General features: G+C 43.0%; 1 protein-coding gene across 1 annotated transcript; it reads right to left on the bottom strand.

The window, feature by feature from the left end:
- Window positions 1–6,991: 6,991 nt before the first annotated feature.
- On the bottom strand, window positions 6,992–108,890 carry DPP4 (dipeptidyl peptidase 4). Its single transcript, XM_075529134.1, has 27 exons — window positions 108,885–108,890; window positions 107,950–108,037; window positions 93,448–93,453; window positions 80,086–80,178; window positions 79,085–79,176; window positions 77,475–77,555; window positions 66,239–66,291; window positions 66,037–66,109; window positions 64,743–64,863; window positions 59,598–59,758; window positions 55,947–56,059; window positions 45,901–46,036; window positions 43,569–43,613; window positions 41,220–41,327; window positions 40,239–40,306; window positions 39,265–39,318; window positions 38,578–38,699; window positions 36,994–37,041; window positions 36,651–36,749; window positions 34,311–34,380; window positions 29,291–29,485; window positions 26,464–26,518; window positions 25,824–25,923; window positions 22,280–22,344; window positions 10,008–10,080; window positions 9,669–9,742; window positions 6,992–7,900 (listed from the first exon to the last, which is right to left on the bottom strand). Exons 1-27 carry the CDS (start codon window positions 108,888–108,890, stop codon window positions 7,799–7,801), a joined length of 2,301 nt encoding a protein of 766 aa, XP_075385249.1. The 3' UTR covers window positions 6,992–7,798.
- Window positions 108,891–110,757: the final 1,867 nt, after the last annotated feature.

Here is a 110,757-nt window from a genome sequence, read left to right as displayed (position 1 = left end):
TCAGCCTCTGTTTGAGAAGGTTCTGTAACTTTTTCAGTTCATATGAAGTCATACATCTTCACTAGGCTTATACTGGGAAGGACAGTCAACACTTTTTGAGGACCCCTAAAAATGTGCCACTTCATTAAATTTTTTAGATGCATGTGGAGATAGCCAAGACTAAAGCTCATAGTGCTCTTGTTCCTAAGGACAGGCCGTGATCATCAACTTTTATAATACTTCGATGTCCAATTTTATAATACTTCAGGGCCAAGTGACCTTTCCAAACAATTAGTTGCTTACTTTGAGGGTGGCCTGCATGAAAAGTAGAGGGATTAAATCATCCTGGAATGAAAAAGGCGAAGGAGGAGAAAAAGTCTCCAATGACATTCAACACTTTGATACCCTCTGAAAAAAATCCTCCTCCCAATCTTTTCAGGAATCAGTTGTTTTTTTTTTAAAGGAACACGGGCCTAAAAAAATATGGGAACAGTTTGTGTCGATAAACTGTTTGTATTTATAAACACCAAGGTGAAATATAGAGACTTCCCATGCCAAATGATTTGCCTTTGTGTGTTTTAGAAACCAGATACGCTGTAAGCATTTTCATGGTTAGCTGATTCCGTTTGCAGAACATGTGGTCGGTCCCCAAGGCAGCCTCCAAGTGTTTTACTATACAAAAAACAGCTCTGTTAAAAAATGATCATGGTGAATGAAAAGCTCACTTGATCACCTATTTGAATATAAGCAATCATATCCAATGAGATTCTGTATTTCTGAGTATTTTTATAGTTATTTGGTCCTGGTGTGAATTTTAATGCTATTCCTATGTTAGCCCTAATCTTTTGAAATCTCATAAAGTATTATAAGAAAAATGTAGTGCTATATATATATTTACTCCTGACTTCAGATTCCTGGTCAAAATTGATGAATACCTTGACTGTAATTTATTGCAAAGTTTAAGTAATGTGTAAATGTGACTAGGATATTGTGTTTTTCACAACTAAGGAATGTTATGTGAAAATAAATATTATAAGTATCCTAATTTCCTTGCACATTTAAATTGTGATGCAGCGTGTCTTGTCTTTTTTATTTAATAGCACTAATCGGTAAGCCGTGTAGAACATTTGGATTACTTGGTTCTGATATGTACACCTATACATTTCTAAAGCAAAGCCAAGTTGGTGGTACAGATATTTTGAGATGATTGCGACTATTGGAACTTTACAGATAAAAGATGGTGAGAGGCCACCATGAATCAAAGTGGCCCCAATGGCAGTTCATTTTGCACGTCTTGTTTCATTTAGGATGCACTTCCTCGTTTTCAGAAAGTGGTGACCTGGGTGCAAATGGCATTTCACGTAACTAGTACAAACCTCCAACTCATTAGGAGGATCTTGAATTATTTGGATTCCGTAGATTTTTCTTTTTTCCCTAATGGGAGAAATGTTTCCTAAAATTTGGCTTCCCTTTCTTGGGGAATAGCTCAGAAGAGGCCACTGTACTTTTCCAGCCCTCGGACAACCTGTTACGGAAAATAGCATTCAAAACTCCAACCATACTGGCTAATCATTTTCTCCTGACTAGCCAACCAACTGAAGAAATGACGGAGGTTGTCTTGGTTCATTTACTTTGTAAGTGCTACTATTTGACATCTTATTGGGACATTTTCACTCAATTTGGTCTGAATGTCTCCTTGCTGTAGAGTGGGCCTATAGTTTGATAGAAGTTCACTATCGATGATTCACAAGCAGCATATATTTCATCAGCATCCTTAAGTCTTTTAGGATTTTTCTTGGCTCTTAAAAGTGCGGATTGCTTCCATCCCTACCTTGGTTGGCCTAGCTTTGATTTAACTTTGGCTCGTTTATTCCTGGTCACGTCACTACACTATTGCTATTGTACAATTTCTCTCCAAGTTTGCCTCTCGGTCTGTCTCACATTTGCACGCGGTGAAATGCACTTGGAACCAATTTAAAGTCTTAGAAGAATAACTTGGATAATACAAGTATTCCCTAAATATCTACGATGAGTGAGCAATTGCTGTCAGGTCCCATACAGATCAATATTCAGGCATTGCTCACCATACTTCATCTCAGAGCTAATTCATTGCTCTCCAGAAGACTGCATTCCACTGATGCCACCATGTCTCTGATTCAGGCCTAATCAGCATATGTGTTAACTATTTGAAACTAGGACCATGTTCCTTCCTCTAAGGTTGGGTGAATACATAACAGTTATGTAAATGTGATAGGTACTAAGTTTGTGCTATGATGAAGTGGTGAGTAACAAGGAGAGAAATTTAAGTGGGGAAAGCATTTGGGGAAATCTTTCTGGAAGGGGGAAAAGATTATATTGGTTAGGAGAGAAATGGGGATGAGGCTTACTACAGGAACTATAAAGACTTTCAAATCATGTCAGTCTTGAAATAGAGGTGAAATTATAAGCTGTGCAACATAGCTGGTGCCTGCCATATTTGGTGTATGGCCTGTGTGGAAACCAGTGAGTAGCCCCATAGGACAGAGTCATGGAGAAGTAGCAACGGCCCACAAGAAAGGGTAAAAATGCTCGTGGAAAACAGATCCTAAAAGATGTTAAATTATACACTAGGTGGGAAGAGAAAGAGGAAACCCATCACAAGCTTGGATATATAGCATACGCCCCCAGGGGCATGAATAACAGAAATGTGGGTGAAGGGAGACAATGGACAGTGTAAGACAGGAAATATCAACAACAATATATAGTTGATCAAGGATGCACAAGGGTGGTAGGGGAGGGAGAGTGAAAACAAGAGGAGCTGACACCAAGGGCTCAAGTAGAAAGAAAATTTCTTGGAAATGTTGATGGCAACAGATGCAGAAGTGTTCTCAGTACAATTGAATGGTGGAATGTCATAAGATTTGTAAGAGTCCCCCAATAAAACGATTAGTAATAATAATGATAAAAGAGTTGGAAAGCAAGGCCTTGGTGATAGAAAGAAAGCTGAAGATCTCATGGGTAAAAAATTATACACTAAGGTATTTGAGCCTAATTAAGAGCTTTGAGTAATGGAGTATACACAAACCTCTGACAAGGTAAGTGTCACAACGGAGTGGAGAATAGGATGGAGGAAGCGCAGAAGGATTTTCTTAGAGAAGCTGCCTACAGGATTATCCTCAAATGATCAAGTGAACCTCTTTGAGAGTGGTCTCTCAATGTCTAGGACGACTGAAATCAAACCGACTCAAGCATCCTCCTTGGGTACTTTCTAAGCAACTCCAGACATGAATAGCTTTAGTCCACAGCCTTGTATCGAGAGCATCCCCGGCAGATCTCTCTCCTCGGATGTATTTGAACATGTGTCCTGAAAAGAGGGGTCTTCACATTGCACCTGAGGCTACCAAGCAACTCTCCATTGGTGTTGCCTGTGGTGAGTCCTCACGGATTTGGACTCATGCCGTTGCTGAGTGACCTTGGAGGACAGAACAGAAATGCCCACCGGACATCTTAGGCTGTTGTCTTGGGGAGCAGACCACCAGGTCTGTCCTCCCGTGGAGCTGCTGGTAGATTTGAATCTCTGACCTTTCCATGAACAGCCTATGGTTTAACCCTTGCACTACCAGGACGTCTGAAGTATTGTTGCTGCTGCTGCTGCTAGTTGCAATTGTGTCATTTCTGATCCAGACTGACCCTTTGCACACAGACTTTCTGTGAGCTGCTCTTTTCACACCCAACAAAGGCTATCCACACAATCGTAAGGAAGGAACACCAGAAGATGCTGTAGCTCATGATGTAGTAGGGATGATGAAAAATCCCAAAAGGATTCTCTCAGCCATGTCAATATTGGACCCAAAGCAAATGCTTGCGGTACCCTCCTGTGTCCAGTCCCTGAGGGTGCAGGAACCTAATTATCCATCTGACAGTGGAACCATCAAAGCAGAAGAGGCTAAGTCAGGGGTCCTCAAATTTTTTAAACAGGGGGCCAGTTCACTGTCCCTCAGACCCGTTGGAGGGCTGGACTATAGGTTTAAAAAAAACTATGGACAAATTCCTATGCACACTGCACATATCTTATTTTGAAGTAAAAAACAAAATGGGGCAAAAACACACGGCGGGTAGGATAAATGTCCTCGGCGGGCCGCCTGTGGCCCGCGGGCTAAGTAGTTGTGACTAGAGGAAATAGGAGGAGAAAGGAAAGTCCCTGGTATTGTATGTATATGAGCAATCATCGCCAGGCAACAATCCTGTGCCATAGATATTTTTGTACTTTCTTCAAACCAAGGTTCTGGAATTCAATGAGGTCATGTCAAGTTCCCTAAAATGTTTCCCACTAGTGCTGACGGCACAGGGGGCGCGATGCTTGAGGGGCTAACCACAGGTTCGTGGTTCCAACCAGCTGCACCCCACAAAAAGATGAAGCTGTCTACTGCAGAAGGATTTACAGTCTCAGAAACCTTTTAGGGTTGTGCTCCTGTGGAAGCTGGTGCGGGCTGAGGGGCTCAGCCAGGTCTCTCGTCTGCAGTGCACGGCATCTCCAGCAGGAGGCGACATGAGACAACCTTATTCCTTATCAGAAGTATTCTAGTTCTTGACATGAGAATCAGGTTAAAATGAGAGCTGGCGTTCTTCTTCTGCAAAATCGCTTTAGCCTTTCACTTGTCTATACCCCACTATATACCGTCCTCACCCACAACCCCTTATAAGTCACAAACCATGGCATTTGGTAAGAGCGCGTAGTGGTTTGGTGGGTCCCGCTTCTCACCAGACTCACATCTGTTTTTAAGTCATTTGATGAAACTTGGTCTGAGTCAGATGAAGGACTATGTAGAATAAGAATTTTGATTAAGTTTGTTGAAGTTTATATCCTATTTACTTACCATAAGAGATGCCTTCCTCAGCAAGTAGTAAACACTTTGCTTTTTATCTATTCAGATTCTTAGATTTAAATGTCAATATGGCCACAGAAAGGTGACGATGATAAATTCTTCCCAAGCATGACCTTGGTCTTATAATACCATGTTCTGACTCTTTCCTAGGAGCCCTGGTGGCTTAGTGGTAACACGTTGTGCTGTTCACCTCAAGGTTGGCAGTTCAAGACCACCAGCTGCTCTGTGTGGGAAACTGAGGTTTCCTACTCCCATAAAGACTTATGGTCCCAGAAACTCACAGGGGCAGTTAGACTCTGTGGCAGTGAGTTTGAGTTTTGAATTTTTCATATCGGATGGTGAGGTCATTCCATATTATCACCATCTGTAACGCTTAGCAACAACAGCAAAAACCAAATCCACGGCCATGGGGTAGATTGCAACTGAGATCCACCCTCTCTATGGTTTCTGAGACTGTGATTCTTTACAGGAGCAGACAGCCTCATCTTGCTTCTGAGGAACACCTGGTGCGTTTGAACCACTGACTTCCAGTTAATGTCCCAACACTTACCTGTGCAGCACCAGGGTTACTTTCTACAACCCGTCCAAAAATCAAACCCAACTGCCACTGAGCTGATTCCAACACACGGGACCCTGTAGAACAGAGTAGATTGGGATGAGTAAATCTTTATGGGAGCTGCCAGCCTCATCTCTTTCTTGGAAGCTGGTGAGCTCAAGCTAGTGACCTTGCAGTTGGCAACCCAACTCAGAGCCCAATGAACTACCACGGACGGGGCTTCTCTGTGAGCCTCAGGCATCCTGGACGCACGTGCCCCCACTTATAAGAGCATGCGAAAAACATTCTTGGAGGGACACAGTGAACCAATTGTCAAAAAGTTGATGAAGAAACACGACTTCGCTTTTTGGAGGGCGATGGGGAGAGCTATTACTGTGTTTGGGTATGTTTTGTTTAAACCTTACTGAAATCTCAGTATCGTGCTGTAAATCTAATATTCTTATACATTAGAATTCTCACATGTCCTTAGGGAGAACAGCAAATGCCAGCAGCTCAGCCTGCCTGGGATAGCAGTGTCTAGCCAAAGCCCAGCACTGGAAACAATGACGTCCATTTGGAAATCATTGAGATTAGACGAGAAGCCATTGTTTCTTCAGTTACCGGGACATTCTGCCATTTAGGGTCTGAAATCGAAGCTTTCTCACATACAGCAATCATCACCGTCATCGTTACATTAGCCGAAATAATTAATTAGTCACACATGTAGGTGACTCATTGAACCTCCTCCCCACTCCCCTACCACCGTTTACTTTTGCTGAGCACCAGAGCTTCCACACTGGCACGTTGTTATCATTTATTCTTACGAGTGTTACCATCTCCCTATATCAAAATGATACCTTATATAGTATATCAACACTGTTCTAGTGTGCATCACCTGGATTTGGAAATGTTATCAAGAGGGAGCAGACCCAGGAGAAGGATGTCATGTTTGGTAAACATCCCAAGAGAAGGTCCTCGGTGAGCTGACTAACACAGTGGCTTCACCGACGGGCTCCTGCACAGCGACCTTTCGAAGGCAGCTGCAGCCCCAGGTGGAGGCTCATTTTGTTCCAGGGGAGTCTGACGGGGCCAACTCGGTGGCCCCTCACAGCCACAGCCACAACCAAACCACAACAACATTATCTCAAGGACTGAGAGAACTTCAAGCCAATGTGTCCAAAGGTATGTGTATGCACAGTGACAGATAGCGCGCATGCGGTAGACAAAACCATTATGGGCTGCTTAATTTAGCACATTTTTATGTATCAGATTTTTTACAAAAATGGAAATCTTTGCACGTTTTCAAGGTAGCCTGGGATAACTAAGAAAATAAACAAGAGCCTTTCTGGAGAAACACATCCATATGTCAGTGTGGTTTAGGTCTGATTCAAGGCATACTCCACTTAGTACCTCGGGAAAGAAAGAATGAGGACACAACCCTTGGCCCGGGGAAATGCCGTAGCATGGACTGCAGATCGCAATGCATCTCATTCCACAGAAATTAAAATATATATATTTTTTTTAATTGAGGTTTTCAAAAAAAGAAAAGAACAAAAACTCGATCCAAGGACTCTTTCAAGTTAGGATTTGTGAGACAAAATATTTTCCTCTTTCAACAGGGCAAGCTGATGTGTTCACATCCAGTTCCAAGTTGCCTCTTTCTTCCACTCTGAAACATCAGTCTTGTCTTTTGAGACACAGGCTTTCCATGCCCCTGGCTGTGTTTTCGTAGCACCTGTAGCCATAACTGGCACCTGGGGCCCTTGCTTGGCTGGCAGTTTCTCTTGCATTTCTCTGGAATCGAGTCAACGGCTGTGGTTTTACTCAGAAGTCGCTGCTTTGCATCTATGATTTCCTGAGACGGTTTGAATCATCGTTCTCAGAAAACTGTGCCCGTCTGGCTGTGAGCAGCTCTTCTCTGAGGGAGCTGACAGCAGCCTGGTGGGGTTAGCGTGCCCGGTGTTGGGTTCCCAGGCTGTCTTCTCTGCCACCCTCTATTGTTCTTGCCTCTGCCCTGGGGACAGCACTGCCCACATCTTGACAGCCCTTTCAAGAGGAGGAGGATCTCAGCTAGTCCAGTTAGAAAAAGAGAAACTCTGTCCAGGAACCTATGCAAAATGCCCATTTTAAAAAAATCATATTTTCTCTTATTTCAGCAGCTGACATGGAAATGATTTAAGATGATAAACAAAACTGGGCTGAATCATTTCACACTTTTTTTAGGAAGGGGTATAAAATAATAATCTGCTGCAAAGTCAGCAAGCTTTACTTAGGGCTATATAGCCTTACAACTGGGAGGGGGGGTCATCTTAAATTTCTTGAGCTGAGTATATTTTCCATAAGATCTTGACAGTACAGGTTTGAGATAATGGAAACAAAAGTGGCTGATCAGCTTTAAATGGCCCGCTATGGCAAGGTGCTAAGGAAGGGAGAAACATTGTTTTAGGAAGTGGCTCATGTGGGTATATATATGTTGGTGGGCTGAGCTGCTTGCTATTCCATGGTCTTCATCCGTGTACCACTGGGGAGAGGAAGAAAAAGGGGCCAGCGTTAGGAACCCAGCTCTTCCCCACCCCCACCCCCAACCCCCATCAATTCTCATGAGCCCTTTTGAGTGTGCCGATATAAAGCAGGCTTTTTAAATTTGTGAAACAGTTTATAAACATAAGCTTGATCAAAAAAAGCTACCAATTACTAATTTTCCCCAGAATTCTTCCTGGGCTTGTTTTGGTCTCCAAATGTCTGCCCTTGAAGGTGCCGAGAGAAAACTCGATTTTTTTTTCTTTTACTACACGGTGCTTTTAACGACATGCACACTGTAAGGAACACACACACCCAAGTTCATTTCGGAATCAACAGGAGAGCAGTGAGCTTGGGTTTCCATCACTCACAGGACTCTTAAAGCCACACCTTGCTTAGAAGACAAGGCTCGGTCCACTGAGCCTACCTGTTTATGATGAAGTGTTATCAAGTGTCAAATTTCTCTTACTCTGTAGTTGGATAAGCTATATTGAAATAAATGAGGATTTTTACAAGCAATTTTTTTTCCAATATAGATCCCTCAGGAGTTGGAAATATCTATTTTTCAGCAGGAGACCCACATGTGTAATGGAAGTGAAGTCAAAAGTCAAGCGTATTATTTGTAAACCCATCAGATTTTTCTCACTGGTGTATTTGAAAAATCTGTAGGCCTGACATGTATATAGAAAGAGCTTAAGACTTGAGGCAAAAATGTAACAACTCATTGCTCTATTAAACAAGTCAAAAATCACAAACACGCATTATATCAGGGAGTTGTTAAAATCTGCATCATGAGCTATCATTCTTTGAATAGTGAAAATCCTAACTTTATAAGAAAAAAATAAACCTTAAACTGTGCTTAAAGACCTGTCCCAAAGGATGTGTGTCCATTTCCTTAGTGTCCAAACTATTGCTCCGCAGCGGGCAGCATCTCAGCTGAGCTCAGAGCAAAGTATGGATGCGAGAAGAGACCAGAGAAAAGCACGCTTTGCTGCCTAAAACAGATGCGTTTTGCACAAAAATATTTAGTTCCTCTCTCTCTCTCTCTCTCTCTCTCTCTCTCTCTCTCTCTCTCTCTCTCTCTCTCTCTCTCTCTCTCTCTCACACACACACACACACACACACACACATGTTTTCTTCTTAACCAGAAAAACTATTGCAGAAAATGGGTTTACCTTAAAACCCAGAAATATCCTCTGTATAGGCAGCAGCAGCTCTCGCCATTTCTGATTTTTTAAAACAAGTCTAGTTGTCTGCTGCCTGTGGCTATCCAACACAAGATAACATGGAAATTGTAAAAGCTGAAGTGTGCTGATTATTAATACCCCACTGTTGGTGGAGCGGCAATATAGAGATCCCAGACAGAAATGGGTTTTCATCTTTGAGCTGGGCTGTTATCATGCGGGTTTCACTTTAGAGTTACTCTGCCACACGTTGACGGCATCAGTGATTCCTTTTGAATCACACCTGGGGAAGGGGAGCCTGAAGAATCTCATGGACAGGGGAGCAGTGTGTGTACACTTCTGGGATATCCAGAAGGATACTTCGCAACCCCAAACTCTCTAGCTTTCTAGAACACTGCTCTGTGAAGGGTTCACAGGCATCAGTTCACTGAATTCACATTGGAAACATTAAAAAACAACAACAACAACAACAACCCTTTTCATTCCTCCCCTGCTTCTGCTGGACATCTGTGAGCTGTAGTCCAGAGATAGGTAACCAGAGCCCCACCAGCAGCTTCCCTCCCCTTGCACAAACGTGTGCTGTACCATTGCCTGGAAATCCACTCCAGCATCCACCAGCGCTTTGGAGATCTGAGCTGACTGCTGAAAGTGAACGTTATCTGTGGGGAGAGAAGGGAGACATCAAGTAGCTAACAGCTGCTCTGGTTTCCTGATAGCAAGGGGTGGGGGCCGCACAAGAAGGAAGGGACAGTCTGAAGTTCTAGGACTCAGCATCCCATTTAGTCCAAGACAAGTGAGTTGTGGAAATCAACACTGTTTTATTGAAGTAAATGTAACAGTCTTGCCCCTCATGCTTTTGTTTTGTCAGTAGTGAAATTGCAAACCTGTCTGTGATACTAAAAAGTCTAATTAACTGAAACTCACCATCTGCTGTTCCATGAATAAGGAGGTACTCAACTTGCTTAAAATTTTCAGCTCTGCTCATGACTGTTGAATTCTGGAATTGGGGGGGGGGGGAGAGAATGTCATTATTCAAAGAAGGATCTGCCATAAACTGATTTTTCACTTCAGTTTACAAAATAAAATGTTTTCAGCTGGGGCCCCCTTTGATACAAAATATAGCAAACCGATATTCAAGCAAATGCTGTCTCCATGCATGGCAGAATGCAGAACATGCCCCGTGTGGGGAGACAGGGCTGGGAGGGAGCTGCCTCAGCTTCCCTGTGCATGCAGGAAGTGGGCACACGTTCCCGGGGCTGCACGCAAAGCCCCTGGAGTCCGCGATCCCAGATGGGCTGTGTCCTAGGCATTAGCACAGGGCAGAATCTCATATTAGCAATGTATGTTCCATGGGCTTCTGTTGTAGTTCAGCCAAAAAGTGTATCACCATGGCAACCATGCATCACGTGATGCTCTACATGCTACATTTCCAAAGCCTCGACATAGCATTTGCAGCAAAACATACTGTGCAATATGTCATATGAACTTTGGTCTACATGCTAGGCTTGGAATGAAGAGCAACATATTACCTCTTTGGGAACAGATGTTTCAAACCTCGGCAAATGGAACATATGGGAGGGGAGAGGGGTGAAAAGATCAAGGGTGGCCTTAGAATAGCAGTGGGTGCTGCTGTCTGCTTTACTCTGCGATGAGGAACATGCTGCTATTGGATCAAGCAAGTTAGTCCCAAAAGCAGCCTGAGAAATAGAATTTAAAAAAATAAATAAATGAAAGTGAGGTCAGCTTGTTGAAGACTGCCTGAGTCAGGTAAGGCTTCTGGAATGCACATCTGAGGATTTAGAGTTTGGGGTTTTTTGTTTTTTTTTAAGCCCTTGCAAGAGTAGCTCTGGCCATTTGATCTTAATTTGGCCATATTTACAAAGTTGGGATGAAGGTAGATAACGCTTCATAGATGCCATAGTGCCCCTGGGAGGGGATGGGTCTGTCTGTACATCCTCCTGAACCTCTCAATGGGCTTTCAATCTGTTAGCTTAGTCTGGAAGCATCTTGGTGACTCAAAGTCAATGGGATGAGAGCCGGTGTTCACATTGCACAGATATGCTTATATCTGTATTCCAGCTTAAGCGGTTTGATGGGAGCCCGGTGGCCTGGCAGGAAGGGAATGGGGTTTAGGCAGCGGGGGACCTGCTTCTCTTTTAGTCCGAGCATCTGTATCAGTGAGCTACATGGGGGGGTGGGGAGGCACATGCTGCTTTCTAAGCTTTGTTTTCTGCACACACAAAAAAGGCAATAGAATAACTCGCAGAAATTTGAATCAAGAAACAGCATGGCTTTCATTCATTCATTCATTGAGGTAGAAATTGGTGACACTGGCGTGAAAGTACTATGACAATGTCTCTGGATCCAATGGCGTTCTGTCTAGCGCTTTCAGGCTTAAGTCACTCAAGGTGTTTGCTGACCTGCTTGAGACTTCCAAGCTTCCCTGGTCCTGAAAAACTTCGGGCAAGTACCCTCCCACTCACGGACTGGTGGATTCTCACTTGTTCAGCCTCTATTGCATTTCTGACGCAGATTGAGAGGTTACTCATGACGTCCACAATACACACTTTGGCTTCTTCTAAAGCCTCACACTTATTTAGTCTTAAGACCCTGGTAAGTCTGTTCACATACAAATCCATCTATCCCATTTCATTTTGAAATCATGTGCAAGGATATCTAGTTCTGTGTGCCCCTTAAACACCGTGGACAAGGGATTTTGCTCATTTCTCATTGTGCCCTCTTAGCATCGATGACAGTGCTAAATGTATGTCAGTGCAATGAATACATGGGAAAAATTACTAACCACTTATTCTGGGCTGCCCTCAATAGCCAGTCCTCATTTTGCAAGGGCAAGTGGGAATATCTGGGAATATCTGGGCAAGTGGGAATATCTGGGAATATCTGGGCAAGTGGGAATATCTGGGAGAGGTGGAATAAAATATTCTCGTTGGGAACTGACTGAGCGCCGCCCTTCCCACTCTGGACGCATCCACAATGCTGTTAATAAAGAACAGCTGGCGTTGAGAGTGCGCACACGCTGTGCCAAGCACTGTGACAGATGACAGTTCATCCTCCCAACATCCCTGTGAGATAGGGATGTGCCGTTCCTGTTCTACAAGCAGAGCCATCGAGCTTTAGAAGGTGAGTCACTGGCAGCAGACGACATCGGTGGGAGTGTCATTGCTGGTCTTGTACTCTGACTAGAGAAAGCTCTGTTGAACGCCCATTCTGCTCGGGGTCTCTACGTAAACTCCCAGCTGCTCATGACGAGATCTTGCAGTGAAGGAACAGTCTGACATAGAATGGTAATTAGCCATGCTGCGATGTGAAGCACACGCAGATCCACCAGGTACACGCTGGCTCCTGAGACCCTGGGCTTTCCCCCGACTACACGAGACAGAGGAGAGATCGGTCCGCGCAGCCAGGTGAGATGTGGGAGGCGCTTGTTTCTGATTGTGCAGCTGATAGACTCGTATGGCTCAATGCAGCAAGGGAACGCTGAGCATGGTTTCTCTCTTCTTTTTTTGCCACTCAGAGGATCAAGGGTAAAAGCCCATTTCCCAAAGTCGCTGGTTTGAGGCACCCACAGCTGTGCACAAGGAGAGCTGAGGCTGGAATCTCAGCTTTAAGGAGTTCGCATTATGATTCTCAATCTCAGGCCCTCATCCTGCCTGTTAATCCTGCTTGAAGTTACCATGGTTGTACTGCTGTGTCCTCTCACCTTGATCCTCCCCAACTTCAACCTCACTCTGTGCTCGTGAGAAACAGACGACTTCAGCACCCAGACCTGACCCAAATCGACACCCATGGGCCTCCCCCATCTCAATGCCTGGCCCTCCTTAGCGTAGCAGCTTGGAGAGCACACACTGCTCCTAAGACCTCCCCAAACCATGAAACCGAGAAATGCCATTGAGACAGAGAGAGTGTCATCGTTAGGAGACATATGAATTCACAGGACAGTTAGCAAGGAAATGGGATAACTACTGGAGTTTGGACCAAAACAGTTTCTGGCTGCCTTTTTTTTTTTCTTAAATGGAGTGAATACAGGCTGAAAGAAGACAATTTTTATAAACAAGTAAAACCCCGAGCCTAAGATAAATGTTGTGATGTACACACTGTAGCTGTGATGAACTAGACATGGTGAGAAATGCAACATACTGAGAAAAAGACGAAAACTGTGATAAAAGTGTCACGATGCAAATTGTTTTACATTAACAATATTACACTACAAAGAAAGAAAGACAAATACTTTAATGCAGCAAGAGAAAAATAAAACAAAAGCTTCCTTTGCAGAGGCTACATAGAGAAGTGGCCGTTTCGAATGCACGCTTCCCCAGCTCCGAGGGAGGAGCCTTCGAGGGACCTCTGGGGAAGGGGAGGCAAGCACCCCAAAGGGATAAAGGCACTTCACAGGCTGCAGGGGAGGCGTTTTCTCCCCCAGAACGAGGCTGCTGTGTGACCTTGCCTCTGGGACTGCTGATCCTTCCCAAGGAGGATGTGCCTCCTGTCTCCTGAGTCCACACTCTTGACCGCACTCCGAATGCTTTGACCTGGGAGCTGCACCACCGATGCCAGCGCAGGACCTGCAGGCCTGGACTTACCGATCATTTGCAACCAGAAAACCTTGACATGTGCTCATTTTACTCGCCCCCATCGAATAATCCCCCCTTTGTCTACCGATGGAAGCAGAAATATAAAAGGAAATGGATGATTATCTTAGAAGCCGAATAGTCTATCACCCAACTACTAAAAAGGAAGCTCCGAGTGATAAATGGGTGGTGCAGTTGGCGCGCTCTTGAGGCTAGAAACTTCCGGGGGAACCCTGCTGCCAGCAACAGCCTGGCAAGGGGAAGTGGGAAGGATTGGTCCAGTGGCAGTGCCGATTCCACAGCATCTCTGCAAGAAGTTTCTTTTCATTCAAGCCCCAAGAAGAACCATCTGTAACTGCTTGTTGGAGCATGCTGGTTCCTCAGTTACCTTCCAACAAATAAATCTTTGTATTTTTGAAATAAAAGAGGGAGCCGAGGGAACAGGGTAGTCCCATGACAGAGAGACAGTCTAACAATCCTTCAGCTGCCCCCTTGGGCCATCGAGTTACCAGGAGGGTAATCAAGACGGCAACTGCCGTGTTTTGAAAGCTTACTTTAGGGCGGGTGTGTGTGTGTGTGTGTGTGTGCGTGATTTAATCCTTTCAATGGTTCCACAAGGTGGGTCTGGCTACTCCCATTGCCCAGATGAGGAAATTGAGGTCCAGAGATCCTAAGGCCAAGATTATACTGCTAATAAGTGGTAGAAATGAAATCTGAATATTGGTCTAACTCCCAAGGTTGTGTACTGTCTCATAATATTGTCCTGACCCCTTGGCCTCACAGCTAACCCACCCAGCGCTATTTCTAGGCTCTGGTAGAAAGCGCACACAGACACTGTGCTGCGGTGAGCTTCTCCAGAGGAGGGTCACCTTGCTTGCTCTCTGCCTCTTCCCCTGGCAACCAAAGCCTCCCAAACTGCATCATGCCATTTTGGGAAACACCATTAGTGCCACAATGCACGCCTCAGAAAATGTTGAGGAAAAGAAATGACATCAACCCACGATATCGGATATTTCACTTGTTTACGTCTATCAAACAACTGCATCCATGGGAGACGCCAAGGTAAAAGCTCCCAGCCACCCCGGACAGGGGGCTCTGCTTCGGGCCTCACTAAGCCTCACTGGCTTCTTTAAAGATCACACAGCAGTCAACATTTTATCAGCACTCAACAAACAAGTTAAGGTTTGGCTTGCATCTGAAGGTCTCTCTCCCTTTGGCATATTCTGGGATAATGGAACAAATGTCAAATCAGTACAAGATGGCATATTTACAAAATTGCACCCTGTTTTGCATAACCTAACGATGCAGCAGTTCTTAAGGATTGAACATTTCAAATCTGCTAGCAGAAGACTGCCAAATCTATGACTGTTTCATACACTTGCCAAAAGCCTATCAAATTTTGAGCAAAATGCAAAATAAATCTCCTCTACAAGTTAAATCAGTCCCTTCTGTGTGTTCCACGCTGCCCTCCTCTCTTGGCAATACAGCTCAGGACTTGGGTCCTATTTCTCCTGCCCTTGATCATTCCCTTCTTTCTTGGTGTATTCCCAAATCCCTTCTCTCCCCAAGCTCAAAGCCAATCTTACTGGCCACCATTTGGCCCGCTCTTTGCCCAGCCCTTATTCTGGGTTATCCCTTGGTTTATGGAACTTCTTGAATCCCCAGAAAGCCAGTGCTACCTACTGTCTATCTGCTACTCATTCGCCCACTGTGCTCTTCTGCCCTTCGTCCTCTAAGCAAGCAGCTGAGGGCAGCTTGGCTCTGCCCTGCCCTCGCTCCCTTTAGCTTTCTCTAGTGGCTTCAAAGAAGTACTCCCTCCCTTTGGCACTTCGCAACAGCTCCAGGCTACATAACATTGTGTGCCTGAGCCTCCGGGTCAGTAGGATGATGTCAATGGGAGCATTCGTCTCAGAGCTCGGTGAGGAGCTTAGAACAGCATCTGGCCTGTAGCAGCACGTAGTCGATGGGCGCTGCCCAGGGTTTGTTGTCCTTCACACACCATTTGGAAGCGTTTATGTATTTTATTTTCTGTTTGTTTCCTGTTCGGCAGCTCGTGCACATTTTATTTCACACCGTCAGCTGCAATCGCCCGCAATTAGTTTTCTAAACCAAAGGACTTCCCTTCAGCGCCGTCCTTACAAGGAAACCCGAAGAGTGCATGCCTGAAGCTGGACCCATGTTGGTTGCAGAAGAACAGAAGTCAGGGAAAGGCCCAACCTTCGCAGCCACTCTTCCCCGCCGCACGTGCCTCCAAGCGATAGAGTTCGTGAGGCAATGTAGACGTGACCACCAGTCTCGTCCATGCATTTTGAGTGCCTTCTCTTAGTCTAGCTTGTGTTTTTATGTTTTTGTTTCTTACTAATTCTTTTTTGTTTCTCTCCCAAAGTCATGTGCGTATATATCAAAGCAAAGCAAAGCAAAATCAAACCAAAATACTAGGTGTCTTGAATGAGTAACTGGAAAAAAGTCTATCATTCCCCAATTTTTTTTTTTCCAAACCAATCCAAGTTTGACTGCCAACCCATCCACATTAACCCAAAGCCCACTCCTCAAGTGGGGCAACAATTGCAATTGCTTATTTCTGCTTGGGACAAGGGTTGTCTCACTGACGACATGTTTACTTTGCTCAAGTTCTGACACCATTTCTATCTGTGATGGGCCCAGAACTCACCACAGAAAAAGACAGAGCCACATGGCCCAATCGTCCTGGTGTGTCAATCCTCCACTTTGGCCGCCCACAATAGGGCTTCTGTGGCTGGCTCCTTCGAGTTTGAGGGAAATGAGCCACTTCCTTCCACTCTGCATTCCCAATTTCCATGAAAGGGCTCTCGCTACTTTACAAATCAGGCTAGACCAGAGGATGCACACTAGTACAGATAGGAACTGGAAACACAGGGTATCCAGGGTGATGATCCCTTCAGGACCAGTGGTGTGAGTGGCGGTACTGGGAGGGTAGAGGAGAGTGGGTTGGAAAGAGGGAACCAATTACAATGATCTACATGTGACCTCCTCCCTGGGGGACGGACAGCAGAAAAATGGGTGAAGGGAGACATCGGACAGGGCAAGATATGACAAGATAATAATTTATAAATTATCAAGGGTTCATGAGGGAAGAGGGGGCAGGGAGGGAGGGGAAAAATGAGCTGATGCCAGGGGCTTGGGTGGAGAGAGGATGTTTTGAGAATCATGAGGGCAATGAATATACAAGTGTGCTTTACACAATTGATGTATGTATGGATTGTGATAAGAGTTGTATGAGCCCCTAATAAAACTATTTTAAAAAGAAAGAAAGTGCTCTCCCTGTGCTACTTGACAAAAAGAAACTCTTAGGGACTCATTGTGTTTGTCACTGGATCGAGTCTAAGCCTTACCACCAGGATTCCCTTGTCTGTACGGCACACCCCAGCACTCGGACGCAGTCCCACAGATGTGAGCGAGCAAAGAGAGCACCCAGGTGAGGTGCTTCCACCAGGGCACCCTGCCTATTTCCCCTGAGAAGGCAACCACTTTCCTAGATGGCAAACGGGAACTTCATTCCCCGAGATATGCTTCTCTTGGTGATGTTTCCATCCTTGCATTCAAATTCAGCTCAATAATGACCTAGGAAGGGATCCCTTTCCTCCTCTGAGTTTTATTAAGAGCTACAGTCTTCTCCAGAGGCCACCGTTCTGGCTGCTGCATGGCCGGTTCTTCAGCGGGAAGGGGTATCTGCTGAGAACATAGCCCAAGATCAAGGCCATCCTTTTCCTGAGTGACTAGAAGGAAATCAACCAGCTCCATGAAATGTTGATCATTTCCTCCTGACACAGAGAAATGCATGGGGTGGTGAGAGCTGTCGTCTTTGTCTTTCCAAAGAAGGAAGGAGAGAGAGAGAGAGAGAGAGAGAGAGAGAGAGAGAGAGAGAGAGAGAGAGAGAGAGAGAGAGAGAGAGGAGGAAAAACAACCTGGGAAAAAAGGGCAAAGATGGGGTCCCAGGGGCAGCTGGGGCCTGGGAGGAAAATAGAATCCTGAATGCATTCTTGCCAGAGACAAAAGCACAGGCTCCTTTGAAAAACAAAGGAGGGCGGCTTTCTCCTGAAGCATGCTGGGCGTCAAAAATAGGCCCCTGGATTCCTTTCTCTGCAGTCAAGGAAGCAACTTCCCAAGGTGGAGACAAGTCAGGGACCGCACTCCCTCACTCTCTCCTGCCCACCTTAGTGATCACCCTCCTAAATAATTCCTCTGAGTAACACATTGGGAACCTTTCGCTCCCTGGTACTGGCAGTTTTAATGTGTCCATTGCCAGCAGTGAGTTTTGTGCCAAGAAAATGCGACTCCTGGCGTGGAAGGATCCAACAGTCCTCTCGTGCCATCTGTGCAGTGAAGCGCAAGCGTGACTTTGTGCACCCAGTGTGCATGTGTTGCCATTGGCAGTAGGAAGTGACTTCTATTTACATGACTACCTCACGCGGAGAACACCTAAGGGGAAAGATGAAAATGGCCACCGCGGTGGTGGCGGGGTGGGGTTAGGGAAGAGGGGACTCGTGTGGGAAGGAGAACCCTATAGGAAAGATAGGAAATGAGGCAGGTTGACATGGCGGAATATACTGCTTCATCCTAAATCGGGAAGAGACTTCTTAAGGAAGAAGCACCCACCCTGTTATCTAATCTGTATCAAGGAAAGTCAAGTAGGAGAGATGCCAAGGGCTTCCTTAGACATCAAGATTGATACTTGACCATGTACTTCTAAAGCTGAGAACGGGATTTTTAAAGGGAACTGTTGACTCATCACGTGCTGTGTTCTAGAGTTAGGGCTCTAGGGTGAGGCTCCTGGTAAGTTCATCTCTACAGTTTCAGGAGCTTGCAGGACTTGGGGGTATCTAAGAAAGACCTGCAGCAGCTCAGATAAGAGAGCTTACCCACAGGAGAGATGGGAGAAAGGCGGTCAGTTCATTCACAAGAAAATGGACATTGGGCCTCTACTCAAGTATTCCGTCAATGCAAGAATACTTTGTTCTATTAAACTGGCATTACATGATGCTCATCTTCCTGACACAATCGCTGAAGACAAAGCAGGTGCATAAGCAAATGGGGTGAAGAAAGCTGATGGAGCCTAGCTATCAAAAGATAGAGCATCGAGGGTCTTAAAGACTTGAAGGTAAACAAGTGGCCATCTAGCTTGGAAGCAACAAAGCCCATGTGGAAGAAGCACACCAGCCTATGTGACCATGAGGTGTCAAAGGGATGAGGTATCGGGCATCAAAGAACAAAAAAGTCATATCATGATGAATGAGGGGAACTGCGGAGTGGGGACACAAAGCCCATCTGTAGGCAACTGGACATCCCTTTAAGGAAGGGTCGTGGGGAGGAGATGAGCCACTCAGGGTGCGATGTAGCAATGGTGAAACATACAACTTTCCTCTAGTTCCTAAATGCTGCCCCCCCCCCTCCCCGGGAGGAACCAATTACAGAGATCTACATATAACCTCCTCCCTGGGGGACGGACAACAGAAAAGTGGGTGAAGAGACATTGGACAGTTAAAGATATGACAAAATAATAATTTATAAATTATCAAGGGTTCATGAGGGAGGGGGAGAGGGGAAGGAGGGGGAAAATGAGGAGCTGATGTCAGGGGCTTACATGGAGAGCAAATGTTTTGAGATTGATGAGGGTAATGAATGTACAAATGTGTTTTACAGAATTGATGTATGTGTGGATTGTGAAAAGAGTTGTATGAGCCCCCAATAAAATTATTTTTTAAAAAAGAGAAGAAAATGTAAGTTGTAAAAAAACGAGAAAACTCCCTGCCAAATTAAGTTGATTCCAACTCAGTGACCCTACAGGACAGAGTAGAACTGCCTCTTACTGGTTTCCAAAGCTGAGCAGAGAGCCTCGTTTTTCTCCTGCAGAGCTGCCGGTGGGTTTGAACCCCTGACCTTGTGATTAGCGGCCCCAAATGGGAGAAGGGAAGGGAACCACGCAACTTTTACAACAAGGTTTCTTTTCTGAGTGTTTTTCAAATTAAACTAGGAAAGATTTGAGGGTTTATGCTCCATGTTGAGGAGCCCTTGAGTGATTACCGGTACTGCCATGGCAAAAACAAATATAAAATTATCCTTAATCCTCAAAGGAAAGTACATGTCCAGAAAAGACTGATGGAACAGACATACTAATATACTAATATGCCGGATACAATTGGTGTATGGATGTAGCCCCCAATAAAATGCTTTAAAAATAAATAATTAAAAATAAAATATATTTTTAAAATTTCTAAAATTTAAAAGACACAAAGGAAAGAGCACTATGGAAGTTAGGTTGTAGCTATTTTCAATGGGGTACAAAGTCATTTTGATAAAGGGGTACACTCGCAGTTTCAACCTTTGATGTGGGCATGGAGTCAAAAGAACATCCGTTAGGCATAATGCTTTGTTATAAAGAATGTCTTAATACAGGGGGAGACACTGTTTTTTAACAAGGATGCATGCTTATGCAAATGAATGAAGAAGAGATATCCATAAAAAATTATCCTTAATCCAAAATAGAATGAGAAGTGACAGAAAGAAGATGTTGCGGGCTTCAAAAGGTCCTGCTGCCCTTTCTCCCTTGGGAAAGTGGTATATGTTTCATTAACAGGTGGGGATGGAAGAGAAGTGACATCCCAGCAGAAGGAACAGTGTAAGCAAAGGAAAAACCCAGAAACACTCAAAAAAAAGTGTGCATTCCAAGTAAACTGAATGGTCACGAGCAAAGTATGGAATACCGGGTTAATGAATGAAGGCTTAATTTAGTTGAGAATAGATGAATGACCATTAAAAGATTCTGGGTGTGTGTGTGATTGATTGGGTTGTAGAAAGACAAGCCTCAAACCCAACCCAACCCACTACCATCAAGTTACTTCCAACTCATAGCAACCCTGTGGAACATAACAGAACTGCCCCCTTTGGGTTATCGAAGCTATAACCCTTTATGGGAGCAGACAGCCTCATCTATCTCCAAAAGGAGAGACTGGTGTGCTTGAACTGCTGAACTTGTGGTTGGCAGCCCCACATGGAACCCACTAGGACTCGTAGAAAGAAGAGGAGAGACCATTTAGTTTATTTTTCTAAAAAAGGGCAGTGCATCTGACAAGAGTGGTTTGAAGAAAGGATGTCTACTACAGCCTATTGACTAACTAAAAGACTTCTTTATAGGACAAGATGATTTGAGCATCTTGATTTACAGATTATTGCTTTTCTATCTTGACTAAAAATGAGATAAACACACAAAGACACAAACAAAAGCCATAACACATCACACACACACACACACACACGAGTAAGCCTTGATAAATTCAAGCTAGAAGTAGCAGGTAAAATTAAAACTATCTATGTACTAATGCTGCCAAACTAGACGTTCAATTTGTGTTTTACTGCATTTGAATCACACAAATCAAAGTCCACAGTAAAGATGATGACATTTGGCAAAAATGTATAAATACCACTCAGAGCAATGTATTAATATGAAAGTTAGGTGCCAATGTCGTGTCATAGCTATGGCAGAAAGTGTGTCCTTAGACAATGCTTGCTGCTTCTCTGTGTAATTCATTGTTTTATACAGAATTTAATGACCTTTTGGGGGTTGTAACCATCTGAGAGAATTTACTTTGGTATCTATACACTTCAGGGGGTTTCTTATCTCTCAAACTAGTAAGAAGGATAGAGCACTGCCACTGAGTCAATTCTGACTCATAGCAACCCTGTGGGGCAGGGCAGAAGCGACCTGTGAGTTTCTGAGCCCGTAACACTTTCTGGGACAGAAAGCACAGCCTTTCTCTGGAGGAGCGACTGATGGGTATGCAGGTAGCATCTCAACAAGTCACGCCGTACAGCACCAGAGCTCCAACATGAAAACTAGAATTAGGAAAAGGACATAAGAACAAAATAGGAGAACCAGGCGAGGCGTTTTGAAATATTCCGAATGCTAGAAGGGTCCCAATTCCCACATCAACACTTCCAGCGGCATCCATGTGGCACCAGCAAGCACTTGGTGATCGCCAGTGACAATTCTACCCACACCTTCTTTCTCATGCCATCACCCACTGATTTTCCCATTAGGAAATCATCCTGTCAGATGCTGTGCAGTTATTTGGTACATAGGTTTCTTAGGGTGCTACACAAATGTACATACCCCCCTTACCTGACTTATTCCAATCTTGTGTACAAAAATTATACATATGTATATGTGGCTATGAGTAAGGCAATTATAATCTTGTACATACATCTTAGTTATGATAATATGAGAATTTTTAATCTATAGCTAGAAGTTTAGATAGTCTTCTAAAGGATATGTTGAATTTGGCATGTTGTTTGCTGAACTGAAATTTGCATAATTAAAGTGATTAGCTAGTGTTGCTTTGTATTTTCAAATGAATGCATATTGTGACCTATATAACATATGAGAAAGACTGTAATTATGTAATTATGCAGGAGAAGCCAATGGAGTATCTGTAGACCACCTGTGTTATTACTATTAAACAAAAAATTTTGTTGGAAAAAATATCTCTATTCCAGAATAAATATATTTACACATGTTCACAAGTCACTTAGAGCTATGTCATAAAATGAGTACAGATCCTCATCTCTTCTTACCCTGTAACGGTCAAGGTTGTCTTCTGGAGTTGGGAGGCCCATGTAACGTTCTGTGTACACCGAGTCTGAGATGAAAAGGAAAGAGGGGGGAAAAAATCATACATAAAATTTTTTTTGGTTAGTTTTATTTTTTGTCTTGTCTCCTGTATAAGTATATAGTGTTATGCTCAGGAGTCCATCGAGATTAATCTTACTTGACTTGCAGAAAACCAAATGGGAAGTGCTGTGAGGATTTATATTATTACCGGATCCTGTGTAGAAGAATATTCACTCGCCCCGTGGGCTCAGTGAAGGTAGGTGGAGGGTAGGGAAATGCGTGAGTTAAAGTGAGATGTGCACAAAAGGTTAGATGTAAACCTTCATCATCCGTTCTGCAAGCCTGCACCTGAATCACACTGAAACCCAACCCGAACACTCACTCTCAGTGAGGCACTTTTTTATTCTAATTTGCAAAACACCAAATGCCTCAATTATCTTGGTTTTGTTACCTCCTGAATATAAATATGAGTTTCTATTTCTTTTATTTCTGGAAAACTCAAATGCTGCCCAGTTATTATTTACTTACCTAAATAATATTTTACATGATTGGCAGATTGTAATTTAATATAATGGAAGAATTCTGTTATCATGTGTTTGATGTATACCATATGTCAGCTCAACCACTCCATCTTAATGCAACTTTTGTTTATCTCTCTCATTTTTGTGGAGGGACCCAAATTTTGGTGTCATAATGGTTGAGTATTGTGAAACAGTTTATATTAACACCTGTCTACTAAAATGACATACCCTTTTAAAATCTTTTATATGGTGACATAGGCTGAAAAACTGGTTTGGTTATATTTGGATAATCATACTTTTTACTATATTTAAAAATAATTAAATTGTGTTTGTGTTGCGTGTGCTTTTAAACATCATTAAAACGGTTATTGCAATTGAATTTCAATATTGCTTTAAAAATCCTAGTTAACTACTTTATTTATTTATTTTTAGTTCTAGGTCTGTCCGCCGACCGCCCCCCCCCCTTTTTTTTTCCCGCTGACCCTTATGTATGTTTTCCCATCAAGTCTGATGAGTTGCCAACTCCCATCCCCGAGTCAGAAGCCTATTTTCAGGATTCCCAGGGACTCTGTTACTTTGCTCCCCTTGCTGCCCTGTTGCACTCCCTTTGCATTTCACCCTGCTGTGCGTGAGGCAGACCGAGCACCCTTCCCACACAGTGTCTCCAGTTAGTTAGCTACTTTAAAAGGTGCCCTATTAGAGGACTAGATCATTAGAAATTAGTGAGCATAAGAATGATATGTTGCCACTGTGCTATGTAGGTCAATGGCTGAAATTTCACTCTAATGGTACCATGATTTCAATCATGTTTTAAATTTAATCTTAGCCTCAATCACAAACAATATTCTAACTCTTTTTAGATGACTAGCTTTATAGAATAAAAGACTACATTAACATAAGTATTGGTTGTTCCATATATATTCCCCATATAATTTCGATGAAAATAAAAAATATTTCCCCAGGAACAAGAACATTATTTTATTCTTTTTATTAAAATAAATTACATATAGTACTATATATGCAGAAGGCACTAAGATTTATAATATCAGATCTGCATAAAGTACTCATTTTTTCAGCCTTAACTTTCAAGTATTAATATCAAATGCATTTGCTAGGAAAAAATGGCTTTTAATGATAAAATTCAACTTTCCCCAAACAGGTGCATATTTCAGATCTACTTGTCAAGAGCTCTACTTACATAGACCAGAGGACCCCTTTCTTAATTACGCTAGCAGATTTACACGGGTATGACTTCGGAAATTGAAGACAACAATAAAAGGCAGTTGCCAACTTTTAGACTTGTGCGCTGAGTACTGTTTGTGGTCTTCTTTAGAGTAAATTGTTGAAACGTACACACGTATACGAACCCTAGGAAAGCTCCTCTATTTTAAGTGATCCGAATATATTAAATGCGATTCTCTTATTCTGTTTTTGAACTTACAGTGTTTCTATTATTTTATTGACCACCAGAGGTCTCCAAAAACAAGCCAACTAATAGAATAACTATCAAGCAGAAAAATATATGCACACCCACACACAAAAATCCTTGTGTGTGGATCAGATCTTAACGATTCCCTCTCATTTCTTATCAGAATAGTGACAGTATTTTTTTATGGTTGTTGGTGTTTGTGGTTTGTCTGGGTTGTTTGACAGTGTCTTCTTTGGGCTGGGACAGATTTGCAAACCAAAGATCGCCATAGTATTAGCACACTCCCAAGCCCACTGCCATAGACTCAATTCCAACTCAGAGCAACTCTACACATGGTTTCCTAGCTACACGTCTTCTCTCAGAGAACAGCCAGTGGGTTTGAACTACCGGTTCCAGGTTAGCAATGCCAGGCTTCTCTGATGAGGATTAGGATATAAAGAATTTAAGGAGCACTTGCATTCCAAGAATACCATTCATCCTTATAAGATATAAGGGACATGAGAAGGGATCCAAAGAGGGTAGGGGAATAATCATCTCTTTGCTATCTATCTAGTCTTAGATACTAGTCACTTGTTAATCAAAAAAAGCAAGACAAACTCACAGCCAGCACGTTGATGTCCCTTCATAGGGACCCTAGAGGACAGGATAGAATTGCCCCCTGTGCGTTTCCTACACTTTAATTCTTTTAACAGGAGTAGACACAGCCCTGTCTTTCTCCAGAGAAGCAGCTGGCGGTTTGGAACTGCTGACCTTGTCGGTTACAGCCCAATGCATAACCACTTTGCCACCAGGGCTCCTTCCCTGGGGGATAAAACCTGATACTCATTTGCATGTTTGATGCCTTCAAGACTGATGTTTTCTTAACGCAGAAGAGACTGCTAAAGTGGCTGTTAGCTCCTTTGAGGTAGGAGAAAAAAACAAACTCTTTTGGACCTAGAATCCCCCTGCACTTACTTTCCTCTTTCCATCCCCCCCCCCACCACACACACACACACAGAGTCCTGGCTCTTGGCCCCCCATGTGTGTGTATCAGAGTGGAGCTGTGCTCCAGAGGGCTTTCAGTAGCTACTTTGGGGCCGTTAGATCACTTCTGGGGGGCCTCTGGATGGACGCCAACCTACTGAGCAGCAGCAGCGCCCATGCAGGGACTCCTCCATCCAGAGCCCTGCTACTGGGACCTCGGACCTCTACCGGAGGGGAAAGAGATACATACTTTCTCAAATGACGCTCATGGGGGAAGCTCAGCATTCAGATTAGAATAAAGAAAACGCGGGTTTTATCTGCAGAGATGGAACATGAGAGGCTATTTTGAAATTTATAAAAACAGAATCGAGTCACAAATAACTCCATATGTAGAGAACTTATATAATTAATATCACACAGTCTATCACAGTCACCATATGAAGGAGACCGTCTGAGAATGGATACCCATAAAGTACTTATAAGATGAATCATCTTATTCACTACAGGCACCCTGCAACTCAAAGGGGAATCATTTTGTCACTAGAATTTTAAGGCCACCACTCATGATCCAGGTAGCGTGATCGCATTACATACCATAGTACTCCCAGCGTGACACAGGCGCCACTGCAATTCCACACTTGAACACGCCACTTCCGGACCCCAGGACCATGGAGGTTACATACCCTCCATATGACTAAGGAACAGAAACAGTTATTTTTGTGGAGGTAAGGGAATAAGGACATATGGTGAGCAAGTCGCAGTTTCCATATTTCTCACATCTTTATATACTGTGGCTCTTTAGAAAAAGAACGCCTGCTAGACCAGTCTTAAATTGGCCTTAATTGGCTGTTATCTAAAGACTACACTTTAGTGGCCTGGTCTGCTTTAATACTAAAGGCAGGAGGAAATGCATGAACATGTTGCTGATCGTGGCAACAGGGTGTGTATGCGTTTAAAGAAAGAAAGCACACGAATGTTGAATCTTTCCCGAGTGACTCAAGCAGAAACAGCTCCCCCCACCCCCATCCTAGTGAACAAAAGGGGAGGGGCCTATCTCAATGGAGTCTACAGAAGCACTGTCTCAAGGTCTCCTCTTTGGGAAGGGGATCTTCGCTGACAAATGATAAACACAATGTTCATCTCCAAATGCGCACCTACAAAAGACAAATCATCCAGCTCGCCATTGTATTCATTAAGGAACCCATACAGATTCATCAGCCAAGCCACTACTCACCCAGCCCCAAATTGCCATCCGTTTCTCATCCACAAATCCCACTTTTGAGAATTGTCTACAAGACATGGAGGAAGTTCATGAATTAGTATGGAAAGGTAAGATAACTGCACGAATACGAAGTCCTATCATTTGTCCTTGACTTCATTCTATTTTAAAGGAAGACTAATCCCTGCCAACAATCAAATCAACACCTGAGATCAACGTCTACAATGTCACTCTCTCTTTCATGTTAACCTAAGGTCTAGATGAACAAGGTTTACTCTTGTTGGGCATCCATAAGAATTTTGTCTCTGCCTATGTGTCTCTGTGGATACGATTCACAAAAAACAAGTGCTGGCAGGTTTGTTTTTTTTTCTTCTTCACAGCTTTATATAAAAATTTGCAGCCCAGATGCACTTTTCTTTATGTAATTAAATTTAAATCTCTCCAGATGTTTTTCAGTTCAAGAGAGGCTGCCCCTGCTATGGAGAAATACAGGAGCATGGAAACCATCTGGGTAGGGCTTAGAATGTCTCCGGGCAGCCTACCTGAGAACTTAACCACCCTTCTCCAAATAAAGCACTCTACGCTTTGTGTTGATTAGTTAGCTCTGCACCACTCAACACAAAGCAATTTGTTCTTTGATGGATTAAGGAATGTCTTAGCTGCTGCTAAACTGTGTTCATAATGAAATCCCTGTAAAGAAATGAGCAAAATGTTTTCGTACAACTATTTGTAACCTTATATCAAAAGGCAAATTGTTCACTGAATTGTGCATCTAAAACTAGTTGAAATGATAAATGTTTTGTCAGAGACAGGCTACCCAAATATATATATATCCTAGGAAATAGTCTTATTCTAAGGTTAATATCTATATCTATCTATCTATCTATCTATCTATCTATCTATCTATCTATCTATCTATCTACATACATACACACACACACCTTAGGAACTTTTTTTTTATTCTAGCAAATGAGACTTCATTTTGATGTGTTGTGGAGTATGGAAGAGTTGTTGCTGTGTTTTGCACTAACTAATATGTGACTTTGAAAATCTTTGTGTTGTCAATTGATCATCTATCTGTGTTTTTTGCCTGCTCAGAGATAAGCAATACCATAGAAAAAATTTAAAGTAAGTCGTTTTCTAAATAATCATCTCAATGTAAACGTCTACAAACTAGGGAATACTGTAAGTACACAAATGCATACCAAGTCCTCAGGGTACAATTGGATGCCTCTCGCACGGGCACATCTTTGAAACCTGAGTCACGATTGCGTGCATTCCTGCCACCCCAGAGGCCTCCCAGGCAGTGCCTCTTTGTAAATGAATAAAAACCATCGTTTTCTTTTATTGGCGTCCATAAGTATTTGCCTGAATTTGTGTGTGTGTGAGTGTGTGTGTGTGTGTGTGTGTGTGTGTGTGAGTGTATACGAGGGTAGACAAATAATCACTAATCATTCTGGTATTTATCAGAAGTCCCTTCTATTCTGATTAGATCATCTTTTTTTTAATCTTGCAAAATGTACACTTTTGTTTCCAGCCTCTTTCCCTCAAAAGTCTTCGGATAGGATCCATCCATGTGGTTGTGCATAGCTCTTTTTTATTGCTGAAATAGTATTCCCTTTTGTAAATATACGACACCTCCCTATCCTTTTAACCAGAGCTGTATATTAGGCTTCGGAATTATCTGGTTTGGGGGATTGAGTTAGTCAGATTCCAGAGGCCTTGTAACCATAACCCATTTCTCCCATCACGGTCCGGATTGGCGAACCTTCTTGTTTATAGTATCACATGACATTCTTCAACAAATTTATCCTCTCTTCAATCTAACTCTCTTCCTCTTTTTAATTACTAAGGAAAATAGGTAATTATTAACTTTGTTATGAGACTTTCATCCATTCAGGGATACGCAAGAAATGATCGGTCTTCTCTTTGTTGCCCGTTTTCTCAAAGATATTTTCCTAGTCATTTAATTGCTTATAAACATTTCTACATGTCATTTAACAACATTATTGTTAACCTCCCCACTTACTCTTTTCCATATATTGTGTAACCTCCAAGATTAGATTCCATTTACCAGTCAAATGCCATGGACTGTGAGCATTGGGTCCAAATCCTGTCTCCCTGGGCAGGTCACCTACCCAAAGAACCTTCAGTTTGCACTGAAACCTGGAGGTAGGACACCTCCTCTCCACCAGCTGCTATGACACTTCCATGGGTTGCTGGGCAGCTTTGAGCAGAAGGCAGGTGAAACATATCCCAGTATAAGCTCATTACATGACAACCGCATTCGTAATAAAAATCTCTCTTAAGCTCAATCACATCTATGTATACTCCCATAACTGGGAAGCATAAGATCAGATGTCATTCATGCTCCATGAAGTCCTGTCCTTTTGAGAGGTGGTGATGGAGTTCCCGCGTGATCTTTCCCAGGCTGGATAAGCCACCTCTTGGACTCCAAAGCTATCCCTCTCCTACTCAGCCTTAACGAGAAGGACGGGCTGGCTGGTTTGTCTAGCTCCTTGCCCGGGGGTACGTTTATCTTCCGGTTCATCCACATGTGTTAGATGGATTCAGCGTCTCTGTTCTTAGTTCATAGGAGAGCATAGTAACTACTTTTCTAGACTCCCACAGAGAGGGATTTGGGAAATGATTTTTTTTAACTTTCCATAAATCTGCAATCATATAGATTTATATCAAAATAACATTCACTAAAAACTCACCCCAAAGATGAAAGGTTATAAATTTATCCGAGGACAATGTAAATTGTATATAGTTTATAATGTTAAAATATAAATTGGAAAAAAAATCCAACCACCTTTGAATTCATCTCCTCATAACTCACCTGGCTGCTTCAATTTGATCTTCCACTTCAAATGTTCCCAGTCTTCTGTTTATTGCGTGCATGATATTATCTCCTTGGTAACAACTTCCTCTACCATCAACACTAGCCACTATAATGTTTTCTGTGCTTGCAAGGTACGTAGCCCAGTTGAGTCGAAAGGCGGTGTCTACTTTTTGACTACAGGGGCCTGCATATCTGTGAAAGATATCAGATTGTCAGCACTCATAGGACTCCACCAAATGGAGAGCACTTACATTGCACTTCCCCGTGGGCAAGAGATACGCATCTTTCTGGATCATGAGGCTGACATTATGCCAGCCCACAGGATATCAGGAATGGATCCCCTGAAACCTGGCAGCTGTCTTAGTCTCTAATGCAGCTGAAACAGAACGGCCACACGTGGGTGGCTTCAGGAAACAGAAGCCATTTTTTTTATGATCCTTAATTTTGCTCTATTTTTGTCTCCCGCTCTGTCCAGGACTCTGCGTGGTCCCAAGCAAAATGGTTGACATTGGTAGCTGAGTACTATCTAGTTCTTGTGGTCTCTACATAGTGGAGACTCTAATTCACATGGCTCATTAATCCTTTGGACTAATTGCTCCCTTCAGTTGTAGTGTTCTTCCACCTTCTTTACCCCACTTAGGCAGAGACCCCTAACTGCAGTTGAGGTGGCCACTTGCTAGCTTTCAGCATCCTTGTCACGCTCATCAAAGTAGACTACCGTCTGTGTGCCCTGCAATGCCAATTGATGTCGCTGTTCCCCAGGACTGTGTCCCCTCCACTCACTCACACACGTCAAGTCCATTCGGACTCACAGCAACCCTTTAAGGGACGGAACAGAACTGCACCCAGATTTCCTCCAAGGCTGTCCAGCGTCACCACAACAGACTGCCTTATCTTTCTCCCATGGAATGGTAGTGGAGCCAAACCATCCACCTCACCGCTCACAGGCCCCTGCTTAAACCACCACACTCCCAGGACTCCTGACTGTGGCCTCAGACCCCTTCAAATCTGGAGCTAAACCCCCATGAGGCCAGAAGGACAGCCTGTCCTCTCAAATAAAGCTCAGAAGTAGAAGGGGCAGGAACAAAGGACACGGAGAGTTTGCTGCAAGTCTGCCAAGGAGAAAGGAACTGATGTCACAAAGCAAAGTGTGGAGGCGTTCTGTTGCCTCTCAGCAACTGGAAAGGTCGGGTGACACAATCAGCTGATTCAGGTAGGAGGAAGGACCATGGCTGGGGCAGCCTGGCAGCCCAGCTGGCAGTCATTGTCAGAATAGAGGGCAAGGTTGAAATGGAGCTCTTTCCTTTGAGAAAACGCAAACCATTGTGGAGGCTCTATTGGAAGGAGCACAGTCAGTCTAAGACCGACTGAGGAAAAGACCTGATGCTTTGACTATTTGATTTCAACAGATCCTAAAAAAAGAAAAATCGGAGAGACTCAAATGTTGTTGGGTAAAGTGTTGAGAGAAACTGCCTTTTTCCTCAGTGAGGCCAAGTTCACAGCTGGAGGCTAGAGCAGCACAGTTATCCAGAATGTGAGTGAAGCCGAAGTAAAGATTCTGTGAAAAGAAGATACTCTAGCAGGTGCTACTTTGCCAGCATTTGAAGATGCCATGAAGGAAGTGACAGTTATGAACTGGCTGGTTTAACCAGAGGTGGAAGGAAACTAGGCTAAGCACCATAGCAGTGCACTACAGGTAAAACTAGCTGCCCTGCAGACTTTCTTAGCTTACATCTTCACTGAGCTGAATGAGAAAGGGGAAGAGAGAGAGAGAGAGAGAGAGAGAGAGAGAGAGAGAGAGAGAGAGAGAGAGAGAGAGAGAGAGAGAGAGAGACTGTAAGTTAAAAAAAATAGAGAAGAAAAAATCCTCAAGGCAAAATCCAGGAAAGTCTTGGAGCAGAACAACTAGAAAGGGAAAGGAGTCCTCTTCATCTACCTGAAGATGGAGAGAAGCATAAAGATCGTATGTTCATTTTGGGGGGCCCTAAATGTAAAATTTCCCTGGGTGGGAATTTCCTGGGGTTGCCTCCTGAGCATCAAATTCAACAGTGATGTCAAAGATTTGAAGAACCTACTAAGACATTTGTAGGATTTACCACAAAGAAGGGTTCCCTATGTTGTTGACACTGGTGTGACAAGCCATCTGCTTACCAACGTAATGCGAAGTACCACCTTAGGAAACATCCGTGATCTCACATCAAATCACTACACCCAGGTTGTTCCCATCTACTTGCAAACCTAAGCACTATTGTCTGAGATTGCTGCAGCTGTCCTTGTGTTCTCACCAAGTTTTGTGACTATTTCCACTTACTTTTCCTTTAATGACAGCTCTGTATCCTATCTGTCACGAGAGCAGTTCTGTTCATTTAAATGTGACTATCATAGCATAGTAGGTTGTGTCGGGCTGCTAACGACAAAGTCAGTGGTTCAAACCCAGCGGATGCTCAATGGGAGAAAGATGAGGCTGCCTGCTCCCATAGAGATCTACAGCCTTGGAAACCTACATGGGCAGTTCTACTTTGTCCTATAGGGTGACTATGAGTTGGAATCAATTGATGGCAGTGGGTCTGGCTTTTGGTTTTTATAGTTCTGCAAATTAAGATGAATTTTTTTCATAATTAAAAGAGAGAAAACGAAATAGAGTCAATTGGAAAATAGGCCTCCATCGAGTGAGTAGTTAACATGCTTGGCTCCCTTGGGTCTGCAGTCTTCACAGACGACCACGGCAGAGCCCCATCCCTTTCTGGTCCTCTCCTTGTTCCGCTGCTTAATCCAGAGCGGCTCCCTGCCGCTGCATGAGAGGTTACACTGTGGAGATTGTGATCTGCGGCGTGAAACAACACACTGTAAACTGTTGATGGAAACAGAACTGCTCTACAAAGGTCCACCCTCTTGACAATGTGTTAAACATGTTTGCTTGAAGTGAAGAAACAGTGACTTCCTCAAGCTCATCGCTGTCTCATTTGAATGTGTCATCTTCCAGTCATCCACAGATTGGAGTCTGGCCCTAGAGCGCCTCCAGCTCCCCATCTCTCCTAAGTGCCTGCTCACGCTCTCTCCCACCCAGCACCCACAGTTCCTTCCTGCATGCCTTTGCTAATGTTTTCCTCCTTTTCCTCCAACAACACCCACGGAGACCCACTGCCATCAAGTGGAGATCATTCTTGAATCATAAACCAAAAATGCCCCCTGAAGTCTTCTTAAGACCCAACAGACAACGTTTTAGCTTAACTAGTTTTTTGGGTTGTTTGTCAAAGGCAGCCTTGAGCATTATGCTAATTTGGGACCCAAACAGGGGTCCTCAGACTTTTTAAACAGGGGGCCAGTTCAATGTCCCTCAGATCCGTTGGAGGGCCAGACTAGAGTTTTAAAGAAACTATGACCAAATTCCTATGCACACTGCACAGATCCTATTTTGAAGTAAAAAAACAAAAGGGGGAAAAACACCCAGCAGGCCAGATAAATGTCCTCCTGGTGTCACATGTGGCCCGCGGACCTTAGTTTAAGGATCCCTGAGAGAAACCACTCCAAAGGTCACAGAGAAATGTTAGGAAGCGATGGGCTTGTGTATCCGGGCAGCCACGAGTCTCAGAAGGAGCGTGGGAGTGGTTGCACAACTTGATGGCTGTCATCAAGGTCACTGTGTTCCAGTCCTTAAATTGGTGCATATTTTTGCTTTATGTTTTCAACAGCAAAATATATATAAGTATTTTAAAGAGGACAATAACTCAATAGAAATGAACCCACAAGTTACTATGTTTTTTTATACTTTTCTAAAGTGTCAAATAATTACTTATTGAAGAGCTAAAAGAGAAATATTACTCTTTTCCTAAGGACACTTAAAAAAACATATATCAGGGCTAAAACTTAAAGTAAATTCTCAAATTTACATTATACAGTCCATGCTGACTCAAAGTGACTTCATGGTACGAACTATCCCTTAGAGTTTCCAAGACTAATTGCTAATGGGAGTAGAAAGTCCTGTCTTTCTCCTTCAGGGAAGTTGGTGGTTTTGAACTGCTGACCTTGTGGGTCTCAGCTTAACTTGTAACCACTATGCCACCAGACATCACTATAAACAGTATTAGGTTACTGTCTGAATAAAAATCAAATGGCCCATCAGGGAGTTTATAATATCCATCTGGACCTTTGGGATTTTATGTTTAGTTTTTAAAGAATTATGGCTATAGTGGAGGGAAGCTGTGTGGGACATTAATATCTGTATCTTCTCATTAGCTAGTAGTAACAGAAAAGTGATGTATCTGAGTACAGTCTGCCATGTGAAGGAACGAAGACAAATTGGTGAAGCACCTGGCACAGGGAAGTCACCCACAACCCTTGCGAGTTTTCTTTTATTTTAATAAAGGAAAGGAGACAAGCTTGAGTAGGAAATGTGACAATGTGGCATTCTGGGCAATGTGGCATTCTGGGCAAGGCTAGGACAACTTTTAAAGGACCATATTAAAGCGTATTGGTAGTCATTAAAAGAAATGTCTTCCAGGGCTGCAATATTTTAAAGATGACCCAAAGTCTCATTAACTGTTTCAAAGACTATGATTTCAGCATCTTTTGGAACTTGACCAAGAAGAGGAATAGAAAATACCAGTCAGTGGTACTTGAGAAAGCAGAAGGAACAGTGGACGGATGAATCGAAGCAACCAAAGGGTATTATTGTTTGGGCAAGTTGGAGGAGAAAGGAAATCATGAAGGCTGTTAAAACGCATCTTTTGCTTGTTAAATTGTCTAGGACTCAAACCTTTTTCTTTGGAAACTGCCTTAGTAGTTCAAGGAAAGAAAACCAAACGTACATGCCATATTTGATGGGAGAATACGTACTGGAAGAAAACACTGGCTGGCACTTGGAGAGCAAAATAGAAAGAGACGGCAATGAAATTGCCTGACAACAGTTCAGAGAGAGCAAGGATGCGTTTGGGGCTTTATTTTTCAGTAACCAGCCCTGGGGTAAAGAGCATGTAATGGTGAACTTTGAAACCAACCCGTCCTCTTAAATACTTACACATCTATTAGTAGAGGGTATTTCTTGGATTCATCAAAATGGGGAGGCAAGATCATCTGATACCAAGCTTCTAAACAAACAGAAAGGTTAATTAGCGGAGAAAAGAGTAGTTATTAGAACAAAATTCTCTTTCTTTTCTCTGTCAGTGATAAGTTATGTCTGGAGTTTAACAATGTACTAAGTAAGAATAGAAAAATGGAAACAAACGGTTTAGATCCTGAATGCTTTTAGGATATAAAAAGATTCTCTCCCACATTAAGAAACTAGTTAGAATTAAAACAATAAACAATAAAGTCTCTTTAATATATCTATTAAAGACACTGATATGTTGTAAAATAAAAGTGCATCTTCAAATATCTAAAGTTTTATTTTTATAGCCCTGTTTGTTGGTATCTGATCTATTTATCTAGTTTGTTTATGGCTTAGGTTTGAAGTTTTCCTCTTCTTGAATTTCCTTGAAGCTGTTTAGGATGTTTCAGTTAAAATTCGGATTTAATAGCATTCTTATTATTGTATCGCCACCCCATTTTTGGCTCTGTGTTTCACAAGAAGCCATCAGGTCTGCCTGAAGTAAACTCCTGCTGGTATTCTGCGCCGTCTCTGCAGACCCAGTTAATTCTCTGTGGCTGCTTTGGACATCAGTGAAGTCATAATTGTTCCTTAATAAATGGACCTGCTTCCCTGTCTCCAAAATTCGGGTGTCAGTTAAACTGATCTTATACTTTTCTTTTAATGAGAATTTTTGTTTATCTTAATAAGATTAGTTTCAAAATCAATAGATTCTACCTGTTGGAAAATAAGACTGTTCTTTAGAGCTGTTTCTTCATACATTACTCTTTCATTTTGCTTTTGCTCTTTTACAATTATTTTAGTTAAGGAGAAATGAAAGGTTTTGTAGTAGAACCTTCAACCAGAATAGCATTCTCCTCGATTGGTATTTGGCAGGCAATCTTCAGACCTTCTGATTTAAACTGCTTGTAACCTACTGCCTTTGATTCCAACTCTAATAAAGGCATCACAAATTTAAGTCTCCGTCATCATTTCAACAGTATGACAAACCAGCAGTAGTTGATCATGAATGTTTTGAATGAGTATGGGAAACTCAGCCTTTGCTTTTTGCCGTACTGAATAGGCATTCGTTGAATAGATGATATTTTACTTCTACCTTATTGAGGTTGTTTGCCTTTTTTGAAAGTCCTTCTTTCCTGTCCACCCCTGACCCCCTCTCTTCAGGGCTTCATTTCCAAGTTTTTGAAATGATATAACCCCTACCAACTGGACTTCCCTCCCCATCTCTACCCCACAGCTCCAACCTACACTCTTTGCCATATTATCTCTCTAATCATGATGCTTTGCTGGCCCTAAAGTCTTCTGGGGCTCCTCACTGTGTACCAAGTGAAACCAAATGTCACATCTCGGCTTGTAATACATTCAGCGCCAGAATGTTCCTGTTAGCTGTCCCCAAACTGTAAGCACTTGCCACTCTAGTGTGGGTCAAGAGCCACGAGGAGCTCATTCCAAATGCAGATTCCTGGGCCTGATCCGAATGTTCATGTCAGCAAGGTTGCAGGAGAGTCAAATACACATTCAATTTTAAGATGTTCCGGAGACCGACTCGGTGTTTTTCTTCTTCTCATTTCATACTAAGACAGTTGAGTATATTTGGTTTTTATTTTATATTTCAAAGTGAACTACATCTATGCTGTTTTAAAATATGGATATATAGATAGATAGATAGAGAGATAGATAGATAGAGAGATATAGATAGACCATATATTGTTATTCCTACTGGGGAGAAAGACAAAGAAACAAATAAGGTTTCTAACTCAAACGCATTCATTGTTCTGTGAAGTCAATAAGTAAAACTGATGGTTAGGCCACAAGGCCAGTTATAGGGTAATTACAGGGAGGGTATTTTAGAAGAAGTCAAGATTTCTGTAGTGAGACTAAAGTTTCAACATTTTATAGCTGTTCCTAATGCTTTCAATGCTATTATCTCACAGATTTTTCAATCTCCTGGGGTTTAGGGTGAAGCATAATAGGGTATCCTTAAGGTTGTTGCACAAGTGATACTTAACAGAGTTACCAGCATGATTCAACTGCACTAGCACCGACACTAGTGTTCAAGGATACCTTTTCTCTTGGCGAAACACATTCCACATAGAAGTTATTCTCTGTTTAAGGAAGGGAATGTGAAATTAGTAGTACTTGTCACAGAACATTTATTTCCTGGCCACCCTCTAAATGAGATTTTTAAGGAACACAAGATGCAAATGTCTTTAAAGATTAATTGATCATATTTAGTTATATTTATTGCTGTTTAAGTCTTCTTGAACTTACTCATTCCATTCATCTGAAGATAGTCCAGTTTCTTCGTGGGCATCTGCACATCCTTTAGCATCTCACCCACAGCAGAGTTGCTTTCCAGGACTCTCAGTTCTAGTTAAACCAGGGACAGCAGAAATGAGTCACAAGGTGAAGAATTTAGGCTGTGCAACCCAACTCTGAACACACCTGTCTGTCACTGACCAGATGACACATCTTTCGGTCCACAAACTCTGAGTTCAAGTCAGAATATATGTTAGGAGATTCAAAAGCCAAGGGAAATCACACTGTTCTAAGTATGGTGTTCCCAATTGCAACTATTCCTAAAACCAAATGAAGGTGATCAATGACAAATTACCTCTGTCATCGCTGCTGCTGTGCAGAGTATACAGGGGCAGACCAGGGCCTGTTAAGATAATGCGGGAAAAAGAAAGTTTAGGTGAATATTACATTAAAAAGAGAGAGAGAACATACATTCCTTTTCAAAAATATCATTTGTTACCATTGAACTTCGGTAGAACACAAAATAAATATAGTAGCTAAGGAAGTAAAAAAACTGCTGGCTGTTATTATGACTGCAATTTTTTGCTCCCTTACAGTAATTGTAATTTAAGTTTAAGAAGCATTGCAGGAAAGGAGCCTAGGGAAGGAGCAGCCTCGCCTCTGGGCCTTCTGTGATCTAAGCCTTTGGTCCCTCTGGCACCCATCCTTCCCTTTCTTTCTACCCAGCTCAGCAGAGCTTTGATGTCCCCTCTCTCAGGCCAGGTGGGCTCTTTAGGGCGGGCCTCTCACCTGGGTTGGGGTGTGATTCCCTCCTGCTGCCCAGTCGGAGCTGGCATGCAAAAGTGCTTTTCCGGCAAGCACATCTCTTCACCATTTATCCGAACTGTAATAGTTACAGTGGTGAAGGTAATGGAATTTTGTGAGCTGTTCAATTTTGATGAGCATTTATCCACTAATTAATCTTCACCCTTAATCAGAACCACAATAAAAGCGCCACACAGACCTGGGTTTGCATACTGGTTTCATTGTGCGTGACTTCGGATAAAATCATCTAAACTTCCATATGCAAAGTGGGGATCATGACGTCTACTTTATGGTTGTTAAAAGGTCACACACGAATAAGTATGAAGCTATTAACGCGGGCATACACATGTGCACGCTATTATCGCAGGATCTAGTATAACATACATGCATGTAAATGGTAACTAAAAATAGCCATAGTAAAGAATTGTAGGGAAAATTTCAGATTAATTGGCTAGGAGATCTGTTTTTGGCAATTGTCAGTTCTTTCCAGAATATGCAGTCTCTCTCTCTCCCATTTTGAGAATTATCATATTAGAGAGACTCTGAAACCTGCTCTGCCTGACATAAGTCTCTCTCTCTCTCTCGCCTCATGCAGGTTCCCCTATTTATTAGAGAGATAAAATACCACTAACACGAGAGAAGGGAGCAGTGTGTGTAATAGGGGACAGGCACCACCCACGTGCACTTTTTCACATTCAACAAGCAGTGGGCAAAATGATAACAAAAATAGCCACAATATGAGGATATATACGGAGGTGGTGCCTCTGTGCTATGTAAGCTCCGGAGTGCATGTGTTCTCAGTGCCACGCCAGGCTTTGGGTGCAGACTGGGGAGGAAGGTTGCTCAGACATACAGGTAGGAGTGCGGGGAAGGAGACTTACACAATCTCAAGAGCTCCTCAAATTCAAAATGAGGGAATTTGGGGGCAGGAGGGGGAGGGAGGGAAATGTTTCTCAAGGCGGAGACAGGAAAGGAAACCTCCTGGATGGCTCAGTCAAGGAAAGAAGTTTGTCCAGAGAGAAGAGGAAGGATCTCTTGGCGAGTGCAAGGGGAAGGGGTGAAAGCAGAGAGCCACTTCAGACAGACACAGTGCCCCAGCTGCAGCTGCCCACCTTTCCAGTCAGTTCAGACTTACCGGAGCATCTTAGCTGATAATACTTGGTCTCTTTACTAAAAGACACAGAATAGTATTGGCACTTGTCTGGATACAGCTCACAGGTAATGCACTTCACGTTGTTTGTGTTACTCAGTTGGATTCTGTAAAGCCCAAGGGAGAAATTAAGTACACGATGAAAGAATAGTGACAGGAAGGAATTGAATAACACCACTCAAGTTTCAAAGGTTTCTGAATGCCAAAAGGATCCTCAAAAACATCTTGTTTCTTAATGTGAAAAGAAAACACTGCCATAGGGTGAATTCTGACTCACAGAGACCCCACAGGACAGAGTAGAACTGTTGCATAGGATTTCCGGTTCTGTCCATCTTCACAGACAGACTGCCTCACCTTTCTTCCATGCAGTGGCTGGTATATTCAAACCCCCCACTTTTTGGTTAGCCGTGTGATATTTAACCCACTGTGCCACCAGGTGCCTTTGATGCAGAAGACATACTGGATGTTTGTAACCACCTGAAGTGTCTCATTGTTTGGCAGTCTCACAAACCATCTCACGAGGCATCCTCTTTTGTGTTGGTGTGCAGACTGGCTTTTAAAGTGACAAAAGCATTCTAGAGCAGTCCCAGTGTTAGAAATATTTGGACACAGAAATAAGAGTTCATCAGCTAAAAACACCCCAGTCAACGACTTCATAAGTAGAGCTCTTACTTATACAGATTTCTTCCTCCTGGCATTCCTTTATGCTCATTGCTAATGTAGTATCTGAGAAGAAAGCAAATATAATGTATATTAATTATGTTTTCCGAAAAGTCAGATGCATTCAACTAAACATAAAGCATTAGCGCACCTAAGACATATGCCCTTCATTTATCCTTGAACTCCTCCACCCCACTTCGTAAAACTGAAGATTATGTTCTCTATTAGTTCTAAGTACGAGACTTTTTGTCTTGACAGGCTAAAATATAGGGATATAAGGCGTTTGTTTCTTCCTTAATTAGCAGGACAAAAGCTCAGAGCCTTTTGTACAAAAACATGACTGGACAAGGAATCTGAAGGGGCCATCCCCTTTTCTGTGCTAATAGAGACTTCTAAAGGGCAAAACCCTGCCTGCTATTCCTGCCAGTGGAGGTGCCACATTTGAAGAGGGCCTCGAAGAGCTACTAGGGCTAATGGGACCAAAATTCTCCCATAGAGAAACCAAAAAAAATAATAACAGCATCTCAAATTCTAATGAAAGCAACAACATACTTCCCCCACCCCCCGCCACAAATAACTAATGTATTTGAAAGGCTCTGAAAAACAGTGCCCGTTTTCAAAGGAGGAGACCCAGACACGGACAGACAACGTAGGCTTCCCTAGACTTCCAAGAACGCAGCGCCACCAGAAGGGAACGCTAACAAAAGGCCTCTGAAGCCGGGTTCCACATTCCAGGAAGAGGCGACAGCGCTTGCAATGTCAAGCAGGTAAGAGCAAGAGGTAGAGCTATGTGGCATGCTATCAAATCTGCAAAGCATATGTGAAAATCATTAAGCCTTCCGTATGTTAAAGAGAAAAAAAGTACTGAACACATTCCAAATAGACTACTGTTTATTTGTAGGCGAGTTCCCCCTCCCCCATTTCTGGGCAAAGGGGGTGAGATTATGACAAGAGGTTTAAATTCCATGGAGTAGTGGAATACTCACAGGTATTCATTGGTAAGCGCTTCAATGCTGATTACTTCCCAGGCTCCTGTTGTAAGAAATGTGCAGCCCTGTCAGGGTGTTTTTTAAAAAAGAGATTTATTAGACTTTCTCACCAAGGGAAGTTGAGTGGACAGATAAAAAATTGTTTATGAGTATATTTTGCTTATTAAATGACAAAAATTTCTCCCCTGGCTTTTAAAATACTGATGGTGGCCTTTTCTTTCTTACTCATTATTTGCATTTTTATCTTTATATTATTATCATTTTATCCTTACCACTTTATTTTGTTTTTATTTTTTCTTGGTTTCTGTTGGGTTTTCCAGTTTGGGAAGCACAAAAGGAGTCGATGCGGAGAGATAAGAGCTGATACTAGGGTTTACAGGGGAGGTAGGCGTGGGGTGAGAGAGGGAGGGTCAGGGGGGTTGGGGCGCAAACAGGTATGGGGAGGAGGGAGGGAGGGAGGGAGCACTGGAACAATGGTGTTTACACACCTCATTTTAAATCCAATTTAACCAAAAAAGAAAGAAAATGTTCTAATTGGGTTGTGGTAATGATACGATTGAACTATTGAACTGTATGATGTGTGGATTTTGTGCCAATAAAACTGTAAAAAAAGAAAAGAGCAGCTCAAAGGGCGGGGGAAATCTTTACAGAAGACTTCAGACAACTTTGACCTTTCTTGCTGAGTCTCTTACCCCATCCCAGCCCACCCCACCCCACTGGCCAGTGAGGTATTTGAATTAGTATGATTATTTGTGCCAACTAATCAAATTACCCAGCGATTTCCACCGCAAGTTGTTGTTTTTAGGCACCACTGAATTCATTCGGATTCACAGAGACCCCCATCTACAACAGAACGGAGGGAACACCGCCACGTCCGGCGCTAGCCTCACGATCGCTGCTGTTCGAGCTCACGGTTGCACTTTGAGTTCGTTTCAGGCAAAGTAGGCCAACTTGACCAAAGCTAAGTAGGACGCTCACCTCAGAACCTATTTGGAAACGGCAGATGTGTATGTAGCCCTGACTGTTACTGATAATCTTGTAGAAGAAAGTACCATCGGATGTGAAGTGAGGTTCTGAAGGCCGGAACTAGAAAATAATGAAAAATGAAGAGACGTGAACTCAAATTAGTGTCTTGTCAGTAGCAACCTAGCTTTTAGAAAGACCTTCCAAACATAGTACTTAAAGAAAAACAGACTTAGAACCAGTTCAACCCCCTGCCGGGAATTCGTATTTCCATCCCAATACAGGGACTCAGAATCTGCATTTTAACCTTGAGCTGAAGAAAAGTACCCCAAAATCCCACCTGGGGATGTTTTAAAATGTAGGTTTTGATTCCCATTACCTAGGGTAGAAATATAAATTCCCAATAAGGGAAATGAGAGTGTTGAAAAGGAAAATTCTAGTTTTATGAGAAATGGACAAAACAGCCAACATTTAACTCATGGGGCCTTTTTGTGAGACTGAAACAAGGGAATGCACCTAGAGACTCACTACCACATGACACTGAAAAACAAAAAACAACCCCCAACAATAAATAAATACCAGCGACTAAGGTTTTCCAGGGTGTGTTCTCTGTGTGGAGGGTAACTATGGTTTTGGACTATGTAACTAGTGTTTGCCTGTCGACTTTAAGTGGTAAATTCCTGAAAAGTCGCAAATGTATCTTCTGATACACATTACCACCATTTTTTTTTAAACAGGGAGGCACTTAAGATCCCAACTTCCCTTCCCCTATGCTTTATATGCATTTCTTTTGGAAAGTCACACCGAAGTCCTACCATTTCTGAACCAGATCCCATAGGGAATGTCTGTCATACATTTCAAAATGAAACATTGACATAAGTATCCATTTTATTACAGGCCTCTTCGTTTTGTTAACTATGCTCAACAATTTATTTTTTTAAATGAAAACACACACCATCTCGAAATATAGATGGAAACAAAACACCGCTCCCCTTTTTAGAATTCATTATGAGAGTATTCTGCTGTTTAAGTAGAACAGTGTCGTCCCAGCCTGAAAGGAAGACGTCTCTTTATGGTGTCAACTTCCTTGCTCCATTTGAGAGCAGGTAGGAGATGGTCTTTTTAAATTGTTGGTTTGCTTCACCCTCGAAGTTTCCTCTCTCATCGAACTCCCATTTGAGGAAGGAAGGGGGGAGGTGGAGCGGCGGGATGGTTCCCTCCTCTATTTAGTCATTCAAAGCGAATTCGTTTTTTGGAGCAAGCTAAGGCACGCAGTACACTCGGTGGTCTCATTACAGAAATCTGAAACACATTCCCCTCTCTAGACCTGTGTTCACAGCCTTATCTTTTTAATACATTTCCCTGTTTCCCCTGGATGGAGTTGTGCCTAGTACAAATGTGTGAAAAGTGGCATCTGTCTGGTTAAATACAGAGAGGAAAAAACATATATTTTTCCAGAGAGTCGTGAGGAACTGGAGCGTGTCTTTTGCCATGGAGGAAACCACTTTTCATGTTGGCAAACCTCTTCCCTCTGCCCAATCGGCGCCTCAAGCAAAAGGCCGTGTCAGAGCTTCCAGGAGCTGAGAGCGCAGCACCAAGGGCTTGTGTTCCTAGACCAGGGGGCTTCACTTCTAGGACTCCAGAGACAGAGAAATCACCATCGTTCTGTATGCCACCTTTCTTTTTCCCCTCTCAAAAGGAGCTCGGTAGAAATGATCATAAGCATTAGGTGAGGCTCAGTCTCTGTCTTTCTTGCACAAGGTGCCGTGAGGGCTGGCATTTTTCCGCCGGGAGTCTCTTCATTCGAGATTTTGTCCTCACATGGTTAGCTATTGTGCCCAATGGGCAAGCAGCCAGAGGGTCTCTGTCCTTTCTTGGGGAAAGTGCATCTAGGTGCCTAGTCACGTGTGAACCCACAGGTGTAGGATTTTCGCCAGAGGATTGCGTAGCTGGCACCACGTGGATGCCTCTGAGACTTTGCTGGCTGTAACCACAGCATCTCAGGCGTCTGTGCAGGCGTTGTGTGGGTGGAAACTGTGTTTTCTGCCTGGAAGATGCGTCGCTTCCAATAGGAGGTCAATGAGTACATTCGGTATCTAGGATGCCTGTCAACAGCCGTTGCCTTTGCATACAACAATATGCCTAGAATGTGTTTTGTTTCACTTGTACTTCCTTCGATTTTTCACTGATCCCTTCATATTTTCCAACTAAGTACATGGCATAGTGTCCGTGAAAAAGATCTTTCTACAGGTAACCTTTCAAGATTCTGAGAAACAGGTCAGGGGCTACTTCCTTAACAACCAGCAGCCTAGGGCCCAGGTGTGACCCTCTCGGTTAAACAGCCTTGAGTAGCTACACACTTACTCTGCCAACCCAGCCAGTTTGGCTCTTTTCAATGACTTGCTGTGCCTAGGGAGGGAAAAACACAATGACAGAATTTCAGAAAGAAGTGAGGTGACAAACTCTATTCTTTAGCTGCAATATATGGAAATATAAGCAAAACTGTACTTACAACAAAAGAATTAACCATTATCCCCATTCATTTATGTTAATATCGGTGTTTAAGCACTCCAGCCATTGACAGCTTTGTACTGAATCCAGGCCCATACACTGCCCCGAAAGCTCCACTGGCACTTGATCAACTGAAAATGATTGTCCTGTTGTCTCCATCCACACCTTCCTGTCCTTCCTCCTTCATTCCTGTGCTAGTTTGAAATTCACCCACACTGGAAACCCAGGACTCACTCTAAGACTCTCAGTCTTCTCACGGTCACCTCTGAAACCCTTCCTCACGTTCCCTGTCTTCTGCTGCTACTGAATTCCCACTCCCTTGGTTCTCCCGTGGTCCATTACCATCTGCTCCTCATTGGACACTCTGCTAGTTTCTCCTTCCAGTCTGCTCCCCAACCTGCCTAGACCCCCCACTCGGAACACCAACTGGCAACTGGTAGAGCTATCTAAGTCATTAATTTCAATATAGACTTTTGGAAGCTCCCCACTTCTTACAAGGTAAGTCCAACCTCCTCAGAATATCAACCAAGCCTCAGTCTATATCTCAAAACTCAGTTCTCATCACCCCTGCCATGTATGCCCACAGTCCCTGAAAGCCCCAAGCTATTGCCCTCAACCACCTTCTTACACCAGCATCTGCTAGTCTATTCTTATTGCCCTTGTCTGCTCAGCAGGGTGCCATGTATCCAGACAACTCACTGTTTCTCCTATGTCACCTCCTTACTCCACTCCCCTTGCCTCTCAATAGAACTAGTCATCTTCATTGCTGTCGACATTGCCTCTGTGACTTGCTTACACTCTTTCATAGCAAAATGCCTGAATGTTACAGTGGTTTAATTGGCAAGGAGCAAAAATCTTGAATTTCTTGGTTCGAATTCTGAGTAAGTCACTTAACCATACTCCTTATCTCCATTGAGCCTGGCATGCTATAAATGTCCAATAAATGGTTTTATGACTTATTTTCATAAAGCCATGCCCTGAAAGAACAAAAACATTTTGTAGACAGGCTTAGTCACTGATTTGGCTCTTTCTTAGTACCTACTGCTTGAGCATAATGGACTCAAAACTCACTGCCATCGGGTCACGGTAACTATGGAGCAGAAAGCCCTGTCTTTCTCCCACAGGAGCCGCTGGTGGTTTTGAACTGATGACTTTGCAGGTCATGGATCAATGCAGAACCACGATGCCACCGGTTGCAACTAACTTCCAACTCCTAGCCACCATATGTGACAGAGTAGATCTGCACTGTAATGCTTTGGAGACTGAACACCTTTACAGAAGCTGACCGCCAGCCACATCTTTCTCCCTCCCTTGGAGTGGTCAGTGCCAAACCACTGAGCTCCTTGACATTCAATAGGAACTCGACAATAGGCATCACAACTGCATGAGTGTAGCTCTGAGGTGCTAGACTTTCTGAAATGAGAATTTGCCCTGTGTCCAACCAGGATGGAAGCAGGGAGGGAAAATCTGTAGGCACAGGGCCCCTTGCCAGGAAAGGCAGCTTGCAGAGGTATCCTTGGGAGGTGCAACATTCTACCAGTTTCCTCCTCTCCTCAGGCAGCTAGGAGTCCAGACACACCCACAGATTCCCCAGAGGCCTTTCATTGTGCTCCCCCAAGCCAGGCTGGCCTCCTAGTCTCCTGGCCAGAACCCGTCAACACACCGAGGTTGGATTAACACTTGGTTTGCTTCAGTATTGACACTATCTGAAAACAGATTGGTAGTTATCAATTTAAGTTCTAAAGCTGTTTACTGCTTTAAAATAGTCACCGTATGGTATTGATTCACACAGTCTCATCACCAGTCATTCCTCATGCCATGCATGTTCTCTTTGGAGACATTCGTCATTGGCCTGCAGTCCCTGGTCCTCCTTGACCTTTTGAATTTTGAGATCAGATTCCATTTGGGGGGCTGTTAATCACCCCCTTGCCCGGTCACGGAAGTCATAACTAAAACCGTATGACTGGTGAAAGAGGGTGAGAGAAAAGCACCATCAGGCATGAGATTACGTAAAAGTCATAACTTGCCCACTAGCTTGGGATCAGAAAGACCAGGGTCTCAACCCTCATTGGCTGATTCCAAACACTCATTCCTTCTCTGATCCCTTAGCACCGGGTGGCTTTAGAAACGGTTTAGCAATGGTTCCATGCAGCTTTAGAAATGGCACATGCCCATCCAATCTTACCACTAAGCAATTCCATTTGTCATTGGGTTTATCATAGTTGCAGATCTCCATGACAGAATAGTTCTGGATCCTCCTGAGCCACTGCAAAGAAATCTTTTCTTGGGTGGCCCAAGTCACGTCACACAAGTAATGATCTCTGAAAGAAAGAAGAACAGAGAGGAAGGGGAGGGCAGAAGGAAAGAGGAAAAAGAAAGAAGGGTGGAGGGTAAAAGAAAGGAAGGAAGGACAACCGTTATTCTTCATCATTGGTGCATACCGGCATTTCACTCTGCAATGCTGAAATCAGTCTTATTGGGAAGTACAATTTAAAATGTTTCTTGAAATAATTTAATACCTCTCCTTAAAGCTTAAAGGGGAATTCAACGTTGAATACAAATTAAAATGCATCCGACTGGGAAAAACAGCAGCGAACATCCTTTCCTTCATGCGCCCCCCCCCCCCACCCATTGAAGATCTAGCAAGACATTCACTTGGCTTCGCTGGGCTAGGTGATCAACGATGGTCTCTTCCCATCTTTCTGCTGTCTTCAAAGAACAGGCAGGCAAGCCCAGGGCACTGGCTGAGAGCAGAGCAGTTTCGGGTAATTTGACGTGCTTCTCTGGGAAGTTTGTTCCTTCGAGGGTAATGCTGCAGCCGACCTTTTACTCAACTTCATCTCCAAATGGGGGAAAAAACTGACTCACACCTCAACAGACTATGAAAAACAAAGCACTGTAGTCTCAAAACTTGCTCACAAGAATCAAAACATGCACCAAGTGCCGAAAGTCAAGGAGCCTTGTGGTATTCCAACGTCACTGTACCCACGTAGAGCTGCCGCTTGCAGAGCCGCGTCCTCAGGCACACACCTTTCAAAGCCGTCGGGGAACCCCAGTCTCGTTTGTAGCACCTGGCACGGAATCCAACATTGACTTTCTGCCTGTTGCGTTTCCTTTATTTGCTCTGGATAGCTTTTTATGTTTTTCTATCCTGTGACTTTGGATGATTATTCTTAAATCACTCTTCCCCCCGGGTTTACTTAGAAGGCTTCCTCCCTTGATTGACCTCACCTGCTCCTCCCCAAACTGGTGTTTGGCCACACCTGGCCTCTGCCTGAGGGAGGGAGCCAGCCCTTGACGCCACAAAACTTCTCTCACTGGGCTCACGTTTCTTCCCAGCCTGGGCTCTTCACAAGCCCACCTGTGGCCTGTTTGGGTCCCTGCTTGACTGCGGCTCTTGAAGGACAGGACCCACTCTGCCTTGCACTCAGGGGCATGCTCAGGGCAACGCAGAACACCTGGCACTGGGAGAGCCTCGGTTGAATATCTATGGAACGCAGCCCCAAAGGAAGGAAAAAGTCCTTTCCTGACTTTCATGGTCTAAATAGCTCTGTGCTTACCCAGAATTCACAGATCATTTCCTGTCTCTGCTTTCTTCTGAGAGCCTCCATCAGCCAAGAACTATTTGTCTTTGACAGCCAATGGCACACCAGATAAGCTAGAGGCCTGAGGATCTTTAGGCCTCCGTGTTGCCCCATCCAAACGAGGCCTGTACTGGATGGGAACCCCACCCCACACATGACATTTCCCACAAATACAGACTGATCGCCACCCCAGACTTTTCCCCCTATTTTTCAAAATCCTATGCAACTTAGAATCATCGTATGGTGCAAGGTATCACTCCTAAGTTGATCCCCAGAAGAGGTGGAGGTAGAAATGCTAACAATCCTCGCACACTGATGGTCACTGCAGCAATATTCAGGATCGCCAAAAGGTGAAAACAACCAAGTGTCCATCAGCAAATGAAGAAGCATTCTTACTATGGAATGTTACTCAACCACCAAGAGAAAAGAAACTCATGCATGCTACACCATCAATCAATTCCAACCTTTTGCTTAGTGAACGATGTGACCCCACTGGTACAAAATGCCTAGAAGAGGAAATACGTCGACACCAAAGGTTATTATTGGTTGCCAGTGACGATGGGAGCAGGAAGGCAGAGAGTGACTAGTCTCTGCTTTTGATGAAAAACCATTTGGAAATGGACTGGGGTGATGCTTACACAACATAGTAATGGTAATTGATGTCACCGAATGGTATACTTAAAAATAAAGTGGTAAATGTGTGTTTTATATATTTTCCTAATGGTTTGTTATGTATCTTGTACTACAATGAAAACAAAACACCTCTACCTTGTCTTGTCTCAAAGGATGTTAAGCCTTAGACATCCCATGAACTGTGGAAGGGCCCATCCTTTTCTCCCTTTTCATACGCTCCTGCTGTCCAGGCTGAAACTATCCCCCTCCAACAGTTTTTAGGTCTAAGCTTACATGTCCCCCCTGGAAGGTCCCCTCCTGCTACACCGTCATCGCCAGTCTGATGGCGTGCACCACAAGCTTCCTCGTTGCTTGAGACGTCTCCTCTGACACATGCCCAGGAGCAAGAATGCACTTTTCTTATCGAACGCGGGCACTAAACCCAACGACCAAGGGCTAAATGAGAAGATGCAACAAAACAAAACAACAACAACAAAAACCAAACAAGTAAGTCTGACCAAGGATAGACAATAATTGCTCACAAGGGGAATGGATAAACGAAAAGCATGACAGACAAGGAAGCTTTTTGGAATTTAATGTTGGCACAAACATTTTCAACCAAGGATCGGCTAGGAAGTATTTTAGATGAGATGTGTATTTTCTGTCATTACACCCAGCTTTTCTCTGCAGTACGAACATAGTCATAGGCAATACATCATCAAACAAGCATGCTCATGTTCCCAGAGGAGATGCAGTATGGCCATTCGAGCCACAAGACGGTCGGGGATGTGTTGTAAATTCTATGCCTGTGGCTACAACCCCATTTAGAGGGAGCTCTCTGTCCCCGGGGCCAAGGTGGGAGATGTTCTGCGTCTCTGTCTTCCTTGAGGGGGTCAACAAAGTTACCACACTCTGCATCCTTGGGGATAGGCTTTCTGAAAGACAAAACTACACCTTCAGCAAAGCCATTCCTCTGTGCATAAGAAGCATCCAGATACAGGAAGAGAGAAAAATCCCAGGACCATCAAGGAAAAGCTGGGAGGAACAGGCCCAGCAGAGAGAGCTGAGATCTCTACCCAAAGTGGCGGAGGCCAAGCCCAGTGGTATCCAAGGCTGTGCACGGAGGCGATGGGCTGCAGCAAAAGGAGACACATGAGACCTGAGGCCGACACAAAGGCCCATGAGACAGGGCAGAGGGCCAGAGCAGACGTGGGCTTTCTGGCCCTTGCAACAGCGGCCCAAGGACCATGTGGGTGAGAGGGCTGAGGATCAGAGAGGCACTGGGCTGCTGCCAGAGGTGAGGCAATCGACCATATGTTTTACGATCCTGACTTGTGACCACCTGCTACCTACCCTGAGTTGTGGGGTTTGTGTGGCCAAGGCAACAAATGGATCACACTCGGCCAAAAAGTGGGTGTCCAGGGAGGAGGGCCATATCAGACAGGGTAAAAGAACAGGAGGTGGTGGAGGCACGGCTGACTGGTGCCCTGCGGCAATTGGCCTTGGATTTGTATGGAGTTGGATTCACCTGGTGTCGTCAGAGGAAGTCAGACAGGATTTCCGGAGAGTTTATTCAGCAAAAAATTAAATTAAAAAGGCTGAATTTTTCATTTTCTGTGGTCTTCTCAAGTCACGAAGTGATTTTTTTTGAACCACACAGAGCGCTATCAGTAGCTTCCCCCCGGGTCACACACGGGTCTCACTCCCTTGGAGGACCACATCGGAAAAAGGGGCAGGTCCTATGCAGCCCACGGGCACTGGTTCCTTTCCCCTGGTCTCCACCGGGGACTTTTGTTGTTGATTTTAAGGTCAAAAACCCTCGGGGGAAGTGAACAAACAACAGAAACTGCGGTAGGAAAATAATTTATCATTGATCAAGAGTTCATGGGGGGGTGGGGTGGAAAGGAGGTGCTAATACCAAGGACTCAAATAGAAAGTAAATGTTTAGAAAATAATGATATATACAAATATGCTTGATACAATGGATATAGGGATACGAGCTTTAAGGGCCCCAATAAAATGAAAATAGAGAGAGAAGCTGAAGAAAATGATGTCCCCCTCTCTAGGTAAAACAAAGCCTCCCACCATGTTCACAATTTTCAAGGGTCCCAAGGACATAGATGAAGAACCTGTGTTCCAGAAATTCCTTTTTTAAACAAGTGTTCTGGTTGGGAGAAGGAAGGGGTGAGGAGGGGAGCGGGTACCTGTTAGCACAATTAAGAGGGTACCCAGTACAAACATCTGTGGCCAATGAGTCAATTTCTGCTGGGAACCACCCTAGGATGACGTCACACTGTCCTCTTTCCTGAGGAGCACCGAGCAGGTTTGATCTGCCCACCTTTCAGGTAAATAGCCAAGCACTTAATCACTGTGTCGCCAAGGGCCCCTGGCTTTATCTACTAAATGCCATAAATGGTTCTTAAGGTTCAGATACCAACACTATAAAAGTGACCTTTCCTTATTTGAAAGCATTGAGTAATGGAATTTGGAAGTGAACCAGACGCCCACAGGCAGCAGACATCTTCCCTGCCCACTTGTAGATCAAAGGTGAATAAACCTGTATCCTCCTGGGCCTTGGCCACTCTCCACTGCCCAGGGCGCACTATGAACCCTGTGAGTATTCACTAAAGCCAATTTGCCAGTGGAACAGTCAGTTATTATGAAATGTTCTTATAAACATTTTCTTTCAACTGCAGTTTTGATGAAACATTAGAGACATGAAGGGCTCATGTGGGAAGAGAATGCTTTGAAAATAGTGATGGCGGCATATGTGCAAATGTGTTTGACACACTAGGTGAATGTATGGATTGCAATAAGAGATGTAAGAGCCCCCAATAAAAGTATTTTTAAAAATGAAGCAGAGAGAGAAGAGGGCTGGCGTGTATCCCAACACCGAGCTGAGCTAATGGCAAGCTGAGCTAGATGTCAGGAACATGCTAAAGGAGATCAACAGCGTGGGTGTGTTTTTATTGAGAAATGTAGCATGCCTCCTCTCCCCTAGCTTAAGATAAAAAGAGCCCTGGTGGTGCTGTGGGTTAAGCACTGGACTACTAACTGCAAACTCAGCAGTTTTCCAAACCCTAGAGAGGGTCGCTATGGGTCAGAATTGACTGAATGGCCAGTGGGTTGGGTTTGGTAAGCCGCAGAAAAGTAAAGCAACAAACATCCTAACAAGCAGAATGACACATATATTTGGCCCTACATGACACTTTTACTCTTGGAAAGCAGAGAGGCAGCTATGGATCCCTTTGTGTTATGGAATGGTTACGTAACCAGCACAGCTAGCCTGAGTCCTGAAGTCTGGGTTTGCCTGTGTCAGGCTAGACACAGTGATTCACCCAGCTCTTCTCACTACTGGGACTGAACTAGTCCAAGCATATTGAGTGTGGTTTACCTTGGTGCTAGAGCAAGGGAGGGATTTCTGGACATACGTAGAAGGATCCACATTTATGCAGCACTTTCGATGTGCCAGGAACTGTTCTAAAGTGCTTTGCAAAGGTGGCAGGGCCATTACAATCTAAGGTTGACAGACAAGGAAACTGAAGCACAGAGAGTTTACATGACTTGTTCAAGGTCTGAGAACTAGTCGGTGGTGGAATCAGGACTTAATCAAGCTTTTCTACGGATTTCATGTTCAGAATCATTCTGTTATACTCTGCAGAACCTCCGACCCTCCCTTTGGCAAACATGGTGAGCTAGCTTTGTTCTCTTGCTTCTAGTAAGCATAAAATTCTCCATTCAATGAAATCTATCTACTCCCGGAGATTTATATGTAAACTGAATTTATAAAACAAGTCCTATTTGAATTCACTGAGAAAGACTTGTTTTGAAAAAATCAAGCTACAGGGGGAAACTTCGCAAAGTGACTTACCTGTCTTTGCTCAGTGTTTTGGGCGATACATTTTTTCCTTTAATGTGCATAAAGCTGTGTAAATGACTCCTCGGGTATATCAAGGATACTTAAACTGATGCCTGTGTTTGCTACTGGGAAAAAATATGAGAGAGGAATACACTATGAAGAGCAGCGATTCACTCAGTGACTCACCCAAGAAAGCAGGCGTACTACCAGTACTGCCAGTACTGGTGCCAGGCTCCAAGCCACCCTCTGCTCTGATTGGGATGCCAGCCCTCTGGGCCCCTGACAATCATAGCAGAGGAGAGAAATGGTTGGGGTGAGATTGAAGCTATCTGAAAGATGTAGCCCCCAAAACAGGCAAGTCCCGAATCTAGCTTTTCTTTCTTTTAAAATAGCAGGTCTCACTGCCTTTGCAGAGGAGTTGTCTCGTTTATTATTTATCCACTGTTTTGCAACCTCAGGCTCTGACATGCTTACTTTGGTGACCAAAGGTCATCAACTGTGCATTGGAGATATTAAAGGTCCTTTTATCTACTGTGGCCCACCCAGCAAGAGAGTGTAAGTGCGGAGCAGGTGACAAAGTGGGTCCTTGGAGCCAGTCAGCACCAAAGTCACCTCAATGGAATGGACCCTCCTCCATCCTTGTGCTTCAGGCCAATGACCAAGTAAACAACCTGGAGCAGGTAGAAAAGATGGAGTCATCTTTGTTACTGATGGTCTGATTTCTGTTCCACCTACACAAAGACACACACAACCCACCTCATTCCATCCATCCACCAGTGTATTAACTGAGTCTACACATATCGATTGGATACGTCTTTGCTAGGCATCAGAGATGCTGTTGCAGAACTTGTCTTATGAATCCAGTCTTCCCATGAGCCACGTGAAGTGACTCTAAAACCCATGGCTCTAAGCAGGAGCTTTATGATTTACCATGCTATGCCGCGTTCTCTCAAATCTCTAAAATTGCCATGAGACCACCCAAACTGTTGTCAGCTAGCCCGGAGTTGGCTCCCAACTCATGAAGCCCGAGACGCAGTAGAAGGAAGCGCATTGCCGCTCCTTTTCACCCCATAATCGGCTGCAGATTGGGCTGGGGTTCTCCATAGGGCTTTCATTGGCTGATTAAAAGTAATTATAATTTAGTTTATTTATTTTTAACAGTTCCACCCACATATGCATTTCAGTAACTCAAACACATTCCTAAGAGTGGCGCAACCAGCACCATTCTTACTTCCAAGGTATTTCTTCTTCCTTGTATTTTTTGTGGTTAGCTGCATTTCCTTTCCTGCTAACTTCCCCTGCCACGTCCCTTTGAAACTATGAATCCGGTTGGAGTGCCGAGAATTGCATCTATTTTGAGTTTCAAATACAGGAAAACAAACCACCATCAAAACAAAGTATAAACAAAGAGCCCAACAGCAATGACAGAATGAAATGGAGAAAACCCTCAAATGAAAACAAACCAGAAAAGCAAGAAGGGAGATCAGTGCCAGGGTGTCATGTTTGACGTAACTATTACTGCAGTGATCCACCCAACAATGTCTGGTAACAAGGCCTTCCCCGTTCCTGGTTCATAGAGGAGATTCGCCAGAAGTCTAATCCGAACGGGGAACCCTGCGAATGAGTTTTGGACCATCACTGTCATCCAGAGTCTACTGCAAACCAGGTGTTCAGAATTTAAGCTCAAACTGTTCCCTCCGTGAGTTTCATTTAATTCTTTACAATTCTTCGATCACGCAGGCTGGTGTGCTTCTTCCACGCAGTTTAGCTGACATCTCAGATGGCTACTTGTTTTAGGATGAGCACTGGCTGATCTGTGGAAGAAGATCACCAGGACTTTCTTTCTAGTCCTTCTTAGCCTGGGTACTCTGCTGGAACCAGATCAGCAATGTAACAACACACAATCATGCACTCAAAGCTAGTTGCTGTGTGTGAGGTGCATTTGGTCCCCTGTGTGAAAGGTAATAATTATACCGCCATGGCCACCCAAGTATGAGTAGTCACACTAATAAGCTTAATAAATATAACCCACTTTAGTTCTGAATCAAGCAGGCTGGCAGACTGGGCACTTGGAGAGTGGTCTGTATTTTCCTTTCACATGTTTCCAGAGGAGCAATAGTCCCCCCCGTTTTTTCCCAATTCTGCCAAAATGACAAATCAGCCTTCTATAGGCTTTCGCCATGGGAAGCTGGTGTCAGAAGGACGTAGACCAAGGAGAGTACGCATGCAGGAGCACAGGCACACAGGAGGGAAGAACTGTGCCAGTCCTACAAGGACTCCTACTTCAGGGAATAATGAATTACCAGGCAACATAGGGAGATCATTTCCCTAACACTACAACTCACAGGGATTGACTTGGCATTTGCTGGCTCTTGCCTGTGGCCAGAAAAACAGTGCATAAGGATGGACTAGAACTAGATCATTTCCCCAGAGAGGACCTCGCACCTAGTTTGGAAGAGCTGCAACCTTGCTGATGTTAATAGAGAGCAGAGCAGTATTTTAAATGTCTTTTAAACACAGTCAACTCGTGTGGTATCTCTGAAAGCATTTCCCCAGTGAGAGCGGCTGCCTGCCCCCCTCACCCCCACCCCCGCAACCACCACCCTGAGTAGGGTAAAGATGAATTGAGACGGGGCGAAAGCCAAACCCTCAGGCTTGTTTCAGTTTGCTGAGCTCAGCACTTCACAACTAACTTCTTTGGGGAAAGAATGATTTTTAAATTAGAAAGACTGTTCCTCAGTCTGTAGGATGGCTGTGAAGATGGTCCTCAGGGTGCTTGTGGGGATGAATGAGGCAACCCAAGCAGAACACAAGGCAGGCGCCATCCCAGTCGGCAGTGAGTGCTCGCCGCATGGTAACACCACTAAGTATTGTAGCCTGACAGTCCACCGGCCTCTGTCCTATTCCCTGTTTTGTGACAAGAAAAGTGGATGCTCTACCAAATTTAATTGAACCAATGGGCAGAGGGGATGAGAAAGCGGGCTTTAGAGCATCTAGGTAAGTTGTTGTAACCTTGGACAAACGTAAAGGAGCTCTTGTAGTACAACGAGTAAGCATTGGACTGCTACCCACAAGGTCGGCAGGTCAAGCCCACCAGCTGCTCCTGAGAGAAAGTTTGTCACTGTCTGGGCCCATCAAGCTATATAGTTTCCAAAAGACATTCGATGGCAGACTGTGTGTGTTTTGATAAACAGGAAAAAAACCCACCTTTAAACTAATTTTGGCTCAGATTTAATAGGTACACACAGATATTTCTGATCAAATTAATAAGCAAATTACTAAGCATGGAGCAAACAGAATGCATGGTGTGGGGAAGGCAATATCAGGGAAAGCGGATGTCTCCACATTGCTCTAATGACCCCGACAGGAGTCTGTACACACTAGCCTTACTCACACAGACAGTGACAAATGACCTTTTTCTTTTTAGCCAGAAAAACAGGTTTGATTAAAGACTCCTGCTTGGTCAGTGTCTTAAACAATGTCTAGTCATTGTAATAAAGAGAGTGACTGGAAAGTTAGTGAGAGAAGCCATATGACAGTGCCCTGCACTCTGTTCTTACTGAATGATCAATAGAGGTTCAAGACAAAATGATACGAGTTGCTATCCACGGCAGTCTCAATGCATGGAGGACCCCAAAGGTGTCAGGGCAGAACTCCGCTCCAAAGGGCTTTCAATGGCTTTCTTTCCGTTTTTTTTTTTTTTTTTTAACTTTTGGCATATATCCCAGGCTTTCTTCCAGAGAGAGACATCACTCGATAAACTTGACCCTCCAATCTTTCAGTTAACAGCTGAGCACATCAAACATTTGTACCATCCAGGAACTCCCAAAATGTGCCAGTTGTTATTTAAACACAAAAATCAGACCCATGAGGAGCTATTTAATGGCCAGGCATTACTCCCCATATCGTGGTTACCTGTAGAGGAAAGCAGCTGGGGATGGAGGTGCGTGATGGACACCTTTCAATCCACCAAGTGCTATTTAAGCAAGTGACATCTTGAAGCACATGTAGAGTCCTCATCACTGGATGAAGGAGCTCCACAAAGAATTGTCGAATGAACAAATAACTGCCGGCACGGCGGGTTAGGAGACTGTCATGGATTCTGCTACTCGTTGGTTGGAGTTCTTGGGAACTCTGAAACCACTTGCAACCCAGGCATTGAATCAAGAGCCTTACCCAATTAAGACAGAAGCAGGAGCCGTGATTTGTATGGAAGTTGTATTGGTGTTGGGGCTGATGGTGTCTGTATTTACAATGAAGAACTTCACTGTTGGATTCGTAGCTCCTGCCTAGAAAAAATCATCAAAATTGTTTTAATTCATAAAAGATAATCTCATTTCATGAATGTAAAACCATATAATAATTTGGGAACTATAATCATTAATGTTAGCAACCAGACACATTCAAATTATTTAATCTAAGAAAAGGGAAGAGTTGAGACATGTGGTCCTTTCACATTCAGGCAGAAAAATGTATATTACTTAAAGACCCAAAGCACTCCTGGTTAGATAATTGATATTTCGCTTCATGCAGAAGACAATAAACCTCGTGAAATCAATTCTATTGTTTTCAAATATGCCTCGACTCCACAGGGCAGGCTGAGGTTCCTGATGAGTGTGCGCTATGAAGAGCCCACTGCGTTCAGCCAAAGGCAACCCTCCAGGAAAACCGGTTTGTCTGAGTCGAGGGCCAATGGCCCCAAGTATGAGGCTATAATTTCAACTCCAAGTCCAGGTTCACTAGCTTTACAATCAATGTTATTGCAAAAAAAAATCTATAAAACCCTTGTAATTTTGTTGAAATTTATATTTAAAGAGGGGTTTATAGATTTTTTTGTCACAGTAAACTTTCAATCAAAATCGTCGCTTGATATAATACAGTATTTTCAGTGAGAATATTTTACATTTTTTGTTTTTGTTTTTTGTGTGCCAGTTTCACTCTTCAAAAAATAACATTTGACTAACAAACAGATCTCCATATTTAGCCTCTGATTTAGTTTAACATCCAATGTCTTCCTGAAATGGCAGCTCTTCATAAAGCAAATTAAATGAGTTGATAAAAATAAAAATTCTGCTTCCCAAATTTCTCCCAGCAGAAATACTTTTACCATGAGGTATTTCAATAGACCATGGTGTTGCCATCTCTGCTATGGTTCTGGTGGACAGTCCCTGGTGTCTTGCATTGCAGTGAATTACTTACTTGGCTCTTGTAGCCATAATCTTTCTGACTCCCAGCAAACCACCTTTTTCCTGACCACCTGGGTAGGGGAACAGACTGGTAGGATTATACGATTCCATTGTGCTTGATTGTTAGCAAGGCCATCGTGGTTGAAAAACAAACCAGAACTCTAGGATGGGGATTGGCCAGCCTTCTGCATCACCTCAGAAGCAGGCAGGTGTGATTTTACTACCATCCACGAGAGAAAAGCCAGCGGGGCATGAAGCAGCACCTTTGAACTACTCCCGTGGTCAAGTGACGTCTATTAGCAGGGCTCTTCTATCCGTATCTATGAAACACCCACCAAATGATTGGGTGAAGTATGCAAATAGGTGTGTGTAACACCAGAAGGGATCGGTCAGTTTGGGTCTCCATTCCTTGGCGAATCAGAGAGCCATCTTGGAAACAGAGACAGAGAATCCCCAGGACGAGCGGGGCAGAAGGGCCATCAGCGGAGCTGAGATTCGGAATTCCCGCCTGAAGCGGTGGAGGCAGCAGAGGCTGTGCCACAGCGAGACCCCAGCAGAGGAGTGCCCAGACTGTGAGTCAGAGTCATGGGTGGGTTTTCTGGCCACCAGAGGCAGAGGCAGAGGGGCAATGTGGCTGAGAGGCTCAGGACCAAAGAGACTTGACTGCTGACTGAGGCGTAGCAGTGTGGTGACCAATAATTGTAATCTTATTGCTTTCTGGTCCTGGATTGTGATAAGCAGTTAACTTCCCAAATAAACCTCCATAAATGTGTGTATTGTCAGTGAGTTCTGTGTGGCCCTTGCAATCAGTTTTTGAGTCCAGCGGAGAAGTAGAATTCGGTGGGAGGAACGGTGGATGTCAGAATATACATACAGAAGGACGGAAGGAGAGGCACGTTTGATATCTGCCTTGTGGCAATTGGCCTTGGGCTGGTGTGAAGATGGATTCTCCTAGCAAAAGGTCAGATGTGGCCTCCTTTCCATTTTCTCAGCCCCCCAAATTGCTTCAGGGTGAACCTCTTTGATCCAGGACAGAAAGCTGTGACATTAAAGACGTGCTAGTGAACGGCAACAGCAGAGCCAGAGCCTGAGAAAAAGTGCTGGGCTTCCTGGCCCAACAGAGTGAGTACGGCTGAGTGCCTTTGAGAGGGAGGCTCACGTGTGGAGCGGGGTACCTACAGGCACTTAATTGGGGGAGCTAGGCTGGCTGACCCACACAGCTAGAGCCCAAAGCCTTTGGACTGAAGCTTAGGACAGTGTAGACTGCACTTTGGGCATTTATCAACAGAGTTTTTAAAAAGCTTTGTAACATGACCCCTGACCAGAGCCCTCATGGCGTAGTGAGTGAGTCATGCATTGGACTGCTAACTGCAAAGTCAGCAGTTCAACATCACCAACCATGTAGAGGCTTTATACTCCCATAGCGTCTCAAAATAATTACATAAATAACAGTGAGTACAAGGAAGAAGAAAATGTTCTAATTTTGATTGTGATAAGGATTGTACAACTCTTCTTGAGGGGATTGAACTATTGAACTGTATGATATGTGGATGAATAAAACTTTAAAAAAAAGTAGGGGGAAGAGTCTTGGAAACCTCTGGGCTGTTCTACCGCATCCCACAAGGTCACTAGGAGTCAGAATGGACCTGATGGCAGTGAGAACATGGCCCCCACAGGCAGAGCCAGGGGGCCATGCGGCTCAGAAACTAAAGACCAGAGAGAAGCCTACCTGTGGCCCTGGCTGAGAAGAGGATGCCCTAAGAATTTCTCATCCTACTTATCATCTTTTAACATCTCAATGCACCCCATAATTGTGACTATGTTCTGTGAGTTGTGTGTGGCCACTGCAAAGAATCAGCACACGCAGCTAATAAGTAGACAGTGCTGTGGGAGTGGGGGTTGATGTCAGACTTGGTGAGGAGGTTGGAGGGCGGAGGCATGTTTGACCTCAGCCTCATAGGAATGAGCTTTGGGCAACTCTGCTGATGATGGCGACTTTGCTTCTCCCTTGTGACATGAGAGGAGGTCAGATGTTGTCTGCACACTTTTTTTAAAATAACATTTCCTCTTTCCTGCTTTATCCTGCTTAACAAAGCTTCCTTTTAAATAAACACGAAAGGTAGACAGGGGAAACAGCCTTGCAAGTTAAGGCCTGACCCTGTTACTCAATATGTAGGGCCTGCTGTGTTTACAATAGTGGTGAATCCACAATTGGACCCGTAAAAGCTACTCAGGTAACTGGCTAGTTGGCCATAAGACGCGATCCACCACCAAGCTTTTCGACTCCCGGTAGTGCACATTCTGGCTCCTGCAATGAGATGAGCTTCTGAATCAATTACAGCCTCCCTGTGCCTGCACTCGAGCATTTTCATCACCCCTACCTCTCTCAAATGCTTTTCTCCCATCGTTCCCTGCTTGTCATTCCTCAAAGTTTTTGGAGAAATTACAAAACCTTAAATCACACTCTTTCCTGGGATAATAAAAATACTTTAAAATTGCCAGATGCTGTTGACTTCAGCAAGAGTAATCACAGCAAGCTGTTGAAGAGAGACTGACAATATTTTCATTAGCAGGAAGGGTTTAAATGAAACCATTCTCCTCCCTCCAATCACTGCGCCATGATGCAGAGAGGCACACAGACCTTCGGATAGGGAACCCGCACAGTCTTTGGATACTGCAGCGACTCGTCAGAGTAGAAGGAGTATTCGATAAGTGGGACTTCTGTGTCGTTAAACTGGGCATATGCTAAGAAAGTGCCGCCTGGAGACCACCACAGAGCAGAGTAGGCACTGAAGACTTCCTCTGGGGGGGAAAAAAGACATAAATTGTTCTGTTACAAGAAGTAGCTGATAAATTGGCTTTGGCATTCAAAATATTGTTCTCATTAGCTTTAGTAATTACAGTAGAGTTCAGCTAATGAACCACTTTGCATTTGCTTGGGCTTCCAAATTCAGAGTAATACAAATGAATAAAAATAAAATCTTCACGATTAGATCTGGATTGTAAAAATAAGTAACCCATCGAGCCATTTTAGAATATTTTAGCACACAATATTTAATATATGCTCTACATTTAAAAAAACTTAAATCCTCTAAATTTATGCCTCAAAACATACTAAACTAAAAGTAAATTTCACACAGGAGGCTGATTCTCCTTTCTAATTTTCAAACTATCAACATGCCAGCTTACTCTCCCCAACTGGGCTCAGTTTGTACTGAGCCCGCAGGGTACTGGTGGGCGGTGTGCAGCTCCAGGCTATCAAACCAGTTTGGTGCCCAGAGTTTACTACTCTTGGCACAAACAAGGTGTGGGAAGGATGGATGGAGTGCAGCAAAGAGCTCCATCAGGCCCCTTCTGAGACACATCTTTGCCCAGCCCAGAAATGGACAATTCTGCTGGGAAGAGGAAGAGGGTCAAAGAGAGGAGCAGATGAGAGAAAAGGCTTGACTTTCCAGGTCATGGTTGGGCTGGTTCTGATTCCCTGGCAAATGTGGCTCTTCTCTATGGGGTCTCTGTGGTCATGGGTTACGTGATTGGACGGCAGTGGGTTTGGTTTGGAAGGACCCATGGTGGGTGGTAGAGTGTCCTGGCTTACAAATTGGGCTGTTAAATGCACGGTTACAGCCTCAGAAACCCAGGGAGAAGTTCTGTTCTGTCCTGTAGGGTTGCTATGAGTCAAAAGGCAGGTGGTTTTAATAAGCAAAAAAAAAAAAGAATCCTGGTGAAGTCCTGGGTCGCTGACCACAAGGATAGCAGTTCAAATCCACTAATAGCTCAGTGAGAGAAGGAGGAGGCAGTCTGCTCCCATAAAAATTGACAGTTTCTGTGGGGCCTCTGTGAGTTGAGATTCGCTGGATGACAGTGGGTTTGGCATTTTGTTGTAACCAAAAACCTACTACCCGGGAAGGCAGCCCACTCTCCCTCTCAATGCCTCGTAATCATATGTTATCACTGAGTTACTTTATTGTGACAATTTAGAAAACAAAAGCAAATTGAAAACCTCTGATTTAGTCTTCATGAAGATCCCTGTGTCAATCTATTCGTAGCCTGTTTTGCAGCGAAGGAAACTTAGAATTAGAGGGATCTAGTAACTAAATGCGACAAGGACTGGCACTTAGTTTTTTGTTTCCAAATCAAGCGGGTTCGAGTAAGAGCTTTCTCATCTGCTCAATTGTCGCTTCCATCCCTGTCGCTTCTTCCCACCCATTCTAGCCTACAATATTACATTCAATTAATCAAACACAGTAGAATTTTGGATTTTGAAATTACTTTTAGATATAAGGGGGGTAGAGCTCTTTGCGTTTAATTAAGTGGTTGCTTGGAATACAGAGTACCTTGTTCTGTATTGACAATGTAATGTGACCAGTATTAGATAACTGCTTCTGGTCAAATGCAAAGTTTGTGGAATGGAGGGATTGTTTATAAGGGCCATTTGCCTATGAAAACTATATAAGGAGGGAAGAATAGTCAAGGGACGAAAAGATTTCCAGTCCTGTTCTGATACAAATCTGCCCCTAGGGACAGGTATCTCTGGCATCTGTCACCTCTGAACCTGTGCTAACCCTTACCTTGCTGCTCAGATCCTCAGAATGTTCCCTCTGGACTGACTGCTCTGTCCCCAACAGGACGGTTCACACACTACTTAATGGCGATCATGATCTCCCCCTCGGGGATGAATGTCTGGAGAGCAATGACTAGCCAGCATTTGATTTTGTGGCCTTAGCGCCTCCCGAGTGATTGGCATTCAAGGGAGACTTGCCCTGAATGACCACGAACCCGCACCATCAACATCAATACATTACGGGGCAAAAAGTGGTCCATTCTATAAAACGGGTTGTTTCCTCTACCCATTATCATCTTTCCTCTCACCGAAAATTGTCTTTTTTACTCTGGAGTTAGGCCATGCTATTCATGCTAAGTATAAATGAACTGAGTACAAAGTGAGCTGTATTTACTAAGGACGGTTGTCATAGAATGAATTTGAAACTACGATTTAACGTATTTTTTAAAAAGAAGATGCATAGTGGCTGTGGTCTCTCTCTCTCTCACTCCTTTCTCTCCCCCTCCCCCCTCTCTCCCCTCTTTCTCTTCTCTTCTCCTCTCCTCTCCTCTCTTCTCTTTCTCTTCTCTATCACCCTCTCTCCTTAATAAAAACCCATTTGGAAGATAAAAAAAGAGAAGATGCATAGTATCTAAAATAAAGCAAAGTGGAGAAAGCGATAGAGAGAACTATCTGGGACTTGGGATGGAGTGGACAGGAGGAGCCTGCAGGCCAGCCCTCCCGAGTCTCCCACCAGAATCAGGCACACAGCCCTGTTCCTGGATTCCTAGTCTTGTTTCTTCTTAAACTCAGAAGCCTGCAGAGTCTCAAAATTTACTCTTCTGTTCCCAGCAAGCCTACTGGCCACAGCAGAGAGAATAGCGCCAATAGGACTGTAGATTCTGTCCATGAAAAAACAGGTGTGCTTTCCCCCTAAGTATGGATTCTCTGTAAATGTACAACACGTCCCCAAAAACGCCAATGCACCAGCTGCGGGCACTTTCCTGTGAGGCCGGAGACCCAGTTTTAGAGCAAGGCAGCCTCGGAAGCTGTGAAACCGTTCTCCTGCTTTTGAATGGGTTAGTGGTGATAAGACAAAATCAGATCCTCCTGCTATTGTCTACCTTAGAAAGGAAGTGGATGGGAGCTGGGTTCTTATCTCATAAAGGGAGAGTCCCAGGTTTGGAAAGGTCTACCCAGCTCAAGTTGGTGATCCTAGATACTGGTTCAACCAGTTTTTTGTTTTGTTTTTTATAATCTCTAAAGACTAGCGCTAGTCAGGTTCATTATAAATCATAATCAAATACTTATTTTTAGGATATGAGCATTTGTTTAGCTTTTAACATCCCCCCCAATTATCTATCATATTTCAACTTGAATGGGATGACAACCAAAATTAAGTCATGGAGAAAAAGTATAGTCATAAGTATGAAGAGGAAATAAGAGGAAGAAATAGGGATAAGTGTTTATTAAGTGTGAGGCAACTGTGTGAATGGTTAGAAACAGACTCAAAGTGTCCTTTACCTTGGCAACTATAATGAATAAAAACACTTTAAAAATATGTTCTCCAAGTCTTTATTCTAAAATAATGAACACGCCTTTAACAAACTCCCATTTCGCCCCCCCCCCCCAGTTTCTCCCCTAAATCTTTCTAGTTATATTCTTCTTTTAAAAAATCCAAACAAAAAGCCATGAGTGGCCTAAACTCAAACGATCACACTTCTTCTATAACAGAGGCATCCTCTGCCATCTCCCATCCCCCTCTTTACTCTCCCAACTCTGGACAATATTTTATCTTCTTTTGGAATGTTGTGGGAGTATCTAGCTTTCCTTAATAACTTCTGGGCAAAGTAGGCTTGGTTAGAAAAACATCTGATGTTAATCTGGGGGTTTTGGTGCCTCCATACAACAGAAAAGCGACCTACACTGAAAGGCCTTTTGTTGCAGTAAGCCAAAGACAAAAGGGGATTGTAAAATAATATGGAAAAGGTACCGCTAGCTCCTGCTACGCATGTCCATGTCTATGAGACAGCAGGTAAGTTTGAAAAGAGATTCGAGACTTTATTTTTTTTTTTGCTGTAGTACAATATTTGCTTTGTTGCTATGTTCTGGAACCAAACCAGCAATATTTCTGATGTCTCCCTGCATTAATGTTTCTGCTTTGTTTTCTTTTCTTTTTAAAATCATTTTCTTGGGGGGCTCATGCAGCTCTTATCACAATCCATACATCCATCCATTGTGTCAACCACATTATGTACATTTGTTGCCATCATCATTCTCAAAATATCTGCTTTCTACTTGAGCCCTTGGTATTAGCTCCTCATTTCCCCCCTCCCTCATGAACCCTTGATCATTTATAAATTATAATTATTTTGTCATATCTTACACTGTCCGACGTCTCCCTTCACCCACTTTTCTGTTGTCCATCCCCCAGGGAGGGGCTTATATGTAGATCCTTGTGATCAGTTCCTACTTTCTACCCCACCGTCCCCTTCCCCCCCTGGTATTGCTACTCTACTCTCATTATTGGTCCTGAGAGGGCTATCTGTCCTGGATTCCCTGTGTTTCCAGTTGATATCTATACTAGTGTACATCTTCTGATCTAGCCGGATATGTAAGGTAGAATTGGGATCATGATATTGAGAGGGAGGAGGTATTAAAGAACTAGAGGAAAGTTGTATGCTTCATCATTGCTATACTGCACCTTGACTGGCTCGTCTCCTCCCTGCAACCCTTCTGTAAGGGGATGGCCAGTTGCCTACAGATGGGCTTTGGATCTCCACTCTGCACTCCCTCTCATTCACAATGATATGATTTTTTGTTCTTTGATGCCTGATACCTGATCCCATTGACACTTCATGATCACACGGGCTGGTGTGCTTTTACCATATGGGCTTTGTTGCTTCTCAGCTAGATGGCAACTTGTTTATCTTCAAGCCTTTAAGACCCCAGACACCATATCTTTTGATAGCCGGGCACCATCAGCTTTCTTCACTACATTTGCTTATGCACCCATTTTGTCCTCGGGGATTGTGTCGGGAAAGTGAACATCATGGAATGCCAGTTTAATAAAACAAAGTTTTTGCACTGAAGGAGTACTTGAGTACTAGAGGTCCAATGTTGAGACTGATTTTTAATGAGACTTACTTTCATGCCATTGAAGGTTTCCATTTTAAAATAAAGATTTAACTCTCCTAAAAAGCTCATCAATTTTTCTGATTAGAAAAAATATTTTAAAATTTCTACCTTCATAAACCCAGTCAGTTATTCCATTATATATTGCATTTTCTTTTCCAGACCATGTGATCCTCTTACTTGGTAGATGTGGTTCATTTTTAACATAAATATCATTGTTCCAAACATAGGCCTAGAAAGATAGGGGGGGGGAGATTTGTATCAATAATAGCCAGAATAAGCAACAAACTCTATGCCATTGAGTCGAGGCCGACCCGGCAACCCTTTGGGGTAGGGTAGGACTAGCCCTGGATGTTTCTGAGACAGGCTCTTTTCAGTTGTAGAATGCCCCAGCTTTCCCCGCTGGAGAGGTTGGTGAATTCTTGAACTGCTGACCTGGCAGTTAGCAGTCCAACATATGAACTCTATGCCGCCAGGGCTCCAAGCATCAGTAATAACAGATAATAATATAGCTTATCTGGAAATTTTAAAAAATATTAATAATTTATCCTAGAAATGGCATGCCAATATAATTATCACTGTGAGCTATAGATTCAATTTGGACACAGTGAAGATTATTCACTCTCTCCCTCACATTGTTAAATTATAATTTTACACAGAGAGTCCTAAAGACAGTATATGCATATATTTTTTAAAAAGACTTGAAATGGCCACTATGTGAATACTAAATTATATAAGAAGACCTGCAGGATGGACAATTTCTCTAGGATGATGCGCTGAATTGTTGTTGAGACCACTCTTACCCATGCCAACCCCATGGGTGCAGAGGAGAACTGATGGTCCAGGCTGTGCCCTTTCAGAAGCAGGTCACCATGCCTGTCTTGCTGGGCATTTCTGAGTGGGTTTTACCTACTCATGTTTTAGCTACTACTTGAGAGTTCAAGTGTTTGTGCCACTGTATACTAAGAATCTATTTCTGGGTAAGGGTGAGTGGAGGGACTACCATTGCATGCTGGGAAAGAAAAGTTCAAGTGCAAACACTCCCAACTTCCTGATCTATTCTTTTGGGCTTGTGATAGTCCCCTATCAGTAGAGTGCGAGAAGAAATATATAGAGAGTGGCAGAGATGATCACAAAACTAGTGGGAGGCAGGTATGATTCTTCTAAGTATCTAAATGTAATAGATCATTAGAATTTAAGTTTAATAATTCTCAAAGAATAGACCAGGCACTTTGGGGAGATGTTCTTGCTGTCTTTGGCGAGTCATCTAATACTTTAAGCAACAACACTATGTTACAGTGAAGTATTGACTTTCTAAAGTGACAGGTTGGTATCAGAGTTAGTAATTTCCACTTATCAAAGTGTTGAGCCAATATTTTTCTCAAAATAGGAAACTCTGACTAACCAATTTATGACCCACTGGTGACCAAGTGATCCACTGTGTGTTGTTTGGAATTTTCTCATCCGTAATCAGCACCCTGAAAAAATATAAAAGGAAAGACACATTACCAAAAGAATAAATCACCACGGGACTTCCTTCCTTCCTTCTTTTTAAAAATTTTTATTCCACGCAAACAGCCTAGTAAATTACATGGGAAGGCACTGACCTTTTACTTAAATCATAAATGTCATATGAAGCTGTGTAGGAATGCCTCCATTGCTACAAAAGAAAACAGACATTTCAGGCTCCTGTGGGTACTGAGAGTGTTGGTAAGCAGCTTGCCACTTGCTAGAAGAACTCAAAATGAGGGTATAAAGTGATGCTTCATTGTATAATTCTCAGATTTGATCACATCTCACACTTCCTTGTCCTGAATCGTAAACATGTCGTGCTAGAGGTATCTTAGAGACTGTACAGTACCACCCTTTCTAGCCTTCATTTGTAACCTAGTTCTGGCACCACCTTCTCCACGATGCCTTTGCAGAACCCCCAGTGAGTGGAAATGTCATTTTATCCAGATATTATTCCAAGCATACACCGTGGTTTGTTAAATTCACCTGTTTAGGAAAAAGTGAATTTTCACTTTTACCCGTGTTATTGGCAAAGTATTCCTATATCACCATTAACAACCTATAATTCTATCAGTGGTGGTGATGTAGAAAATTGCTCTTTTAGTACATTGCTGATGAAAATCTAAATTGCTATAGAGTTTTAAAATTAAAATTCACATGCCATCAATATTCTAAATAATCATTACAAGTGAACAAAACTAAATCCAAAAGACAATAATAGTGAGCAACAAAAAATAAACCAGGAAACAAAAATTCACCATTTGTTCTTTGAAAACACTAGCCAAATGGAAGTTGTAACAATTGAGTGGGAAAGAAGCACAAGTAACTGGTGTGGTAATGTTCCACATTAATTTTTTTCAGAAGATATTACAAATTTCTGTCAATAAATTTTTAAAAGGACAAGTTTCCTGAAAATAATGAATAAAAACCAAAACCTAGTAAATAGAGGGAACTTCCATGCCATTGATTGGAAACAAAGATGTGAAGAGGTCCCATCACCCCTAATAGAGTCATTGTGATTTCAATCAAATACAAATTTTCACTTTATACAGAAGTGGAATGATCAAACAACAAGGTAATCTTCAAGAAGCATAAAGCAGAAGAATCATACAGTCATTTTCTGGACAACTATGAGGAAATTTTAAAAGTTTGTGCAAGAATTCCATTACCTTTTAGTGGAATTTCATCTTTTTTGTGTGTGTGACCTTTTTGAAGCCTCCTTAGCCAAATGGACTAAGGAATGGGGGGAGGGAGGTATGCCAAAACTCACACATTTATTTTTCTTGTCATTAAATTTATGACAAATTACCACTTCCACATAATAGAAAGAGATTAGCATCTTCATGAAATGGTGTTTAGTCAATTAAATATCCATATCTACTACCTCACACCATGCATTAAAAATAACTTTTGACAAAAATAATAAAAAAGCTAAGTGTGAAAGGCAAAACAATACATTTTTTGAAAATAACACATGAAAAAGACCTCTATGATCTCGGAGTGGCAAATGCCTCTAAAGCTAAGACACAAAGAATGAAAATAATATTTGGATTTCATGAAGTTTAAGGACTGCTATTTATTAAATAGATCAGTAAGAAGGTGAGAAAACAACACATAAAATGAGAGAAGATATTATGAATACATATAACGAATGAAGACATATCCAAAATATGTAAAGAATTCTTATAAACCAATAAGAAAAAGAAAATCCAATTCAAAAATAGGTTAAAATTTGATCTGGCATTACCTCAGTTGGACTTTATTCAATGGTTACTATAACAATTCCACTAAAAAGAAATATCCCAAAAGACCAATAAGCATATGGAAAAATGTTCTACTTGATTAGTCATCAAAATAAAACCGAAATGAGATACCATTACTTAGTCACTAGAATGGCAAAACTGAAAACCAACTAATGAACAATACTAAGCATGGGCAAGTGGAGCAAATGAATTATCTTATACTATAGGTGAAAGCAACTTGGCTGGCTGAAAGTGAAATTTTCATCAGATGAAGGATTGCAGTCATCAACATGTAAAGGAAACCAAAATTCTCACAACTGGACCAATACCTAACAGCAGGATAAATGGAGTAAAGATCAAGATTGTCGAAGATTTTGTCTTGCTTGGATCCACAATCCCATGCTCATAGAAGCAGCAGTCAAGAGATCAAATGATGTACTGCCTTGGGTAATCTGCTGCACAAGACCTCTTTAAAATGTTAAAAAGTAGGGATGTTATCAATTGCCCCATATACACATGAAAGCTGGATATTGAATAAGGAAGCCTCTTGAAGAATCAATGTGTTTGATTGATGGCGCTGGCAAAGAATATTGAAAGTACCAGGGACTGCCAGAAGAATGAAAAGGTCTGTCTGTCATACAGCCAGAATGCTCCTGAAGGGCAAGGATGGCGAGACTTGTCTTATGTACTTTGGACAGGTTGTCAGTAGAGACCAGTCCTTAGAGAAGGCCATCATGCTCCTTAAAGTAGAGAGACAACTAAAGAGAGAAAGATCCTCAAGAACTGAAAGCGACACAATGGTTGCAACAGTGGGCTCAAACGTAAGAACAGTTGTGTGCATCACGCAGGAATGGGTGCTGGACTGCGCCTAACACCGACATTGGTGCAAGTGTGACTTGATATGAGGACTATCAAAAACTGATTTAGTTAAAGCTAAGCATAGATGTATAGTTAAACATATAAAAGCACTGTTGTTATTGTGGCTGGGTGCCTTTGAGTCTCCCACAGGATTTTCTTGACTATAATTTTTCTGGAGGAGCCCTGGTGATTAGGTTGCTGGAGTGCTAACGAGCACGTCAGTGGTTCAAACCTACCAGCCACTCAAGTAGAGAGAGATGTGACCATCTGCTTCCATAAAGATTACAGTCTTGGAAATCCAATGAGGGCAGTTCTACTGTCTCATAGAGTCTTCAGGGGTTGTAGTAGCCTTAACAAAGAAACGCTTACAGAAGTAGATTATCATGTCTTTCCCCTAACGAGCCAAATTAGATTGAAAATGTGAACCGTTCCATTAACCGTCAGTTGCTCATTGCACTGCCAGGGTGCCAACACAACCACAGGATCCACATTTCACCTATGACTTAGCCAACAAAGCAAACAGCAATGAAAAAATGTGTTTGTACATGCCCTAAAAGATTGACTTAAGAGTGCAGCATTTTTATAACCTTAAACTGGAAAAGTAGTCCATCAGCAATGGTATGGATATGCATTTTGGTATAATCATATAATGAATACCTATACAATTTTGAAAAAAGAATGAACCTCAGCCACAAACTATAATATGGTTATCGCACAAACATAATGGAGTGTTTTATTGCTATTAAAATATTGGACAAATTAATAAAATGCTACTAGGTATTGTTGAGTAAGAAAAGCAATTTAAGAAAGAGTATGGAAAGTGGTTAATTTTTTATATAGAACAATCAATTCCTAACAAGTATCCCTATATATGCTGTCATTCACACATACAGAAAAAGGTAAGAGGGGTAAGAACCAGTGGTCAAGAAGGATGAGGGCAAAGAAAGGGAAAGTAATGGAGTGAGGGGGGCAGACTAGGGTCCCACCTTTCCTACCTTTCTCAAGTCTTGAAAGTAGTTTTATGAAAAATAAAAAATCTTGCAGTTACCCACCCATAATTACAATGAATGTAAATGGATTAACCAAATCAATCAAGAAACACTGAGTAGCGGGCACTGAGCGGAGGACATCATAGTTAGGATTTATGTTTTATTATAAGGAGACTATTGCAGGATGTAAGCGCAGAAGTAATGGAGTCTAACTTGGGTTTTGACAAAGCCAGTTTTGGAGATAATTTGAACCATGTTTGTCAGGCAGGAGGGGAGAGAAGGAATACAACAAAAGCAATTAAAAAAAACAAGCAAACACCAGTGGCACAATAAATACCAGTGGTTACTCTACAATGAATGCCTACGAGATGGGCTACAGCAACTAGTACACATAAAATGGCACTCGTATAACCTGGTTAAATAGTAAATTGACATGGCATCTACTTTTGTTACCATGTTACTAGCAAAATTGTCAATAGGAAGACTAGTTATTTAAAGGTTTCTAACAGTTTCTCATTAGAACCAAGTACAATATTAAATTAAAAATACAGAGGCTAGCCTCACCCTTCTCCCCCAACTTCAATTTATTTATCTGATGATTTAACCTGGATCTGGAGATTTTTTAAGCTTCTCAAGTGATTTTTGATCTTAGATAACAATAATAATTACTGAATTAAACAATCTGTTAGTGGGTACAGATGTGAAAGCTGACATTGCATCCTTAATAGTTGATTGGTTCGGTGAACATATTCAGAAACTTCATATACAGGAAATAAAACTCAGCCCAGTAAATCTATGGTAAATAGTATGATTAAGAGGCATTATCCAGTGAGAAATTATTTGCTTGACTGTACTGCAGCAGTTTTGTGTGCATGATATGACCATTCAATATCATTTATTCTAGGCGACAAATGCGGGGTGAGTATCCCAGCTTTGTTTTTTATTTTCAGGGTAGAACATTTATATAAGGATTTTACATCTCTCCTACATTTCTCAAGTCTCGAAAGCAGCTGTCAAATTTATGAAAAACAAAAAATCTGTAGTTAATATCACACCTATCCATAATTACACTGAATGTAAATGGATTAAATAAACTAATCAAGAAACATTGAGTAGCAAAATGGATAAGAAAACATACTGTTTACAAGTGACAGACATACTTATGTTTAAAGACCAAAATGGACTAGAAATCAAAAGGTGGGAAAATACATAAAGCAAATGACAAAAAAAAGAACAGAAGTGGCAAACATTAATTTCTTATAAAATAGACTTTCAGTCAAAAATCAGCAAATGAGTCAATGAAGGATATTATATAATGATTAAAAGGTCAATTGAACAATAAGCCATGGGCATAGTAAGGATCTATGTAGTCAGTGAAAAGCCTCAAAATGCAGAAATCAAACTCTAACAGAATTGAAAAATGGAATAGGGAACTCCATGATAAAAGTATTAAAAAACAAAAACAAAACCATCCAAATACACTACGACCGGGTAGATTCCAACTCATTGTGATCTTATAGGATAAGGTAGAACTGCCCTTTGGGTTTCAGAGACTATAACTGTATGGAATTTCAAAGTCTCAATTTTCTCTCATGAAGCAGCTGGTGGTTTTAAATTGCTACCCTTGCGGGTAACAGCCCAATACATAACCGCTACACCACAATGGCGCCTTAATAGTATAAGGATCCTTTAATGTAACACTTTCAATGATGAACAGAACAAGACATCCAACAGAAGAACTAAGCACCAGAATTAACCAACTTGAACTCTTAGACATATGAAAGGAAGCTTTAAAAAGTTTGTGAAAAAAATCCATTATCTTTTAATTCCATATTCCCCAAAACATTCAGAACAGAATAGTCACTAATACTATACTACACTTTCTTTTCCAGTGCACACAGAACATTTTCCAGAATAGGCCACAAAGCAGACCTCAACAATTAAAAACAAAACATCATAATACTAAAATGCATCCTCTCAGATCACAACAACAACAATAACATTATAAATCACCAAGAGGATGACCAAGGAGACAAATCAGGGGAGCAAATGCTCTGAGAATGATGAGAGCAGTGAAAGTAGAAATGTGTTTTACACAGTTGACGTATATATGGTCAGATATATATGATAAGAGTTGTATGAGCCCATAATAAAATGATTTTTTAAAAAGGAGAAAAATCAAATAGGTGGAAAACTGACAACACCCATTGCATCAAGTACTGGGTAATGGAAGAACTAAAAAGTGAAAATTATAAAATACCTTTAATCAAACATACCAAATATATACAATATAGGGATAAATGCAGATATTAAAAAACAAACAAAACAAGACCTAAATCAATACCTTACCCTAACATCTCTGACAATTAGGGGGGGAATTATTATTATTATTATTATTCATATAATAATAATCTTATAGGAAATACTGAAGATTGGAGCAAAAATAAGTGAAACGGAAAAATAACAGAAAGCAGCAAAAGGCTAGACGTAGGTTATTTGAAAGTAGGTTCTTTGCATGGGCAAATCTAACAAAAGAAGAGGGTGCAAAGATGCAAAAATTCAAATAGGAAATAAAAAAGTGGTACCACAGCAGAACCAACAAAACAAAAAGGGAAAATAATAAAACACTATGAAAAATCTTATTCTAGCAAATTTTTAAAACAAAAAAAATCACAAAATTCTAGAAACACACTACTTACCACTATGAACACAGACTGAGATAGAATATCCTAAAAGATCCATAAGAAAAGAAGAGATTTATCAGAGAATGTAAAAATTGCCAAACAACAACAACAAATGTCTGAGCAAATTCTTCCAAAAAGGAGCTGTCACTAATCGTATTCAAACTATTCTGCAGTGTAGAAAAAGATTCAATACTCCGGGGGTTCATTTTGTGAACCAAAAATAAAACTGACACCAAAACATCACTAAAAAAGAAAATTATCAACAAAATGCTAGCCAATGGAATCCAAAAACATATCAAAAGATTAGTACATTATGACCAAACAGAGTTCATACCAGAGAGGCAAGGATGGTGCAACAATCAATGCAATCCACCACACAAATACAGCAAAGGGAGGGGAGCATGATTCCATCAACTGCTGCCGAACAGGCACCTGACAAAATCCAACACCCATCCTTCGATAACTACAAAACACGACTCCCAGAAACCAAAAGAAACTTCACAAATGGAAGAACATACCATGGTTATGTATAGAAAGTACTAACATTGGGAAAATGTCAGTCCTATCTAAAGAGATAGACAGACATAATGCAATCCTGATAAAAATTCCAATACTATTCTTTAAAGAGATAGAAAAACTATTCATCGCCTTTATAGGAAAGAAAGTCTATCAGGGGTCCTCAAACTTTTTAAACAGGGGGCCAGTTCACTGTCCCTCAGACCCGTTGGAGGGCCAGACTATAGTTGTTTTTTTTTTAAAACTATGAACAAATTTCTATGCACACTGCACATATCTTATTTTGAAGTAAAAAAACAAATGGGGCAAAAACATCCGGCGGACCGGATAAATGTCCTCTGCAGGTCGCATGTGGCCTGCGGGCCATAGTTTGAGGACACCTGGACAGGAAAGCACCCACAAAGAAGGAAAATGAAGTAGAATACCTGACACGTCCTGAAGTCAAATCCTTCTACACAGTCATAGTGGTGAAAACAATAGGATACAGGCACAAGAGACATAAAACAATGGAATAGCTGATCTTTGGCAAAGGGTGGAAACACATTGAAGGAAAGATACTTTCTGCAACCAGTTATACTGATAAACTGGATATCTATTAGATGAGCAATGAAACAGAACCTATATTTCATGTCATATACAAAAATTCTTGGCAATATATTTGACAAAGGACTAATCTTAAAAAATTACTGAAAACGTCAAGACTCTGATAACAAAAGCACAAACAATCCAATGAAAAAAAGAAGCAGGGAATATAAACAGAAACTTCACCAAATAAGATATTCAAGTGACCAACAAACACAGGAAGAAATGCTTGTGATTATTAGCCACTAGAGAAATTCAAATCAAAGCAACAATGAGATATTATCTCATCTCAGCATTAAAGGCAACTTTCAAAGGACCAGAAAACCATAAATAATAGGAAGGATGAGTATGCTTGGTGGGACTACAAATGGTGCAACCGCTGTGGAAAACACTCCAGCATTTCCTTAAGAAGTTGGAAGTAGAAATAACATATCATCTGGCAATTCTATTGTTGAGAATATATATAACTCAACTCTCACTGCCATTGAATCAGTGCCAACTCATAGGAACCCTACAGGCTATAACTGCCCTTGTGAGTTTCCGAGACGAACTCTTTTTTAATATAAATAATCTTATTGGGGGCTCATACAACTCTTATCACAATCCATCCATCCATGTATTGTGTCAAGCACATTTGTTGCCATCATAATTCTCAAAACATTTTTTTTCTACTTGAGCTCATTTCTCCCCATCCCCTACCTTCCCTCCTTCCCTCACCTTCGATAATTTATAAATTATTATTTTTGCATGTCTTACACTGGGGACAAACCCTTTATGGGAGTAGAAAGCCCTGTCTCTCACCTGTGGAGGGCCTGGTGGTTTTGAACTGCTAACCTTGTGGATAGCAGCACTAAGTATAACCACTATGTTATCAGGGCTCCTTGAGGATGTATGGATATATATATGGTTGTGTGTGTGAAATAAGAGTTAATATACAAATAAATATATACTCATCTATGTTCATCACAGCACTATTAACAATAGCAAAAATATGGAAGCAATTTACATACCTATCAGTGAAAGAATGAATAAGCTATGGTATATACAAGGAGGTCCCCCCCTCAAAAAAATGGAATTACACTGGGTAGAGCGGGGATTTTATAGTATGGTTTTTTTCCCTGCTAGGTAGCATTGAGCAACTCGCTCTGACTTAGTGCACCATATTGTTAGTGCACCATAAGCCACATCGTGAGATGTTTTGAAAATTCATTGTTATTCTTCAACATTGGATGTATGAGGGAGTACCTTCCAAAAAATGGAATATTTTTTCAAAGCTATGTATTTAAATTTTTTTACAAAACAACCTTGTCACCTTCACAGTACTTTCTATTACACTTAATTTGTCTAATCTGTGATTCCATTCTTGGAAACATTTTTCAAACTCATCTGTTTGGATGGCTGACAGCACCTACCTGTTTTGTTTTGTTTTTCTGCATGTCTTCTAAGTCACTTGAAAAACTTTTTATGGGCGAGGTAATGATAATGTCTTCCACTGGCTTGATTTCTGTTTGCTTTTCGGGTTGTAAGAATAGCATCATGTCTCTTTGTTTTGTAGTCAGTAATGACCTTGGGGGAAAGGTCTGGGTTACTTTGAGCTGTTCTTCCAAAGCACGTGTGTTTCCACTTGATGCTCTTCCTGCTCAGTCAGGACCGAAGCACAAATTTCGCAGTAACCCTTCTCATTCCCAAATCCTCTGTTAAAACTCACTGAACGGAGCTCCAAGGTAGATCAGTAGCTAACTGCCCCACCTCTTCAATGGTCCCTTGTCAGTCTTTGAGCACAAGTGCATGGATTTTGTCCACATTTTTGTCCATTTGGGAAGTTGATGGATGTCCAGAATGCAGTTTGTCATCAATTGAAATTTCACCTTTTTTTCACTGAAAAGACCACTGGTACACCTCCCCCTGCCCCCCCCCAGCATTGTCTTTATAAGCTGTTTCCAACATCACAACAGTTTTTGCCCCATTTTTCCCGAACAGGAAACAAAATTTCACAGCTGCACACTGTTCTATTAAATCAGCCATCACAAAAAATGAGGTTTGAGTAAAACTGCTTTTATGAAAAAACTCACTGTGACCAGAGGGAACCCTCCCAGGTGACACTGGGTGCACTGACTCAGAGGGAGTTGCTCGCTGCTCGCCTAGCAGAGGAAATTTGAATTATGAAAGTTCCACGCCACCCAGCGCAGTTCTGGGTTTTGGGAGGCACGCCGATGTCGTACATGCAGGCTGATCAGGTGTGAGAGGGAGAGTGGAATAGCACCCATGACTAGATATAGGTTTGAGTTTGACAAGCTATTTCTTTATATGTATTTACCTATAGCTGCAAATATAGTGAAACATACAGGGGACAAAATTATGAAAATTTCTTAGATATAACTCAACACCTCGAGGAAATGAGTCCTGGGGCCTGCGGGCCCAGAGCCATGATCTCAAGTGACACTGGGATCAGCTGGCATAACATTGTCCACAGTCCACGCTGGTTAGAACGAGCAGCTCTGGCGGCCTAGGGAGCTACATATTTAACCACTAACCACAAGTCCCATGGTTCAGGGCCATCAATCACTCTGGGAGCAAGAAGACGCTGTCTGCTCCCTTAAAGAGTTAAAGTCTCGAAAACCCAAAAAGGTCGTTTTTCTTTGTCCTATGGGGTCACTATGAGTTTGAATCAGTTCAGTGGCCTTGAGCTTTTTCATTGGCGCACAGTGACAGGCATCTTAAAAGCTTAGGAGAGGCTTAAGGTGCATCTATTAGCCTTGCCCTGTCCACAGTTAAGGGAACTGAAGACTCAAGGAAACCATTAGCATGACAGACAAATGGATCATGCCAACAACCCTGGGACCAGAAGAACTAGATGGTTCAGTTACCACTACCAACTGCTCTGAGAGGAATCATAGTAGAAGGTTCTAGAGAGAGAGAAAGAAAAATGTGGACTAGAACTCAAAATCATAAAACAAAAAGGCTAGGCTTATTGGAATGATAGAGACTGGTGGAAATCCCTTGTCTTGGACCTTAGTCACCTGTCAGGTCTGGAAATTAACTCATCTCCATGATTCAGTTTTCAGCCAAACAATAGACAGGTCTATAAGGGGACTGACTATTAACATTGGGGAAGGATGTACTTCCTACAAACATCAGGCCCTTGAGATCAAAGGGGCAGCATTTACTCAAGGACAAAGCTCCAACAAATTAGGAAAGGAGAAATGGAAACTGTATCCATAGGGAAGAAATGGGTAAGTGATGGTACACTGTAGCAATTCCAATCAATGACATGAAGCGACAGATGTATGAACCAATTCACTATAAAAAGTTGGGGGGAAGATCTGCAGTTAGTGTCTAGCAGTTTACACCCATCCTCAACATGGAGAGGATGGGTGACAATACAATGGCTGGGGCAGGGCAAGTGCCTTTTGGAGATACTGATCGCACTAGCACTGAGGCTGCACTCTCTGCAGTGGGGTGTAGATGGGAGGATTTGGAGACAGGAAGTTTGTCTAGGTCACTTCCCAGGGCCTCTTCCAAAGAATAGGAAATTTAACTTTCTTTGAATTAAATACGTATTGACAGTCCTATTGCATCTAAACCTGAGGCAAAGAAAATGAGTAATATTATCACCGGATGTACAAGTCTGACACAAAATTACTTTTAAAATTATAAATGCATATTATAAATTATATTGTATTAACTTATCATTAGTATCGATAATATGTTAATTATACTTCTTACTATTTGAAAGCACTGATGATGAATTTTAAAAAACCCAAAATATTCCATGGGCTTGTCTTTTATGGAGCCACTGACCATTGGCCATTTCTCCTTTAGATGCTGAATTAGTGTATTTTTAGTATATATCATAATACTTACCTATCAATGTTAAATGTCCGTAGGTTTGATATTAGTTATAAAATAACATACTTAGCTGATTCATTTAATGCTACTGGGAGAAATCATGTCTTTTACCTTCACATAGTTGTACTCTAAGAGAATAAACTGTCGATCGGGAGACACGGAGTAATCATGTACAGAATATTCAAATGTATCCTGTGGAATAAAGAGAAGAAAAGAGGACGTGAGCATTCAACTGAGGGTTTGGAGGACTGGCTCTGTGGGGAGTTCTGCTGGAGACAAGGGCAAGGGCCTTGGGAATTCATTCTAATTCACATGAAGAATGATCACAATGCCAGGTGATCAGGACTGGAGACCCAGGGCCAAGGTTGGATTCTGAGGAGAGATGGCCAGGAGAATGGGAGATGAGAACAGAGAAGCAAGAGTAGGAACAAACGCCTGCATGAGGAAAACATGTGCATGCTCCGAGAATGGGTAAGGGTTTTGTGTTACCTGAGTACACCTACCATGCGGTGTCGGGTGTGCTGGAGGAAATAGTAGGTTAAGGCACATAAGATCGGAGTAATAGTTGGTGCCTAGATATAAATAGTGGGACTGTGAGCCTTTTTTTTTTTTGCACTTGAAAGTGGTAGGATCAGATTTGTCTTAAAAATGTCTTGGTACAACAGAAAAGTGGGTGAAGGAGATGTTGGACAGTGTAAGATATGAGAAAATAATAATAATAATTTATAAATTATCGAAGGGTTCATGAGGAAGGGGGAATGGGGAGGGAGGGGAAAAATAAGGAGCTGATACCAAGGACTCAAGTAGAAAGCAAATGTTTTGAGAATGATGATGGCAACAAATGTACAAATGTGCTTGACACACAATGAATGGGTGTATGGATTGTGATAAGAGTTGTATGAGCCCCCAATAAAATGATTTTTTAAAAAGTCTTGGTGACACAGTGGATGAATTGAGAGGAGGAGAGCAGAGAGGTTGTCCTGAGCCCTGGACTTAGGCAATGCAAGTGGTCCTGGTGCAGAGAATGGAGACAGGGGCATAAGCTGGAGCACTGACTCCTGAAAGGGTTAACAAGGTGTGCAGCAGGTCTATGCAGTGGCAGTGAACCTGGAATCGGAGCGCTCCTTGATGGTGCAGGGGTGTGCTCACGAGGACTGGCAGAGGAAGCATCGAGAATGATCTGATGTCGCTACCTTCCGTGACTTGGAGAAGAATACTATTTGCCAAGATTGGAGACTCGGGAAGGAGAATAAAATGCTTTTGGTTTGTCAGGACAGGAAAGGGAGATTAGTAGTCTAGCTTGGGATTCTGAGCATGCATGTTCAGGAACCAACTGGCGACAAGAAAGGATGCTTTGGATCTCTGGAGGAAGTTAGTGGCAAACATGATTACATGAGAGTAAAAACCATCAAGGGTGAGAACACAGATGAAATGAATTCGGGGAAGGAGAGCATGCCGGCAGAAGAGAGGTGAGCTAGTGAGGACAGAGCCCCAAGGAGCACTTACATGTAATTGTATGGGCAGGGAGAGCTCCTCAGTGGAGACAAGAGAGGAGCCAAGCAGGGAGCCTCCCCCAGAGAGAAAGTTCCACGTGCAGTATGGGAAAGAGAGTCCAAAGGAAGAGTTCTCATGATCAGAAAGGTTATGTGGGGAAAAAAAACAAAACAGAAAAATATCCAGTATTTCCCCAAAGCATGAATTAATTATGTGACAAAACCTACAAATGTACTGTTCTCCAAGAAGACAGAGCTGTTTCCATATTCAGCATCGAACAGCAAGATATTCTCATCTTGTTTGTAGAGATATTCATGATCTAAAGAGAGAAAACAGCCAGATCAGTGCTTCACGTTTTCCGTCAGCCTCTTCTAAAGCTACAAATTAGTCCACACCAAAAGAAAAATTAACTTCACACAACTACGAAAGAAGAAATTCTAAACTGTGAAAAACATACTCATGTACACTCATTTCTGCATCATGCTTTTAACATTTCACTTCGCATTTAACTTTTTATCAGAACAAAAACACAAACCCAGTGCCACTGAATCTGCTTTGACTCAGAGCAAGCCTGAAGGTCAGAGGAGACAGGTGCCCAAGGACTTCGGAGGCTGTGACTTATGGAACCAGACTCCCGTGGCTTATGCAAAGCAGCTGGTTCGTTCAAGCCAATCACCTTTTTCATCATCAGTCCCTCACTCAATCTACTGGACCACTAGGTTTCCTTGAACTTCTTACAGCGGCTTAGTGCTTACGCATTGGAGTACTATTAACCACAAGATCGGCGGTTCGAGTCCCCAGCCACTCCTCCGGAGAAAGACGAGGCTCTCTACTCACATAAACAGTTCCAGTTTTGGAAACTCACAGGGCAGTTCTACCTTGTCCTGTTCAGTTGCTATGAGGTGGCATCGATTTAATGGCAGTGGTTGCGTGTGATCGAAGAAATAGGAAACCTGCTAACCAAACGGTTAGTAGTTTGATGTTAATTAGCATCTCTAGTCAGTTCGGTCCCATAGGGACTCTATGAGTCAAATTCAACTCCATGGCATTTAACAATATGAAAGAAATACTGAGATTTCACTTTCAATCTTCTCTCCCTTCAGGTCCCAAAACAGAGGAAAAGTTCCCCTTCACAAGGTCTGAAAGCACAAGAGTTAAAGTGCCCCATAACCCTAAGAAGAACGAACAAAAGCCTGAATTCTGTCCACATCCCATGCCAAATTCTTACCTGAAATCCACCGTAAGGAGTAGAACTTCAGTTTAAAAGTATTTTTTAAATAATCTGTTAAAGTATAAGTTCTGCCGGTGTTAGCTTCATCATCTGCAGGTTGGGAAAAAAAGAGCCAAATTATCAATAAAATGAAATAACATCAGTTTCAGATAAAAATAAGAGAATGGATCTCTTTAATCTATTTTGATGGCAAAATGCAGAGGCCCACCAATAAAATGCAAGCTATACCTGTAGTGATTTCATACCAAGTGGGTGCAGGGGAAAAGGGCATTTAACTGCTCAAGGATACACAAGTCCATCTCATCCCATTATTGGGGGTACTACACTAACACCATTTCCAATTTTGTTCAAATATTCTATAGAAGAATCCAGAAGGAAAAAAAAGACTTTGGAATTTCTGGATCCATAGAGGCAGGCTGAACCTCTGAAATTTGTCCTAAGCTAATCTTTACATCTTAAACCAAAACCACCCACAACACGTGAAGGGTACATGTAGAACTTTTGACGTGGTATACCTCTCGCTAGGTAGTTTTTTTGGCAACAACAAAAATAAATTTTAAAAAAAAGAAAGAAAAAGAAGGCGCCCGGGGTCTTCTTAAAACCAAGCAACAGCCCAGCAAGTAAAAACAAACTCTCTAGAAAGGATCAGAGTGACAAGTGCAACTCGAAATACCAGAAAGGAGCCTTTGGACCAGTGAGTTTCTGTTGCTGTAGGAGGAACGACTCAGCAAGAAGGGCGAGGAGAGCTGGGCACCCTGCAGAAGTGAAGGCCACTGCTCCGTGAGCACTGCTGAGTGGGTGCGCGCTTGCCCTGCATCTTATCCAAAGCAACGACACAACACTGTTCAAAGAAAAGCCCCACTAGTCTTAATTGCCAAGAACACAATTCTCACGTAGAATATGTCTACATGTCTGGATGGGTTATGCATCGGAAATATTTGCAGGCTAAGTTGACGAAAGAAAGAAAGAAATGTAGCTTAGGGGAAAACCAACCTGGAGGCATTCCAGCTTACAAATAAGAAGTGAGAAAACTTGTACTAAGAAAATTTTGTTTCAAACTCATATTGAAGATTGGTATGTTCTTGCCAGGTGTCATCAAGTCGTTTCCAACACACAGTGAGCCGATGTACAACAGAGTGAAACCCTGCCGTGTCCTGACCATCCGCACAGTTGTTGCTGCGGCTGCATCCATTGCTGCAGCCATGATGTCAATCCATCCAATGGAGAGTCCTCTTTTTTGGTTGTGGTCCTCTTACTGTATCAAGCATGATGTCCCTCTCCAAGGATTGGTCCTTCCTGATTATATGTTCAAAGTAAGGGAGACAAAGTCTCACCATTCTTGACACCAGGAAGCAGTCTGGCTGTATTCTTCCAAGACAGATTTGCTTGTTTTTCTGTCAGTCTAGACTAGGTTCAACATTGTCCTCCAGCAACACAATTCAAATGCATCATTTTTCCTTTAGTCTTCCTTTATTCAAGGTCTGGCATTCACAAAGATGATTAAAAATACCATGATTTGGGTTAGGTGCACCTTAGACCTCAAAGTGACTTATTTGCCTTTTAACACATTAAAGAGGTCTTTGACGGAATCTGTGAAAACCCAAACTTAGAAGTCCCAAAGCAAAGGACATGCTCAGCATTTCTCAAACTGAAACAACAGAAGAAAAAAGCTAAGCCTCTGATGGCAATAGTGAATGAAGCCTTCTGGCGCAGAGAGCATCGAAGAAGATCGAAGGACTACATTGAATCCGTGCACAAAAGCTACCTGGTTGATGTTCCACTATCTCAAGAGATAACGTGTGATCAAGAAATAATGGATTTGAAGGAAGCTATCCAAGCTGCACTGATGACATTCAAAAAACATATAGAAAATAGTGGCTAAACATCTAGATTTGTTTGCTTAATGCCTTCAATTGTTTGTACTCATGCTGGTCAACTAATTCTTTCACACATCACATAGTAGTAATAAAGTGAATGCCCCAAACAGCACCAACCAAACAAACAAACAAAAGCCACAGGCTCATTTTTGTCTAGTCAATCTTAACCCATAGCAACCATACTGGACAGAGTGAAACTGCCCCATAGGTTTTTTAAAGTCTATACGTTTTACAGAGTCAGCTGCCACATCTTTCTCCCACAGAGCAGCTGGTTTGAACTGCCAAGCATTCGGTTAGCAGCAAAGTGCCTAACTGTGAGGCCACAAAGTTTCTTTATAAAGTGAGAATTACTTGAAAAGTGTTGCTGATAATCGATACGTGCTATTAGGAACTTTTAGTCAAGAAAAAGGCATAAAATACATACCAGAATTAGTATACTCCAGGTAGAAATAGTACATGTGATAATATTAGAAATGTACAGACCTAATGTTATCTCCTGATAAGTAGACCTGTATCTTCTCACCCTACTTATTCAATTTGCATGCTGGAAAAATAACCCGAGAAGCTGGACTCCCGACGGGAAACACGGCGGCACTATTGGAGGTGGCAGCCTCGTTACTAACTGGCAATATGCACGCGACACAACTTTGCTTACTGAAAAAATGAGGACTTGTAGCACTTAGTGATGAAGAGCAAAGGCTACACCGTTCGATATAGATTATATTTCAAGATAAGGAAAACCCAAATCCTCATAACGGGGCTAATAGCTGACAATGTGATACATGGAGAAAAGATTGAGGTTGTCAAGGATTTCACTTTACTTGTATCCACAATCAATGCCCATGAAACCAGCAGCCAAACAATCGAATGATGCATCGCGCAAATCTACCACAAAAGAACTCTTTAAAGTGTTAGAAAGCGAAGATGTCACTTCAAGGATGCAGGTGCACTGGACCACGTCACAGTATCTTCAGTCACCTCTTAAGCATGTAAGAACTGCACAACGAACAAGGAAGACTGCAGAGGAATTTATGCACTTGAATTTTGGTGTTGGCAATGAATGCTGAGCATACTATCCATAAAAAATTGAAACAAAAAATTGATCACCAAAGAATTGAACAAATCTGTGTGAGAGGAAGAACCACCAGAATGCTATTTGGGACAAGGATGGCAGAGCTTTTTCTTACTCACCATCTGCATGTCATCAGATGGGACCAATCCCTATGGAAGAACATCATGTTTAGTAAAATTGAGAGTGAAGAAAAAGAAGAAGACTCACAATGAGATAGTTTGATACAGCGACTTCAACATTGGGTTCAAACATAGTAAACCTTATGAAGACGGCTCAGGACGGGCTAAGTCTCATTTTGTTGTGCAGAGGCCACTATGAGTTAGAAACGACTTGACATTCTTTAACAACAAAACCAACCCCATATATAGAGATAGACAATGAGCATATGTACATATTTATAGAATCTCTGGAGTTGCAGAGATTAAGTGCTTGCCTACTAACCAAAAAGGTCAGTGGTTTGAGCACACTAGTTGCTCTGCAGGAGAAAGATGTGTCAATCTGCTACTACACAGATTACAGTCTAGGAAACCCTATACTAAAAAAGCAAACATGGCTGTCTAGTTGATGCCAACTCACAGAGAACCTATAGGACAGGGCAGAACTGCTCCTTGAGTTTCTGAGACTGTCACGGATTAAGGGAGTGGAAAGTACCACCTTTCTCCCATGGAGTAGCTGCTGGTTTTGAACTGGTAACCTTCTGGATCACAGCCCAACACATAGCCACTAAGGCACCAGGACTCCAGAAAACCCTATAGGGACACACACATATGCGCACACATACACATATATTTCTATGTATTTATATCAGAGAGCAGACATATCAACAGAGTGCATCTATGACGGATTCTTGATTTTGTAAGAAAGGAGCTAACTGGACTGCTCCAGTAAATTGGAGTCACGGCGATCTCGTGTATATGCAGTCTCGTTGGAGATAACTGCCCAGATTGTTGCAGGACCGCACATTTATTTTCAGAATGCTGAAGCAGATTCCCCCTGATGGCTCCTGCTCAGGGTCCTGAGCATTTAGCTCCAGACGTGTTCCTTGCTGAGCGTTCCCTACTCTCCCAATCTCCTCGGACTTGCTTTTACTAGGCTCATTCTTTGGCCAGTTTATCAACTTTCCAAAGGCATCACCCTACCACATTTAGGCTCCAGTTAGCTCATGGTGGACTCTGAATTTGAGCCATCCATAGCACAACTGCTAAGCCCAAGGTTGGGAGTTCAAACCCACCGGTTGCTCTACGGGAGAAAGATGACTGCTAACTACTCCCATAATGATTTATTTACCGCCTCAGAAACGTGAGAGAGGGTCACTAGGCATCAGAGTCGCCTCAAGGGCAGTGGGTTTGGTTTACTGAGGTTCCCATACTCTTACAATGGCCAAGGCCATCCCTGCAAAGCCTGTGCCCACCTTGGCTTGGGTCAGGCTCATCAGCTGCTTCCCAATGATCCACAGCTCCTATTTTCCCTGTATTGGCCACCCAGTTCCAGAGCAGCCTACTAAATTGAAGGAAGGAGCACAACAAATGTTTCTTAGGTAGTTGGGGGTTTTTTGGGGGGGTGGGGGGGAGGGTTGCCTTTCTATTCGATAAGCGGGGCACATTGGAAGGCACTTTTGAAACCTCCAGGGTTCTGTGACACGTGAGCACCAAGTCCCGGTTTAGTCTGTGGCTGCCAAGTCGCATCCTCTTTTGTCAAGTTCTTGCAGGTCACGCTCAGTCTTCCTCCTTGGGTAAGTGCTCACTGTCAGGGCACGGCTACCACAACAGATGAAGGCCGTTGGCTGCTCAGACGCTTTCCCATGCAGCCTGGGACATGCCGTTCCTTTGACTTATCAATTCGCAGCATTGCGCTAGCCAAGTAAAGCAGCTCATCATGTTACCCATCAGCATATACAGAAACACTTAGATTTAAGCTTTCTTTAAAAAGAAAGCACGAAAGGTTCTCGACTTGACATTTTAATCCTCTGGTTAAGTGCTCAGCTGCTTACTGAAAGGTCAGCGGTTCAAACCTACCGGCCACTCGTTGGAAGAACGATGTGGCAGTCTGCTTCTGTAAAGATTTTATTGCCTTGGAAGCCCTGCTGAGAAGCTTAATTTTATCCTGCAAAGGTCACTGTAAGTCAGAATGCACTTGACAGTGAAGGGTTTGGTGAGTTTGGGGTTAGAAAGCTCCTGCGCTCCATATGGTGATCAGTTAATGTTTCCTTTGGATGCTTGTATTTATGGAAGGTACAAAGAAATAAAATGAGTGTTGTGTGAGAATTTTCTCTAGCAAAGCCACATAGAGCAGAGGAAGAAACAGCAAGGCAATGGGGGAAGAAATGGAAGGAGCAGTGCTTCATGTACTGGAGCAGATGAAGCAGGCTACTACATATTTCCACCAATTCAACAAGTACCAACTCAGTAACTATGTAGCCTGATATCTGTGGAACCTTGCATTCCTTCCGTTGGAAATTTGCTCAAATTGCAGAACTTTTCAGAGCCTCAATTTTTCTTTCATCTTTAAATTGGAAATATCATTATGTTTTACAGTGCCCATATCGTTTTACAGTGATCACATGGGATCATGTGAGTAAAGTCCTTATCTTGGGACTTTGAATTTAGGAAATCCTCCCGATATGTTAAGCAATTTTCTAAATTGTTTAGGTCTCCACCTATGCGAGGCATTCAAGATAGAAAAATGAATAAGACATAGTCTCTCCCTTGAAGTACCTAGCAGTCATGGTACGAATCTATCTGCAATAAAATAAATCACCAATTAAGTGTCACTATATTCACATCCCAAATGATCCTAATAAGATACAATAAAACCATTAGATTAAGAAAACACCTAAGAATATACAGTCTAATAATTTGCCAAGAGCTTATGAGCATTGCTGTCTCCCTTTGATATACCTAAAAAGGTCACATCTACAGCAGGAGTCAGCAGTGTACAATACGGAGGAAAAACACTGGGCCTAACAGAATCAATGGAGTTGTGGAGAGTGGCATTTCCTGATACACCGGAGCCCTGAGAATATAACCACAGTCATCAAATTTACCTTCACAATCAGAGAAACACCTCAGGTACCTCAAGTGGCACGCGATAAAGGCCTTATTCAACTGGAGTCCAGAGAATGTCGGATCCAGGCATGTATCCCAGATCAGAGTGTCAGATGACCACACTTTTGTTAGGAATGTAAGCACTGTATTTTCAAGGGCTCAGCATCAAAGGCCAACGGAACACACACTTCTCTACATAGCGACGGCTGGGGCGAGAGTGGGGGGATAACTTAATAGACATTCTATGCTCATCCGTCATGGCTCTGACTCAACTCTCATCACAAGCCTCCTGTGAAGCCTCTCTTCACATTACACAAGTCTCCCAGCTGGTCTGGCATTGTACGAGTGAGTGGTCTTTTAAAAGTTCATGGGAGAATGGAAATAAAAGTGAACGGAATTTTAAAATGACCATTTTGAAGCCCCCTCATTCTTGCCTGGGTCTCTGCCATGCCCGGAATGCTGGCCTCCGATCTGCCAGAGGCTGGTTTGTTCCTCCTTCAGGTCTGTATTAAGTGCCGCATTCCTTCCCTGAGCTAACTGTGCACCCCCTCTTCCCCAGCACGCACTCTTGTCCAACGTGGCTTTATTTTCTCCCTCAGCATCACTACCATCTAACACACCACACCTGTTTAGCTTTATCTTGTTGCTGTGGTTGCTTGTTGCCTACCTCCCTTGAATGAAATACAGGAGTAATTTTGTTGTTCTGTTTGTTACTGCACCACTAGGCCCTAGAACGGTGCCTGGTACGAAGAAGGCACTCAATAAATATTTGATAAATGCACAGATAAAAGCCAGATAAGACAAAAATGGGAGCCAATGACTCTCAATACCAGCGCTGTGAACTCAGAGTGCCTTTGATTGTGGGAGGAGCCTGATTATAGAAATCTGGGCGGACTGTGGTCAGGAGCTTGGTTTCTAGACTGCTGTGAGCAACGACTGGGTCCCCTCCCTTCTCTAGGTCTGTGCTGGTCATTTACCTATTGTATGTCAGCTCCACGTATGCTCATCCCCACTTGCCTTAGAGGAAGACTACAGCTGTATTTCCAAGACCCGGCACTAGAAGCGTCCTGTTAGGTTTTGCCAATGAAGAGAAATAGAGAAAGTCTGGTCTTCAGTGGAAGACAAAAAGGGACTTCCTATTTCTTGCTGACCTGAGGCCAGCAGTAGCAGCTGCCCCACCTTCTGGCTTCTGTGGGAATATCCAGAAGCCCCTCATCTCGTCTCAGCAGTATCAGAGTCGGCTGGGTGAGCCCCATTCTTCTGGATCCTTCTTCCCTTTTGTACTCAAGCCCCAGACGATCCTTCTAGGAGTTAGTAACTTTGGCTTTTCTCGGAATTCTCCTTGTACTCTTTCCCAACTTTTCTATGCTGCCTCTCTGCTGATCTATCTAACATGATATCTATAGTCATCACAACACCCTCAGGTAGGCATCTTACTTATAAAAGGGTCTTGTTCTTATTTTATAAGATGATCCCATGCAGACAGTAAATGTTTCGGGCACTATGGTCCATACTAGGCGCCCTTGCTGACGTAATTGGTTACATGTTGGCCTGCAAGGTCAACAGTTAAAACCCACCAGCTGCTCCATGGGAGAAAGATGAATCAGCCTGAGAAACCCAAAGGAGCAGTTCTCCTCGGCCCTGCAGGCTCAATGGGAGTCAGATTGGACTTGATGGCAGTGAGCTTGGTTTAAGCATGGGCCACGTGGTCTCTGTGGTGATCACTCAAGTTTGCCATGGTAACGAGAGAGCAGCCACAGACAACACTTAAATGAGCAAGCATTGTCATGTTCTAATAATACTATTTACAACGGCTCGTTGGGATCCCAGAGCTTAGTTCAGTGACCTCTGATTTAGACATTCTCAGAACTCTGAGCAAAGCAAATGGGCCACTCCCAAGATCAGTTTTGAAAGAAAAGTGCTGAGATCACAATTCTAAATGTCCTGAAATAAGTGTACCCACCTCGACTTCAACATCAAGAGCAGGAAAGTGAAAGTGGGTAGAACTTCCGGGCCTCAATGTCCAGGTCAAGGTGACATAATATGTTGTAATTAGCAAAGAAATGCAAAGCAAGAGGGACTGCTCATTGGGGTCACAAGGCCTTGCACTAGCCTCCTGCTCCACACACAGAAAGCCAGCATTAAACAAGGTGTCTCCGTGGCTTGTTGCCTTCTGAAATGGGAATTGCTTTATTAGGTCGTTTGTTTTATTTTGTTTTTCATGATTCCAATTGCTCTGTGTTCCCTTGTTAGGACTACGTGGGAAATAACCAATAGTCATGAAACAATGGCTAAAATAAATATTTATAGAGCTGTTACTAGGTCATTGCAATCACTGTGATGAGAAATAATAAAAAAGCAGAAGCATTTCCACACTGTATGGGTGCATAGTCCACAGGCCCATAAAATGTGCAACTAATTTAATAAAGGGTGGTTTTTCCTGTAAAAATATTTTTAAAACAGTTGCGGTGAGATACCAATGGGAGGAATTGCAGTCCAACCTAGCAATGATTTGCCCATGTTAGGATGAGAACTGATCAGAGAATATCAGCATTTATAGAAATAGAAAGCTCTAGCATAGACCCATTAAACAATTTTCTAGAAACTTTTGTAGGTGTCATCAACAAGACTACTTTTAATGACAAGTTAATCATCTACCACATACGGAAAAATAACCATTGGAATAAGCACTTTCAACAAAATCAGTCCTTTCTGAGCATATGCCAGACAAAACTTTCAGGAGTACGGACAAGTGTTATAGGCGTAGCAGTCTTTAGAGATGATAAGAGAATAAGAAAAGTTATAGAAATATATTTTCAAAATTTACAGCACCTCTTTATAGCACTTCCAGCATGCTGAGTTATTATTCTAGGCATTGTGCACATAGTCCTCATTTGTTCCTTAGTATTATCTCCATTTTACAGATAAGGAAACAGACCGAGATAGTAGAAACAGAAACTAGAGTAAGGTTGATGGTAAGTCCTGAAGTCGCATTTGAACCAGGCGATGCAGCTTCAAAGCCTGGGGTTACCAGCACTTCTCTAAATAACCTAAGTGTTTAGGAGAGGACACATGATAAATGCTACATAAGGAGGGTTTTTTTCTTTTTTTGGTAAATTGGCATTTCTGTAAATTGGTATCGATGAATTAGGCTTTGTGAAATGCTTAAGCAATGTCTGAAAATAATCTAAACAGATTGGCCAGTAGTACCATTTGGAGCGGAGTCGTTTGGTAGGCACCAGTAGAACACAGTGCTCCAAACATAGTGCTCCCAAACCCAAAGGGCTGCCGGCGCTCTCTGGGAGTCCTAGAACTGGGCTGTGGGGCATGCTGTTACTCTCATCATGATTTTCTTAAAACCCATCAAATGGACAATCTTCCTAACAGATTCCTGATTTTCTTTTCATTTTCCCTCCACTGGAAACCTTGCACCCTCCAGGCCCTGAGGAATGCATTTTTTAAAGCGAGCAACATTGTCCCATAAGAAGATTCAATGCCTCCCCTTTTAGAGCAGAAGCTCCAGCAGGGCTAGGTTTTCTGCCGTGCGCTTCACTTCTCTGGTATCTGTCCCTCCTGCCAGGCTTTAGCGCTCAGGGGAAGAGCTGATGTCCTTCAGGTGGTAACCCACTCCTCCTGTGCCTCAGATGCTTGTCTTCCTGATAGCCATGGGACTGTATTTTTCATTTGATTTCTTCCTTCTCAAGCATCTTCCATTTCCTTTCACCGCTTATTTCTGCCCAAGTTTGCAGCACAAGTCCTAATAAGTCCTGACGCCTCCCAAAGTCATTACCTTCCCTCCTCTTCCCTTCCCTTCCCTTCCCTTCCCTTCTCGTCTCTTCTCTTCTCAGAAACCATTTGCAATGGTGGCCTTTATTTTCTCACTATCCCTCTTCAGCCCTTCATCTACCCCTTAGTTCTGGGTTCGCACCCCTTGCTCCTCACCTTAAAATTGTTATTTCCCCTCATCTTTTAAACTTTTATGGACAGCACATATTTGACAATTAATCAAGTGATTTCATACCATTTAAATATTTAACTTGAATAGTCTTCCCTTAAATAGACTCCAAAATAAGTTGAGAGGATGGATTTATTGCATGTTTACCAAATTGCTGCTAATTCTGCATTATATAAATTCTAAGTATACAGGATGGTTTAATACAAGATGATTAACTCCAATACCTTGCGTGAATTTAAGAAGACAAGCATTTAAATAAAAGTTTTAAAACTTAAAATTTTCTGTCAGAAACAATTTCTTATATGAGCTGAAAGATAATTCCCTTAATTCTCCAAATACTTATTAAATACACACTATGTATTATTTACAGGAGAAAGACGAGGCTATCTGTTCCTATAAAGATATGCAGTGTCCAGTGTGGGAATTGCATCCGATCTGACCCCACCACACTGAGGCGAAACACTAAGGGCGTGCAACAGAACAGCAAGGGGAACAGAGCAACAAAGTCCCCAGGGAATACCAAAAATAGATTTGGGGGCCAGGCGTGGCATCTCATCAGACTCGACTGGAAAACACTCCCAAAGGCCAACAAACAGACCTTGAACTATTTACAGGCTTTTCTTTTTTTGGTCCTTAGTTTTTGTTGTGGTGATAGTTGTTTTGTTTTCTTTTGTTGCTTTGCTTTGCTCTGCCTTGATTTGTTGTGCATATTATTATCACTGCAGGTCTATCTAAATAAGATAGACAGGATGAACAATCTGGAGGAGGAAACAATGGGACCAACAATTCCAGGGGGACATGGGAGAGGGGGATGTGGATGAAAGTAAGTGGGTGTTAACTAACCCAGGGACAAGGGAACAACATGTGATCCAAAATTGATGGTGAGGAGGGTGTAGGAGGCCTGGTAGAGCTTGATCAAGGGCAATGTAACTGAGAGGAATTGCTGAAACTCAAATGAAAGCTGAGCATGATAGTGGGACAAGAGGAAAGCAAAAGGAAATAGAAGAAGGAACTAGGAGCCAAGAGCATTTATATAGGTCTAACTACAGGCACGCACATATGTAAATATATTTATATATGACAATTGGGAAATAGATCTATGTGCATACATTTATAGGTTTAATATTAAGGTAGCAGATGAACATTGGGTCTCTACTCAAGTACTCACTCAATGCAAGAATACTTTGCTCTATTAAACTGGCATTCCATGATGCTCATCTTCCCGACAAGATCGCTGAAGACAAATGGGTGGGTGCATAAGCAAATGCGGTGAAGAAAGCTGATGGTGCTCAGTTATACCGCTTCTACAAACAGCCAGAGAATCTTTGTCATTAGGTTAGTGCCCAGCTATCTAAAAGCTCCCTTTCTTTGGGTTAACTGCACTGCATACTATAACGTAAAATCCTTCCTATTCACCATCTCTGTGATTAGGCAGGGCATGCAGGATAGAGTTAGAAATTCTGGGAATTGCTTTACAATACTACCTGCCACAGTTATCCTGCCTCTGTGCCTTGAATAGATTGCAGAGAGGTAAGAAAAGAATTAGGGAGATTTTGGAGAATTTCAGATGAACTATGATGGTGTACATACCACCAACTAGGGTGGTGGCATGGAGGTGGTGGGTGAAGCTCAACATAAACCTAGGATTGCTGGTTGTGAATGAAAGAAATGCATTACCAGGATTTGAGTCTTGAGATAAAGAAAAATAAAATATTTAGTGACTGAGACAGGATGTATTAAGGGAGGAGTAAGTTTGGGGATGATAAAGAGCTTCAAAAGATGTTAGTTTGAGATGTCAATGTCAATAGAGGTGTGTGCTAAGCAGTTGAAGATATGTATCTACAAGGTAGGGATGAGGTTTCTATCTTGAGATATGAAATTTGGAGTTGTCACATAACAGATGGTAATTATGGCCCTGGAATGGATGAGCTCACCTAATGTAAAGACAGTCCTAGGATGGATCTAGGAAGTAGTCCAAGGTTCAAAGTCAGAAACACGAGAAGGAACTTTTGTGGGACACGAGAAGGAATGCGCAGTGAGGTAGCACAAAAGCTAAGAGGATACGTAATGGACTGGCCCCTCCTGAAAACGCTTCTAATGTGTGAAATGAAGTCTCGGTAGTCTTGCCTTTAAGGAGCATTCTGGCTGTACATCTCCCAAGATTGGTTTTTGTTCTGATATGTATCCTTTTGGCCTCAGTCCTCAGAATGGGACATGGGGGTAGGGTGGGGGGCTGTAAACTGTCCAGAACTTGAAAATGTGGATGCCTGGACAGTATAAAAATTGGATAAATTGTACTTAGGACCATTAATTATTAACACTGTATGGTTGGGTGGTTTCTGAAAAGATTTCTCTGGTCAGCATATGCCATCTGCTTTTTAGTGCTTCTATCATAGTTTGATCATTTACGAGAAGGACACTTGGACATTTTATTAGAGTTAATGATTACTCTTTCTTTAATATTATGAATTATTTGAGGACGAGAGGAGCACCCACCATCTATACGGCATTACATCTAGCCCTTCGTTCATGTAGACAGTGTCCAGTAAGTATTTGCTGGACTGGCGAATGGCCCTCTATTGTGTTGAGTGTCCAGGCCTTAGAGGATGCTCCTAAATCCTACATGTAAAACCCAAACCAAACTCACTGCCCTTAAGTCAATTCTGACTCATAGCGACTTACAGGATACAGTAGAACTGCCCCTTTACAGGAGTAGAAAACGTTGGTCCTTTTTTCTGTTAGAAAAAGAAAAACTAACCAAGGAGTGTAACGTATGACATTCAAGCAGAATAACCACTTCACATCAGCTCTGGGGGGAGAAATCTCTATGAGAGAAAGACAAATTCTCACAGCTGTTCAAGGTGCTCACTTCCACTCTTGTCCTTGCTTTGCACATTGTTGTTACACATTATCTTGGAGCTCTGGTGGTGCCGTTGTGTAAGTATTGGCCTGCTAAGCATAAGGTCAGCAGTTCAAACCTACCAGCCTCTCCATGGCAAAAGGCTGAGGCTGTCTGCTCCCATAAAGATCTACAGCCTGGAAAACCCTACATAGGCTTATCATGATTTGCCCTCAGCTTGATGGCAGTGGGTTTTGTTTTGCTTCGTTATACATTATCTTACCTGTAATATATATCTCATTATATTTCATCCCTTATTGCCATCTTCAAAGCTTTCGCTCTTGTCCAAGGCACCATCTCGTCTCACCCAGACAACTCAACCTCCCTCCACCCCCAAAGTATACTGCAACAAAAATCAGAGGTAACTTTTGATCATGGAAGTTACCCATGCTCGGACCCTCTTGGGCTATACGTGGAGTAAGAAATTCATTCTCAGTATCCCTCAGTCCTCACAAGTATACTTTATTTTTGCCATGGCATTTATTACTGTGTGAAATCACTTGTGTCCTTACCATCTGCTTGCTCCGTGAGAGCAGGATCTCATCTGGATTGTTTAGAACCATAATTCCTTGCCGTAATATGAAATGAATGTTGGTAAATTCATAAACATTGCCTCTGGCTACTTGAGAACCGAAGTGCCCGAGGAGTTTTAAATATCCCACTGAAAGAGTTTTCATCATGGGATTAAAAAAATTAAAATCAAGGGACATACTAGGGAAATCTGAGTTATCCAGGAAGCAAGTATGATAGAGTTGGACTTAAGACAACAAAGGGGATGGGTCACATCGCCACAGAGACAGTGCTGAGGGTACAAAGACCACCTTGCCTGGAGTTGGGTGTCCATTGTTAAATGAGCCGGGAGGAGTGGAAGGTAGAGCAGCCCTCAGGAGCTGCTTGGCACTTGTGCTGTCCTATGCCCTGCCTCAACAGGAAGCCATAGATCTGAGCCGCAAGGCCCCACAGAGTGCCAGGCACGTGAAATCCTTGTTGTTTTGAGACTGGCTTACACTGCCTGTGCTCTTTGACTCTTCAATACCGGATTATATTCATTTTAAGGACCTTGTAAGCTCATTCGTCTACTTTTTTCCACAGTGGTAAAGGTCCCTGTAAAGAATTGTCCCTATTTATACATCCTACTAATTAAAGAAAATGTTTTATATGTAACATTTAAAAAGAGCTTCCTAGATTTCCATTTTCCAGACATTCTTTGTCTTCCTGGACTCCTTGACATCATCCCCCTTTCACCCCCACCCCCACTGTAAACTGCGCCCCTCCCCCAATGAAGCCCTCATTCCACTTGCTGTCCCTATAAATTCATCAATCCTGGGTTTCATATACCAAAACACTGAAAAACATATAGCACAACTTCAAGGGGGTGACCCCCAATGACCTAACACCTCTGAGATACACCCTAATATGAACAAACAAACACAGAAAATGTTGAAACCAAATCAGATCCAGCATGCTTCAGAGTGGGAATCAACTGACAAGATTTTAACTGTTCAAGTCAGATTTATGCTTTTGATCTTCTATACTCAGCTCTCCAATGCACTCCATTTAGTAACCACGTCCCTCCCTCAATTGTGGATAAAGGAAGTTCACCTGAGGCTTATTTTCCATGTAGTTCCCGTAAATGAATCTTGGGTTCTTACTATCTTTCATAGTCTTCGGTAAACCAGATTCTCAGAGGTTAGGCTCTGATACTAATTCCTCCTTTGACTTTGGGTGATATGACTTACAGTGCTTCAGTGATTGATGATGGTGTGCTGCTTCCATGTGAACTTAGTTGACATCATACTTAGATGGTTGTTTGTTTGGAGACAAGCCTTTAAGACCCCAGACACTATTTGAACTGATAGCTGGGGACCATCTAATTTCTTCACCACCCTGTCTTCTGTGTGCCCTTCCTGAGGGTGAGTACTGAGCAGGGTCATGAAGTAAGAACTAATGGTTCTTAAGCTGGAGCTAGGATTTAGTGCAAGCCCCCAACCCATTCCCGATTTAAAAAGATATTATTAATTGGGAGTTAATACATATATCATTCCATAGTTCAGTTATGTTAAGCAGAATTGTACAATTGCTTCCACAATCAGTTTCCAAACATATTTTCTTCCTGGTCTCCTTGACATCATCTCCCTTTTATCCCACCCCACCCCTGAATCCACCTGCTGAAACCCTGATTCTGCTTGCTGTCCCTATAGGTTCAAAAAAAATTGAAAGTTAAAAACTGAAATAAAAGCACAAACAAAACTCTTCTTAGAAAATTATGCTTTTGGAGTAAAATGTAAAACTACAAATGCATCAGTTGGCAAACAATAAAACAGCTAATCAGAAACTCTAATTTTGTGCTTTCAGATTACGCTCAAAATGAGAGAAATCACCTCCTTTGGAGATCAAAATGGATGTAGGAAGACTAAAGATAAAAATATTTATAAGGTATTGATCTACTACTATGAAAACATTAGCAGCCGTCCATAAAGCAATGGTTACACATTGACTTGGATCAACCGAAATACTCTCACCAAGATTTGGATGCCCCAGTTCTAATATTTTCTAGCGAGCCCCTGTCGAAGCCTTTGCTTTTGTTTTAATGGTGCTGAAAACCTATTTCACAAAACATTTGTCATGTCTGCCTTTTTTGATGTGTTCATTTTCAGTGACATTATATGCATCGTGTTCTGAAACTATTGCCGCCGTTCACACAGGACATATTGTGGACATTACTGGACACGTGCGGCTTTCCCGAGGTTTAGAGGCATTAGTTAGAAGCTCATTTCCTCGGAACAATGAGCATACATGCTTTTATAAAACAGCTATAGGAAAAGGAAGTTAAATTGATGCTAGCATAACCACATTAAAATTTCTCTGCTCAGAAACTAACAGAGTGAGATGCAATTTAAGAGTGTCTACTGAGGAATCTCAACTCTGTGGACTTTTGAGCCAGTTCCTTAATCTCTGTACTAGCCAGCTCCCAGATAGCCCCCACTGATATCTATTTCCTGATGTTCATGCCCCTGTGTAATTCTCTCTTATTTTTTTGGGGGGAGGGGGGGTTCCTTGAAGACTGATAGAACTCAACAGACATGATGTTAAGTCATTTTGGAGGCTAGGTCATAAAAATGCCCAGAGACTCTGGAGGAGTGAAATGTCTATATATGGTTCTTCTACTCAAGTCTCTGGACCTCCCACTAGATGATTACATAGAACTATGCAGACAGGGTATGTGTAACACTAATAGAGGGGACTGGTCAGGTTTCATCACCCCCCCACCCCGCCCCAGCTGCCCAGGATTATAAGATAAGCTATGTTGTTTTTCTTTATCCAATTTTTTCTTACTTATTTATATTAGTTGGGATATATACATACAATATATCATTCCATATTTCAATCACATCAAGTATAATGTGCAGTTGCTACCACAACCAGTTGCCAAACATTCTTTTCTACATGGAATCCTTGTCATCGTTTCCCTTTTACCCCACCCCCACCATACCCCTTCCCCCCCCAAATGCTTATTCTACTTGCTATCCCTATAGGTCTATCAATCCTGAGTTTCATACACCAAAAACCAGAAAAGCATATCACAGCTTCAGGATGGTTGCTTCCATTGACATAACACCTCTGAGATACACTTTACTGTAAATGAGCAAAAACCAAACAGAACAATACAAACAGAAAATACAGAAAATTTTCTAAACCAGAGCAGGTCAAGCCTGCATCATTGGGAGGATCTACTGTCAAAGGCTTAAAAAAATTTTTTTTAAGTTAATAATCATTTTATTGGGGGCTCGTTTAGCTCTTATAACAATCCATACATCAATTGTATCAAACATTTGTACGTATGTTGCCATCATGAGAGGGAAAAAAAGCCTGTATAGTTCCAGGTCCATCTGCTGACCCTTCTGAATGTTTTCCAATCGGAACTGGTGAAGTGCCACCCCTGCCCACCGATTCCGAAGTCTATTTTCGGGATTCCTCCGGGACTTCATTGCTTTACTCCCTTTGCTGCTCGGTTGCGCTCTCTTCATGTTTTGCTCCAGTGGCGGGTGGGGTGGGGCACCAGACCAGGCACTGTTCCCTCACTCTGTACCCAGTGCTGTCCCCTATAGCACTGTGGGTCAGTGAGAGGCCATCATACAAAGTTTTACGTGTTCGGGTCAAGTTTATGCCTTCGAACTTCTTTATTCCTCTCTTCCAAGTACTCTGTTTAATGGCTCCTTTCCTCCCATCCCTGAATTTTAGATATGGGAATTTCTCTAGAGGCTTATTTCCTAATGCAGTTCTACAAATGCATCTTGCGCTCCCACTGTCATCCCTAGTCTTCTGCACACCAGATTCTCACAGTGTCGGCTCTGCTACTAATCCCTCCTTTGACTTCAGATTATATGATTTACAGTCCTTCGGGAATTGATGATGGCGTGCTTCTTCCATGTGTACTTAATTGACATCTCACTTGGATAGCTGCTTGTTGGGAAACAAGCCTTTAGACCCCAGATGCTATTCTATCTGATAGCCAGGCACCGTCTAAATTCTCCTTCACATTTTTCTATAGCACCTGTATCTTCTGTGTTCCTGTCCTGAGGGTGAGTATCAAGCAGGGCCATGATGTAAGGACCAATTGTTCTTAAGTTGGAGCTAGGATTTAGTGCAAGCCTCAAACCCATTCCTGGACCTGTGCTTTTCTTCTTCTTTTAAATTGTTGTAATTTGGGAGTTAATGCCGATGTCATACCGTTCCATAGTTCAATCATGTTAAACAGAATTTTACATTGCTTCCAAATCAGTCTCCTTCCTGGAATCCTTGACATCATCTCACTCTCATCTCTCCCACCCTTCTATATTATACCCCACTCCCCAAACCCTTGTTTTTCAATAAATGAAACTCACGGACACTGAGCCTATAGGAAAAGCAAATTGATAAGATATCTTTGAAGCAGAGAAAGAAAGAAACTCCAAGGACCTTGGAGGAGCATGTTCAAGATATCTGTCTGAAAGTGGCAGAGGCTAAGAAAGAGTAAATTCATCATAGAATGTGCTAGTCTGGGTGGACTAGAGAAGCAAATTCATGGCACTCACATGTGCATAAGAAAGAGCTTTATATACAAGAGCAATTGTATATTGAGAAAACATCCCAGCTCAGTCCAGATCAAGTTCATAAGTCCAATATTAGCCCATATGTTTGATACCAATCTCTAAAGTCCTCTTCAGACTCACAAAACACATGTAATGACACCAAATGCAGGGAGATCACAGGACAGTGGGTGGAGAATCTTGGTGATCCAGTGGTGGGGGAAGCATCTCAGTTCTGGTGTGGGTCTCCATGTGGCTCCTCCAACTGCAGGGCTCTGGTTGCCATCAGCATGGCTCCATGAGGCTTGTCAACAGGAATGTCTCGCAGGGAGACAAGCAGAGAGTGTATCTGGCCTCCAGTGAGCTATTAATCTCCTTCGTGCCTCCAAATGAGGTCATCAAGCTGTGACCTGATTGGCAGGCTAAGCTCCACTCCTTCATTCTTAATAGTCTCAAGTTGACACCAGATTATGTAACTACCACATGACACAAAGACTCGGAGGAACAGTGCAAGACTGTGGGGTACCTTTTCCTCATCTGGCCCGAGCTTATAAAACTGTGGAACAAAGTGACAGGCAATCTGGCTTCATGGTTCATGGAGGCAAAGGGTCAGTGGCTATGTAGTGAAAGATTAAGAAACAGAGAGAGATTTGGCTGCCATGTGGCTGAAAGACTGAGAGAGGCCAGACTGCTGGCTAAGGACAGCAATGACTGTCTCCTTGCTGTCTGTTGATTCTGATCTGTGTTGGTGTTAGGTGCCATTGAGGCACAACTATGCTGAGCCCATGGTCACAGCCACGGTGTCAATCCATCTCCTTGAGGGCCTTACTCTTTTATACTGCCCTCCACTCTACCAAGCTTGATGTCCTTCTCCAGAGACTGGCCTGACCTACCAATATGTCCAAAGTATGTGAGATGATGTCTCACCACCCTTGCCTCTAAGGAGTATTCTGGCCAGACTTTTTCCAAGACAGACTCGTTTGTCCTTTGGATAGTGGTCCATGATGATTTCAATATTCTTCTCTAACACCACAATTCAAACGCATCAATTCTTTGGTCTTCCTTATTCAGTGTCCAAACTCCCATGCCTGTGAGGCAATGGGAAAGATCACGGCTTGGGCCGGGCACAGCTCAGTCCTCAAAGTAAACATCCTTGCTTTCCAGTACTCTAAAGCGTTCTCGTGCAGCAGATTTACCAAAGCAATGTGCCTTTTTCTCTTGACTGCTGCCGCCATGAGCATTGATTATGGATTCAAGCAAGGTGAAATCCTTGACAACGTTAACCATTTCTCCATTTATCATAATGTTACATATTCTTCCAGTTGTGAGGATTTAAGTCTTCTTTACACTGAGTTGCAATCCAGACTGAAGGCTGCACTCCTTGATCACCATCAGCAAGCACTTCAAGTCCTCCTCGCTTTCAGCAAGTAGGCTGTGTCACCCTCATAGGATAGGTTGTTAGTAAGCCTTCTTCCAATCTTGATGTCTTTTGCTTCTTCTTATAATCCAGTTTCTCTCATTTCCTCAGCAGACAGAATGAATGAGTATGCTGACAGGGTACAACCCCAATGCACAGTTTTATAATTGTCAGATCTTAAACCATGCAGTATTCCCTTGTTCTCGTTCCACAACTGCCTCTTGATCCATGCACAAGTTCCTCGTGAGCACAGTAAAGTGCTCTGGATCCTGACCTGAGGTCATTTATTAATTCCCCTAAGGCTGTCATCGTTCGGTGCCATCGAGTCGGTTCTGACCCACAGCAACTCTATGACAACAGAAGGAAACATTGCCTGCTCCTGCACCATCTCCACAATTGTGTTCATTGAGTCCACTGCTTGAGCCCATTGTTGCAGCCACTGTGTCATTCCATCTTGTCATTTCTATTACCTAATAAACTCACGTAATTGTATTGCTTGTGAGTTCTGTGTGACCATTGTATTAAATTATTGAACCCAGAAAAGATGCAGTGTGGTGTCGGAGAAACAGTTGGTATCAGAATAGGCACAGAAGGATGGACTAGGAAGAAGGAATGACTGGGAAGGCTTGTCTGCCCTCTGCCTTGAAGCAATAAGGAAGCCAGAGGTCAGCTATGGCTCTCCATTCCTGTCTACTGCATAAGCTTCCTGGTTGGCTGATATCTTGGTCCCTTTATTTTAAGGGAAGTAAGCTGCCATCTCATACTGTGGATAGGCCTACATGGTAGGAATGTCTGCACAAAAGACACATGAGTGCTGAGTGATCTTCCAAGTGGGTTGTCCAGCACCAGCACCAGGCAAGCCATTAGATCGCATATTGATAGTAGCTTCACACACACACACACACACACACACACACACACACACCAAGAACTATCCAAATAAGCTGTTCTCAAATCTCTGATCCAAAGTAACAGTGAGATAAATGTTTCTTTCTTTGTTTGCTTTAGTTTTAAGTGATTAAGTTTTGGGATAATTTATTATGCAGCAATAAATATGTAAAACAATCAAAGTCTCTGTAATGCGGTAATAATTGAGCAGGGGTCACTTTGTGGATTATGGTGTGCCTCATCCAAGCCATAACACTTCCTATTGCCTCAAATACATGGGAAATACAAACAATGACTACGGAAGATCAAAGTCTGTAGATGCATGTGAATCATGGTACTGGCAACGGAAAGTGAATGTACCTGATTTGCCAAGACAACAAGCAAATCTGTTTGGGAAGCAGTACAGCCAGATGGGAAGTGGTAATGGCGCGACTTTGTCTTTCACACGTTGGGCCTGTTATCAGAGGGCTCATTTCCTGGAGAAGGGCATCAGACTTGGTAAAGTGGAAGAGCCATGAACAAGAAGAAGACCCTCCAGGAGATGGATTGACACAGTGGCTGCAGCAAGGCGCTCAAACATAACGACGATGTTGACGACGTAGGGCTGGGCAGTGTTTACTTCTATTGCTCATCAGGTCGATGACAGCACCAATGTCTAAGGTTAAAAAAAATGAGACCCCCCACATCTGGAATACAATCGAAGGAGGACATTTAAATAGAACAAAGACAGATCATCCCAGAGGAGGGAGGGCACATACACAAAGTCACAAGGACACCCAAGAGCTTACCAAGAACCTATGGCTTAAATAAGGTGCGGGAGGACAAAGGAAGCTGTCAAAGAAGCATGATCGATACAGCCCAGTTGCAGGTGGGCCAACAGAAACAGGCCTGGGACCATGATTGGGACCCCCACACAAGCTAAACAGAAAAGCTTACATGATCAGTCCAGAACCCTTCAACCAAGGCTCTCAGGGCCTGGCTTGACTTTTCAACCCTATTGCTCTAAGGACACACTCTGGCCAGCCCCTAAGGGAGGCTTAATCCACATGGAGAAGCTGCAAATAGATCTTGGGCTTTCTCTAAACCTAGCCCTCAGAGTTTAAACTCCAGTGTATCTAACAACACCAGCAACCACACTGTCAAAGGGCTGTTGCAAGGACTCATTGCCCAACACCGGCTGCACAGTAATTACATGTTGGCTATTATTATAGGTTTGCACAGTTCTCTTCCACAAGGAGGACTTTCCTGTATATTATGTTCAACCACTTACTCGGCTCAGTTATATATTTTAAGTTCATGGATCCAGCTCTTTTCAGTCTTTTATCCTGTCTTTCTCTAACTAGCCATTGGACAAACAATTCTCTCATCTCTAATCTCTTTAAAGAAGAGAGGCAAAGACAGAGACATTTAAGGAATTTGTTATAGCCAGGGAACCCAAAAACCCAAATGGCTGGCCTGAAAAAGGCCAATCCACTGACCTCTGGGCACTCAAAAGAGGTTGACAACAATCCACTCAGCTTGCCTGAGATCAACTTGAGCTTATACAGAGCACAATGTTTAGAAAATGTCCTCTGAAATATACAAAGCTTTCATTCAGGCGAATGTCTGCGCTTTTAAACCTGGAACAGATCCCAGACTTCCTCAGGCCATCTTGATAGATGCTATCTTTTCATTCTCTGATCATTCCTGTCTCCTTCCCATTGGGTTGTCTTTTATTACTGATATATGGGTGAGCAATCAATCCCCTATGCACGGAAAGAACATATTGGGGAAAGTTACTGCTAAAGTTGCGAAGAGAACAAAAGAACAGAAATGAGTTTTTAGTCTATGGTAAAACTAAAACAAAAAGACAAACAACCAAATATTTTTAAAACATAGCAAATAGTATAATATAAAAAGGAAAAGAAAGATAGCACATATTGAGTAAGTTGTTCTTGAACTAAGTCATGAAGATATTTTAAAATGAGAAACGGAATATTTTGATAAATGCAATATCCATAATAGGATAACTGAGAGATCTAAAATAAAACACAAGTCTCTACTGTTTCTATTGAAAGTAGTGATGTGTGTGTGTGTGTGTGTGTGTGTGTTTAATTGTAGTTTGGGTAAAGGTTTACTGAGAAATTCGTTTCCCATTCAGTAATTTATACATTTTTATTTCACAAGAGTAGCTGCAATCCCTCAAGTGCCTTCCCCACTTCTTCCTTCCTTCCTTTTCACGTCCCTTCACCCAGTTCCGCTGCCTCTTCTTACCTTCTGAACTTAAGTTTTGGGAAAACTCTGCCCTTGCCATCTCATGTGGTTGATGGTTCTGAGAAACATGCTTCTCACAGGTGTTACTGCTCGTTTTATAGACCTGTCTGTTGACTGAAAAGTCATCTCCAGGTTTGAAGGGTGTCTAAGGACCATGGTCTTAGGGGTTGTGCTAATATCTCTCCAACTAGTATGTCTGGTCTTTTTATGATTTTGAATTTTATTACAGTTTTTCCTACTCTGTCCAAGGCCTTCTTTTGCGATCCTGATCTGATTAGGTGGTAATGTTGGCTGGGCTTCATCTAGTTCAGTTAGTCCATTACTCCTTTGTACTATTTCCTGGCGATGTAACAGATTATATATTGGGCTGCTAACCCCAACGTCAGCACTTTGAACCCACCAGCTGCTCTGCTGGAGAAAGATGAGGCTTTCTGCTCCCATAAAGATTCACAGCCTTGGAAACCCCCAGGGGCAGGTCCACCCCATCCCGTGGGAGGCTGTGAGTCCAAATTAACTCACTGGCAGTCTTTGTGGAGTTTTGTTTTCATTCTAACTTAAAATACTGAACTCTTTATTGAGCTTAGCCAAACACCTGATGTCAAGAAATTTTTTATTCTTATAAATACAGCAATAGTAGAAAGCCCATGTTACTCGAATCAATATCTCTTTCCCGTTTCCTGGTCTGAATGTGTCTAGTTTTGCTGAAGTCAGTATTTCATTGAAAGAACACTAACCTCTTAAACAAACCTGTTAAGGAGGAATCTGGTTTGCTCATTTCTTCCTCCTTCCTTTTTGCTGTTTAGTTCTTTGCTTACCATATCATTTATGTCTTTGTTCATTTTTCTTACTGCAATCGTCCACCCGCCTTCCTTCCTTCCCTTTCTGTTCCCTGCCTTTTTCATTCTCTCTTCTCCCTCTTTCTCCATTCATGTCCATCTCCTTCCCCTGTATTTATTTGATTTTAAACCTAAACAAAATGGAGGGTTGGGGGGAGGGGAGGCTGAGAGGACAACGGCTCAGGATTCCTTGTAAGTAATACCGTCCATAATTATAGCAGAGCCCCGGGATGGGAATGCTGATTTAATGAAGTGCTGTATTCCTACATCTGTCCCTTAAAATAAGGCAGGAGCTGAAACAAGATGGCTTCCCATTTCTCCTCATATCTACGTACACGCCAAGTAAGAAACATCAGAATAGAAACAACTCGAGTGTTAAGAATAAATATGCATACAACAAACCACCTCCCCCATGATTCACCTTTACACACCTATCAGCGGACTAAAGATCCCCGGTGGTTCACAGGATTAAGCATTGGGCTGACAACCTAACAGTGGGTGATTTGAACTCACAAGCCACTCCGTAGGGGAGAGATGAGGCTGCATGCTCCCATAAAGGTGCACAGTCTCGGAAACCCTAAGGAGTAGTTCTACTCTCTCCTATCGGGTTGCTCAAACAAGGGCAAACTCATTGCCATTGAGCTCAGTCCAGTTCAACTCGCAGCAACCCTAAAGGACAGGGTAGAACTGCCCTGGGGGTTCTGAGACTGCAACTCTTTACGGGAATAGAATGCCTTCTCTTTCTCCGGGCAACGGCTGGTGACTGATGAACTGCTGACCTTGTGACTATCCACCCAATGGGTACCCTCCATGCCACCCAGGCTCCGCAGGGTGGCTAAGCAGTCACGATGGACTCATCCACAGTGCTTTTGCTTTGAATGAGGTGAGCACCACGGAGTGCCCTCCCCCGAGAGTGACCAGGCACAAGAGAGGAAAGGGCAGCCTCGCTCAGAAGCCAAGAAAGGAGGAGGAATGGAAAAGGTGAACAGAAGGAGGAAGTGGGAGGAGCTCTGAGCAGGGCAGGAATTGAAACCAGTGTCAGGAATCAAAATGTAGATAAATTATCTAAATGAAGACCATTTTACCTGTAAACGTCACCCAAACCACAACAAAAAGTTAAAAACAACCAGCCAAAAACTTACAAGGAAGCCGCACATCCACCTAGTTGTCTCACCCAGAGCATCCTAAGACGCCCTACCCTTTTTGTCCTGCATATAACCAGTTAATTACCCAAGTCTCATCTTTCACAAGTCTGAGTAGCTGTCACCTCAATCTCTGTTGCCCTTGCTGAGTTTGTTCCACATCAGCGCATCCTCCTCAAGCCTTGCTCCACCTTAATCATCTTCCTATTGTCATACCTACCATTTCCGGCTAGATACTCTCTTGTTCCAATTCCCCAGAGGCCCTTCATCATCTATAGGCTAAACTCAAACTCCTTCTCCTGCTGCCTACTCTCCTCTCTGGCCCAGGATCCCTTTATAATCCCAGGATGGAAGGGATAGGGATAGACTTGTATCTCTGTAAAGGTACCTAAGGCACTCACTTTTTTCTGGAAAAGCAAATCTCTAGATACTGATGTTGATTATTCAATCTCTCTCACTAACGTAGGCTTCTCTGATTTTGCGAGATAGCCTTAAGTGCCCCTCCTAACTCCCAGGAAAGTTTGCTCCAGTCCCTTTAAATCAGTGCTCCCCAAAGTGGGCGATACCACTCTCTCTGCTCATTGCTGGAGTGATCCAGAAAGGCTGCCAAAGCAGATGCCCACCCTTTACCCTGGGTTGTGGGCTATCGTGTTAAAAGGTTTTGTTGTTGTTGTTGTTGTTGTTGCTGGGGGTGGAGGGACAGTACTAAGTTGTTTTTTTGTTTCTGAAAAGAGGGCAGTAAGCCAAATAAGTTTGCCAGCCTATGCTGTGATGATCTTCCTAAATCACAATAGTACTTAGATAGGGGCTAGTCCCTGGGTGGGGTCAAAGGACTGAAATGTGGAGGTTTAAGACTATCCAGAGGCGATGTGAAAGGACAAATCCTGGTGATTCAAAACCACCTACTGCAAACTTGGTGGAGCACAGTTCTACACCGATACACATGGGGTTCCCATGAGTGAGACGTAAAGTAGAAGTTCAGGGGGCATGTAAGCCTGTCAGGCTCTGCTAAGAGAACATTCTTGAAGTATTTATTCAAATTTCATTAGTAGACATGACTATGTGCTTCATAGAGAAGTAGAAAAACAGTTCCTGCCCACTCTACATATTCCTCCCAGCAAATCAAAATCCAAGGAGGATTCTGGTTGTATTTCTTCCAAGACAGATAGTATTCTTCTGGCAGACCATGGTCTATTCAATGTTTTTTCACCAACCCCACAATTCTTCAGCATTTGCACGCACATACGGTGATTGAAGATACCATGATTTGTGTCTGGTGCACCTTAGTCTTCAAAGGAACAATTGTGAGGAAGGCACAAGATGGGCAACGTTTCATTCTGTTCTGTTGAGGGTCATCGTGAGTGCATTAACACCAACAATGTTGAGAGAGCCCTGTGGATGGCGCTGTGCACAGCAGACCCTTTGGCTACTTCACTGGCCAGTTCAAGTAGCTTATCCAAGTATAGTCTCTGTTTCTTCGAGGACTCTGATGATTAGCTTAATTTATCTCGACAATGATGCCATACACTAAACCAGCGGTTCTCAACCTGTGGGTCGTCACCCCTTGGGGAGGGGGGGTGTCGAATGACCCTTTCACAGGGGTCACCCAATTCATAACGGTAGCAAAATTACAGTTATGAAGTAGCAATGAAAATAATTTTATGGTTGGGGGATCACCACCACATGAGGAACTGTATGAAAGAGTCACAGAATTAGGAAGGTTGAGAACCACTGCTAAACTCGATGCCATTGAGTCAATGCCAACCCATAGCGACTCTGTAGGACAGGGTAGAACTGACTCTGTGAGTTTCTGAGACTGTAATTCTTTATAGGAGTAGAGGACCCCAACTTTCTCCCTGGGAGCTGCTGGCAGTTGTGAACTGCTGACCATGAAGTTAGCAGCTTAATGTATAACCACCATGCCACCGAGGCGCCTAATGAAGCTTTAGGGACTCTCAAACCGAAACCCTCACAAATGGACTACACAGGTTATTATTACCTGCATATCTGTTTCCCATTATGTTATAAATGTCGGGGTCAGCTACCTTAATATTTATAAAGCTTACTTTTTTATATCTACAGCAACTAGCACAGTGGGTGGTGTTGACTATTAAGTGAAGGAGTGAACCTCCTGCTCTTCCTCACAACAAGGTTTTTGTGTGTTGTTATTCAAGGACACAAGGAGTCACTTTAGCTCTCCCTCTCCCCCCAAAAGGGCTTATTTTAATAGTTTGCAAGGAGGAGTCACATACAGGTAGACTGAGTCTACCTTTAAGAGTCTAAAATGATGAGATCACTGCTTTCTTAAGTAAATAAATGTAATTATTAATAGGCCAACTCATTTTATAATTCAACTCTGGACACCTCTGCCCTGGTCCTAAAGTCAAAGCATGGGTTTTGATAGTTCCACAAGGGATGGAGTCCCTGGGGCAAGAATGGTTAAAGTACTTGGCTACTAACCCCAAACCAGCGGTTGGAGTCCAACTATAAGTGACTCAGAAGACAAGTCTGGCAATCTGCAGCTGGTTGGTGACAAGGAATACAGGTGGTAATGCTGAACCATTGCTGGAAGATGGGGAAAAGAGCCCCACAGTGTGTCAACGCCACCTAAGTGCATGTCTTAACCATCCAGAGAGAATGCTTCTGTTTGCTGACCAATCCAGAAACTGTAAACCTAATATGAAAATGCGCATTTTAAAAGAAAGGAGGGCCCCAAGGAGACGGGAACTAGTGTTTCCACTAAATAGCGTGCATTCAATAATCTGAATGGTTTCAATTAAGAGCACAGACTAAACCGGAATATTGAGGCGAGCTATAGTATCTGAAAATACTTTAATGAAAAGCATCCCCCCAACGCGCTGACCTCGGGCCCCTCTGAATGCTAGCACGCATGCCAACCTTATGATTTTCCTCTCTCAGACTTCTCAAGTGTCCAAACAGTCGCTTCCCTGCATCCTAGGCATCCAACCATCATAATGGCAGGCAAACAGCCAGGGTTCCCTGTACCCAGATGTTCTCAAAAACGCATTTTGGGGCTTTCTTTCCAGCCTTTCTGCCCATTGAGACAGTCTTACTGGTAAACTTGGGATTTTTATGTACAGCCCCTTATTCCTCCAGGGATCACACCCCCAACAGTGAATTTTAAATTCCATAAACAGCCACCCGAAGGCGTCGTCCTCATTTCAGGCAGCATGCATTTGTTAGAATAACAGAAGCGTGGCAGTGTCGAGGCTCACACACTAAACATTGCACGGATTCTCCCAAAAAGTGAATCCAGACACCACTTGCAGCTGTAACCCAGCGCTGGGACCCAGTGCCCAGCAAAATCCCCAGGTCCCCTTAGCGTGCTAAAAGGCAGTCTGATTCTGACTTCCGAATGTCTTATCTTTGTCGAACGTTTCAAACTTACTGCCTTTGTTCAGCAAAACCACGGGCACCGTGATGATGGTAATGAGCGCAGCCACACCCAGCACCCCCAGGATGATCTTCCACAGCGTCTGCAAGGAGGTCAGAAATTGTCTGGTGAGAGGGCCGCATTTGACTGGAGTCCCCGGGCTGCTACATGGACAGTGGGATTTGCAGATGGGAGCGTGTAGGAAGAAGGGCATAGGGTGCAGGGCGGTTTGGTGTGCAATTAGTGCAGCATGGAAGGGCTGGTTGTAAGTTCACTGCCACCGACTCTTAGCGACCTCGTAGGGCAGCTTAGGAAGACCCCTGAGTTTCAGACACCGGAGCTCTTGGAGAGTAGAAAGCCCTGCGTCTTTGAATATTTGTGGCCCCTGAACACAGACATGGTTCTCTAGTCCAGCCTGCCTGTTAAGGCCACCTGAGGGCTGGGTCTTGCGTTTTGTGCATGGCTTTCTGGTCCTCCAAGACTCAGCATGTGGGTTTTGGAAGAAATTCCTCTGGTCCAGGGAGAGAGGGGGGGGAGAGTTAGAGAGGGAGAGAAAGAGAGAGGGGAGAGGGGAGAGGGGAGAGGGGAGAGGGGAGAGGGGAGAGGGGAGAGGGGAGAGGGGAGAGGGGAGAGGGGAGAGGGGAGAGGGGAGAGGGGAGAGGGGAGAGGGGAGAGGGGAGAGGGGAGAGGGGAGAGGGGAGAGGGGAGAGAGAGAGAGAGAGAGAGAGAGAGAGAGAGAGAGAGAGAGAGAGAGAGAGAGAGAGAGAGAGAGAGAGAGAGAAGCGCCCTGGACATCCCCTCCACCTGTTAGAGCAAGGCCCTGGGCTCCTTGCCTATTGAGAGTGCCTAGCCCCGTGAACTTGGGGCAGTCTGGGGAACAGGTGGCGAAAAGGCAGCACCTATGAAGTAACCCTAGGGTTAAAGGCATGTAAAGAGCGCTAGGTACTTACCTTCATGGTCGCACGGCGTCCTCAGAAAGGAGCTTTCGGGAGCAGGAGGCAAGCCCAAGTCTGGCGAGTCGCGGAAACGGGCGTCCTGCTCCTCTGTTAGCGGCGCCAAGTCGCTGCGCTTGCAAGTTTCAGCCCCGGGTTAAACATTAGTGAGCGGCCAGCCCGCTCGCTGTAAAGGCGCCGCCGGGCCGGGGGGTGACCGCGGGCGAAGGCACAGTGGGCGCGGGACACTGGCATCCTGGTCGGAGGGCGCCCTAGAGGCACCTCCCCCGGACAGAGCTATCACTGGGCTGCAGCCCTGGAGCCCTGGGTGCGGCGACCCTGGGGGCTGGGCCGGGTAGGGGCCCAAGGCGGACACCCGGGGAGGCGGGGAGGGGCTGCCCAATTGTGAACTTGGAAACCAGGGCTGAAAGACTCAGGGTGCGGGGTGCGTCTCCGCTGAAAGGCACGTTGATTCTCAGAACCCGAAATCTGATGTGGACAGACGGACAGTGACCAGAGGCCCTTGGGCGTCGGGCTTAGCAAATTCCCACAGCTTGCTGTGGTCCACGGGCTGACTCCGAGGCCAGTGAGAGGCTGTGCTGGGGGAAGTGGGGTGCCTACGGCAGTCTGCAAAGCAAAGAGGAAAGAAAGACCAAGAAAAAGGGGTTGTGTTCACCTTTGAATGGCACTTGAGGGGAAGTCCCTGAATTTAGATTCTGTCCAGGGAGCTTCCTTTCTCATCAAGACACCAAAAATCCTAACTCGGACACTTGGGTGGAAGTTACCCCTTTCTTTCTCCGGCACTCCCCTAGGCAGCGGCTCTGTTCCCGACAAGGAAGCAGAGGCACAGAGAGGCTAAGTCAGCAGTTGGAAGGTGGAGGAGCCTGACTTCAGAGTCCTCTTCCAGGGACTTACACATTCTACCGCAAGGCCTCTGACCCTCCAGGCTTGGAGAGTGGCTCAGAAAAGGCAAGCTCGTGTGCACACGTGAATGAGTGAGTGAGTGAGTGAGTGAGTGAGTGAGTGAGTGAGTGAGTGAGTGAGTGAGTGAGTGAGTGAGTGAGTGAGTGAGTGAGTATGTGGCTTCCCCTTTCCTCAGCTCTCCATTACATCCTCTAGTTTGTTAATTCACTTTCCCGCGCCACCCCCCAGCCGTCATCTATTTATCCATTCATTTCACAAAAATGGGCATGACTAAAACATGCCAAGCTGTTCTAGAGCTGAGGGTAGAGGTGGGAGATGACACGTGAGTGCCCAGCCTTGGCTCTTTCTTTGGGTACAGAATTCACAGGGAAGCAGTTGGTTAGGGCACCTGCTCTCTTAAGTACCCAGGCATCCTCAAAGTTCTTCTCGGCTTGTTCATTAGGCTGAAAACAAGACCCCACTGTGAACAGTTAGGAACAAATGATTACAACACATAGTCCTAGGAGGTATTAACACATGGCTGAATGAATTCAACTTTTCACCTTTTATCTGCAGACCATTCTTAGAAACTCGGGGATCCTTTCCCCCTTGACCATTAGTTACTCCTGAAAACAGTTGTTCACAGTCAAACGCAGATGCTTGAACTGAATTTATTAAGTCTTCCATCAACCACTTTATACCCTTCTCCCATAATCTCTATATTACATGCATCTCCACCCAAGGTTAAAGGAAACTAAAAATTGTTGAATGGATTGTTATCAGAGCTGCAAGAGCCCACAATAAAATGTTTGGTTTTAAAAAAACTAAAAGTTAGAACTATCACAGTCTTTTTTGTCTTCATTCTCCTATTTACCAAGGAACCCTGGTCCTTGTAGAGTGGTTACACATTAGACTGTGATCCACAAGGTCAGCAGCTACTCCACAAGAGAAAGATCACCCTTTCTATTCCCATAAGTAGTTACAGTCT

This window comes from Tenrec ecaudatus, chromosome 13 (assembly GCF_050624435.1).
Source record: "Tenrec ecaudatus isolate mTenEca1 chromosome 13, mTenEca1.hap1, whole genome shotgun sequence".
Taxonomy (NCBI): Eukaryota; Metazoa; Chordata; class Mammalia; order Afrosoricida; family Tenrecidae; genus Tenrec; species Tenrec ecaudatus.
This window is presented reverse-complemented; position numbering and strand designations above follow the sequence as displayed.

Excerpts from the sequence above, each read along its gene's own strand:
- DPP4 (XM_075529134.1), bottom strand. Across the intron at positions 39,319-40,238 it reads GCGCTTACCAATGAATACCT|ATACTACATTAGCAATGAGC; the intron begins GTGAGTATTCCA and ends CTTTCTTCTCAG. Across the intron at positions 29,486-34,310 it reads TACCCTCTACTAATAGATGT|ATATGCAGGCCCCTGTAGTC; the intron begins GTAAGTATTTAA and ends TATCTTTCACAG.